This window comes from Myodes glareolus, chromosome 8, assembly GCF_982192425.1.
Source record: "Myodes glareolus chromosome 8, mMyoGla1.1, whole genome shotgun sequence".
In the NCBI taxonomy this organism is placed as follows: Eukaryota; Metazoa; Chordata; class Mammalia; order Rodentia; family Cricetidae; genus Myodes; species Myodes glareolus.
In genome coordinates this window covers 100,174,997-100,319,175 of record NC_142033.1, presented here as the reverse complement: position 1 = coordinate 100,319,175, position 144,179 = coordinate 100,174,997, and the positions used below count along the sequence as shown (strand labels likewise).

General features: G+C 43.0%; 1 protein-coding gene across 2 annotated transcripts; it reads left to right on the top strand.

The window, feature by feature from the left end:
- Window positions 1–40,260: 40,260 nt before the first annotated feature.
- On the top strand, window positions 40,261–122,665 carry Adgre1 (adhesion G protein-coupled receptor E1). Of its 2 annotated transcripts, XM_048427469.3 has the most exons (22): window positions 40,261–40,370; window positions 49,698–49,745; window positions 63,975–64,121; window positions 65,067–65,222; window positions 65,306–65,425; window positions 66,418–66,564; window positions 67,975–68,124; window positions 70,848–70,988; window positions 71,074–71,220; window positions 75,200–75,288; window positions 78,766–78,849; window positions 84,393–84,570; window positions 88,513–88,632; window positions 92,527–92,711; window positions 93,719–93,889; window positions 106,964–107,158; window positions 108,872–109,107; window positions 111,778–111,844; window positions 114,822–114,913; window positions 118,083–118,251; window positions 120,243–120,347; window positions 122,259–122,665. In XM_048427469.3, exons 1-22 carry the CDS (start codon window positions 40,340–40,342, stop codon window positions 122,262–122,264), a joined length of 2,784 nt encoding a protein of 927 aa, XP_048283426.3. In that variant the 5' UTR covers window positions 40,261–40,339; the 3' UTR covers window positions 122,265–122,665. The 2 variants fall into 2 exon arrangements, with proteins under 2 accessions (XP_048283426.3, XP_085548464.2); XM_085692338.2 differs by lacking the exon at window positions 49,698–49,745 and having other exon boundaries at window positions 40,269–40,370.
- The last annotated feature ends 21,514 nt before the right edge of the window (window positions 122,666–144,179 follow it).

Below are 144,179 nucleotides of genomic sequence, written 5' to 3'. Positions count from 1 at the left end.
AAGTGTTTTGTCCCAGCAGTGAGAAACCCAAGCAACATGTCAAATATTTGGAACAACTGCAGTCCAGCCAGCTGACATCCACGCTGTTCTAAATGAAGCCACATTCTAAGGCGGTGGACATTGGGCTGTTGCAAAGATGTATTGCTGTGATTGGTGTAATAAAAAGCCGAATGGCCAATAGGTGGGCAGGAGAGGATAGGCGGGACTTCTGGGGAGAACAAGGAAGAGGAAAAGGAATCTAGGCTGCAGGGAGTCACCAGCCATACTTGGAGGAAGCAGGACGGGTGGTACAGAGGTGAGGTAACACCACATCTCAGAACATAGATTAGTATAAATGTGTTAATTTAAGTTGTAAGAGCTAGGTGGGAACAAGCCTCAGCTAAGGCCGAGCGTTCATAATTAATAGTAAGTCTCCATGTCATTATTTGGGCGCTGGAGGTACAAAGAAAGACATCGGGCTTTCAACATGTGACTTTGTGGGGATTACGGAGGGTAGGGATACAATCTTACTGCAACATACAGACGCACAGTATGCAAAGGCCCTCATAAAATACCCATGCACACCAGGCATAGAGATGGCCATTATCAACAAAATACCCACGAACAGGTACATTCAGCAAAAATACCCCCACAGAGTATAAGGTTCTTCACTGCACCCCACACATCTGGAAGTCACGTGTATAGGAGACTACAGATCTGGACAGGACCCAAGTACTCATCCACACACAACAGCTAAATGCCGATGTGATTACTGTCGCTACAACAGGACTAACTCGTCTGGGAGACCAGGGTGACTGAGGTAGGAAGTGTGAAAAGGAGAAAATGGGCAGGCATTTATCCCACATCTGATTCCTGAACAATGTGACCAGCCGGTCACCATGCCTTCCCCACTGTGGACAGCACTCTCCGGCCTGGAGCCCAAACAAAGCCTTCCTTCTTCTTGTTGTTTTTGAAATTGTGTGTATAATTTTTTAATTTTGAGATTATAATGCATCATTTACTCCTTCCCTTTCCTCCTTCCAAAGCCTCCCATATACCTTTTCACTCTCTTTCAAGTTCATCTTCTCTTTTAAACACTTTTGTTTTACACACACACACACACACACACACACACACACACACACACACACTTATATATGTTCCTAAATACAAGCCTCTTAGTCTGTATAATGTCACTTGTATGTATGTTTTTGGAGCTGGCCATTGGGTGTTGCGTAACCAATTGGTGTGTTCTTGCCTGGGGAAGAGTATTTCTCTGCCCTCAGTATTCCTCAGTTGCAGACACACATACACACACATACCCACATGGGAGGGTGCCTGCACCACGAACGTACACCTGTGCATGTGTGCTGGGGAACACAGCCACCAAGACAGAACTCTACTCATCCTGGCTTTATTCTGTGGCTGTGATATCATAGCCCACCACTGAGGGAAGTCAAGGCAGGAGCCTGGGGCAGGGACCATGGAGGAAGGCTGCTCCCTGTCTCGCCCACTCCTGCTCATGTCCGGTGAGCCTCGTTACACATTCCAGGCCCACCTGCCTCGGGGTGGTGCTGCCCACAGTGGGCGGCACCCTTCCCTAGGTATGGGGTCCTGAACTGTGGAGGAGGGAGCGTGCAGGCCTTCGGTTCTCTGCTCTTTACTGTGAGTGTCATGTGACCAGCTATTCGCTGGTGTTTGTCTAAACTGCCTCACAACAACTGGGCTGTAATCTGGAATTGTAAAATCAAACTACCCCGCTTCTCTTCAAAATTCTTTTTTTTTTTTTTTTTTGGTCAGAATACTTTATCACAACAACAGAAACTAGACCAATCCTTAAAGTGCTCTCCCGTAGCTGCTCTAGGGATTTAAAAACAGGGATGAAGACATGGTAACCTTCAAACCCAGGCAGGACCAATTCAAAGCAGACGGCAGAAAATTAAGGGAGAGATTGCCCCCTGGTGGACGTCGCGGTAGCTACAATGTCTGCGGCTGGGTGGTCGCTTGCAAAAAGACTGCGTGTGTCTGTGGTTGTGCACGTGTGTGTGTGTGTGTGTGTGTGTGTGTGTGTGTGTGTGTGTGTGTGTTTGCTCACAGGTCCGTGTATATGAGCGCAGAGAGGCCGCCAGAAAGACTCCCTGGTACTTTTGCCGCCTCAATTTATCCTTCTGGAGGGGACAGCGGCACTACTGGGGTGGGGTGGTGTCTTCTACTTATTTGTAGAGGTTCTTATTAAATTTATTTGATTTGTGGACGCACGCATCGAGTGTCACGGGAGCACGTGGAGGTCAGAGGACAGCTCGTGGGAGTCAGTTCTCTCTTTCCACCACACAGGTCCTGGGGATTGAACTCAAGTCATTAGGTTTGGTGGCAAGCTCCCTTACTCGCTGAGCTATCTCACCGACCCCCAAATATTTTATGATTACATAATTTTCTTTAAAAAATATTTAAAACTTTTTAAAATTGTTTTTTATTGAGTTACATATTTTTCTCCGCTCTCCTCCTTTCCTCTCCCCTTACTTCAACCCCTCCCATGGTCCCCATGCTCCCAATTCACTCAGGAGATCTTATCTTTTCCCACTTCCTATGTCGATTAGATCCATGTATGTCTCTCTTAGGGTTCTCCTTGTTGTCTAAGTTCTCTGGGATTGTGAATTTTAGGCTGTTTTTTCTTTGCTTTATGTCTAAAAGCCATTTATGATGAGTACATATGGTATTTATCTTCCTGGGTCTGGATTATCTCACTCAGTATGATGTTTAAAACTTATTTTCATCTCTAGCGATTTCTAGGCAGATCTGAGCTCCAGTTGTTGAATTGTTGCCCTGGACAGTTTTACTTTTTTAAAGAGAAATGCATTTATGGAAGGAATGGTCCCTCTGATGCGGGGATTCCGTCGATGGAGTTAGGCACGGGGTCGGCTTGTTCCTAGGACTCCCGCAGGCGATGTTTTCTCCCTCTCCAGTCGAGTGCTGAGAGACCCAGGTCTTTTGAAGTTGGCGAACCCCACAGCTCTCACTTGCAGCCTGTGCTGCCATCTAGTGTCCATGAGAGGTATAGCGCCTGGGTTCAAGTTTTGTGGACCGCACAGCTCCAGATCCACTCACCCCAGCCGTTTCTCAACCGTGCCCTCTTTTCTTTCTTTCTTTTTTCTTTTTCGATCACCCGTCCAGTCTAATTTGGGGCGTTCATGTAGTCCTTAGTGTGTGGCAATCCACTGGAGCATGGTCAACCCACAAGGGTGGCTCTGGGAGAAGACCCTTAGGAAAGTTGCCTCTCCCTCCCTCCCTCCCAGCCAACTGTTCACAGCTCCTCTGTCAGGAGTGTGGTCAGGAGCTCCTCTCGCTTCGAGTCAGGGCTGTCCGGCCTGATTCGGTTCAGCAACCACAGCTGCTGTGCGTTCCTGAGTGCTGGGGTCCTGTCTTGTCCAGAAGACACCGGTTTGTTCCAGTCTTCCTGATTCTCGCGGAGCAGGGTCCACTTTATCTTTTGAGACAGGTTTATCTTTATCTTCCATGGGCCTGGCGTTCAATAGGTGGGTTGGTTGGCCAGTGGGCCTCCAGATCTGTCAGTCCCCACACCCCCCTCCCCAGGATTGACTTACGGAGTCGCATTCGCCTGCCTGGATTTTTAAATGACGTCTGCGGGCTCTCATGCTTGCTCAGCAAACACTTTGCTGACTGAGCCCAGCTCCCCAGATGCCCCCTTCCCGCTTTAGAACTTGGATCTCATTTTGTAGCCAATCAAGGCTGGCTTTGCACTCCTGATCCTGCGCCTCAGCTTCCTGAGAATCTGGGATTATAAATTGTACCACAAGGGTGGGCTAATGGGAGCATCACACGTGTGAATAAAAACTTGGGTTGGGCGCGGTGGCACACACACGGAAACCTGATTAAAAGAGCGCGTTGAGTCGGGTCATGTGGAACACGTCTTTAATCCCAGAACTCGGGAGGCAGAGACAAGTTAACATCTGTGAGTCTGAGGCTAGCCTGGGCTACAGAACGAGTTCCAGGACAACCAGGGCTACACACAGAGAGACTCTATCTCAAAAACCACACTAAAGGGGTGTAGGCGGGCAGAGAGATAGCTCAGCAGAAAAAGGTGTTGGTGCCAATTCTAATGACCCGAGTTGGACCTCCAGGACTCTCGTGGTGGAAGGTGAGAATCGACTCTTGCAAGTTGTCCTCTGACCCACATACACGCATTCAAATAAAAACTGTTGAAGGGGGGGTGGGGAAACTACCTGACTCAAGTTTCCGTCATTTCTCGCTGAATATGCATTTCAAACTGTTATGGTATACATCATACAATGGATATAAAAAGAACAGAATAGTCACAGGGCCTGTATGGTTTGGAGTGGCGTTGGCAGGGAGGGAGGGAGGTGGATATGGTGGGATCTTGGATCTTTTATAGTTGGCCCAGCCCGTCCTGTGCTTGCCCCACAAATATGAGGACCCGCGTTTCTGCCTATTGAGTTCTAGGCTGGTGAGAGACCCTGTCTTGGAGAGACCCACATGTATGTGAGCAGTGCAAGCTTGACATGAACGGTCAAGGAAGACCACCAACAGGGAGGCCATGAGTTAGCAAGGGTCGGTGGGAGAGGGGAACTCGGGGGAGGGCAGGCAGTGGTGAGGCACGTGACCAGAATACATTGTATGCATGTGGGAAGTTCTCAGGGAACATGATAACACGGCCCACAGAATCAGCTAAATAGGGGCTCGCAGAGAATGAAGCAGCAACCACAGAGCCTGTATGGGCATAAATTATGGTTGTTAGCATGGTGTCTCTGTGGGTCTCCTAACAGTGGAAATGGGGGTATCTCTGACTCTTTTGCCTGCTCTCTGGACCCTCTTCCTCCTACTGGGTCACCTCATCTAGCCTTGATATGAGGGCTTGTTCCTGGTCTTATCAGAGCTTGCTATACTGTGTTCAGTTGGTATCCCTGAGAGGCTTGCCCTTTTCTCAAGGGAAATAGAGGAACAGTGGGTCTGGGGAGGGGGAGAGGGGAGCTGGGAGGTGTGGGGAGACTGGGAGGGGTGGAGGGAGGGGAAACTCTAACTGGATGCATTTAAAACAAAAAATGAATAAGCTAAAAATTTACAATAAAATAGCCAAAGTGGATAGCACTTGAGGGAGGACATTAATGTTGACTTTTGGCCGGCACATGCCCTCGTGTATTCGAGTGCCCTGCCCCCACTGGAAAGGATGGGCTGTATTTCATTTTCCCGAGTCCTTTCTGATTCTTAGAAGCTTTGCCTCATGGGGGTCATGGCCTCCTGCCTCATGCTGGCAGTAAACAGGACTTGAAACTTCTTCTTTCTGAGTTTCTGGTAACCATGGCAACTGTGACTCCAAGTAAAGGGACAGCTCTCCCCTAGAACTCAGGGTGGCCCCTCTTTCCTTGATTGGTTCTTTTTCATTTTTCAAAAATATGATTATTTTATTTGATTCCTCAATAATTTCATTTATGTATTTTTTGTTTAGAAAAATGAAACATTTAGATTTTTTTATTTGAGTGTTTTGCTTACATGTATGTATGTGCACCACATGTATTCTTGGTGCCCATGGTGGTCAGAAGAAGGTGTCAGAGACCCTGGAACTGGAGTCATAGATAGTTGTGAGCTGCCATGTGGGTGCTGGGAATTGAACCCGGGTCCTCTGGAAGAGCAATGAGTGCTCTTAACCTCTGAGCCACCTCTCCAGTCCCTTATGCTATGTACCTTTAATCATATCACTCCTCACTCATCCCTATTACTTCTTTCAGACCCCTCCCTCAGCTACCCTTTCCCAACTCTCTCTCTCTCTCTCTCTCTCTCTCTCTCTCTCTCTCTCTCTCTTATAACCCATTGAAGGCAGCTTGAACTGTCCATATACTCTTGGGTGGTCGACCTATCACGAATCACACCCCTTAGGAAAGCTGTCTCTCTCTCTCTCCCCCAGCAGCCACCAACTGTCCACAACTCCCTCCCCCTCTGTGCTGCAGGGCTGACTGTCCTGATCTGGTGCAGCAACCACAGTTGCCGAGTGTTTGGGGGAGGTAGGGATTCTATCCTGTCCAGAAGACAGCAGTTTTGCTCTGGTTCTGCCCGACTTTGGGCTCTCAAAGTCTTCCTGTCTCCTGTTCTTGTCAGCACAGCTGGTTGTAGCCTGTGGCCTCTCTAACTCTCCTCCGGGTTTCTCTCTGCGTGTCCTGGCCTCTCTGGATGTCACCATCATCTCCTGGGGGAATGTCTCATTCTGCGTCCTGTCCAGTCATTTTCAGCTCATCCTGCGAAGTCTCTATGATCGTGCATCATTAGGTTTCTTTCCTCTCCCTCCCTTGATTCTGAGGTATTTATTTATTAGCATGTATCTACCAGCCTGTATTCATACAATACTGGGTTCATGACATGTTCGTACACACATACAATGCATCTTGATCATATTCACCCCCATTGCCCTTCCTGTCCCCCCCACCGACTACTGAAGCTCCCCCCTCTTCTCAACCAGCTTCCCCTCTGCTTGCACGTCTTTGGTTGTCAGTGACCCGATGAACTTAATTCGGGTCATCTAGGAGTGTGGCCACCTTGCCAGTGACCACACCACTGAAGAAAATGTCTCTTTCTTCTCTGGCTAACTGCCTGTGATTCCCGCCCCCAGGGGGCAGGGCCAGTGGATGTTGAAGGGGACTGTCTGGTCCAGATCTTGTGAAGGTAACACCAGCTGCTGGGAGTCTGAGTGTAGGGCTCACATCACGCCCAGGGGCAGGGTCCTGCACCTCTTCTTGTTTCTCTGCCTCTCACGTTCTTACTGCCTATTCTTCCGTAGTGTTCTCCGAGTTTTGGGAGGGTGATGTGTCCTATTTACGACTGAACAGTTGACACTCTTGGCTATCAGTACTCTGGCCGGTTATGAGTCTCTGCTGTCACCATTCCTGCCACACAGAAGCTTCTCTATAGTGACATTTTATTTATGCTTTAATAAATAAAGCTTGCCTAAAGATCAGAAGGGCAAAGCTAAACCACTAGATCTCAGGCAGTGGTGACAGACGCCTTTAATCCCAGGATTTGGGAGGCAGAGGCAGATGGACCTCTGTGAGTTCAAGGCCATCCTAGGCTATACAAACTCAATACAGAAATAAATGCAGGTGGCGGCAGCTCATACCTTTAATTCCAGCACTAGGGAGTCACATACATTTAATCCCAGTGCTAGAGGGAATATAAAATGGGAGGAGAGCGAGGCTCCGAGTCTGCTGAGTCTGCCTGGTGTAGTCTCTAGACCTCGGTAGAGGTAAGACTTCTCTAGTGGCTTGGCTGCTTTGCTTTTCTGGCTTTCGGGTTGAACCCCCGTGTCTGTCTCTGAGTTTTTATTATTCGTGCTACACTTCTGTTAACTGAACTAAGAGCAACACTAATCTAAACAGCTGCTCAGGAGGCGAGGTGATGGACATATCATGTCCTCTCAGCAAGACAGCAGCAGCAACATCTGCTCTAGGACCCAGTCCCCCCGCCCAGCATGGGCTTCTGACTGGAGCTATAGTCAGACATGAAGCCCCGTCCCCACCGCGAGCCTCAGCTCTAACAAGAAGTGGTTGGTTCTTCCCGTAACAGACGAACCACTACTATTTTTCTGGCCATTGCGTCTATGGGACAGATGAGTTCTGTGGAGTTTTGTTGTTGACACTGGAGCAGACTCATACAGTGTAACTAATTCTGTCTGCAAACCCGGCCCTGCAAACCCACAGAAAATATTGGTCTTTGTTGATTTTTATATTGGGTCTTTCTGGCCCTGTCTATCTTAGGTTGGAATTGAATTTAGCAGTCCTCTTGCCTCACCCTCCTGGGTGCTCAGATTACGGGCATGAACAATCACGGGTAGGTGTGTCCTTTATTTAAGCTGTGCCTTTAAAAAAGTTCTTTGAGAATTTCGTCATGTACACAATAGAGCATGACGATATCCCCTCCCACTTCCCGCCATGTCTCCCCAGATCTCCCCCGCTACTTCCCCTTCTCCCCTTCCTTCCCTTCTACCTCCTATTTTCTTCCATTTAGTGCTTGTATTGTACTTTTTTATATCTTAGAGATTATGATACAATTACCCAATCTCTCCCTTCCCTTTCTTCCCGTCAATCCTCCCATATACCCCTTCCTGCTCCTTCTACAGATTTATGGATTCTCTTTTCATTAATTATTATTGCACGCATGCAGGCAAATGTATGCACATGCATGCACAGACACAAACACGGACACACAGACAAACACACAGACAGATACACACATAAGTCCATGCACACTCCTAAACACAACCTGCTCAGTCTGTTTACTGTTATTTTTCATGCACGTTTTCAGGGCTGACCGTGTGGTATTAGAGAGCCATTTGGTGTACTCTTCCCTGAAGAAGACGATTTCTCCCACTCCTAGCATCTCTTAGTGGCTTGTGATTCTCTGGGAAGGGCTGAGACTGCACGGGCTAACCCCTGTCCACTTTGGCCTGTCCATTGCTGTCCTTGTTCAGTTCATGTTTAGACAGCTGTGTTGGGAGGACTTTATGACTATAGCTCCTGATGCTCCCAGCAGACACACTCTCACACCAAACTCCCGGATGCTCTGGTTCTCACAGTCCTCCCACCCCCTCTTCTGCGGTGTTCCCTGAGCCTTAGGTGCAGGAGTGTTTCCTAGATGGACCCAACAGGACTGGGATCCACAACTCTGCTTTTTGATGGGTTGTTATTTTCTGTCATGGTCTCTGACCCCCATTGCAAAGAGACGTTTCCTCGATGGGGTGAGGACCCCCCCTTGTCTGTGGATATAAGAACAGATGTCTAGAATGTAGTTAGAGATGATGGTGGTTTAGTAAAGTTGCAGACCCATGGCTTCAGTAGCTAGATTTCCAGTGCCAGGCATGCTTCCCCTCTTGCTGAGCTGGTCTTAAGCCCAATTAGAGAGACGCTGCTTACCACCAAGGTATGTATGCCACTACTGCGCTCCAGGGTGCATTGTTTTAAAGAACCCTGGAAACCCTCCATCTCAGAGATGCAAGTCCTTGAACATGTTAGCATGACTCATGCTTCTCGTCATACACTCTTGGGTACATAAGACGGCTGAGGGGCAGGAGAGACGGCTCAGCCAGAAAAGTGCTTGCCACACGCAAGCATAACAGGAATTTTGACTCTTAGCACCCGTATGAGAGCCTGGCATGGTGGTTGTGCCTTTAACCAGTGTGTGGGAGGTGGATACAAGAGGACCCACAGAATGGTCTGGTTACGCAGGCAAAGACCTTGTCTCAATAAATAAGATGAAGGAAGACATCAACCTCTGCCCCCGTATGCATGTGAACACATCTGGGTACATACATGTTCAATTACATGTGCAGTGTGAGCTTGCATACATGCATGCACACACAGACATAAATCAATAAATAAGATCACCAAGAGAATGCAGAGATGGCTCAGTGTGTGTGAGTGAATATTGCTGAAAGAGACAGGTTGATGGGTGGGGGTCATTTTGGGGTTAGGGAGAAGCCTGGTTCTAGGGAAACTCGCAGGAAACCGCAAAGATGACCCCAGCGAAGCCTCCTAGCAACAGTGGAGAAGGTGCCTGAACTGGCCTTCTACTGTAATCAGATTGCTGACTACCCTAATTGTCATCAGAGAGCCTCTATTCAGTAACTGATGGAAGCAGATGCGGGGGATCCACAGACAAGCACCGGGCAGAGCTCCTAGAGTTCCCCTGGAGAAAGGGAGGAGGGATTGTATGAGCCAGAGGCAGTTGGGGTCATGTTGGGGAAGCCTGCAGAGACAGCTGACCTGAACTTGTGGGAGCTCATGGACTCTGGACCAACAGTTAGGGGTTCTGCCTGTGAGTGACAGTGGTGTTGCTTGGTCTGTTTGTAAGGCAGTGAGATCAGTGTAGTAGGAGGCTGCTAGTTAGTTTCTGGCTCTTCATTCCCTAAATAATCACACAGAAACCATATTATTTGCAATACTGTTTAGCCAATAGCTTAATTAGTATTTATTAGTATTTCTGGCTAACTCATATCTTAAATTAACCCATCTCCTTTAATCTGTGTATTACCACAAGGCTGTGGCGTACCGGGTAAAGTTCCAGTGTCAGTCTCTGGTGGGGGTACATGGCTTCTCTCTGACTCCGCCCTTCTTTCTCCCAGCATTCAGTTTAGTTTCCCCTGCCTAGCTCTGTTCTACCCTATCAGGCCAAGGCAGATTCTTTATTAACCAATGGTATTCATAGCATACAGAAGGGAATCCCATATCACGTTTATTTTGTTTATATAAAAAGGAAGGCTTTATCTTTAACATAGTAAAATTACATATAACAAAACAGGTATCAAGCAAGAATTACAGTTACATTTATATCTATTTTATTTTTTATCATAACTAAGGAAAACTATAATTATCTATTCTTCGACTCCATCAAGACTCCAGAAGGATATAATAGTACCTAAGTAAACAGGAAGTGCATTGTAAACAACTTCTAAAACTCTAGAACTGACAGAGACTTCTTGCTGCCTGGACAGTCACTCAAAGTTCTTCTGTACCATTGGGGCATCCATCTTCAGCCTAAATGTCCATAGTATCCAGCAGACTTTTCCACAAAGCAGGAAATTTCAAAGACAGGTCTGCCTATATTGACAGTTTGTCAGTCACTTTATTCTGTGTCCTGCAGAATGTCTGGTAGACTCTTCATGAAGCAGGAACCCCGAAGGATTGTCTCACCTTCTTTAGGCAACTTCAGCAGTCATTTTCCTGTGGGTCCTGCATGTCCAGTTCACATAGTATACCATCAATCAGTCCAGGCAAGAGCAGTTTCTTGCCCAAATGGCTAACCAACTCCATAAAGAATCTCTTTGATGCCCAACTTCCTCTTGAAGTAGATTGGTGCTGCCAGGAGCAGATGTGTCTCATTATCATGAAAAGTCCTAAGTTCTTAAAACATTTTAAATGCCATATTCTGTAGTTTTTAAAAGGTTTAACAAATGCTTATTCATCTGAAATACATCTCTCTACATCTAGAAAATCTAACTAGCATGACTACAAGATTGACTATTATAGATGATTATCTATTAACCTATATTGCTTAATTATACAATACATTTTAAAATGAGCTGCACAAACACAATACTTTAATCAAGGGCATAAATATACATATAGCAAAACTGACCTAAAATTATATCAATAAACCAATATCCATACTAATGCAAATCTCTATATTATATTTCCCTTTAAATGTAAACAAACATTTATAAACAATACTTGGGAATTCAGGCGGTGTTCTCTCCAAACTGCTTCCTGCCTTTTGTTGGATGAATTAATTTTTGGGGGGTGTTCACGACGACCTTTTGGGTGTACTTGGTACATCAAACCACATTAGTCTGGAATTAATCCATAGGTTCTCATCTTCTGTGGAAATGAAAGCAGAACCTCTTTTCCAAAGTAACATATCCTTAGACTCAAACCCTGAAGTCAAGATACCTTTATGATATGTATGTTGGTTTAGCTTTGCAGCCCATACAATGAAATGTCTCTCTGTACTCAGCTCACTCACAGTCAAAAAATTCAAAGAAAACACAATAGTATGCATAATCCAGACTCTCTGTGAATTTTCCATTTTTATATGGCTTATTTTTCTTACTCTATTACTTTTTAATATTTATTTTACTATCTTTATTCCTTTAATCTATGATCGTCTGTGCTCTGTCTCTTTAAAGACTTTGTTTTATTTTTCCTAAACTATTGTCTTCTTTTTATAACTCTCTATACTCTTTTCTTTTCTCTCCCAAGCCTATGTACATTTATCCAACACTGACTTGTTTAGAGTTCCTTTTCATCTGTTTTTGTCTTTATTGTATATCTGTAATCCTTTTCTGACCAGAAGTGCTTTTTTTAAAAGATAAGTGGGTGTGGCTAGGAACAACATGGCCCTACCTGCTTGCTCTGCCCGTTCCAGCATGAGGGAGGCACGGTCAACGTCTCTGCCAGCTGGCACACGGCCTCAGTTCCAAGTCTTGCAGCAAGTCTACGTCGAGCCGTTAAGCAGTTTGTTACTTGCTGTTCACAGACCCACATTTAACTTAAATGTAGCTGGAGAAAGAGTTTGAGTCATCTGTGCTGGCGAACCAGGAAGCTGCCGCTTTTTTTTTTTTAAAGAAGCCTCGCAGTTTTTACTGCACCTCTCTTTAAGTACCCACAGCACCCTGCTCGCCATGAGTCCATCTAGAAAACAAATATGTGGCTTCCAAGAAACTGTGCTAAACTCTGTTCTTTTGTGTCTAGAATCCCTTTTCAAGCTCTCTCAGGTTTTAAGTGGATTTGCACGCCAATTTGTAGTAGGAGGCCACTAGTTAGTTCCCAGATCCTCATCCCCAAAATAATCACACAGAAACCATATTATTTGCAATACTGTTTGGCCAATAGCTTAAGTGTATTTCTGGCTAACTCATATCTTAAATTAACCCATCTCCTTTAATCTGTGTATTTGCCACGAGGCTGTGGCTTACCGGGTAAAGTTCCAGTGTCAGTCTCTGGGGGGCTACATGGCTTCTCTCTGACTCCACCCTTCTTTCTCCCAGCATTCAGTTTCGTTTTCCCTGCCTAGCTCTGTTCTACCCTATCAGACCAAGGCAGTTTCTTTATTAACCAATGGTATTCACAGCACACAGAGGGGAATCCCACATCAGATCAGGACCTGTTTCTGGTGCTTATTTGGCTTTTGGGAACCTGTTCCCCATGCTGGATTACTTCACCCAGGCTTGATGCAGGGAGAAGAGCTTGGTCCCGCCCCAACTTGATGTGCCATGCTTTGTGCAAGCCCACAGGGGGCCTTCCCCTTCCTGAATGGAGTTGGAGGAGTTGTGGATCGGGATGGGGAATAGGTGGGAGTGGGAGGAGTGAGGAAGCAGGAGGAGAGGAGGGAAGGGAAACTGAGGTTGGTGTACAAAATAAATGAAAAATATGTCAATTAAATTAAAAAAGAAAAAAAAACCAGCATGAATACTGTTGTTCCCTAACACCCAAGTTCATCTACCAGCACCCACGTCAGGTGGCTTACAACCCTCTATAATTTCAGCTCCAGGAGATACAATGCCCTCTTCTGGCCTCCGTGGGCACTGCTCTTACACACACACACACACACACACACACACACACACACACAAATTAAATGCAAAACTAAATCTAGAGCTGTGTATGACAGCACATACCTTTAATCCCAGCATTTAGGAGGCAAAGGCAGAAGGCTCTCTGTAAGTCTGAGGCAGCCTAGTTAGTCTATGTAGCAAGTTCCAGTCTAGACATGGCTACATAGTGAGACATCATCTCAAAAAAATCTTAATAAACAAAACCAAAAACAACAAAATGGAGTACTAATGGTCAGAGAGGCCAGCTCACATGTCAAGGGCTGACTGAATGGAGCTGGATCCAGAAGGGAAGAGTTGAATACAGTTACAACCTTCACTGAAAAGCTAACTCTAGATTCTTTAAGATCAACTTCCCACTCACTTGGACTCCTTCCTCCTCGGGCTCTGGGGCCCCACTTTGCGGCCGCAAAGCTGCTGCTGCTGCTGCTGGACTTTTATCTTCAGCAGCATCTGTAACTCCACATCCTCTTTTGAATCCACTGCTGTTGGTGTGAGAAGTGTGGGGAGGGCACAGTGGATCCTCCAGCTGCTGCTTCTGCATCTGGTGGGGGGAAAGATAAGGCAAAGCGTTCGGGAACTAGCTGACTGCCTTTGCAGAAGTCTGCCAAGGGAGAGCAGATCATACGCAGTAGAGCTCACTGGCTGCAGGCAGCTGAAGTGAGCTGGGTGGACACACACACACACACACACACACACACACACACACACACACACACTATCCAGGCTTAAAAGAAATGGTGAGGCTCCAAGAAGCAAAAGGCAAAGAGTTCCAAGATCCCTACTCCCCCATCTCCCCTCTCTTTCAGGTTTCTGAGACATTTTGAGCCACTTGCAACTTAAGGGTTTGCTGGATCCCAGTCTGAGGGGCCACAGTACATCCTGGTTGGAAAGGGATGGTCATAGCAGTTTGGGGCAGCTGTCACACTGTGTCCCTACTCAGGAAGCAGAGGACAATGGCATTCATGCTCAGCTCACAGTTAAGGCTTGTCCTCCCATCTCAGGAAGCCCAGCTCAGGTCATCCTGAGTCTTGTCTCCTAGGTGATTCTTGATCCTGTCAAGCTGTCAGTCAAGGCTAGGCCTCACAAAGGCTGGCGCACCCCACTATCCAGTGACTCAGCCAGGAGTGGCCCTTAGGCACGCAACCAGGGTCTGCTCTGATTGATCAGCTGTGCTGGTTAGCTCTCGTCAGTTTGACACAAAGGACAGTCACCTGGGAGGAGAGACTCTCAGTGGAGGTGTTGCCTCCTTTATCATGCTGGCCTGCAGGCAACTCTGATGTGTGTGAATAGTTGACAGTTGCTGTGAAGGGGATGGGTAAGCCCCTAGGAGCAAACCAGCAAGCAGGGTTCTTTCACTGCTGCTTCAGTTCCTGCCTCCCGACTTCCATCTTGACCTCCTGCCCAACTTCCCTCCATGATGGACCGTTACTTGAGGGTGTGAACCAAATCCACCTTTCCCTCCCACAGTTACTCTTGGTCAGTGTTTTATCACAGCAACAGGGGAACGAAGGAGGACAGCAGGTATCTGAGATTCTGGCAGTGACTTATACAGAAAAAACTCCAGGCTGGCTCCTGGGAATTCAGGTTTGGGGCCAGTCTGTGTCATTCTTAATAGTGAGAAGAATGACTCATGGTGACCACATTTCTTGTGACTACACGATCTTGCTTCTTTAATAGGCATCCCTGGTAAATGACCTTTTCTAAGGTCACAAGTTGATGGGGGGAATCAGCTGGGCTCTGTAGGACTCTGCAGAGCAGCCATTCTTGGCTATTTACCCGGCATCCTGTGGGCCTCAGTCCATGAACCCTTTGTTGATTTATAGTTTGTTGTGTGGCTTTCCTGGAGACAGACTGTTTGGACGGAAGCTTCATCCCAGTCACTAGCATCCATATATCCAAAGAGTCTGGAATATTCAGGTGGAAGTTCCAACCCAAGCCTCTTCCTCCATCTCTCTCTAAACCCTGCTGCATCTCAGAAAGCCTGCCAAACAATGACCCCTCTCCAGAGATGCTCAAGACCACTCCCACAGGGTATTTAAGCTGTCCCCCAGAAAACAGACATGTGGTTTTCAGGTCTTCCTTTCTCATTTCTTCTCTTGGGGGCTGGAAAGCCATTTGGGAGCATAGTATCCATTAAACCTAGGCTTTTTCTAATTTGGTTTGATTTTGTCTGATATGGATTATTGTGTTGGTGGAAAGGTTATTGGGGTGAAGAAACTTTTCCCAGGCATGAGTAAGTATTGTTCTTTAAAAAGATAATAGGTAGGGATGCCCCGAGCGGCCTGCGAGCCAGGCAGAGGCTACCGCCAGGGCAGTGCAGGCGGCTGGATGCGGTGGATGGCAGAGTATATGGTCATAAAGCTATACATAAAGCTAAACATTTATTACTTAGAGAAGAGGGAGACCATTATTACTTAAAGAAGAGGGAAACAGAGAGACATGGAGAAAAACAGGGAGAGACAGAGATGCGTGTATACACGTCAATAGACAGGGGACAGAAAGGGAGTGTTAAGATGGGGGCGAGGGAGGTCAGAAGTGGTTGGGAGTGGGCGTGGTTAGCTCTTAAAATGACCAGACCCAAAGGAATAACATTCCCGGATCCTTTTTATAATAAAAAGTAGAAGGTTAGACATTACAGTTTGAAGGAATTGGGGCGGTGAATTTTCAAGACTCCTTCCGGCTGATTTGTGGGCGTCGTCTTTGGGGGGGGGAGATCCGAGAGAGGCTGGGTGCTGGTCACATTTTGGCATAGTTGGTCTCTGCTCCCAACAGGTGTCTGTGGCATGGAAATGTCTGGTGTCCCTTGTATCTGGTTAGGGTATTAGCAGAACAGAGGACAAAGTTAAATCAAGAAAAAAGTTTTAGGACCAGGGAATTGAGGGGTTATGTATCTGACCTGTTTATGGTGGGTTCTTTAATTAGGCTCCCTGGAACTCACAAGAACTCCTTGGGTTTGTAAAAACAGAAATTTTAGACATATAATGAAAAGTATTTTTTATTTGGTGACGCAACCTGGCAAAACCTCTCAGCTATCAGACTGTCAGAGGTCTTTGAAAAGGATAAGATTTTACTTGAGTTACTGATTAAAAAATGACAGAAAACTTACTTGGTTGGCACCCAGAGCTACTCTTTTGGGTCCTCCCTGGTCGCTGAAGGTTGCATTTGACCTTTTGGTGTTTAGCGCAGAGCCTGTCAGGCTTTAGAAGACCCTGTGGGCTAAGAAATCTGTAGGAAGACAGACCTACCTTACCCTGGGCAGCTAGACTGTCGATTTCAGTGATTCTGTCCACATTTGGAGGTCTCCAGTTTAGGTGAAAGGCAGTTTTTGCCCAATGGTCAGCATTTGCCAGTCGAAAGCAAACTGCAGGTGGACGCTGGTCTTTGACCGTTTGTCTTCTGTCTTCTTGGAGGAAACAGAGTGCTTGCTAGGAGCCAACCTGTCTCTTTTTGTTATGAAGAGTTTTTTAGTAATTAAATATTTAAATATCGCATTCCCCAGATCTCTGAGCAGTTGAGGCTGTTTATTAGGTATAGCTGCAGTATAAAATCTGTCTGGAAGGTTGGGTCTGAGTTTGACTGTACTGACTCTTTATAGGTAAGTTCCATATTTGTAAAAAGACAGACAGAAAGAAAAAAAAACTGTTCGTAACATTAAGATTAGTGGCAGAATTGACAATGGTAGAGAATAGCTTAATATTAAATATAAGAGAGTTAAAGTACATACCAGTTTAAAATATGAGACTTATGATTTTGTAGTCTGAAACGAGATGCAATGAACAATCATTATACATAGGAAGATTGAACAGGAATTAGGCAAAGTGCATGTTTCTGATGGGCCCTACCAAAAAGCATGTCATTATGGAAAACACCTGTAATCAGAGTTCGGTGAACACCATGGAGGGGGAGGGGAAAGGAGGACATATATAAGAATGAGAGAGCTTGATCACGTGATTTGGCTCTCAGTGAATCTAGCAATAAAGTCACCTGACCTCAATGAACATGGTGGCGGCCATGTGTTGCGGGGGGAAAAGTTATAATTTAAGGATTTTAAGCTTAATAAAGAGTGACCTAGAGGCGTGATCTGTCCTGTTGTTGAGCTGCCATGCAGAACCATAAGCCGCAGAGGGGGGGCAAAAGGCTGGAACCGAAAAAGACTGCACCATGTTATGGCCGAAATGAAAAAGCCGCAGGAATTTTAAAAGCCGGGGGCTGCCATGGACGGTTGCTACCCAGAGTCTGAATCGTGAAAACCTGCACAAACAAAACGAATGCCCAGGACCACGTGAATGAGCGTCCTTGATTCTCGGGTGGGATGTTATGGGCCTAGCTGGATCTGGGCAGGTTACTCAGAAACCAGAGGCCGGGGCCACTCCGTAGTGGCGGTTACGATGAGAGGCGAGAGGAGGGAAAGAAAAGAAGTGAAAATGAAAAAAGATAAAGAAACTGAGGACCCGATCCCCAGTCGAATGTCGAATGCACAGCACGGGATGCAGTTCTAACGCAGGCGGACCAACCCCCGGGTCGTCCAAGCACGATTCCAGTAAAGGAAAGCAACCATCTGTAGCAGAACGAGGAGCAACTCACCGATTGAAGCTGTCCAGGAAGCCAGTGGTGGGAGTGGAAAAAGAACCCGGTTCAGGATATCCGAGTCGCACGGCACCAATATTGTTCTTTAAAAAGATATGATGTTGGGATGCCCCGAGCGGCCTGCAAGCCAGGCAGAAGCTGCCGCCAGAGCAGTGCAGGTTCCCCTGGCAAGCGGCAGAGTCAGGCGGCTGGATGCGGTGGACGGCAGAGTAAATGGACATAAGGCTATACATAAAGCTAAACATTTATTACTTAAAGAAGAGGAAGACATTTATTACTTAAAGAAGAGGGAAACAGAGAGACATGGAGAGAAACATAGGGAGAGACAGAGACACGTGTGTACACACCAAGAGATGGGGGACAGAGAGAGAGTGTTAAGAGGGCGTCGAGGGAGGTCAGAAGTGGCTGGGAGTGGGCGTGGTTAGCTCTTAAAGTGACCAGACCCAAAGGAATAACAGTAAGTGTCTGTTTATTCTAGGCACCAATAATGGTCCAAAGGAATGACTCCACACTGTCTAGCTTAGTGACTTTAACATAGAGGACTCAATGGTAGTTGCATCACATAAAAGTCACCAAGCATGAGTGATAATTGGCTTATGGGCAGCCTGGAGCTCTCTGTGGAACCCGTAGGCAGCTCCCAGGCAGGAGAGTGTCCCTCCTCAGCAACTGTCTTTGCTTATATAACTTGGCAAGGGGCCTTGTCAGTTTTGTAAGCTTCAGGGCCTTCCTGAGCCTTGTGAGTTGTTGACTATTGGTTTACTTCCTGAGACTCAAGAGGCATCCTTAGGATAGAACATATCAATTCCCAGGAAACTGATGCTCAGCACAGTCTAGAAAGGCTTCCTGGAGGAAGAGCTGTTTGTGCTGGGAAGGATACATGCCTGCCAGTGAGCTTGCTTCAGATATGGTGTTAAGATGTTGAGGGCAAAACTATAACTTTCATTTATGAATTTTGAAGACAAAGATTGTAACTTTTACCTATGAAATTTTAATGTGTAATGAAAGCTAAAAATATATTTCTGCATTCTGAAACATTTCTTAAATGAGAAAATGTCATATGGCTACACAATGAGTGCCCTGTTGTATCAGCAAGTGCTGACTTGAAGTGTTTAATTCACAATTTTGCGTGAGTGTGTATATACAAGCAACTTATTGACTATAGAGTGACACAATGTGAAGCAGATTATGCAGTGGCACAGAGACCATTTTAGACATTTAGGCAAGGGGTCCCCGAGGCTTTGCTCTTGGCAGAAGAGGAGTAGGGTGGAGTCTCAGCAAATGTCTTAGTGACTTTTCTCTTTACTGTGATTAAATATCTCTCAGAAACAACTTAAGTCAGGAGGTTGGAGGAGTTCAGCACACCTGGTGGGAGTGTGAGGAGCTGGTCACATTGTGTTCACAGTCAGGAGAGAGAGAGAGAGAGAGAGAGAGAGAGAGAGAGAGAGAGAGAGAGGGCAAGTGCTCAGCCCACCGCTTCCATTCCCACCATTAAGTAATTGCTTGACATTTGGCAGTTCATACACATGCACAAGGGATTTCAAAGCTTATTCCTCTCCCACTGAAGCTCCCTTCCCTACAAGGCCCCTCTGACTTTCATATCTTCTTTCTGTGTGTATGTTTCCTCCTTTTTGTTCAGCCTGGGCCCCAGTCTGTGAGATGGCACCACCTATATTCAGAGTGGGTCTTCCCCTTCAGCCCTCTCTGGAAACACCTTCTATGCCTAGATGTCCCAGCACCGTGTGTCCCAGCTGATTCTATCTGTCATGTTGACCCCAAAGACTAGCCATCACAGCTAAGGTGTGGTCTCAGCTAAAGTCAGAGAGATACAGGGATCCTGAGACGGGAAAGACGCAGGAAGTTTGTCTCCCCTCAGGGTCTGTGGATTTCCATGCTTCTGTGATCTTCAGATATGGGCTGCAATTCAGGTCTGTGGTTTTCTGCAGCTGGTCAGCAAAGGGCGAAGGGGGAAGCTGTGAGCTGGTGGCAACAGTCAGAGCAGCTGGGGCGGGGGATGGGTGCAGCAGCCAGCACATGGTGCCTGGCCAGGGAGTCCCAGAATCCACTGCAGAGGCTCTCGATTTCAGCAGGTGTAGCAATGAATCGAGATGGCAGACGTCCTGGATTTTTTTTTTTTTTTTTTTTTTTTTTGGTCATCTTGACACAGACTGGAATTATCTCGGAAGAGAAACCTTAGTTGAGAAAATGCCTCCATGGGACTGCCTGTGGGCAAATCTGTGGGAGCATTTTCTTGACTGATGATTGATGAGGGAGGGCCATGCCCACTGTGGGCTGTGTAACATCTGGCCAGGGGGCTCTTTGCTGTGTGCATGACTGACTGAGTGAGCTGGGGATCCATGTTGCTCCATGGCTTCTGCTTCAGCACCTGCCTCCAGGTTCCTGCCCTGACTTCCCTCAGTTATGGAGTGTGACCTGGGAGTTGTTAAGATGACATGAACCCTGCCCTTCCCACGTTGCTTTTGGTCATGGTGTCCACCATAGCAACAGAAACCTCAAATAAGACACTAAATATACTGCCTATGCAGGGCCTTAGGATCCTGTGACCTCCAATGTCCTCTCCAGGGCAGTGGGGAGCCATGGAAGGGTTTAAAGCACTAGAGAGGAATGATCAGTTCAAATGGGGTGTTCCTGGAGATCTCCTCTGAGGGCCCCCAGGTTCCCTTCCAGCATTCAGGGTGTCAGCAAATGGGACTCCGTTCGGCAGACTTCTCTAATGGTGACTGTCATGTGCTTTCCCCACTGCTGGGAAAGTTATAAAAGGCTTTGGCTTGTGTGAGCCACTTGGTGCTACAATCAGTCATTCCCTCTCCTGTATCCTTCCCCTTCTTCCCTCCCCACTGCAGGATCTCTGCAGTCCAGGCTGGAAAGCCCCAGGCATCCTTCAGGTAGAGTCTGCATCTTCAGTGATGCTCACATCCTAGGGCCCTGCCCGGGGTGGGCAGAGTATGGTGTGACTCCCGAGTCCCCGCGTTCCTGTCTCCTTGTCAAGGCCAGTATTTTCTCTTTCATGGGAAAGGGCCCTTGCAGATGGGGCATGGCTAAGGACTTTGAGAAGGGATATTTTATAGGTGGCCAAACGCTATCAGAGGGCCCTTATATGGTCAATAAGGACACACACAGACACACAGACACACAGACACACAGACACACACACACACACACACACACACACACAGAGAGAGAGAGAGAGAGAGAGAGAGAGAGAGAGAGAGAGAGAGAGAGAGGAGGGAGAGACAGAGAGGGGAGATATATGGGAAAGAAAGGAAAGAGAAAGGAGGGGAGAGAAAGAAGAGATCAGAGAGGGGGAGTGGAGAGAGGGAGAGATGAAAGAAAGGGAGAGATACCACCACCATCTCTGGAGTCTGTACTTTCTCCAGTGTGGGACCTGGGGCTCACACTCAGACAGCCAGACTTGGCTGCAACTGCCTTTTCGCGGAGCCTCCCCACCCCCACTATGCTCTCTCTGGAGGCTAATGAAGAACCACAAGCCAAGGAAGATGGAAGCCAGATTCTTCCCTGCAGCTTCCAAAGGGCATGGACACTACCAGCACTTCGATTTTAACCTCTGAGACCCAGGGCCCTGACTTCCAGCGCACCCCACAACAGGCCTGTCTGTGCTCTTGCCCACGGGCACCTGAGCTTGAGAGAGAAGCTCCCAATCTTGTAATCCAACCTTAGATTTCAGCTCCTTGCTTGATCTCATCTTTCTGTCTGTAGCCAGATGTACCCCAGTTGTTATCGCTTTGTGCCCCCACTTGTTCCTCCCTGCACATCTGCACTTCACCCTAGCCAGTGCACACCTTACACGGCACCAGTGAGGTCGAGTAGTGACCTGAGCCTGCGCCGTCATCGCGGAGCCCAGTGTGCGGTGTCATCTGTACTGTGCCGAAGGTCAGAGCCCTGAACTGGGCTCTGATGGAGTCGTGAGCAGCTGGACTGGGCGCTGGACCGGAGTGCGACCTCTGATGGAGCAGTCAGCGCTCTTAACCACTGGGCCACATCTGCGGCCCCAGCTTCAGTTCTTCTTGAGATGAGGGTCTCACTGTTGGACCCAGGCTGGCCTCCAGCCCTCAGTCCTCTGGCCTTCGTCCCTCCACCTTGAGTGCTGAGACCACAAAGGTTTACCATCATGCCCATCTTGAAAATCTAAACAGTATTTTTATTTATTCTTGGAAAATTTCATACGTATATTTACCCCATGACCCTCTCTAAGTTCCCCCGGCACCCTAAACACATCTCACTCTCAAATTTCATATCTTATTTTTTCAAATATATTTCTTTTTATTTCATATTTGTTTGTTTGAGAATAGAAGAAAGCAATCGATACAGTTATTAAAAATTATTAGATTGCATGATCTCATTTAATATTATACATTGCAAGTCCAACCATTTTCCTGCCAATTTTGTGAGTTCGGTTTCCTTTAGAGATGAATAACATTCACTTTTCTGCATATACCTGGTTTTCATTATCCATTCATCTCTGGCTGGGAAGCCAGTAGAGTGTGTAGGAAAGACATCTAGTCAAGGTCGTGTTTCGTGAAGGAAAGCAGAAAGCTGATTGTTTCCGTTTTAAGTCTGCCGTGGATTTGTTTCTGTAGTGGAGAAATGCTTAAGAATGTACTGCTAGCGAAAGTGTAGAGCCCAAAGCGGAGACTCCTAGCCGCTAAGGTGTGCACCCATGCTCGCCGAGACGCGCAGCCTCAGGTCCGGCTGGTCTCACTTTGGGGTACCTTTTTTGGGGGATGCTTTTATAATTGCAAGCTCTTCACAATAAAGTGATTTTTATTAAAAAAATAAAAAGAACTTAAGAGAAATCTGAGATGAATAGGTATTTGCTCACATCTTTTCAGGAGAACAGCTCAAACCAGAGGCTCGTGGGAGCCGGTTAGGTCACAGGGAGGGATGAACGCAGCACTCGTGGGACTGGGGTGGTTCTCGTGAGAGTGGCTGTGTCCCCTTCTCGACCTCTTGCCTCCCGTCTTCTTATGTGATCTCTTTTGTACTTTTTTCTACTCCTGGATGCTCTCTGCCAGAGGTCCTCAGACAGGCTGAGCGCATGCCAGAATCACGATATCGTATCTTCTGAACTGTGAGCTAGGCAAACCTTTCGTCTTTGTAATGTGCTCAGTCTTGGATATTTTGTTACAGCAATACGAAATGGGCCAAGACACATGAACTCCTCTGTAACTTTCCTCAAACACGTCAGTGCACAACTGTGCCGAGTCACAGTGAGGAGGAAGAAGCCACATGCCACCATAGCCTGGTCTCAGTGGCCGTACACTGTAAGAGTCTTTTCTAGTCTTTTCCTTCCTGACCATTAGAATAAAGTCACTGAATTCAGCCCATTCTCAAGGAAGGAGGAATTAAGGCCTTGTTTGAAGGAAGAAGTAGCAAAGAATCTGTGGGCATGTGGTCAAAGCACATGATGTATTTAAATGAAGATGTTATTAGGGGGCTGATGGCAAACATGGGAGGGGGCAAGCTCAACCCCGGGCACATAAGACAGTCATGCATGGTGATGTGTGCTTGCAATCCAAGTCTTGGGGATGCAGGTGAGTCCTAGGGACAGAAGGACCCACATAAGATTGAGCAAGAGGAACTTCTGGCATAGATGAGGGGGTGCTCTTTAGGTCTCATCCCTTACGGAGGAGTTCCTGGAAGGTGCTGTGTGCTGTGGAGGGAGAAACAACTATTTCTGAGGGCATAGACACTGTCTGGGTGCCCATACTCCTGTGGGTGGCCCCACCCACGCACCCATGGGCATCACTAACTGGACTTAGTGGGTTATAAAAAGCACAAGGAGTTGGGAAAGGGTGTGTCTGAGGGGACACGGGGATGTTGGAATAGGGGCGGATATAACTATATTTTGTTGCATTTATAAACTTACCATGGATAAAGAAAATTTACTTTTAAAAGAGAATTAGAGAAGAAAACAAAGCCCTTGGCAGGGGCCGGGAGTTGGCAACATCCCCTTGGGTGGGGGCTGTGGTTTCCACATTACTGGTGTGTGTCTGGGGAAATCCTCTTTGTGACTATTTGGGCTTCTGGGACCTTCCCCACACCCAGCTTTGCATATTCAGAAGTATTTTAAAAGTCCTGGAAAAGCTGGGTATGGTGGCCATGCCTCTAATCCCAGCTCTTGAGGGTGGAGGGACAGAGGCAGGTGAATCTCTGTGAGTTCCAGGCCAAGCTGGTCTACAAAGTCACCAGCAAATAAAGACATAAGGGAGGGGCCTTGAGAACAGGCTCTGGTGACAGTTTCAGCAAAATGGAAGGGACAAACTCGAGAGAGCTGCTGTGTTTGCAGCCCTGTAGCTAAGAAGAGACACCATCTTAAGCAAGGGGCTGAGAACCACAGTTAACCTAGGTTGAACAGCCTCCACTTCAGAGTGGGTCTTCTTAGGGGAAATGTGGAAGGGGGCTGAGAGATGGTTCAGTGGGTGGAAAATCCTTGTCTTGAAAGGCTGATGACCTACTCTGATGTGGTGGCTTGTGCCTGTGATCCCCAACTTCTGCCCCTGCCCTCCAGGGTTTCACTATGCACTCACCAAGTAGAATAGGCTGGCCCCAAACTCAGAGATCCACCTTCCTCTGCCTCCAAAATGCTGGGGGTGCAGCTTTTTTAGCATCCTTATAACAATATAGGAAATGGAGACAGGGGAATCATCTGGAAGCTCATGGGTGTAGTGAGGAGCTGCAGGCAGGCCTGCTTTTCATCCCGCATGGCTCCCGCACTGCTAACTTAGCCCCAAAAATAACAACACACAAATTGTATTCATTTAAACACTGCCTGGCCCATTATCTCTAGAGAGTTAGTTACTGGCTAACTCTCATATCTTGATGAACCCATTTCTAATAATCTGTGTAGCACCACGAGGTGGTGGCTTACCAGGAAAGATTCAGCATGTCTGACCTGGTGGCTGGCTCCATGGCATCTCCCTCACTTCCCTTCTTCCCAGCATTGTGTTCTGTTTACTCCGCCTACCTTATTTTCTGTCCTATCAAAGGGCCAAGGCAGTCTCTTTATTAACCAATGAAAATAACACATAGAAGGCCCACCTACATCATTTCCCCTTTTTCTATTTAAACAAAAAAGAAAGGTTTTTACTTTAACATAGTAAAATTATATATAACAAAACAGTAAGAATTATAGTTACAATATTTATATCTATTTTATCTTTATCATAATAATTGGAAACTATAACTATGTGAGTGCCTACAGCAATTTCTTGGGTCTGCTCTGCTTGCTAGAGGCAAGCAAGGCTCTCATCTAAGAGAGGCTACCTGACTCAGCTTTAGCTGCAAAACCCTGCAGCTCTTTTAAGAGGTCCTGCCACGAAACACTTAAATGGTGTTGATGAAAAGCTGAATGCATGCTTTTTGGGTTTTCAGTTGTAGCAGGAAAAAAGCTGTGCTGTTTTAAAATGCCGACTTTCTGGGCCGTCCTGCCAGGGCAAACTCTGACTCTTTCAGGCAGACAGTCTGACTGAGTGTGGTCTGTGAGCAGAATGCTGCCACTTGCTTGCGGGCAGAGACCTTGAAACGCCATAGAGTTGTGATAGTGAACACAGCTCTGGCTGGTATCTCAGCCATGATGCTGGAAAGCTAAGGAATGGGCTGGATCCAGCCGTCAAAGCCACAGCTTTAATCCTCTCCTTAAAGACTCATGTGGTCAGAAAAAGAGAGATATACAGTAAAGAGAGATTCAAAGAGGAAGAAAACCTCAAAATGGTTTACATTGTGTTAAAAATATATACAGGATAAAAGTTAAAGTTCTTAAAGTAAAAAGAAAGAAAGAGAATAGTTGGGTGTGGTAATACACACCTTTAATCCCAATGCCTGGGAGGCAGAGGTAGATTGACCTCTATGGCTTCAAGGGGCAGAGGTAGATTGACCCCTGTGACTTCAAGGTGTGATAGCACACACCTTTAATCCCAATGCCTGAGAGACAGAGACAGACAGATTTCTGTGAGTTCAAGGTGTGGTTGCACACGCCTTTAATCCCAGCACTGGGGAGGCTGAGACAGGGATCTCTGTGATTTCAAGGACAGCCTGGTCTACAGAGTTATTCCAGGACAAAGGTATATACAGAGAACCTGTCTCAAAAAGCCAAAAGTTAAAAGTAAAAATAAAACAAATACAGGTTAAAGACACATAAAGATGGAAAACCTACAGAGAATCTTGATACTGTATGCCATTATGCTCTCTTTAAATTGTTTGATTGCTGAGGAAGGAGCAACAGCTGCTAAAAGATATTTGCTTATAAATGCTGCAGAATCAATCCAAGAAAGGTATTTTGAAAATACCTTGGCTTCAAAATTGAAGTCAAAAGGTATGTTACTTTGGATAAGAGATTCTGCTTTTGTTTCCACAGAAACGAGAGGCTCTGGATTTATTCAGAGTTAAGAAAAATCACCTTTGACCAAGGGAGGCCACCTGAGCAATCTCCGACAGTAATAGATGGCCCAGATGTCTGAGTTCTACATCCACAACAGATTCAAAATGCTGCCTGAGATGATCAAGACTCATAGGATACTCCAATCAGGACATGAATATAGCTCTCAATTTTCTTTAGGTCCCCATAAGATTATCAGTGCCCCCAACCAGCAGGAAGTAGCCTGAAATACTATGCCCACATTCCCAACAAATGGACTATGGGTATTTTCCTTTGTTTAAAAAAGAAAAAAGAGGGAAATGGTGTGGGAGAATTGTCTGTATTCTGTCAATCATGTACTTTAATAAAACGCTGATTGGCCAGGCAGGCAGTATAGGCAGGAAAGTCAGACAGGAAGTAGGGGTGGAGCAAAGAGACTGGGAGTATTCTGGGAAGCAGGAAACTCCCTAGCCACTCCTGTGTAGATCACCGAAGAGGCAGGATGTAAACTGCCCAGCTGAGAAAGGTACTGAGTCATGTACTAACGTAGATAAGGATAATGGGGTAACATAAGTTAAAAGAGCTAATAAGCAGCCTGACCTAATGGGCCAATCAGTTTATAACCTGATGTAGTCCTGTGGTTGATTTTCTCTGGGACTTACCGGCTGTGGGGTACCGGGCAGGACAGAAACCCCAGCAAGCCGGCCGTCATGTTACACATGGGTAAGCTGTCCTGGAGTATGGAGCAGAAGAAATAAGACAGGTCTGCCTCTACCAGGTGGAAGGTGAGGACCCATAACTGAGGCTGTTTTATAATGCAGCACACACAAATACTCATGCACACACAAAGATGCACACACATTTAAACATAAACATGTGCACACAATTTGCTTGTACACACCCACACACAAGCACATGCATGCACATTTATGCATGCAGATGCTTACACATGCATACATGAGCATGTGCATAAAAACATACACATATACATGCACACACATACCATAGACATTGATACACTCACACCTCCCCAAACACTCACACACAGCCCCCATACACACATACATGTACACATGCATGCACACATGTACTCTAAACACGGAATAAATCCTGGAACTGGAGGAATGTGGACAGTCCCTCCAGAATGCAGCTCTCCTTGAAGTTCATGACATCTGTGTGAGCCTTGTTTCAACCAACACCCTCTTTCTGCTAAGTTTGATTGACAGGATCCAGAGTGACCTAGGAGACTGATTCTGTGCTCTGCTGTGAGAGATGGCCGTGACTAGGCTAGCCAGAAAGTATGCTTGGGAGGAGTTATAACAGGCTCACTGAAGTGGGGAGACCCACCCTGAATGTGGGTGCAGCATTCTCTAGGTCAGAATTCTGGAGTGGAGATTTTCTGGGTCTCCGCTTAGGCTTCTTTGGAAGGTCATTATCTCAGTCCCAGCCTGAGTTACAGTTCTGACTTCAGTATGTGTCCCCTGGCTCTGGCTGTCTATGAGGGGACAAATCATTGCTCACACCCTGGTGTCTTATGTTCATATGTGATGATCAGGGCCAGGGCCGCTCTTGGAACACATACTATGCATTAGCCCCGAGCCTGTTTGCTGGGGACTTAGTTCTTGGTCGCATTGCTGTGAGAAAATGCTTTGACAAGGGCTGGAGAGATGGCAGGGAAAAGCACTTGCCACCAAGCTTGGCAAGCCGGGTTTGATCCCGGGAGCCCACACAGGGGAAGCAGAGCGCCTTCAGCAGAAGGTTTCCTCCACTCTCCACAGTGGGCTACAGTACCCGTGCCCTCTGCTCTCATGAAAAACGCAACTTAAAATACCCCGACAAGGCAACTTCAGGGAGGGCTTATTTTGGCTCACAGTTTGAAGGTCCAGTCCATCAGGATGTGGGTGTCAAAAGGGACAGCAATGAAGCCTGTGCTGAGCTCAGTTTCCACATTTAATCAGTCCGGTCCCTCAGGCCAGGGAATGGTGCCTCTCACATTCACCATGGTTCTTGTCACCAATTAACCTAATCATCCAGAGGGTGGCCCACCTGGGTCACCCCTCACAGGTGTGCAAGGGGGCCTGTTCCCTGGGTGACTCTGGATTCTGTCAAGCTGAAAACCAATATGACCCACCTCATGTGCTTGGGGGCAGGGCTGGTCATTGCCCCCATTCTTCAAATAAAAAAAAATGACGCTCAGCCCAAAGTGGAGGAACTCAGGAGACTGAGGCAAGAGGTGATGAGTTTGAGGCCAGTCTCAGTTACAAAGTAAGTTCCAGGCCAGCCTGGGCTACATAGTGAGACCCATTTTCAAAATAGCCAAGGGTTGCAGCTGTACTCAGTGGCAGAGTTCTTGCCAAGCACCCGTGCCACCAGTCAGTAGAGGAACACCGTTTTCCGAGGGTACTGGCCATTATCATCATCATTAGAAGCAGCCAGGGTGACTCCATGAGAGACCTTGGCGATGGGGCCTCCTGACACTCCTTCACAGCATGGGGTGAATATAATCAGAGTACATGAAGACACGCACAACAATGACATCATCAAACCCATTATTGTGCATAGTGGATACATGTTAACAAAACATTTAAAATTATACACTCCTATCACAGAGGACCTTTGGCTGGGGCTCGTGCTTTCTCAACAAGGGACAGTCACTGCTGAGGCTGGGGTGAAAGCTCTCATGAGCTTGTCCCGCCTGGAAGGATGCTAAGGAGACCTGCGGAGACGTGCAGATGGGAAAGAGGGTGACCCTGACCAGGTCATCAGACCGTCTCCTCAGGGCTCAGTCCCTCCCCGCTGAGCCTTCCTGACAGCTGTGCCCCAGCCACATGTGGTCTTGAAGTTGCTAGAGCAGAGAGAGACCAATTTTGTCGCTATGGGGACGATGTCATCCGTTCAAGGGTGAGAGGTGTTGTTGGTGGGGATGCTTTGGGATCACCTACTCCCCTGAAAGTCACCTTCCCCCATTCTTCTGTAACTAAGTTCAATAAACTCATTACTTCACCAAGTTGGGCTTGGGTGGAATTGTCACCCTGGTCTGCTGTTGGTGCACTATCTGGTGTGAGCAGATGTTTGCTCATGACTCCCAGGAGAAGGTCACACAACGATATAAAAGAAAAGGGAGGCTCAGGACTAGCTTTCATCGTCCTAAAAGGCACTGTGCTGGCTGATGAGTGACAAGAGATGACAGTGATCTCACCTAGCTGTGTATCCTAACTATGAGGCTGACCTAACCAACAAGATGTCCCCACTCACACAGTAGTGGCTCTACTGTTATGAGGTAACCTGTTTCTTTCTGGTGGGTTCTCAGGTCTACTCTACAGGAGGGAACTCAAGCCTGGTACTGTGAACCCATCAGAAACTCTGTCAAGAATATCTCCTAGCTGAAAGTTATGCCTCCAATCAAAGGGTAGAGTTGGCCATCTCTTAGATTGGCAACAAAGATTCCCAGGTGGATGGGCAGAAACCAAACTTTTAGGACTGGCCCAACACCAAGTTCCTATAATTGTTGAACTAACCAGTTCAGCTACCCCATCTAGATTAAACAATACACAATGACCCAGGAAGCAAAAGGGGAAACTGAAGTCCATATCGCCTGGTTTTAATAGACAAGCATCTTGGTGCCTTGCCATAACTCTGGAATATACCTCTCCTGACTGTGGAGAGACCAGGGACCTGGTTCTCATGAGCCTGGTTCTTCTAGAGAAACAGGTGTAGACTGTCTTGGACTTAAAAGGGGGCATTCTTCAGCATCCCTTGGCAGAGGTGGGTCAACCCAACTTTGAGCTTAAGTGGACAGACCCAGAGGGAGGTTATAGGGGAAAACATAAATGCACCAGGTTGCCCAAAGGATTAAAGATATGCTCCAACCCTGATTGATGAGACATTAAATGATGACCTTCTGCCCTCCTATGAGAGGGTTTCCAGGAAAATAGATTATAAAAGGGCCACCGAGAGACTGCTGCAAGAGTTACCAACCTTGGACTATACAGCACATTAGCCAAAAAACCCCCCAACTTATACATCAGAGGCTACCTATGTTGGCTACCAGCTGAAGGGAGGCAAAAGGAGCCTGTCTCCGAGTAGGATTGTTGCCATCCTTAAGATCCCAACTCCAAAGACTAAAAGACAGGTTGCAGAATTTCTAGGTGCAGCTGGGTTGCTGCCTCTGGACACCAGAGTTTCTGGAAGTGGCAAGGCCTCTAAACACCAACACAAAGGGAGCCCTGGGCACCTAATGTGGATTGAGACTGAAAACACCTTTGCTAGCTTCTTGAGCCAGCCAGCAGGTAAGACTCCTGCAGGTAGGCTGCTTCAATCACCCCATCTATTGGACCCTGAAATCTTCAAGTCCCACTCTTTTCCCAAACCTACCCATCTGCCATGTCCTCAAGGGCTCTCTGAGGCAAGACTATGACTGCACAGAGTGGACCAAGAGGTGAGTGACAAACTCCCCAGCTAAACAGTCCAGTCACCAAGCTCTAGGCCCCAGGGCAAACCCCCAGCCACTCCTCCACCTGCCTCAGCTTCACTCGCCAGTGAGCAGGAAAGCCTCCTGCAGGCAGGCTGTTCTAAGAGCCCCTCATCGATCAGACCCTGTAATCTACAAGCTCCACTCCAAACCCAAACCCACCCATGCGCAGAGACCTCAGTGGCTCCCTGACATGCAGCAACTGCACAGAGTGGATCGAGAGACTCCCTGAGACACAGAACACTGCAAGGATTGAACCAAGAGGCAAAGGCACTGCTTGCACCAATCAGAAGAAAATATGGGTAGGTGCATGCAAAGAATACATTCAACAACCTAAAAAACAATAGGCAACACCAGAACCCAGTTGTTATATGACAGGAAGACCTGAGCATCCTAACCCAGAAGAAGCAGAGGAAAATGACCTTAAATGTAACTTTATGAAGATGATAGAGACCCTTAAAGAGGCAACGAAAAAGCTCCCTTAAGGAAATGGAGGAAAAGACAAGCAAAAAATTAGAAAAAGTTAATAAATCTCTTAAAGAAAGCAAAGAAACAGCAAGGAAAAAGAATCAAAGAGGTGAAGCAAGCAGTTCAAACAGTTCAAAACTTGAAAACCAAAATAGAGGCAACAAAGAAAACACAAACTGAGGGAATTCTGGAAATGAAAATCTGGGTGAAAAAAAATCCAGAAACTACAGATGCAAACATAACCAACAGAATACAAGAGATGGAAGAGAGAATCTCAGACACCGAAGATACAATACAGGAAACAGATTCATCTGTCAAAGAAAATGTTAAGTTCAACAAATTCTTACTACAAAGCATCCATGAAATCTGGGACACCATGGAAAGACCAAACCTAAGAATAGTAGGGATAGAAGGAGAACTCCAGTTCAAAGGCACAGAAAATATTTCAACAAAATCATAGAAGAAAACTTTCCTAACCTAAAGAAGGACTTGCCTATGAAGGTACAAGAAGCATACAGAACACCAAATAGACTGGACCTGTAGGTACACAGGTTCCCCATTTTTCCGAGGCACTATGCAGGGCTGTTCTGCTTCCTGGTTCCACTGCATCAGCTTGAGGGTGTAGCATAGAACTGCCCTCTCTTGTTATGTTAATTTCACCTATGGCCCAAGGGTATAACTTAGAGAGAACTCTCCCTCTACTGTCATGGTAATTCCACCTGCAAGCAAGGTTCTCACCCGCAGGCAAGGTTCCCGGGTCAGCTTTTCTCTGAGCCTGAGCACGCCCACCTGGCTTCCTCTTTTTTCTGTTCAGCTGCTCTCCGACCTTGGGTGCGGCCCCCTGACTTTTCTCTTTCCTTGATCCTGATGGGGGACTGGTGTCCTTTTGCCCCACAGTATATATACCCGACTTATGCTTAATAAAGCTGCCATTTGCCACTTGCTCCTTGGCAGATGAGCCCGGTCTCTTTGTGTGTGTGTCATGTGTTCAAACCCCTAGGACAATCGTCCGTTCTCGTGGGCTCGAGTCAGGAAAAGCGCGCGCCTGTTTCGAGGTTCGGGTGTCCACAGAAAAGTGCGGAAGCTTACATGGACCAAAAAATATCCTTGCTATATTAATAATATTAAGAGTTGCAAAGGAAAAAGGTCAAGCAACATATAAAGGCAGATCTATTAGAATTACACCTGACTTCTCAATGGAAACCCTGAAAGCAAGAAGGTCCTGGACAGATGTCCTGCAGACTAAGAGACCATGGATGAAAGCCCAGCCTACTACACCCAGCAAAGTATCCAATCACCATAGATGGAGAAAATGAGAAGTTTTATGACAAAATCAGATTTAAACAATACCTACCCACAGCCTAGCCTTACAGAAAGTACTACAGGGAAAACTCTAACCCAAGGAAGTTAGCTGTACCCATGGAAACCCATATAACAGATAACCTCACAGCAGCAAACCTCAAAGAAGGGAAACACACAAACACTGCCACTGAAAAACATCAGGAATAAACAACCACTGGTCATTAATATCTCTTAATATCAATGGACTCAATTCACCTATAAAAAGACATAGGCTAAGAGAATGGATATGAAAGCAAGATGGATCCTGCATAGTGTTATGGAAATTGGACAATACTCAGTTGAATTTCCCCTGGGTCAAGGAAGAAATAAAGAATCAAAGATGTACTAGAATTCAGCGAAAATGAATACACAACATATCCAAACCTATGGGACACTATGTAAGCAGTGCTAAGAGGAAAGCTCATAGCAATTAGTGCCTGCATAAAAAAGTGGAGAAATCTTACGCTAGCAACTTAATAGCATATCTGAAAGCTCTAGAACAAAAAGAAACATACTCACCTAGGAGGAGTAGATGACAGGAAATAATCAAATGAGGGCTGAAATCAACAAAATAAAAACAAAGACAACAATACAAAGAATCAAGGAAACAAAGTGCTGGTTCTTTGAGAAAATCAACAAGATAGACAAACCCTTACTAAAACTAATCAAATGACAGAGAAAGAACATTCAAATTAACAAAACCAGAAATGAAATGGGGGCATAACAACAGACACTGAGATCCAGAGAGTCATTTAGTCATACTTTGAAAACCTGTACTCCACAAAATTGGAAAGTTTGAAAGAAATGGATATTTTTCTGGATAGATACCACATGCCAAAATTAAATCAAGACCAGATGAACAATTTAATAGACGTATAACCCCTAAGGAAGTAGAAGCAGCCATCAAAAGTCTCCCAACTAAAAAAAGCCCAGGGCAAGATGACTTCAGTGCAGAATTCTACCAGAACTTAACAGAAAAGCAATACCTACACTCCTCAAATTTGTCCACACAACAGAAACGAAAGGAACATTGCCGAACATTTTTTTATTGAGGCTACAGTTACTCTGATACCAAAGCCACACAAAGACTCGACTAAGAAAGAGAATTACAAACCAATCTCCATTAAGAACATTGATGCAAAAAAAAACCCTCGATAAAATACTGGAAAACAGAATCCTAGAACACATAAAAAAAAATCATCCACCATGATCAAGTTGGTTTAATCCCAGAGATGCAGGGATGGTTCAACATGTGAAAATCTATTAATGTAATCCAACAAATAAATAAACTGAAAGAAAAAAAACATATGATCATTAGATGCTAAAAAAGCATTTGACAAAATTCAACACCCCTTTATGATAAAGGTTTTGGAGAGATCAGGGGTACAAGGATCATATCTAAACATAATAAAAGCAATATACAGCAAGCCAACATCAAATTAACATCTACAGCTAACATCAAATTAAATGGAGAGAAATTCGAAGAGATTCCACTAAAATCAGGAACAAGACAAGGCTGTCTATTCAACAAAGTTCTTGAAGTTCTAGCTAGAGCAATAAGACAAGAAAAAGAGATCAAGGGGGATACAAATTGGAAAAAAAGAAGTCAAACTTTCACTATTTGTGGATGATATGATAGTATACATAACTGACCCCAAAAAACTCTAACAGGGAACTTTCTGTCATGTGGCAGGATACAAGATCAACTCAAAATAATCAGGACCCCTCCTATATATAAATGGTAAAGAAGCTGAGAAAAAAATCAGAGAAACATCACCTTTCACAATAGCCACAAATAAAAAAATATTTTGGGGTAACACTAACCAAACAAGTGAAAGACCCGTTCGACAAGAACTTTGAGTCTTTGAAGAAAGAAATTGAAGAAGGTACAAGAAAATGGAAAGATTTCCCATGCTCTTGGGTAGGTAGTATCAACATAATAAAAATGGCAATCCTACCAAAAACAATCAATAGAGTCAATGCAATCTCCATCAAAATCCAAACACAATTCTTCACAGACCTTGAGAGAACAATACTCAACTTCATATGAAAAACAAACAAAAAGCCAGGATTGCCAAAACAATCCTGTACAGTAAAGGGACTTCTGGAGGTGTCACCGTCCCTGACAGCAAGTTCTATTATAGAGCTATAGTACTGAAAACAGCCTGGTATTGGCATAAAAACAAACAGGTTGACCAATGAAATCTAATCAATGACCGGATATTAATCCACACTTCTATGAACACCTGATTTTTGACAAAGAGGCCAAAATTATACAATGAAAAAAAGAAAGCATCTTTAGCAAATGGTGCTGGCATAACTGAATGTCAACATGTAGAAGAATGCAAATAGATCCATATCCATCCCCATGAATGAAACTTAAGCCCAAATGGATCAAAGACTTCAGTATAAATCCAACCACACTGAATCTGATAGAAGAGAAAATGGGAAGTAGTCTTGAACATATGTGCAGAGAAGACCACTTCCCAAATATAACACTAGTAGCACAAACACTGAGAACAATAATTAATAAATGGGAACTCCTGAAACTGAAAAGCTTCTGTAAGGCAAAGAACACAGTGAATAAGACAAAATGGCAGCCTACTGAATGGGAAAAGATTTTCACCAACCCCACATCAGACAAAGGACTGATCTCCATAATATAAAAAGAACTGAAGAAGCTAGATATCAAAATACTAAATAATCCAATTAAAAAATGGGACACAGTTCTAAACAGAGAACTCTCAATAGACAAATCTCAAATGGCTGAAAGAAACCTAAGGCCATAGAAACCATAGCTATCAGGAAAATGCAAATCAAAAATGATTCTGAGATACCATCTTATGCCAGTCAGAATGGCTAAGATCAAAACCACCAATGATAGCTTATGCTGGAGAGGATGCAAGGGGTAAGGGGAACAGACATCCACTGCTGGTAGGAGTGCAAACTTGTACAGTCACTTTGGAAATCGGTATAGTGATTTCCCAGAAAATTGGGAATCAACTTACCTCAGGACCCATCAATACCACTCTTGGGCATATACCCAAAAGATGCCAATTATACTACAAGAACATTTGTTCAACTATGTTCGTAGCAGCATTATTTGTAATAGCCAGAACCTGGAAGCAACCTTTATACATTATACATTTATATATTATATATTTATATATTATATATATTTATATATTATACACTTATACATTATACATTTATACATTATACATTTATACATCGGAGTATTACTCAGCAGTAAAAAACAATGACATCTTGAAATTTGCATGCAAGTGGAGGGAACTAACAAAACCATCCCGAGTGAGGTAACCCAGACTTAGAAAGATGAACATGGCGTGTCCCTACTCATAAGTGGATATTAGATGCAAAGCAAAGGATAACCAGACTCTAGTTCATGACTCCAGAAAAGCTAGATAACAAGAAAAACTTACTCTAAGGGAAACATACATGTATCCCTGTGGGAAGGGGAAGTTGTCAAGATCAAGATCTCCTGAGGAAATTGGGAGCATGAGGGTGGGGGGAGGATAGAAGAGAATGTGGAAGGGGATCAGAAGGAGAGAAGGGGAGGGGGAGGAAAATATGAGGGACCAGGATGGTTGGGATCGGGGAAAGACAGGGAGAGCAAGGAAAGGGATATCTTGATCGAGGGAGCCATTAAGGGACTGGTGAGAAACATGGCACTAGAAAAATTCCAAGGGATCTACAAGGATGACCCCAGCTAAGACCCTAAGCAATAGTGGAGAGGGTGCCTGAACTACCCTTCTCCTGTAATTAGATTGATGACTATCTTAACTGTCTTCATAGAACCTTCATCCAGCAACTGATGGAAGCAGATACAGAGATCCACAGTGAAACCCTGGACTGAACTCCCAAAGTGCAGTTGAAGAGAGGGAAGAGCGATAATATGGGCAAAGTGGTCAAGACTATGAAGGGATAGCTGCTAAAACATCTTTCCTCAGCTAATGGGAACTCACTGACTCTGGGCTGACACCTGGGGAGTCAGCATAGGACCAAACTAGTCCCTCTGAAAGTGGGTGACAGTTGTATGACTGGGGCAGTCTATGGGACCACTGGCAATGGACCAGGATTTATCCCTAGTGCTTGCACTGGCTTTTTGGAGCTCATTTTCTTTGGAGGGATACCTTGCTCAACCTAGATATAGTGGGGGAGGCCTCAGTCCTGCCTCAAAGTGAAGTGCTAAACTTTGTTGATTCCCTATGGGAAGCCTTATCCTCTCTGAGGAGTGGATGGGGTGGATAGGGGCCAGGGAAAGTGGAGAGCATAGGAGGAGAGGAGGGAATGGGAACTGGGATTGATATGTACAATGAGAAAACATTATTTAAAAAATAAATCAATTAAATAAAGAAAACATCTATGCCTTCTGCTCCAGATGTAGCAATGTACTGATGTCCCTAAACCTTACCAACTATTTGTCCATAAAGTGAAAGACAAAAAAGGTCTTTAACCCAGTCTTTGGAACTTGGAAACATCCTATCTAAATGATTGTACCCTATTTAAGGACTGTGGTATCTGCTGCTAGTCTGTTGAACAGCAAGAAAGCAAACAATCAATCAATCAAGCAAGCAAGCAAATAAATTAATGCTGGGTCATGATCTTGCAGTTACAGCACCCAATGATGCAGTTGAAGTCCACCTCCAAGGAGCACCAAAACACTGGCTCTCTAATGCTTGTGTGACCCAGAACCAGGTCCTACTCCTGGACCACTCTCAAGTTCAGTTTGAGAAACTCAGTGCCAGTAATCCTGAGACCCTCTTGCTTGGGGATGATCTGTCATGATTTGAAAGACGAAACCAGGTATGTAGGACTTGCAAGCAATTACTTTAACTGAAGTGATTTGGGCCCAGATCAGGTACCTCAGCCCAGATAGAGAACTGATGATCTGATTCAGGCTCTCAGATGGGCAAAAGGAAAGTCCTCCACTGTATATACAGACAGTTGCTATTAATTTACTGTTGGGCATGCCCACAGTATGATCTATAGAGAAAGAGGGCTTCTCACCACTGGAAAAAAGACTTTAAAAGAATCTTGGCCATTCTATTATGTATTTGGCTTTTTCTACAAATTGCTGTCCTCTACGATGGGTTTCTGACTTGGATGCCCACAAAAATCCTTACACCAGGGGGGCCTATTGATATTCCCATGACGTACCATGACCCATTGCTGCCTGGGCCTCCATGGTGAAGAAGAAATACAAAGCTCAATCCCACAGGTTGCTGGAGAACACCAGAGGGAAGGATCATTCTCTCCCAAAAGACTGGCAGGGATGTTGATAGCTGACCTTCACCAGGCTACTCATCTGGGGTCTATAAAACTTTCTCAGTTGCTTCACAAAAGGTATGTTACACCTGACTGGACAGCCTAGCAAGGGATGTCTCAGTCAGATGCTAGTTTGTGTGCAAATAAATCCAAAACAGAGAGCTCTTACCCAGAAGGGGTTCAAATAAGAGAACACAACCCTTAACTCTGGGAAAACTCCACCAAGATCTTTCCTGCCCAGGGAGGAAAACAGTACTTAATAGTTTTTATTGATACCTTTTCCATGTCAGTGTAAGTGTTCCCCACCTGAACTAAAAGAACTCAAGTAGTAGCTTAAAAAAATTCTGCAAGAATTGGCCACTGATTTAGCCTACCCCTTGGAATGCAGTCCAACAATGGCCTGGATTTCACAGCCAAAATCTAATAGCTGAAACTTTAGATATAGATTAAATGCTTCATCGTGCATGCAGAGCTCAGAGTTCTGGACAAGTAAAAGGAATAAACAGGACATTGAGAGAAACTCTAACAAAACTCTCCTTAGTAAAGTTAGTGTTCCTGAGGATCAACTATACTTCTTAAAAGCAGGATGAGTCCATGATTTGACTCATTCACTAAGACCAGTGGGGAATGTAACAGGCCCTGGCCCTCAGTAGACCCCAGACCTTAGCATAACTGACTTCATGATGGAAGTGCCATTCAGGATGTAAACCTCAGTACATAGACAGACAAAAGAGAACAAAAAGGCGAATCACTGAAGTCCATAGTTCTGGGAAAGTCCTCTAAAGGTGCTAACCTTGCTTTTTGGCTCCTGTACTTCTGTTTCTGAGTAACTGTTCTGGGAACTGAAGTGTGTCAACAGAGGCCATGGTATTATAAACTTGCACCGAGAAAGGCTCAGGACTCCACTGGGATCCCAAGTGTCCAGTGTAGTCACCAGCCAATTAATAAAGACTTCCTGTTGGCTTATAGCCGTGCCTGAGCAGTCTTCTCTGGAGAATACCCCACAACAATACAGCTCACGTTTGTGGCTGAGTCTCCACTGACACTTCCTCTGCACTTTGACCAGTTGTGAGTGTCTGTGTTAACCACCGTGACGAGGCCTGAGAGCTGCCAATCATGGTGGAGTCACCAGTGAGAACTCATTCCCTACCACACAAGCAAGGTGATATCGTTGAAACTTTCAGTGATGATCACATCAGATTAAAATATGTTTCTTAGAAGATACAAATTGTGCTTAATAATGGGTCTCATTATGATTTAGTTTGAGCATATTCACACTTTGTTGCTAACACATTTCTCCTGCTCATTCCAGCCAGTCCCATCCTCTCCCCACCAGATCCTCCTCCTCTTCCCGCTGAGTCCTCCTCTTCCTTCTAAGTCCTCCTCCTCCTCTTCCCGCTGAGTCCTCCTCTTCCTTCTAAGTCCTCCTCCTCCTCTTCCCGTTGAGTCCTCCTCTTCCTTCTAAGTCCTCCTCCTCCTCTTCCCGCTGAGTCCTCCTCTTCCTTCTAAGTCCTCCTCCTCCTCTTCCCACTGAGTCCCCCTTCTCTTTTTATTCCTTCTTTGGTGACTAAGTGAATTTCATTGAGATTGATGGCATTCCAGTAGGTATGGGGTTATTTTCAGAACTGGACACCTTACTGGTGGCCACTTCAGTTAAGAAAACCTTCTCTCTCTCTCCCACCAGCCATTAACTGCCAGTATATCCTCAGAAAGGGTAAGCTCCGCCTTCCACAGGCTAGTTTGAGAGCACCCATTCTTGGCTCTTTACCTTCCTCCTCTCACTGCTCCCCAGCTGGTTTATTGTGGGGTCATTTTTTCTGACAAGCTATTTTGAACAAGACATTTGTCAGGACTTGCAGCTACAGGACCCCAGCTAACAGTTGACTTGGCTTCTGCATTTCTGAGTGGTGTTTACACATGTGTCGGGGGCTAAGGATGGACTGCAGTGGTTGCTATGGGGGGTAATCAGGGTGTGATGTGGGGTGGTGTGTGTGGTCTGTATGTATGTGTGGTATGGTGTGTATGTGTGTGTGATGTGGTGTGTGTGTGTGTAGTAAGTGTGGTCTGTATGATTGTGTGGTGTGGTGTCTGTGTGGTGTGGTGTGTGTATTGTGGTGTGGCATGTGGTCTGTGTGTGTGTGGTGTGGTGTGTATACGTGTGTGTGTGTGTGTGGGTGCGGTATGGTGTGGTATGTGGTGTGGTGTGTGTATTCTGTGAGGCTGACATAATGACAGAATAGAATTTTCTTGGCATACGATGCAGCATGACTGCGAGGGTGGCTTTGAGATCCTGAAGGCTGGGATTGGCCTCACTGTGAGCAGCTGATGTGATCTGACTTGCTTGGTGCAATGGAGGAAGGGGATGAGATGTGGGAGATAAACGGTGGTGGAGAAAAAAGAAAGAAGGAAAGGGAGGGAAAGAGGAGGAGGGGGGAGGAGGGGGAAGAAGAGAGCAAGTAGGAGGGCAGAGGGAGGAAGAGAGGGAGAAAAGTGTGCACTAGCCAGATTTAAGGGAGAAAATAGGGGATTGCCAGGCTGTCTACCTCTGATGGTGGCAACTCAGCAGAAAGCTGCTGGGGCTCTGTCTGACTGCATTGAGCAACCCTGGCTCCACCCCTTCCCTTCTTCACAAAACAAGCTTTTAAAGGGAAGGCTCTCTACACCGAATGACCGCCACAGTACGATGTGGGGCTTCTGGCTGCTCCTCTTCTGGGGTGAGTGTGAATTTGAATGGGGCAAGGGAGGGATGGCTGAGGTGTGGGCTGGAAATGAATTATCAGGAGAAGGCACAGCCTTGGAGGTGTCCAACCCATAGGCTACTGTCCCAGGTCTGTTGCACACAGCAAAGTCCTACCTTGGGAGACTTTTGACAAAATTCCTTGACTCAGAGAAGCTCAGGGTAGGTCTTCCTGGATCTGGTATGTATGTGTTTGGTATGTATGTGTCTGTGAGTTGTCTGTTCTAGCCAGAATGCAGTCCTGAGTAAATATATGAGGCACCCAGGTCCCTCAGGATAGTGCAAGGGCAACAGATACCCACATAGCTATGATAATCATTTCTTTACTATTGCATAGTCCTTCATCTTCACGAAGCCCTTATCAGCCTCATCTTGTTGAGCAGAACTGGAGAGGTAAAGGAGGTAACTTGCTGGGCTTGGGCAACAGCTCAGTGTGTAGAGTGCCTGCCGTGCAAGTTGAAGACCTGAATTTGATCCCAGAATCTATGTTAAAAAGCCAAGCATGATGTTGTACACTTTTTTTCCTGGCTCGTGTTGCTTTTGTTTCAGGCACCAGGGTGTCTCACTGAATGATCTCCCACTTCTCTGGTTTTCTTGCATGTTTGCAAGAGTTTTTTTTTTTTGTTGTTGTTGTTGATTTAAATAGAAAGATGGGAGACACAGACTTCCCATTTTAGAGATGAGTTGGGGGACTAAGTCATGGAAAGTTGGAATAACTTTTTTCAGTGCTCCAAGTGTTACTGGTGAAGAAATAATTAAAAACCCCAAATATTAAAAAAATATGTGTGTGCATGCATGTGTGCACACACATGACTCTACAGGTCAGAAGACAATTTCGGATGTTAGTCCATACCTCTTACCCTGCCAAAAAAGAGTCTTTTTGTACACCAGGCTAGGTGGCTCTTGGGCTTCTGGGGATTGTGTGGTCTCTGCCTTAATCTTGCTATAGGTATACTGGGATTATAAACATGCACCATAGATAAGTTTGCATGCTTTCTGGAGATCTGAAATCAGCTACATGTGCTTGTGTGGTCAGTATTCTACCTACTGTCTGGATGGGTGTCTGTCTAGTCTAATGTCTCTCTAGCAATTTTTAAAAAACACTTTTTATTCAATACTTTTTAAATAAAAAATACAAATCCAAATTTCCACTGCCTCCCCTCCTCCCAGTCCCCTCCCACTCCCTCCACCCAGACTCCCACCCCACCCCCTTCCAATCCTAAGAGACGGCAATGCACCCTGCCCTGTGGAAAGTCCAAGGCCCTTCCTACTACATCTAGGTTGGGCGAGGTTTACATCCAAAGAGAATAGGATCCCAAGAAGCCAGTACATGCTGTAGAGACAAATCCCAGTGTCACTATCACGGGACCCTTTGTCTGCTCCAACTATCAACCACATTCAGAGGGACTAGTTTGCTTCCATGTTCGTTCACTCCCAGTCCAGTTGGAGTTGGTGAGCTCCCATTAGCTCAGGCCAACTGTCTCAGTGAATGAACCCCTCATGGTTTTGACTTCCTTGCTCATATTCTCATTCCTTCCACTCTTCAATTGGATCTTGGGAGCTCAGTTCAGTGATCCGATGTGGGTCTCTGCCTCTGTTTCCATCTGCTGTTGAAGGTTCTATGGTGATATTTAAGATAATCATCAGTCTGACTACAGAGCAAGGCCAGTTCAGGCACCCTCTCCTCTATCGCTTAGGGTCTTAGCTGTGGTCATCATTGTGGATTTCTCGGCATTTTTCTAGAGCCAGGTTTCTTGCTAACCCCATAATGGCTCCCTCAATCAGGATATCTCTTTCCTTGCTCTCATATCTGTCCTTCCTCCATCTCGACTATCCCATTCCCTCAAGTTCTCCACAATCCTCCCCTTCTCCCCTTCTTTCTACCCCCTGCCTCCATGCTCCCAAATTTTGTTTGATGATCTTGTCTGTTTCCAATTTCCAATTGAGTTTGTATATATTTTTCTTTGAGTTCACCTTATTACTTAGCTTCTCCAGGACCATGAACTATAAGCTCAATGTCCTTTGTTTATGGCTAGTATCCACTTATGAGTGAGTACATACCATATTCGGTTTTTTTTTTTTGGGGTCTGGGTTACCTCACTCAGGATAGTCTTTTCTACTTCCATCCATTTGCATGCAAAATTCAAGATGTCATTGTTTTTTACTGCTGAGTGGTACTCTAGTGTGTAGATGTGCCACACTTTCTTTATCCATTCTTCAGTTGTGGGGTGTCTAGGTTGTTTCTAGGTTCTGACTATTACAAATAACACTGCTAAGAACATAGTTGAAAAATGCTTTTGTAGTATGATTGAGCATCATTTGGGTATAGTCCCAAGAGTTGTATTGCTGGATCCTGAGGTAGGTTGATTCCCAGTTTTCTGAGAAACCACCACACTGATTTCCAAAGTGGTTGCACAAGTTTACATTCCCACCAGCAATGGATGAGAGTTCCCCTTACTCAACATCCTCTCCAGCATAAGCTATCATTAAAGATTTGATCTTAGCCATTCTGACAGGTGGAAGATGACATCTCAGAGTTGTTTTGATTTGCATTTCCTTGATAGCTAAGGAAGTTGAACATGTCCTTAAGTATCTTTTGGCCATTGAAATTTTTCTGTTGAGAATTCTCTGTTTGGTTCAGTACATAATTTTTTAATTGTGTTATTTAGAATTTTAATGTCTAATTTCTTGAGTTCTTTATATATTTTGTAGGTCAGTCCTTTTTCTGATGTGGGGTTGGTGAAGATCTTTCCCCATTCAGTAGACTGCCTTTTTTGTCTTATTGACTGGGTTCTTTGCTTTACAGAAGCTTCTCAGTTTCAGGAAGTTCCATTGTTTATTGTTGCACTTATTGTCTATATTAGTGGGGTTACATTTAGGAAGTGGCCCCCTGTGCCAATATGATTTTCTCTTCTATCAGGCTCAGTGTGATTGGATTTATATTGAGGTCTTCAATCAGTTTGGACTTGAGTTTTGTGCATGGTGATAGATATGGATCTATTTTCATTTTTCTACATGTTGACATCCAATTATGCCAGCACCATTGAAGATGCTTTTTTTTCCATTGTACAATTTTAGCTTCTTTGTCAAAAATCAGGTGTTCATAGGTGTTCATAGAGAAATGGAGAGAGTGAACAGCCTTGTCTTAATCCTGATTTTAGTGGAATTGCTTTGAGTTTCTCTCTATTTAATTTGATGCCTGCTGTTGGCTTGTTGTATATGCTTTTTTTTTGTATTTAGATATGATTCTTGTATCCCTAATCTCTCTAAGACCTTTATCATGAAGGGATGTTGAGTATTGTCAAATGCTTTTTGAGCATCTAATGGAATGATCATATGGTTTTTTACTTTTAGTTTATTTATATGGTGGATTACATTGATAGATTTTTGTATGTTGAACCAGCCCTGCATCTCTGGGATAAAGCCTACTTGATCATGATGGATGATTTTTTTTGATGTGTTCTTGGATTATGTTTGCCAGTATTTTATTGAGAATTTTTGCATCGATGTTCATGAGTGAGATTGGTCTGTAATTCTCTTTCTTGGTCGAGTCTTCGTGCAGTTTTGGTATCAGGGTAACTGTAGCCTCATAAAAAAGTTTGGCAAATTTCCTTCTGTTTCTATTATGTAAAACATTTTGAGGAGTATAGGTATTAACTCTCTATTTAAACTATTTACCTGGTCTTGATTTAATTTTGGCATGTGGTATCTATCTAAAAAAATTGTCCATTTCTTTTACATTTTTCAATTAGTGGAGTACAGGTTTTTGTAGTAGGACCTGACGATTCTCTGAATTTCTTTAGTGTCCATTGTTATATCCCCCTTTTCATTTCTGATTTTGCTAATTCAGATGTTCTCTCTCTGCCTTTGATTAGTTTGGATAAGAGCTTATCAATCTTGTTGATTTTCTCAAAGAACCAGCTGTTTCATTATTCTTTGTATTGTTTTCTGTGTTTCTATTTTGTTGATATGAGCCCTCAATTTGATTACTTCCTGTCTTCTACTCCTCCTGAGTGAGTCTTCTTTTTTTCTAGAGCTTTCAGGTGTGCTGTTAGGTCGCTAATATGAGCATTCTCCATTTTCTTTATGTGGGCACTTAGTGCTATATACTTTCCTCTTAGCACTGCTTTCATAGTGTTCCATAGATCTGGATATATTCATTCTTATTGCATTCAAGGAAGATTTTAATTTCTTTCTTTATTTCTTCCTTGATCCAGAAGTAGTTCAGTAGTTGACTGTTCAGTTTCCCATGAGTTTGTAAGCTTTATGGGAGTAGTATTGCTGCTGAATTCTAACTTTGCTCCATGGTGATCTGATAAGACACAGGGGGTTACTCCAATTTTTTTTTTGTATCTGTGGATGTTTGCTTTGTTATCGAGTATGTGATCATTTTTAGAGAAGGTTCCATGAGGTACTGAGAGGAAAGTATATTCTTTTTTGTTTGGGTGGAATGTTCTATAGATGTCTGTTCAGTCAATTTGTTTCATTACATCTGTTAGTTATCTTATTTCTCTGTTAAGTTTCTGTCTGGTTGGCCTGTCCATTGGTGAGAGAGGAGTGTTGAGATCTACTATTAGTGTGTGGAGTTTGATGTGTGATTTAAGTTTTAGTAATTTTTTTTACATATGTGGGTGCTCTTGTATGGAGCATAGATATTCAGGATTCAGACTTCATCTTGATGAATTGCTCCTGTTATGTGTTTAAAGTGTCCTTCTCCATCTCTTCTGATTGATTTCAGTTTGAAATCAATTTTGTTAGATATTAGGATAGCCACACCCGCTTGTTTCTTAGGTCCATTTGATTGGGAAACCTTTTCCTAACCCTTTACTCTGAGGTAGTGTCTGTCTTTGAGGTTGAGGTGTTTTTCTTGTAAACAGCAGAATGATAGATCCTGTTTTCGTATCCATTCTTTTAACCTGTGTCTTTTTATAGGTGAGTTGAGTCCATTGATATTAAGCAATATTAATGACCAGTGGTTGTTAACTCTGGTTATTTTTTTGGTAGTAATGTTTGTGTGTTTCTCTTCTTTGGTAGGGGGTTATCAGATATCTGTTTTGTTGTAGGTGTGGTTAGCTTCCTTGGGTTGAGGTTTTCCTTCTAGTACTTTCTGTAAGGCTGGTTTTGTGGACACATATTACTTAAATCTGTTTTTGTCATTGAATATCGTGTTTTCTCCATCAGTGGTGAATGAAAGCTTTGCTGGGTATAGTAGTCTTGGCTTGCATCTATGGTCTCTTAGTGTCTGCAGCACATCTATTCAGGAACTTCTGGATTTCATGGTTTCCATTGAGAAGTCAGGTGTAAGTCTGATAGGTTTATCTTTATACGTTACTTGGCCTTTTTCCTTTGCAGCTCTCAACATTCTTTCTTTATTCTGTATGCTTTGTGCTTTGATTATTATATGTCAAGGGGATGTGTATTTTTGATCCAGTCTATTTGGTGTTCTGCACATTTTATGGATATCCTTCTTTAGGTTGGGAAAGTTTTCTTCTATGATTTTGTTGAATATATTTTATGTACCTTTGAGCTGGAGTTCTTTTCCTTCTTCTACTCCTGTTATTCTTAGGTTTGGTCTTTTCATGGTGACTCAAATTTCCTGAAAGTTTTGTGTTACGAATTTGTTGGATTTAATGTTTTCTTTGACCAATGTTTCTATTTCCTCTGCATCACCTGAGATTATTTCTTCTATCTCTTGCATTCTCTTGGTTATACTAGTTTCTGTAGTTCCTGTTCATTTACCCAGATTTTCCAATTCCAGAATTCCCTTGGTTTGTGTTTTCTTTATTACCTCTATTTCAGTCTTCAAGTCTTGAACTGTTTCCTTCACCTATTTGATTGCTTTTTCTTGGTTTTCTTGTGTGTGTGTGTGTGTGTGTGTGTGTGTGTGTGTGTGTGTGTGTGTTTGAGGGATTTACTAGTTTTTTATTTTAGTTTTTTTTCTAGCCTTTTGCTTGTCTTCCCTTCTATTTCTTTAGGGGAGTTTTTCACTTCCTCTTTAAAGTTCTTCATCATTTTTATAAAATTACGGTAAAGTCATTTTCTTCTACTTCTTCTGGGTTAGGATGATCAAGTATTCTGGTTGTGTGTCTGCGGGGTTCTGGTGTTATCATGTTGCTTTTAGGATGTTGGAGGAATTCTTGCATTGGTGCCTACCCATCTCTTCTTTGAAATGAAGCCGGCAGTGTCTTGGTGTCTTGGTCCAATCATTGCTGTGGCTGTGTCTTAGGTTCCCTCAGTGTTGGAGCAAACTGTGTAGCAGGGTTCCACAGAGCTTGCAGGGAACAAGTGGGATTGATGGCGGGGTGGGTTGAGAGATAGCAGGAAAACTCATTGCTGGTGGCTAGAAATGTCGAGGGAGCTGGGGAGGGGTCCCTGGCTTTTCTCCATGTGGAGGAGGTCCTAAGGAGTGGGGTGTCAGGTTGTCCAGCCACAGGGCTGCTGCTGACTCACCTCTTAGGTCCACTCAGTGTTAGAGCAGGCTGCATAGCAGGATTTCATGGAGCTTGCAGGGAACAGGCAGGATTGGGGGCAGGGTGGGTTGAGAGATAGCAGGAAAACCTCTAGAAGCTCTTATATTTATTATATGGCTATGTATATATGCATGTATGAGTGTATGTATATGTGTGTATCTATATCTGTATCTATCATATATATATATCTTCATCATCATCTATCTACTCATCATCTATTTAATTTATCATCTATCAATTATCTATCTCTCCTCTATATATCTGGCTGTCACTCTTTTATATAACATATATATGTATCTTTCTGTCTGTCATTTCTCTATATTGAATATATCTTTCTATTTATATATGTATCATTTTTCTATATCTATCATATATCTATGAACCAGTTGATATACATCAGTTGGCAGGGTGCTATCAATGCACTCATAATGCTGTGAATTTCTTCTCCAGCACTGCATGACCCAGGTGTGTTGGTATAAACTTACAATCTCAGCATTAGGGAGACTGAGGGAGGAGGATGAGAATTTGAGGTAATCGTCAGCCAAATAGTGAGTTTGAGCTTAGACTGGGCCACTTGAGACCTGATCTAAGAAAAAAGATGTATCTATGATGATGATCATTCTCATGGTATTGGCAATGGTAGTGATGAAACCTGAAGATGATCAAAGAAATTACACAGTTGGTGATGACAGTGGTAACTACACAGGTAAAGATGATGACTACAAAGGTTGTGATGACGCTGGTGACTATGAAGTTATGATGATGGTGAATGTACAGGTGATAATGATGGTGACTACACAGGTGGTGATGGTGGCGGTGGTGGTAACTACACAGATGGTGATGGTGGTGGTAATGACTACACAGGTGGTGATGGTGGTGGTAATGACTACATAGGTGGTGATGGTGGTGGTGACTACACAGGTGGTGATGGTGGTGGTAATGACTACACAGGTGGTGATGGTGGTGGTAATGACTACACAGGTGGTGATGGTGGTGGTGACTACACAGGTGGTGATGGTGGTGGTAATGACTACACAGGTGGTGATGGTGGTGGTGACTACACAGATGGTGATGGTGGTGGTGACTACACAGGTGGTGATGGTGGTGGTAATGACTACACAGGTGGTGATGGTGGTGGTAATGACTACACAGGTGGTGATGGTGGTGGTGACTACACAGGTGGTGATGGTGGTGGTAATGACTACACAGGTGGTGATGGTGGTGGTGACTACACAGATGGTGATGGTGGTGGTGACTACACAGGTGGTGATGGTGGTGGTAATGGCTACACAGGTGGTGATGGTGGTGCTGACTACACAGGTGGTGATGACTTCACAGGTGATGGTGGTGGTGGTGGTGACTTCACAGGTGATGGTGGTGGTGGTGGTGACTACACAGATGGTGATGATGGTGGTGGTTACTACATAGGCTATGATCCTGGTGATAGTGACTACAGAGATATTGATAATGGTGATGATTATGGTGACCATACAAACTGTGAGGCAAATTTTCTCTCATAGTTTGTGATGGTGTGGTCTGCCATGTTGGGGAAATCTTGGCTGAGTTCATGGTTGGATTGCGGGGCTGCACTGCTTTCTTCTTGGTAGACTGTGAAGCAGAGAGTTGAGAAGCAGAGCTGGAATTCAAACCTTCACGCCCCCTTTCAAGGCCTCATCTCTTAGCCTCCCCAGACAGCACTGCCATCTGGTCACTGAGGGGTTAAACCCTGATTTTGTAGGTTAAATTCCACATCCAAGCCACAGCGAGCACCTAGCCTGCTGTTTGTATATACGACATATATATATAAATATATATTTTATGTTTATATATATTATGTGTACATACGTGTCTTATACACAAAAGAGCAATTGAGGCTCCCTTCTCTCAGGAGACTTTAGCTTCAGTCAAGTTGACATAAGACTAGCCAGGACACACACACACACACACACACATTTAAATTACATGTGTTTCTATGTGTATGTTCACATCAGTGCAGGTGCCCATGGTGGCTAGAGGTGTCAGATTCCCCTAGACCCAGAGTTACAGTCACAGTCCTCCACTTCTCCTTCTCCTCTTCTCCCCTTCCTCCTCACCCCTCCTCATCCTCCTTCTTGTCCTTCCCTTCTGCTTCTGCTCTATTCAGTTGAGAAAATACCTCTGCAAGATTGAGTTGCAGGACAGCCTATAGGATACTGTCCTAATTAGAGATTGGTGGGGGAGCATCCAGCCCATTGCGGGTGGTGCTATCTCTGGTCCTGGGTTCTATAAGAAAGCAGCCATGGGGAGAAGTCAGTGAGCAACACCCCTCTGTGGCTTCTGCATCAGCTCTCGCCTCTAGGTTCCTGCCCTGTGTGACTTCCTGTTCTGATTTGCTCCAATGGTGAACAGTGATATGGAAGTGTAAATCAAATCTTCTCCCCCAACTTGCCTTTTGATCAAGGCATTTCATCTCAGAAATAGTAACCCTAATTAAGAAAATGTATAATCGGGCTGGAGAAATGGCTCAGTGCTTAAGAGCATTGCCTACTCTTCCAAAGGTCCTGAGTTCAATTCCCAGCACCCACACGGTGGCTCACAAGCTCCTGTAACTCCAGTTCCTGGGGGTCCTTCTAGTCTCTGTGGATTCTGCACCACTTAGGAAGAGAAAAACCACGAGAAAACAAAGCGCACAGAAATCGGGAGCGCTCTGTGAGGAGGGTGCACTATGATGCGGCTCCGTCAGCGGGTTCCGTCTAGCTTTGTCAAACCGGTTTACACAGGGTCAAGCTACGGTTAGTGTTGCTGGTTGAGCACAAGCGACTTAAAAGTTTATGGCTCTCTCTCTCTCTTCACAGGCTGCGGTGGTGTACCTGGATGGGGTACGCTGGAACAAAGTCTCAAGGGTAAGTTAGCTAAAGAGAACAAATGACTGGTCTGAACAGGACGCTTTTTTGGAGAGCTCTCATGTCCCAGCAGCTGAGCCTCCCACTTTGTGGGACTGAGATGCAGGAAGAGCAATGGTATGTACATCCCCTTGTTCCTGCTCCAGGACACTTCCTTTGAGCTCTGAAATTGCTGTGCAACCTCAGGCAAGATGCAGAACCTCTCTGAATGGTTTTAGGGACTGAAGTGCATAAGTCACAGAGGTGCTGTGAAGCCTCTCTTCTGATGTAAGCCCCCTCCCTCCCATATGCTGTAGGCTTCATACAAATTCTCCTTTCTCGTCTTCTAATCCTCATTTTTGAGATAGTAATAGGGACATTAGGATGTCTTTTCCTGCTTTGCAATTCTGGAGAGCCAGAATCAAACCTAGTCATTGGATGTGAGCTTGTTTTGGGTCTGTAAAATTCACCTTTGACTATAATGGTTATCAATGTCAATCAATTTATAAAGAGAAGAGGCTTGTTTTGGCTCCTATTGACAGGGATCTCCAACCTTGGTTGTTTAGTTCCAAAGAGAGGGGAACATCATTACTTTTCTACTTCCGGACGGCGGATGCCTAGAGACCGCTTGGTCTTCTCACCCTGTTTACCTCCCTGAAGGGGCATCTGTGAGGTGTCTGTCACTCAATAAGGGGGCATCTGTGAAGTGTCTGTCACTCCATCAGGGGGGCGTCTGTCACTCCATCAGGGGGCGTCTGTGAGGCGTCTTTCATTCCATCAAGGGGGCGTCTGTGAGGTGTCTGTCACTCCATCAGGGGGCGTCTGTGAGGCGTCTGTCAGTCCATCAAGAAAGTAACTAGCAAAAGCAGGGATCTGAAACTTGCCTAGAATATGGCATGTGTGTTAATTCTCTGAGAATTTCATCCAAGGACACTGTGTGCTTTGATCCATTTGTCTCCCAGTTCCCCCTCTGTCTACTCCCAGAACCACTCTCATTCCCCCTCCAAGCTCTGTCTTCTTTTAAAAGTTAATTTTTTTTTAAAAAAAAACAAATGTTAAACTTTAAATATTTTCTGTAATATTCACATTTGGATTCCCTTTCCTCCAGCTCCTCCTTTGTCTTCACCACCACTTTCTTCCTAACTCCATGTTCTCTCTCTTTACTTTTCCTTTTATTTATTATTTATGTAAAATAATGGAAAATTAAGACATAATTGCATCATTTTGCCCTTCTCTTCCTCCCTTCCATGTCCCTTTCCCACCACTCTTTACATTTCTGGCCCCTCATTTAATTGTTCTTGTGTTACACACACACACACACATATCCTCCCCTCCACATACCAACACACTCATAAACATACACACATACACATGCATGCACATTCACGTACATACACACAAATACGTCCCAAATACCAAAACAACGTACATATATAAACATAGACATAGACACCACCCCACATCCACACATACCCCCGCTGCATACATGTACACATACATATACACACATACCCTTTAATACCCCACACATACACGCATGCATGCAACCTGCTCAATTAATTTAGTTCTACTCTTGTGAATATGATTTCAGAGATGACCACTTGGCAAGGGATAACCAATTGGGGGTTATTCCCTGGAAAGAATGGTTACCCCTTTCTCCACATTCTTTGGTTTCCCGTCCATCTTTATCCAGGGGTGGGGACCTGTGAGGCCTTCCACTTTAGCATGCCTGCCAGTGTCATTTTTGTTCAGCCATGCTCAGGTGTATTGCTGAGGTGTCGTGGGTGAGGTGTCTCTGTCACTTCTTGCAGACAGGATCCCTCAGCAGACTTCCTGGTCCGATGGCTCTTCTAATCTTACCGCCCTGTCTTCTTTGGTATTCCCCACGCCTTCGGTGCAGGAGTTGTGATGCAGACGTATTCTCAGGAGCCAGGCTCCCCTCTCTGATCAGTTAGTTCTCTCTGCATTTGGACCTGCTGCACGGTGACTTTATGTAATGGCCTTCCTTTGCTTCAGAGAGACACTTCTTGATGAGGGCTGAGAGCTCCACTGATCTGTGGGTAGAAGGATGCATTTTCAGAACGCAGTTAGAAATGACCGTGGTTTAGGAAAGTGGCGGTAACAGGCTCGCCTTTAAGATCCACCACTTCGCTAGCCCTGGGTAGTTGGCTAGGTTTCCAGGCATGACTTTCCTCCTGTTGAGTGGGTCTTCAATTCAATTAGACAGCTGATGGTCACCTCTGAGCTATGAGTGCTACTTATGCACCTTTAGGGACATCTTGTCATTGGGAAGCATTGCCAGCTCAGATGGGACAACTTTATTATATGTATATATGTATCTATGCATATATGTATATATACACATATGCATATACATACATAAGTATATATACATGCATATACACCTACTTATATGTATTTTATATATAATTCTAGGTAAAAATATAAAATAATGGCTCTTCATGATTTTCCAGAAATCCTTAGTGTTACTTATCCTTCCTCCCAATGAAAGCCTCCATCTCTATTTTTCCATCCCCCGTTCATATCACCCATAATCTCTATGTTTCCCTCTATAGAGTCCCCACACCTCGTGGCCCATTTTTATTTTCCTGATTTCTGCAGTTACTCCAGGATCTGTACTCAAAAATTGCTCTCTCTCTCTCTCTCTCTCTCTCTCTCTCTCTCTCTCTCTCTCTTTCTCTGTCTTTCTCTGTGACTGTACAGTCCAGACTGGCCTTGAATTTGGGAACTCTTGTCTCAGGTTCCAAGTGGCTTGAATTGTCAGCACATGCTTTCATAACCAGTGTTAGTTTACCTTGAGTATAGTGTGCTCTATTGGCTGTGGGTGCTGACAGAAGGAATAGGGACAGGAAAACAGCAAAGGCTTAGGAGGAGCCAGAAAACTACACAGTCTTTCCCATCCCCTGATTTGTACAGTATCTGTCTCCCAAGGTATGAATTTGATCAAGTAGCTATTGCTTTTACTGTGGTAAACTTTAGACTTATCAAATATTAAACATTTATTAGATTTTTATTTACTTGTGTGTGTATATGCATCTGCACATGTGTGGCAATGTGTGATGGTCAGAGGGCAGCCCAGGAGAGTGGAAGATTCTCTGCCTCCACCACATGGGTCCTGGAACTGAATTTGAGTAATAAGGTTTGAGGGAAGGATATTTATCTATTGAGACTATCTATCTATCTCTCTATCTCTCATCTCTCTATCTCTATCTATCTATCTATCTATCTATCTATCTATCTATCTATCTATCTATCTATCTATCTATCTATCTACGTATTATCTATCCATCCATCCATCTATCTATCTATCTATCTATCTATCTATCTATCTATCTATCTATCTATTTCTTACTTAATTAAAAAAATTCTTTGACAAATTTCTCATGTCCAAACAATGAAACATGATCATTTTACCCCTACTCTCCTTAACATACCCTCCCAACTTCATGTGCTCTCTATTTGTTTTTTTTGTTTTTTTAAAATTTATATATTTATTAAAAATTTCCACCTCCTCCCCGCCTCCCTTTTCCCTCCCCCTCCCCACCTTCCCTCCCTCTCTAGTCCTAAGAGCAGTCAGGGTTCCCTGTCCCGTGGGAAGTCCAAGGTCCTCCCCCCTCCATCCAGGTATATAAAGGTGAGCATCCAAACAAACCACGCTCCCACAAAGTCAGGCCATGCAGTAGAATCAAAACCCAGTGCCATTGTCCTTGGCTTCTCAATCAGCCCTCATTGACAGCCACATTCAGAGGGTCCAGTTTGATCACATGCTCCTTCACTCCCAGTCCAGCTGGCCTTGGTGAGCTCCCATTAGATCAGTCCCACCGTCTCAGTGGGTGGATGCACCCCTCGTGGTCCTGACTTCCTTGCTCATGTTCTCCCTCCTTCTGCTCCTCATTTGGACCTTGGAGGCTCAGTCCAGTGCTCCAATGTGGGTCTCTGTCTCTATCTCCATCTATCGCCGATGAAGGTTCTGTGGTGATATGCAAGATATTCATCAGTGTGGCTATGGGACAAGGCCAGTTCAGGCACCCTCTCCTCTGCTGCCCAAGGAACAATCTGGGAACCTCTCCTTGGACCTGGGAATCCCTCTAGAGTCAAGTCTCTTGCCAACCCTAAAATGGCTCCCTTAATTAAGATATTTACTTCCCTGCTCCAATATCCACCCTTCCTCCATCCCACCCATCTCATTTCCTCAAGCTCTCCCAAATCCTCCCCTTCTCCCTTCTCTCTAATTATCTCCCCTTACATCCACCCCCCACCCTCATGTACCCAACTTTTGCCTGGCAATCTTGTCTACTTGCAATATCCAGGAGGATAACTATATAATTTTCTTTGGGTTCACCTTCTTATTTAGCTTCTCTAGGATCACGAATTATAGGCTCAATGTCCTTTAATTATGGCTAGAATCCACTTATAAGTGAGTACATACCATATTCCTCTTTTTGGGTATGGGTTACCTCACTCAGTAAAGCGTTTTCTATTTCCATCCATTTGCATGCAAAATTCAAGATGTCATTGTTTTTTACCGCTGAATAAAACTTTAATGTGTATATGTTCCACACCTTTTTTAACTATTCTTCTATTGAGGGGCACCTAGGTTGTTTCCAGGTCTGGCTATTACAAATATTGCTGCTATGAACACAGCTGAACAAATGCTTTTGCAGTATGATAGGGTATCTCTTGGGTATATTCTCAAGAGTGGAATTGCTGGGTCCTGAGGTAGGTTGACTCCCAGTTTCCTGAGAAACCACCACACTGATTTCCAAAGTGGCTGCACAAGTTTGCATTCCCACCAATAATGAATGAGTGTTCCCCTTACTCCACATCCTCTTCAGCATAGGCTATCATTGGTGTTTTTGAGTTTAGCTATTCTGATAGGTGTAAGATGGTATCTCAAAGTTGTTTTGATTTACATTTCCCTGATTGCTAAGGAGGTTGAGCATGACCTTAAGTGTCTTTCGACCATTCGAAGTTCTTCTGTTGAGAATTCTCTGTTCAGTTCAGTACCCCATTTTAAAATTGGGTTAATTAGAGTTTTAGTGTCTAGTTTCTTGAGTTCTTTGTATATTTTGGAGATCAGACTTTTGTCTGATGCGGGGTTGGTGAAGATCTTCTCCCAATTAGTAGGTTGCCTTTTTGTCTTAATGACAGTGTCCTTTGCTTTACAGAAGCTTCTCAGTTTTAGGAGGTCCCATTTATTCATTGATTCTCTTATTGTCTGTGCTACTGGGGTTCTACCTAGGAAGTGTTCTCCTGTGCCTATGTCTTGTAGACTACTTCCCACTTTCTCTTCTATCTGGTTCAAAGTGGTCAGATTAATGTTGAGGTCTTTAATCCATTTGGACTTGAGTTTTGTGCATGGTGATAGATATGGATCTATTTTCATTCCTCTACAGGTTGACATCCAGTTATGCCAGCACCATTTGTTAAAGATGCTTTCTTTCTTCCATTGTATAATTTTAGCTCCCTTGTCAACAATCAGGTGTTCATAGGTTTGTGGATTAATATCTGGGTCTTCGATTCGATTCAATTGGTCAACATCTCTGTTTTTGTGCCAATACCGAGTAGTTTTCATTACTGTAGCTCTGTAATAGAGTTTGAAGTCAGGGATGGTAATGCCTCCGGAAGTACTTTTATTGTATAGGATTGTTTTGGCTATCCTGGGTTTTTTTGTTTTGCCATATAAACTTTATTGTTGTTCTCTCAAGGTCTATGAAAAATTTTGTTGGGATTTTGATGGGGATTGCATTGAATCTATAGATTGCTTTTGGTAGAATTGCCATTTTTACTATGTTGATCCTCCCAATCCAAGAGCATGGGAGATTCTTCCATTTTCTGGTATCCTCTTCAATTTCTTTCTTCAAAACCTTAAAGTTTTTGTCAAATAAATCTTTCACTTCCTTGGTTAGAGTTAACCCAAGATACTCTATGCTATTTGTGACTATCGTGAAAGGTGATGTTTCTATGATTTCCCTCTCTTTGTTCTTTGTATATAGGAGGACAACTGTTTTTTTTTTTTCGAGTTGATCTTGTATCCTGTCACAGTACTAAAGGTGTTGATTATCTGTAGGAGTTCTCTGGTAGAGTTTTTGGTCTCGCTTATGTACATTATCATATCATCTGCAAATAATGAAAGTTTGACCTCTTCCTTTCCAGTTCGAATTATCTTGATCTCTTTATGCTGTCTTATTGCTATTGCTAGAACTTCAAGCACTATATTGAAGAGGTATGGAGAGAGTGGAAAGCCTTGTCTTGTTCTTGATTTTAGTGGGATGGCTTTGAGTTTCCATTTAATAAAATGTTAGCTGTCGGCTTGCTGTATATTGCTTTTATTATACTATGAAATGAACCTTGTATCCCTAATCTCTCCAAGACCTTTATCATAAAGGGATGTTGAATTTTGTCAAGTGCTTTTTCAGCATCTAATGGAATGATCATATGTTTTTTTTTCCTTCAGTTTATTTATTTATATAATGGATTATGTTGATAGATTTTTGTATGTTGAACCAGCCCTGCCTCTCTGGGATGAAGCCTACTTGATCATAAAGTATAATTTTTTGGATGTGTTCTTGGATTCTGTTTGCCAGTATTTTATTGAGAATTTTTGCATCAATGTTCATGAGTGAGATTGGTCTGCAATTCTCTTTCTTGGTTAAGTCTTTGTGTGGTTTTGGTATCAGGGTGACTGTAGCTTCATAAAAGGAGTTAGGCAATGACTCTTCTGTTTCTGTTTTGTGAAACACATTAAGGAGTATAGGTATTAACTCTTCTTGGAAGCTCTGATAGAATTCTGCATTGAAACCATCTGGTCCAGGGCTTTTTTTGGTAGGCAGGTCTCTCATGACAGCTTCTATTTCCTCGCGACTTACAGGTCTATTTAAACTGCTCACCTGGTATTGACTTAATTTTGGTATATGGTATTTATCTAAAAAAGTGTCCATTTTTTCACATTTTTCAATTTTGTGGCATACAGGCTTTTGTAGTAAGATCTAATGATTCTCTGAATTTCCTCTGTGTCTGTGGTTATGTCCCCCTTTTCATTTCTGATCTTGTTAATTTGCGTGTTCTCTCTCTGCCGTTTGATTAGTTTGGCTAGGGGTTTGTCAATCTTGTTGATTTTCTCCAGGAACCAGCTTTTTGTTTCATTGATTCTTTGGATTGTTTTCTGTGTTTCAATTTTGTTGATTTCAGCCCTCAGTTTGATTATTTCCAATCTTCTATTCCTCCTGGGTGAGTCTGCTTCTTTTTTTCTAGAGCTTTCAAGTGTGCTGTTAAGTCTCTAATGTGAGCTTTTTCCATTTTCTTTATGTGGGCCCTTAGTGCTATGAACTTTCCTCTTTGCACTGCTTTCATAGTGTCCCATAGGTTTGGGTATGTTGTGTCTTTATTTTCGTTGAATTCAAGGAAGACTTTATTTTCTCTCTTTATTTCTTTCTTGACCCAGGGATGGTTCAGTAGTTGACTGCTCAGTTTCTGTGAGTTTGTAGGCTTTCTGGGGTTAGAATTGTTGTTGAATTCTAACTTTATTCCATGGTGATCCAATAGTGCACAGGTGATTACTACAATTTCTTTATATCTATGGATGTTTGCTTTGTTACCAATTATGTGATCAATTTTTGAGAAGGTTCCATGAGATGCTGAGAAGAAGGTATATTCTTTTCTGTTTGGGTGGAATGTTCTATAGATGTCTGTTAGGTCCATTTGTTTCATTACATCTGTTAGTTCTCTTATTTCTCTGTTAAGTTTCTGTCTGGTTGACCTGTCCATTGGTGAGAGAGGAGTGTTGAAATCACCCACTATTAGAGTGTAGGGTTTGATGTATGTTCTGAGTTCTAGTAATGTTTCTTTTACATATGTGTTTGCTTTTATATCAGGGGCGTAGATATTCAGGATTGAGACTTCCTCCTGATGAATTGTTCCTGGTAAGAGTATAAAGCATCCATCTCCATCTCTTCTGATTGATTTTAGTATGAAATCAATTTTGTTAGATATTGATATAGCCACACCCGCTTGTTTCTTTGGTCCATTTGATTGGAAAACCTTTTCCCAACCCTTTACTCTGGGGGTAGTGTCTGTCTTTGTGTTTGAGGTGTGTTTTTTGTAGGCAGCAGAATGTTGGATCCTGACTTTGTATCCATTCTCTTAACCTGTGCCTTTTTATAGGTGAGTTGAGTCCATTGATATTAAGCAATATTAATGACCGGTGGTTGTTAACTCCTGCTATTTTTCCTGGTGGTGGTGTTTGTGTGTTTCCCTTCTTTGAGTTGTGCTGGTGGAGGGTTGTCAGATGCTTGTGTTATTATGGGTGTTGTTGGCTTCCTTGGTTTGTGATTTTCCTTCTAATATTTTCTGTAAGACTGGGTTTGTGGCTACGTATTGTTTAAATTTGTTTTTGTCCTGGAATATCTTGTTTTCCCCATAGACGGTGAATGCAAGCTTTGCTGGGTGTAGTAGTCTGGGCTTGCATCCATGGTCTCTTAGTTTCTGCAGCACATCTATCCAAGGCCTTCTGGCTTTCATGGTTTCCATTGAGAAGTCAGGTGTAATTCTGAGAGGTTTCCCTTTATATGTTACTTGACCTTTTGCCCTTGCAGCTCTTAATATTTGTTATTTATTCTGTATGTTTTGCGTTTTGATTATTATATGGCGAGGGGATGCTTTTTTTTTTGATCCAGTCTATTTGGTGTTCTTTATGCTTCTTGTACCTTCATAGGAATATATTTCTTTAGGTTGAGAAAGTTTTCTTCTATAATTTTGTTGAATATATTTTCTGGGCCTTTGAGCTGTAACTCTTCTCCTTCTTCTACCCCTATTATTCTTAGGTTTGGTCTTTTCATGGTGTTTTGTGTTAAGAATTTGTTGGATTTGTTTTGTTCTTAATCAGTGAGTTTATTTCCTCTGTAGTATCTTCAGTGTCTGAGATTCTTTCTTCTATCTCTTGTATTCTGTTGGTAATACTTGTCTCTGTAGTTCCCGTTTGTTTACCCAGATTTTCCATATCCAGATTTTCCATATCCTCGCTTTGTGTTTTCTTCATTACCTCCATTTCATTTTTCAAGTCTTGAACTGTTTCCCTTACCTGTTTGATTGCTTTTTCTTGTTTTTCTTGGGTATCTTTGAGAGATTTATCCATTTCCTCTACATTTTTGTTTGTCATCTCTATTTCTTTATGGCAGTTTTTCACCTCCTGTTTAAGTCCTCTAATATTTTCATAATGTTCCGTTTAAAGTCAATTTCTTCTGGAGTAGGGTGTTCAATTCTTCTTGTTTCGTGATCCTTAGTTTCTGGTGATGTAATGTTGCCTTTCAGGTTGTTGAAGGAATTTTTGCATTGGCGCCTGCCCATCTCTTCCTTCAAATGCCCCCAAGGGAGTCTTGGTGTCTTGGTCCAACCTTTGCAGTGACTGACTCTGGGTGGATCTCCTCAGTGCAGGCACAGGAACTGTTCCACGGTTGGCTGGTCTGAAAGGTTGTCCTCAGGACAGGGACAGGACTCTTGGAGGTCAAAGGACCCCGTGGACAAAAGGGTGAACTCAGGGAGGGGGAGAATTGTGCAGAGCCAAGAAGCCCCTGTGGTGGGTAGCCTCAGTGAAGGTGCAGGACCTGTTTCTGGGCCAAGGACCTCACAGACAATAGGGCAGGTTTGGAGGGGGGGTGAGGAGTGGGCAGGGAAGTGTGGAACAGAGAAGCCCCTGCAGCAAGAGCTAAAGGATCCCAGTGCTCCTTTCCCAGATGTTCTGCCCTGTCCCGGGATGGCACCCACTCATCGGTCTGAAAGGTTGTCCTCAGGACAGGGACAGGACTCTGGGAGGTCACAGGACCCCCTGCAGACAAAAGGGCAAACTCGAGCAGGAGGAGAGAGTTGTGCAGAGCCAAGAAGTCCCTGCATCAGGAGCTGGAGGTGCCCTGCACTTCCCTCTGGCCGGGCAGGTGCGCACTCACCCCTCTGGTGGGTAGCCTCAGTCCATGTGCTCTCTATTTAAAAAATAATTTAAAAAGGTGAAACATTGGGGACAGGAGGCCAGCCTAGTATCAGGACAGCATGTCCAAAGGTACTGGGGATGCAGAGATGGCTTTGAGGTCAGGGAAAGCTGGGAGGTCAGGTCAGTAGGTGCCCAGTCACCCAGGACAGGGTTCTTATTCTGGTTTTGGAAGGACTTAAAGTTTGAGAGGTTTACATGGAGTGTCCCCAAAGAAAAAACCAGAGACAGAGGGTGCTGGCAGTGGGCAATATGGCCACTGCAGAGACAAAGGAAGCTGGAGAGAGAGCTGGGGCCCAAGTGTGGGTGGGAAACATTGGGTAGACTGCAGGTAGACTGAAGCTGGCTCTCAGACAGTGTGGCAAGAATGCAATGAGAAATGTAAGAACAGTAATCGTCTGTCTTCAAGGTTTAGGGCACTTCACAGGGGTCTCACCCTCCCATTTGATGTCTGCATTATCATTGCTTTTTAATGTTTTTATTAGCACATAGGATCATACATAATAATAGGTTTTGCTATGCCATTTTCTTACATGTGTATCCACCCCACTGCCTGGCCTTGTGTCCCATCCTTTACTTCCACTGACCTCTCTCTTCCTAACTGAAAATGTCAGTGGTACTCCTATATGAATGACATAGATGCTGAGAATAAATCAGGGGACAAAATTCACTCACAATAGCTCCAAATCAAACCAAATCAAACAGAACATGCACATGTGCACAGACACATACACATATGCACACACATATACGTGCACACACATACACACACAGAGACACACAAGACAGGAACACAAACATACACACAGACACACATAGGTACACAAACACACACACATACAGGCTCATACACACATGCACACATGCATAGACAGACAGATATGCGTGCGCGCACACATGAGCACACACGCAGGCACACACATACACTCACACAAAACCACCTCATCTGGGGATAAATGAAAAAGGGAACAGCGTCCACCTGTTATAAAACACTGGATGAGGGAACTGCAGCTGTCACTGTGGATAGAATGGCCTCTTGTGTTCCTCTTGTGGGAAGAGAGAACACAGAGCAACCATCCTGCTGAACACAGTCCACACAGTCAGCTCAATCCCCGTCAAAACACCAACACTGTTCTTCACATAAATAGAACAAATATCTTCAGATTCATGCAGAAGCACGACAGGCCCTCAAGAGCCAAAGTCAGTTCTGACTGGAGGACAGCGCTGGCTGTGTCCCTGCCCTGATTTCACATTCTCCCACAAGAGTTGGTTCAAACCAGTATTTGTACCCATTCTATCTACCACCCATGTCAGTATTACTTTCTAAGCCTACCCAGAATTCCACACTCTTCCCATTCCTGCCTGGATTATACTGAACATGCCTCTCACAGGTATGGGACAATCTTCCATCCCTGGCCATCTGGCTTCTACATTTCTGAAGCTCACAGTTCCAGCAATTAAAATTGTCGCTGTGCTTCCTCTATCCAAATCCTCACCTTGGCTCCCATTAGCTCATTAGCTGCTTCTCACATTGCTGTAGCCTCATACCCAGCAAGGAGACACCTAGGGAGGAAGAGTTGATTGGCTCCTGGCTTGGAGAGAGAATGTGTTAATGCTGGGAAAGTGTGATGGCAACTGGTCGTGTCACAGACAAGGTGAGGGTGCAGAATGACATGGGTGATGTACTCATCACCCTGTCCCTTTGCTCTGTCTAGATCCCCAGCTGGTGGGGTGCCGGCTCACTTCAGGAAGAGTTTCTTCCTGAAAGTATATCACAGACACTGCAGAGGTGTGTCTCCCAGGAGACTCTAAATTCAGTCAAACTGACAATACAGATGAATCACCACACTCATTTATACATAAAAAAATCAGAATTATGCAATGACTTAGAAGGTCTATCTGACTGTGGGTCTGCTCTGCTCTCCCCACTTCCCCTCAACTCATTCTGGCCTCAAATTTGTACTGACCTCCTTGCTACCTGTAGGATCAGGAGGAGTTCTGACCCAGGGTCTTTGCATTTATTATTTTTACTTATATGTCTCCACAACTCATCTTTAAAAGAAATATCACTCTATTATCTATCTGTCTATCATCTACCTGTCTGTCTGTCTTCTATCTATCTATCTATCTATCTATCTATCTATCTATCTATCTATCTATCTATCTATCATCCATCTCTATCTATGTATATCTTTCTGTCTGTCTGTCTGTACACACATGCAGCTCAGAGGACAATGTGAAGGGACTCTGTTCTCTTCTTCTACCATGTGGGGCTCGGAGATTGAGCTAAAGTCATCAGGATTGGCCCAAGCACCTTGTCCCACTGAGCCCTCTTGCAGGTCCAAGCTCCACACTATTGTTTATTTTTTCTAGGATTTTGTGAAATGTCTAAAGGAAATCTGTATGGGATTCCTTCTAAAGAAATTATTCCTCCTTCCACCTTCCAATTCTTTCCTCCCCAGGTCTTTTCATTTTTAACTTGATCTTTACTCACCATCTGGCGTGCTATGAAGTTTAATTATTTAATTCTTTGTACCTTTTGCAAAGCCTCTCTTTCTTCATTTTCTAGTGAGAACCTACTGTTGTATGTACAAGGCCCAGTGGGGGGGGGTAGGTGGGAAGTGACTGGTATTGTTCTGATAAGTGGTCACATTGACCACTTACATTTATGTTTAGAGATTTGTGCTCTCAGCCTTTGTCAGAGGCTTGTGGGTCATGCAGACACTCATCACTGGCCAAAGTCCCCAAAATAAGTGACGCAAGTGTCTACCACACACTCAGGAAGTCAAAGCATCTTCCACATCAGATTCACATGATTATATGAGCAATAATCAACTGAGCTTCTTGAGTGTGGTTTGGGATAATTTCCTTGGCCTGTGGCAGTGCCCTGCCTGGGGTGAGAATAGAGGTTCATTTGTGTCTCCCTAGGAAGTCACACAACATAAACTTATCTTGACATTATACTCCTGGTCTCTTAAAGTTGGATTGTCATCTTTGGGCAGCAGGGACATTCCTCGATGGGATTTGAAGGCAGAGTTCTCTAATCTTGTCCTCTATCCTGACATTACTTTCTTCTTGGTGGTATCTGTTGATGGTTTCCACTGTGGTTTAAAAATCTGAAACATGGCCTGGTATTGGCATAAGAACAGATAGGAGGACCAATGTAACCTAATCAAAGACCCAGCTATTAATCCACACACCTTCGAACACCTGATTTTTGACAACCAAGCTAAAAATATAAAATGGAAAAAAGAAAGCAAATTTAACAAATGGTGCTGGCATAGCTGGATATCAACATGTAGAAGAATGAAAATAGACCCATATCTATGACCACGCACAAAAGTCAAGTCCAAATGGATCAAAGACCTCAACATAAAGCAAGCCACACTGAACCTTATAGAAGAGAAAGTGGGAAGTACTCTTGAACACACTGGCACAGGAACAACACTGAGGACCCTAAGAGAGACATACATAGATCTAATGTACATGGGAAGTAGAAAAAGACAAGTTCTTCTGAGTAACTGGGGACATGGGGACCTTGGTTGAAGGTTGAGGGGAAGGGGAGAGGCAGGGAGGGGAGCAGAGAAAAATGCAGAGCTCAATAAGAATCAATAAAAACAATATCTGAGCCTGGCTTTCAGCTGCTCTGCTCTCAGCAGGTCTGGTGTTTACAGCCCACACCCACGGAGCCTCAGCTTTGCTCACTGGACTGTGTTTCAGACTCCCATCTCCTACGCTGGCTTGCTTTCTGTGCTGTGCCTCTCCTCTCCCATCCAGGGTGGATTTCCTCATTTCGTTCCCCCGCTTGCTGACACAGCCTTTGGGTCACGGATCATTCTGGAAAAGCAGTTTCAAGCTCTTCACTCAGGCTTTTACTCCCACCAGCATGGATGACTTGAGTGGTCCAGGACCCAGAGTCTTTGGAGAAATCATGTTACCTGGCTTCTTCCCGTTCCTGGGTTTCTGCTGTCATTCATTCTTGTGATGGTTTGGATGTCTTTTCTCTTTTATTTGAGGCAGCTACACCTGAGGAGTCAACCCAGGCACAAACGTGCTCGTCTCTAGGCTGTTCTTATAAAGACCAGCTTCTCCATCTATTTAACTTCCTCTCTCACAACTACAAGGCCACTTTCTGGAGAGGATCACCCTGGCGGGCAGCAGGATGTGCCTCCTCCATTCCTTTACACGACTCCTTGGATTCCCCATTACGATATTTCAGACATCCACACTCTTCTTTCTGTGCAACCTAGGTGTGAATGAGTGTGAAGACACTACCACGTGTCCAGCTTATGCCACCTGCACCGACACCGCAGACAGCTATTACTGCACCTGTAAACGAGGCTTCCAGTCCAGCAATGGGCAAACCAACTTTAAGGGCCCAGGAGTGGAGTGTAAAGGTGAGTTTTTGTCGTGTGACTTTCTTGGGATGTGTAAACCCCATGTACGGCAGTGGCCACAGGCCAGAGAAATGATCCCCACACCGTGCTCAGGCAGCTCAGTTGTTTATTGCTCATTTAACTATGAGGAGGGCCTTGTGAATCTGTTATGGAAGGTATCTTGACTTCCTGAGTCTTGGGAGTCCCCTCCTCCCTGGGGAGGGTGTGCTTCAGTTCAGAAGAAATCAATGCACAAGTGTTCACATTCCATCAAAGCCTCCCAGTGTTTGCTAGGTCAGACTCATGCTGGCTGGGCACTGGGTGTGGTTACTTCCTGCCATTCCTACCACACGCCCCAAATTACTCTCTTCCTTTATATCTACCCATTGGTACAAATACATATCTAAATAGGCACAAAGCTTTCCATTTCCTCCCTCATGCCCGCCTTCTTTTCCCTGTTCATCTACACACCTATCCATGTATTTGCCTATCCGTCTGCCCTTCCATCTGTCTGTCTGCCTGTCAATTCATTATGTCCATCAATCCATCTGTCTGCCCACACAGAGGAAAACCATCTACACTCCTCCTTCCTTGCTTCACTCTGTCTCTTTCTTCTCCCTTCTCTTTCTTCTCACCCATCCATACATCTGTCCACACACAGGGATACCAGTCTCCACATACCTCTCTTCTTCCCTTCATTCACTTTTTCTCCTGACTCCTCTTCCTTGCAAAAACTCACAGATGGCTGTGCCTCAAGACTGAGTGTCTCAAGAGGGCAAGGTGTGGTGTTTGACTTAGCAACCCACTGTTATCACCTGGGAACTCAAGTTTAAGACTGCTCAGGTTTACATAGAGAGACCGTGGACCCCATCAAAGTCACCAGATGATGAGGACATATAAAGTACATAAAAGGAGGTTCAATTGGTAGGGCGAGAGCAGTTTGTCACTCCTTTTCTCTTTGCTCAGATGTCGACGAATGTCTTCAAAGCGACTCACCTTGTGGTCCTAACTCAGTCTGCAAAAATTTGCCTGGGCGATCCCAGTGCAGCTGTATTAGTGGCTTCTCTTCTCCCACTGGGAAGAGCTGGATTCTGGGAAGTTCAGATCATTTTCTCTGCAAAGGTAATGTCTTCAGACTCTCTGCTATGGGTCTTTTGTGGTTGGAGTTTGATTCTCTTCCCTCATTCTTTTTCTTTGCCCTGCAGACATTGACGAATGTCTGACGAGTGGGATCTGTCCTGCAAACTCCAACTGTTCGAACTCTGTGGGAAGCTACAAGTGCACCTGCCAACCTGGTTTCTTCTGGAATGGACTTGTTTGTGAAGGTTTGTGGCACTTGGTTTTTGTCATTTCCCATATGGTTTTGTCTGTGTCAAGGACAGAACCCAAGGGTTAGCACCTGCCAGGCTGGGTCCCTCAGATATACCCCTGCTCTTTTAAAATTTAACCATTCACAAATTGTGCCAAACTCCCTATCTCCCTTTTAACCAACATATTTACTATCTCATTTCATGCCTTTGCTGTGGCCCTGTTGCACGTGATTGTGTTTGATGTGACCAAGAAAAACTTCACAATGTCTGCACTACTGAAGGAAAACTCCCTCCCTCCCATTTCCAGTAACCATAGCTACTCAGGGAGGAGTGGGGCCTCAGGAGCAGCCACAACTTTTGTGAGTTTATGTGCACAACAGTTATGTCCTGTCCAGAAAATGTGGTACCTAACAGCACTCCTCCCCATCCTCTGGCCCTTACATTCCTTCTGCCCATTTTCTATGACATTCTTGACACTAGCCTGGGCCTCATTCATGTGCAAGTGCCAATTAGTCCCAGAGAAAGAGCAGAGGCAATCAGGCTTCTGGAGACCCAAGTTTGGAACTGACACCCACCACTGTGTATTCTATTGGCTAACACAAGCACGAGGACAAGATGGATTCAAGGAGGTGGGGGAATCAAACGTCATTTCCTCATTGGAGCAGTGGAGAAACCACGTGGCATTGAATCCATACCCCAAAGTGTGGTTGCAGGAGGAATGAAGGATAATGGCCATTTTTTTGTGAATGTTGATAATTATGTTTTTATACTCTTTGCAACATTTCTACTTATGCTATTTTGGGCAGAATTTATTCTTATGGCTATGCATAGCTGCAAGGGAGGTTTGGAAGCATGCCTCTGAGGAGCCAGGAGGAAAGAGAGCACCTGTGTTGAAGGTCTTCACCATGCCAGCTACCAGTTAGCACAGAGAGTGCATCTCTCATGTGTAGTCTTCTCTTCTCGATCCCCCACTTAAATCCTCCTACATTTCCCCCCCAACTCATCAGATAAGGATGAATGTGCCGAACACGACAGTTGCCCAGAGAATGCTTCTTGCCACAACACTTTTGGAAGTTATCATTGTACATGTGACTCAGGACTCGAATCTAGTGGTGGAGGGCCAACATTCCAGGGCCTGGGAGAATCCTGTGAAGGTAGGTGAAGGTGTTGACCAGGAACTTAGATAAAACCCAGTTGCAAAGGCAGTTATAAAAGGTTTGGGCTTATGATGAATTCAAGATTTTCATCTGAAAAGCTGAAGCCAAGAGTTCTTCCTTCTGTTCCCCACACTTCCTCTTCCCTCTCTCTCTCCCTCCCTTCCATCCTTCTTTTGTTCCTTCCGTGCTTTTGGGTATTGTGTACATCACGGTGCATATGTGGAGGTCAGAGAACAATTTTTGGGAGCCAGTTCTGCTACTTACACCTTATGGATACAGATCTCTCTTGTTTCTGCTTCTGTACTGCATACCTACCAAGATTTCCTAACTCCTTCCCCTGTGCTGCGCATAATAAACATACTGAGGTTCTGGATCACTGTCAGAGGGATCGCAGTCCACCTGACTTTGGCTTCTGTGTGTATGCGTTTATGAGCTAGTACCACTCCCTCAGAGGGAGCACAGCCCACCCGACCTCGGCCTTTCTGTACTGTGTTTATGAGTTAGTACCACTCTGTCAGAGGGAGCCTACCTGACCTTGGCCTTTCTATACAGTCTATGTGCCTATTCTTTCTTCATTCCCTTACTGCCTCAACCAGGTTTTCAGGACCTCACAGTGTTGGATGCAACACATGTCCACATGTTTGAGTATGAATGTGTGCATGCCATGGCATGTGTGTGGAGGTCAGAGGATTATTTCTGGTATCAGGCATTGCCTCCCACATTGTTGGAGACAGGGTCTCTTTGCAGTTCACTGCAGAATACCTGGCCTGAGGACTCCTGCGGAGTCTCTTGTCTCTGACCATGCTGCAGGAGTGCTGCTGGAATTAGACATGTATTGCCACATCCAGATGGTCACGGCTTCAGGTCCGCACAACCCCACAGTCTATTAATTATTTTTCTGTTGCTGTGAAAAAAATACAGCCTTAACAAAGGTACCTTAAAGAAAGAGAGAGTTAATTTGGGCTTATGTCTCCAGAGGGATGAGGTCATCATGGTGGGAAGGCATGGGAAGAGGGTGGGAGGCGTGTCCAGGGGTGGGGGGTGTGGCAATAGGCGCATGAAGCTGAGAGATAGCAGTTCACCCACAAACATCAAGCAGAGAGAGTGAATTGGAAATAAGGTGAAGTTATGTACTCTCAAAGCCTCCCCCTCAGTGGCATACTTCCTCCAGCAAGGCTTCAGTTCCTGAACCTCTCCAAACAGCACCATCAGCTGGGGACCAAGTGTCCAGATGCCTGAGCCTCTGGGGATCATTTATTCCCAAGCCACCACATTCCATCCCCTGGCCTCCACAGGCTCGTGGCCATATCATAATGTATAATGCATTTAGTCCCAGCCAGAGTTTTACATGCTAATAATTTCCTGGCTCAGATGTCACCGTTTCTCATTACTTGCCTTTCTGTTTAGATGTGGATGAATGCTCCAGGAACTCAACTCTTTGTGGCCCCACCTTGATCTGCATCAATACCCTGGGCTCCTACACTTGCTCCTGCCCAACTGGATTCTCTTGGTCAGTTTCCCAGGTCCCTGTTCGTCCAGCAGATATTACCTGTACAGGTAATCTCCTTAGCCATGTGGAGGAATCATCAATGGGTATTAAATGAACCCCAAATATAGTGACTTATAAAAATGGGCATTTGTTCTTGCTAACAGTGAACTAGTTTTTCTGTTTCATTTAGTGCCCCGAGGGCCTGTGTCTATAGTAGCTGATAGGTCTCAATAATTAGTCTCTGGCTGGGCACTCTACTGAGACACCAGTTTCCACAGTGACACTCGAGCTTCCTCCTGTTTTGAAAAAAAGTGTGATTCCAAGAGGAAGAATGCAGAACATGCCAGGTATTTGAGAGTCTGAACTTGTAGATCTCAGAATACCACTAATATCTTACCCTGTCGTTACAGTCAGGAACCAAACTAGAATCCAAAGGGGAAAAACTCTATATGCCATTTGGTTAATTTTGGTTGTCATCTGGACACAATCTAGAATTGTCTTGGAAGAGTCTTGATGAGGAGGAGTCTAGGTCAGGTTGATCTGTGGGTATGCATTCTAGTTTCATTCTGCTGCCATGACAACACCATGCTCAAAGCAGCTCAGGGAGGTAAGGGTTTATTTGATTTATACTTCTAGGTCACAGTTTATCACTGAGGAAAATCAGGGCAGGAACTCATGTCAGGAATCTGGAACAGGAACCGTGGAAGAATGCTGTTTGCTAGGTCACTTTCAGCTTTACCCACAGGTTCATGCTTAGATAGCTTTCTACAGTTGGGGACCACTTGCCCGGGGATAGCGCCACTCACAGTGGACTTGCTTCCATCAATTAAGACAGCAAAGCCAGTTCCTCACAGATATGTCTACAGACCAACGTGATGAAGACAATGAATGAGAATTTCCTTTTAGGTATTTCTCAACTGGTCAAGTTGGTGGTTAATGCTAACTAGAGCAGCACATCTGTGGAGGATTGTCATGACTACGTTAACTGATGTGAGGTGATGCTCCCATCGTGGATGGTGCCATTCACTGTAGGTCCTGACTACATGGGAGTGAGCTGAGCAGTGAGCATTAATGCCCTCAGCTCCGTTCGCTCTTCACTGTGGATGTGAGACTGACTAGTTCAAGTCCCTGCTTTGATTTTCCTGCAGTCATGAAATGATAAACTTGATAGTACTTTCTCCCATAAGTTGATTTTTTCAGGGTACTTTATTAAAGTAACTTGAAAAAACACTAGGACATGGAGCCACGTGTGTTGAGGAAGTAGAGGGGTGGAAGGCAGCCGTCTTTGGTGTACCGACCATACATTTGAGCTCAGTGTACATCTGCCAGTCTTTGTGAGGGAAATGCTTGTTTTTATTAACTTACAATATTATATTTCTCATGACTTGTTGGCCTTTTCTAGATGATGATATTATTAATACGATAGAAGTAGAAAGAGGTGAAGAGACCATAGAGTTAAATTAACTTGGCCTTATTGATTCCCACGAAGCCATTCAGGATCCCTAGCAAGACCAAAGAGAACTGTGAACAGATAAGACCACTTCTGTCCATGTGACAAATGAGAAAAACAGTTTTGGGAAGGATTTATTTTAGCTAATGCTAAATAAACAGCTAGGCCATTGGCCAACTCAGCTTCATTCTCTTTTTCTTGTTCCTCTTTTTTTTTTTTTTTTGGTGTGTGCGTCTCTATGTGTGTGTTCATGTGTATGCTTGTACACATGTGTGTTCATGTAGTACATGAATATATGCACAAGTAGGCCAGAGTTGAACCTCAGGTGCCATTCTTCATGGTCCATGCACCTTGCTTGTTTGAGAGTCTTCCGCTGAGTCCGGGCTCTCTGTTGTCAGGTGCTAGATGATGAGCTTTGTTAACTTGCCACAAGCTAGAACCATCTGGGAAAAGAGTCCCAACGAAGGATTGTCTAAATCATGTGGATCTATGGGCATGTCTACGGGCGATTGTTTTGACTGCATATTAATTGACGTGGCAAGACCCAGCCCCAGCACTCTTCCCTAGGCTGGGGGCTCTGAATTGCATGTGGTAAAATACAGCATCACACATTCTATCTCTCTGCTTTTGGCTATGGATGTGACAGGCCTGTTGGGGGCCAGCCTCGACAAAATACCTTTCTTCCAGAGTGGAGGCGTGGGAAATTAGAAATATAGTAAAGAATACAAAAATGTGAACAAAAATAATAAAACACAGAAACACATAACATAGTATCGGGAGGGAATTTCAGTGAGTACTGAAAATTTGTTCGTGTTTAATTCCCAACTGATTAACACACCCCTATAGGAGTAGAACAAAAGGACTACATTAACATACAAATTGAAAGTTGTGGGGGTACATTCATGACTCCTGTCCTAGACCTAACACTCTGTAGGCACAAGGCCTGGCAACTCGCTACACCTGTTTACAGTAGCCTTCGGAGAGGAGAGCTCTGATTTACAACTGGTTGGGACCTTTGTTTGAGTTAGAGGCACAATAATCTCGAATGAACTAAAAATAAGTCCCAAACTCTCTGACCTTTGCCCTCTTAGGGCCTCCACACAGGCCACTTCAAGTTCTTTCCTTGACTTCCCCACAACAATGGCTGCAAGCTGGAGTCATGAGCTAAAATACACCCTTTCTTCCCGAAACTGCTTTTTGCCAGGGTATTTTCTAATGGGAAATAGAAGTGAAATCAGGGACACCGGCTGCTGGGGTCAAACTGAGCTCCTTATGCTTGCTCTGCAAATTCTTTATCCACCGAGGCATTGCTCTCCCCTCTACTCATTCCCCACTGTACAGATATCGATGAGTGTGACACCATGTGCCCTCCCAACTCATCATGCACGAATACTCCTGGGAGCTACTTCTGCACTTGCCATCCTGGCTTTGCATCAAGCAGTGGACAAGCGACTTTCACAGACCCCAAAGTGGCATGTGAAGGTGAGCAGAGGATTGCCCAGATGGCCTAGGATGTGCCCTTCTCCTCATTTTATGAATTTCTTTATATATTTGCTTTTTATTGCAGATATTGATGAATGTATCCAAGATCCATCCCCATGTGGACAAAATTCTGCCTGCACCAATGTCCCAGGCTCCTACATCTGCAGCTGCCTTCCCAACTTCCGGCCAGATCCAGAAGGATCCCAGGCATACAGCAACTTCAGTTGCAAAAGTAATGTTTTAGTGCATCAGCAAGTGTAGCTGTGTCTTTGCTTTACTTGTAAAACTTTTTTCTTTTCTATTAACTGGGTTCTCTGCCTACTTTTGTCTCACCTGTGTAGTATATTCCTCCTATTTACTCCTTAATGGATTCATTGGTACAATCAGGAGTAAGTTAGTGAGTGGATTTTGGATCAAGTACACTTTCTTTTTTGAGACAGTGTTTCATGTAGTTCAGGTTAGCCTCAAACTCACTGCTTGCCTTGAACCCCATTCAAGGCTGGCCTCCATCTACCTATTGCTGGAATCGCAGGTGTTCACGATCACATGTAGTTTAAAATATAAAGCTGAAAGACTGAAGATCATATTGTCCCAGGTTACAGTATGCACAAAGATCCTGGGGTTCACAGAAGCTTTAGATGTAAACAGAAACCATGGGAAGAGTTCAGGCTCCCTGGGACATTGGTGTCTTATGTAAGCATTTCATTTTTTACTCTCAAGAACAATAAAAGGTTATTTTTTTTTCCATGACTGTGTTTCTCTGTAGCTTTGGAGCCTGTCCTGGAACTAGTTCTTGTAGACCAGGCTGGCTTCAAACTTACAGAGATCTGCCTGCCTCTGCCTTCCAAGTGCTGGAATTAAAGGCATGTGCCACAACCGCCCGGCTTAAAAGCTTCAAAAATTTTAAGTAATGGATAGTAAAAGGTTTTTGGCCAGATCACAATACTGAGCATGAACACAGGTTGGGGAGGAGCTCATGAGCCTACTGTCGTGGGGGGCAATTGCTAACTGCCCAGGGAGGGCCGATTTTCTCCAAGGATGTGCCCCTGTGTATTAGTTACTTTTCTGTTGCCATGATGAAGTACCATGGCCAAGGCAACTTTAGAAGCTTAGGGTTCCAGAGTGTTGGAGTCCATGATGGTGGAGAGTGATTGATGAAGACACCCAGTGCTACCTTCTGACTTCCAGATGCACAGGCATACATGATATACATGCATGCAAATCTTCATACACATGTACACCACCACACACACACTAAAATCTGAAATAGAATGTATGTTGCCTGAATTAAGGCTGCAATGAAGCACAATGACAACACAGATTTATTTAAGGTCCTTCCCACCATAGGGCTGAGCACATCATCAGTGCCCCATTCTGTCTTCTGTATGCGCCTTCCCTATTTCATTTTTTCTGTCTCCTCCTCACAAAGAACCATCTAGAAGGAGTTATTCTTATACCTCTTCTTTCCCACTATTCATTTTTTATTTATGGTGCCTAACACAATGTAAATACTATGTTTGTTCTGAGACAACAGTGAGAAGAGCATCATTCAGATGCAGATTTTCCTCCATTCTTTGTTCTCCTTCCTCTTCTTCCTCACTTCCTCCCTTTCCCCTCTCTCCTTCCCTTTTCCTTTTCCCCTCCCCTTCTTCTCTCTCATCTACTATTTTCTTTTCCTCTCCTTCTTCTTCTCCCTTTCCCCTCCTCTTCTTCTCCCCACTTTCCTCCTGCTCCTCTTCATCTTCCCCTCTCCTCTCACATCTCATACTTTTTGTTACTCTTTACAGTCTATTCATTAAAGCCCCTTCCGACTTCCACTTTCTCCACACGCTTACATCCACTTAAATATATTTACCCTGTAGAAATCAGGATCTGTATATGAGTGACAATATGTAGTATTGGTTTTTTATAAATCTCTGTTACCACAATATAATATTTTCCAGTTCCATTCATTTTCTTAGAAATTTCATATGGATGAACAATATTCTGCTATAATATCTATATCTATGTCTGTCTGTCTATCTATCTATCTATCTATCTATTCATCTATCTATCTATCTATCTATCTATTCATCTATCTATCTATCTATCTATCTATCTATCTATCTATCTATCTATCTATCATCTATCTATCCATCCATCCTTCTCTCTATCTCTCTATCTCTCTCTCCATCACATTTATCCACTCATCTGTTGATAGACAGCTAGGCTGATATCTCTTCTTGATTCTATTCCTCATCTTGAAAAAAAATCATTCTGCCTTCAGGCATGCACCAGCTTGTTTACCTTTGTTTGTCTTGTGTAGGGCCATATTATACAGGCCCATATTTTTATATTGCATGGTGGCTAGACTTTTAGGCCACAGTCTGCACTTGCCACACAGAAGGTGATCACCTAGCCATTTTAGACAGATTAACGCCATTCTAAACAAAGGGTCAGGATATGTTAATGTCACTCTGCTCCTTCTTTGTAATTATGAGAGATCGCCTGGGGAAAGAGGTGTTATGTAACATGAGAGCCTGCTTGTTAGGGTTTCTGTCCTGCCCAGTTCCCGCAGCTGTTTAGCCCCCCCAAATCACACAGAGATTCTATATTAATGATAAACTGATTGCCCATTAGCTCAGGCTTCTTATTAGCTCTTGTAGCTTACATTAACCCATTATTCTTGTATATGTTAGCCACATGGCTCAGTACCTTTTTCAGTGGGGCAGGTCACATCCTGCTTCTTCAGTGGTCTGGACAGGACTGGGGAAAGAGCTTTCTTCTTCCCAGAATACTCCTGTTCTCATTGCCCTACCTCTACTTCCTGTCTGGTTTTCCTGCCTATACTTCCTGCCTGGCTGTCAACCAACCAGCGTTTATTTAAAATATAATTGACAGAATACAGACAATTCTCCCACACCAATGTTAATTTAGTCTAAGTGACAGAACCGTCATAGTTGCAGATGTGACCTAAGTCCCACTACTTAGGAAACAAAATGCTAATAAATTTTACCCTCAATTTATGTTTTGGTATAAAACCTGTTTGGAGAATAAATGCGGTGATATTTTGGTGTGGGAGAATTGTCTGTATTCTGTCAATCATATTTTAATAAAATGCTGATTGGCCAGGCAGGAATTATAGGCGGGTCAACCAGACAGGAAGTAGAGGTGGGGCAATGAGAATAGGATAAGGCTAGGGAGGAGAAAGCTCCCTCAGCCATTCCTGCCCAAAGCACCGAAGAGGCAACATGTAACCTGCCCAGCTGAAAAAGGTACCAAGCCATATGGCTAACATAGATCAGAATAATGGGTTAAGATAAGGGCCAATCAGTTTATAACCTAATGTAGACTCTGTGTTATTTTCTTTGGGAATTGCCGGCTGTGGGGTACCGGGTGGGACAGAAACCCCAACAAGCCGGCCCTCATGTTACAATATTTCAGGATGTGCAGGATGTGAACTCAGGCTTTCATGAGGGATCCCTAAAAACTCCCTCCCGATAAAGGCATGTGAGTTGTACCTCAATTATTCCTATGCCTCCCCTCTGGTCCAAGAAATAATTTATGGTCTATGGTCCTGACTGGCCCCAGATCACAACAGCCTTGGAATTTTACATCAATGGTATCTTAGTTTCTTGTCACTGTGAAACTTGTGCTAACGTTGTGTGAAACGTTAGCTAAGTTATTGCTAACTTGACAATAGCAGCTCAAGGGAGAAAGAATTTATTCTGGTGTTGGTTCCATGTGTAATCCATTATGGTGGGGAAGTTGAGGCAGCTGGTCACATCACATCCACAGTCAGGAACAGAGAGCTATGTGTGCTGTTGCTGCTTGATTTTCCCGTTCTGTGCAGTCCAGGCTCTCTTGTCCAAGGAGTGGTCCTGCCCACAGTTAGGATGAGTCTTCCAGCACCAGTTAATCTAATTCAGATGGCCTGCCACAGGTGTGCCCAGAGGCTGACCTCCCGAGTTCTCCTGGGCTCTGTTGAGATGATAGTTGACACGAATGGTCACTATGGCGTTGGGCATCATACTCTGCATCATGTCCTGTCTTGCTCCCTTTAAGCCTGTGCCACGTCCTTGGAGCTTCTTAACTTGCTGTTTAACTGCAGTTTGGTTCTAGTCCCTGCGATGTGTTATGGTAAGGTTGGATGTTATGCGTATAAGTCACAGAATCAGTTTTGACTTGTAGTCATACCTTACTGTTTGCTGTGGGTTTTTTCTTTCTTTCAGGGATTCCTTTCAAGTGTAAGGAAGACTTGATACCTAACAGTGAGCAGATACAGCAGTGCCAAGCAGGGAAAGCCAGGGATCTTGACTATGTAAGTTTTATAACATTTTTCTGTATTCTTGAGAATTTCATGCATGTATACAATCTAATATGATAATAATCATCCCAACTTTTCCCTAATGTCCAATCTCTCTCAACCCGGATCTCTTCTAACTTCATGTCCTGTTTTTCTTTGATTACCCACTATATTCAGCCACTGGTGCCCATAGATGCATGGGTGTGGGGCATCCACAGGAGCATGGGACACCACCAGATGCCACACCTCCAAGAAAGAATGATTCTCCTTTTCCTAGTAGCTATCATGGCCAAGAGATCTTCATGGGAGGCTGGAGAGCACCTCCACAGTCTGTGCCCAGAGTTTTGACTGGCTTGGTCTTGTGGAGCACTACAGTCACACTAGAGTACACAGAGTTTCCACGCCTCCTGTGTGGAGCACTACAGTCACACTAGAGTACACAGAGTTTCCACACCTCCCATGTGAAGCACTACAATCATGCTCCAGTACACAGACTTTCCACATCTCCCATGGGGAGCATTACAGTTGTTTCCTAAGCCCAAGTAATTGTTTTGGGATAAATTTCATGATTTATTATCAGCAAAGGTTTACTTTATGTACATGTGCATACATACATACATACATACATACATACATCCTGGAGTCGTGCAAACACTTCTCAGGCAAAAGTGGGTTGTGAGTGGAGAACCTGACTTATTAAAACTTACTGTGATCAGTAAAAGATTTCATATCTACCTTCAGAAATTGTCAACATTAATGTGAGTGTACACATTATCTCTGGAATCTGCACATGCCTTGACACACTGTTTTTGTGGTTTGCTGTGGTAGAATACATACAATAAGTAACCTGCTTATCTTGGATACTTGTTTTATTGCCGTGATAAGATACTGTGACAAAAGCAACCTGTCTTGGCTCACAGTGTGAGGATATAGTTAATTGTGGTGAGAAGGGTCTTTCTTGGCTCACACTGTGAGGATACAGTCAATCGTGGTGAGGAGAGTCTGTCTTGGCTCACACTGTGAGAATACAGCCTATTGTGGTGAGGAGGGCCTGTCTTATCTCACAGTGTGAAGATACAGTCCATCATGGTGAGGAGGGCTTGGTAGCAAGATTTTGAGGCAGCTGGTCACATTGCATGTGAAGCCAGGAAGCAGAGAGCAATTAATGTTAGTGCTCAGCTCACTCTCTCCTTCATACATCAGTGTAGAATTCTAGCCAAGAGAATGGTACCACGTGCAGCAGGCAGGTTTTCTCACCCCAAATAACCTAATTAAGATATCATTTCACAGGAGGTTTGAGAGATTGCTTAGAAATTATTAAAGCTGCCTGCTCTTCCAAAGGACCCAGGTTTAAATCCAAGCACCCACAGGGTGGCTTACAACCATTTAAAACTCCAGTTCTCGGGCAATTTACACTCTCTATATCCTCCGCAGAAACCTGACAGCCACACAGGTAATCAAAACATCCATTCACATAAAATAGTAAATTTACACTCTCTCTGTCCTCCGCACATACCAGGCAGCCTCACAGGTGATCAAAACATACACAAAAACAGTAAATTTAAAGAGAGAGAGAGAGAGAGAGAGAGAGAGAGAGAGAGAGAGAGAGAGAGAAGGAATCCCCTACAGGCATACCCAAAGTGTGTCTTCCATCACATTGAGATTGGCCATTACACCACCATCTAAAAGTGTGCAGTTCAGTGGTTTGCAGTAGATTTACATTGTCATGAAAATATCATTAGTAGCTTGTTCTGGATCTTCATCATTCCCAGTGGAATTTCCACACCCATTCACAGGAGCTGCCATACCTTCTGGAGGCCCCAGGAACACTAATTACCTTTCTCTGCACAAATCTTTATATTCTAGACATTTCCTGTAGCCAAGACGATTCCTTGAGGTGCATCCTTAGGCCATGTCCCATGATGAGTTTTTATCCTCTGAGAGCCTGCACACTGAGTTCCACTACAACACCCTCTTCTATCCACATTCCCACCAGCAGTACACAGAGGATATCCCCCACAACCCCCACTAGCATTGGGTGTCATTTTGCTGTACCATCTTACCGACTGAGAATTTCACACACATGCATTGATCAAATCTGCTCACTTCTTCTCTTCTAATCCCACCACATTCCCTCCCAGATTCATGTGCTCTTTGTAAACCCACCGAGTCCACTTAATGCTGCCATTGTCTTTTTTGAGGGTATCCTTCTGATTCAGATGAGATGGAATCTTAATTTTGTTTTTATATGTATTTTCATTTATGGCCAAGAATAGAACTTTTTCCCATGTAGCTCTTGGGCATTTGCATTTTTTGGGGAACAGGCTGCCCGGTCATACATTTTTTTTTTTATTTACATGGGTGATGACTAGGTACTTTTGGTTTTGTTTGTTTTTGAGAGAAGACCTCACTATGTGGCTCTGGATTGCCTGGAATTTGATATGAAGACTAGGCTGACCTTAAACTCACAGAGATCTGCCTGCTTTGACCTCTCAAGTGCTAGGACTAGGGGTATGCACCACCCCCTCAACCTTAATGATTAATTTTAATGGCTAATTTGACTCAACCTGGGAAGAGAGTCTCAGTGAGGGACTGTCTATATTGTGTTGTCCTGTGGGTATGTCTATGGGGGATTGTCTTAATCAAGTTCATTGATATGGGAAGGCCGAGTCCACAGTGGGCAGCGCCATTTCCTAGGCAGGGGTCCTGTGTAAGAGTGGGAAATAGAGCTGAGCAGAGGCAAGCGAGTGAGCAGGCGTGTACACATCACTCCATGTTACTGTCTGTGGCAGTGATGAGCCAGTTCAGGTTCCTACCTTGAGTTGCCACAAAGACGGACAGTACCCTAGTACTGTAAACTGAAGCACACCCTTTCTTTCCCAAATTGATTTTGTCAAGGGATTTTATCTGAGCATCAGAAATGAAATAACTCTCATTGGTTATGAAATACCAATGAGTGTATTGGGGCTGTTTCAACATGGGTATAGCGTGTGCACCAATCAAATTGAGCGTTTCAACATGGGTATACCGTGTGCACCAATCAAATTGGGCGTTTCAACATGGGTATACAGTGTGCACCAATCAAATCGGGCGTTTCAACATGGGTATACAGTGTGCACCAATCAAATCGGGCGTTTCAACATGGGTATACAGTGTGCGCCAATCAAATCAGGGCAATTTAGCACTTCTTTCTTCTTGCGCTTTGTTTATAGCTGAAGCCTTAACCTCTTGTGATTACTAGGCCCTTGTAAATTGTGATCTCCCTGCGGGGCAGAGTGTGCCAAAATTCTCCTGAGCAAATGGGTCTGTTATCCACCAACCTTCTCAACTTCTCTAAAATGAGAACTTGATGGGATGATGTTTATTTCTCCCAGGACTGAGACTCAGGAATTTGGAGGACTCATATATTGGACTTTATCGCTCAATTTGTAGACTTTGTGATTCACAACGAACAGGCTGGTACTCATATGTGCTCTTTCTCCTGGGACACAGGCCTCCTTCTGTACACTTGTGAATGCCACCTTCAGCATCCTGGATAACACATGCGAAAACAAAAGCGCCCCAGTGTCCCTACAGGTAATGGCAGCACCTTCTTCATCTGTCTGTCTGTCTCTTCCCACCACTCTGAGTGAGTGCATGCATGTCTGCATGAATGTATGTGTGTGTGTGTGGTGTGTGTTTGTGTGTGTGCGCACATGTGTGTGAAGGCCAGGTATTAACCTCAGATATTGTCTTCAGCATCTCAGCATATCTTCACTTTTTAGGTTCTTATCTTCAGCATAGAATATAATGGGTCTTGTCCTGACATTTTCAGGACTGTGTGTCATTTTTTTTTTATCCCCACCCCTTCCTGTCTTGGACCCATCTCTTCACTCTCTGATTTCAAAACATGTCACTTTCTTTATTCTTTATTTTGACATTATATTATTTTTCAAAATAGAATATATTTTGTTTATTCTTCAGCAATTTCATACATGTAAGCCACAATTTCACATGTATAAACTGTTCCACCTAGCCCATTATATGCCATGAGGAAGGAGAGGGATAGCATCTATGGGTTCCAAAGACATTAATAAATCACACATAATTGGGTCACTGATGAATCAGGGCTTCAGGACAAGGACTCAGGGGGTCTTGTTTCTCCTGACAGCCCCAAGAAAGGGTCAAAGTGGGGTTTATAAACATAAAATTTACATTTATTACCAAGTTACAGTTATAATTTTTACCAACTAGGGTTTAGCGGCTTCCTTGAATTAGGGGCTTCCTTGAATTAGGGGCTTCCTTGAATTAGGGGCTTCCTTGAATGTCCCATCACTGTCATTCAATATAATGGAGGCTTTCACTCCAACCAATCAGACTGTGTAGAAGGAGCAACAGGTTGCTTCCTGCCACCTGGCTCCCTGCTAGCTTTACTCATGTGTGACTGTAGTGCTCCACATGGGAGGAGTGGAAACTCTGTGTCCTCTAGTGTGGCTGTAGTGCTCCACACCTCCCACGTGGAGACTCTGTGTACTTTAGTGTGGCTGTAGTGCTCCACGTGGGAGCTGTGGAAACTGTGTACTCCAGTGTAACTGTAGTGTTCCACACAGGAGATGTGGAAAGTCTGTGTACTCCAGTGTGACTGTAGTGTTCCCCATAGGAGATGTGGAAAGTTTGTGTACTCCAGTGTGACTGTAGTGCTCCACACAGGAGGCGTGGAAACTCTGTGTACTCTAGTGTGACTGTAGTGCTTCACATGGAAGGCTTGGAAATTCTGTGTACTCTAGTGTGGCTGTAGTGCTCCATGTGTGAGGCATGGAAACTTTGTGTACTGGAGCATGATTGTAGGGCTTCAGATGGGAAGCTGAGTCAGGAGGACAGTGAGTGTGGGCCCCATATCAAAATCAAAGAGTTTATTTCAACTTACAGTTTGTAGTATGTCAGGTGGGAACTCAAGTCAGGAACATGGAGGTGGGGGTTGATACACAGGCCATGGAGTATGCTGTTTACTGACTTGCTCCTCATGACTTGTTCGGCCTACTTTCTTTTTTTTTCAAGACACAAATCATTTTATTAAGAGTCCCTAGAAATGGAATATAAGATTTCTATAAAAATTATCAGTTGTTCCAACAATCTGTCTGTTTTTTAGAAAAATTTTAATAAAAAACTTCTTAATGTGAGAGACTATGCATGCTAGATAATTCAAATTAAATGTTCATGAAAAATAGATAGAGGATGCTTTCTTAAAGAACCCAGGATCACCAGTCCAGAGATAGCACAGTAGTCTGGACCCTTCCTGCATTAATCATCAATCAAGAACACGCTCTACTGACTTGCCTGCGGACAGTTTGATGAAGACATTTTCTCAGTTGAAGTTCCTCTTCCCAGATGGCTCTATCTTGTGATAAGTTAACAAAAAAGTAGTACAGCAACTGTTTTATCTTCTCAGTGTACACACATGTGAGAATGCACATGTGCACGTATGCATGTGCACACACTCATGCGTGCATACACGCACACAGACACACATGGTCGAATTGTCTGTCGAGCACTAACCAAGAAGTTTAGTATACTGAACAAAAATTCAGTGTTTGGTTCTGGATCTCTAAAGTAAAATGCAGGATTTAAAAGCTGATTTTATTCATGTATTTCTTTTCTTCTGTGGTCAGGTCTTCCGCAGGTGTCCACTGTTACTGTCGTTGCCATGGTGATGTTGTATCTGGCAGCAACATTTCATGAAGCTCTCCCCCATATTCCAGCTCTTCTGTTCTTTCTGTCTCCTCATCTGAATGCTCCCTGGGTGTTGGGATAGAGATATGACATACATGTCCTGTCTAGGGCTGAGTGGTCATCATTCAATTGTTTTCAGCGCTCCAGCCAGATAGGAGTCTCTGAAGTACATTTTAAATTTGCTGTTGTTCCTATGACTCCCTAGATAGGACATGAATGTTAGTTCATATGTCTCTCCTTAGTGCATGCAGGTGCCATATTGCTGGTTCACACCCGTGGCTTCACACAACATTCTTCCCTAGCGGTTCTGTCAGGAATTATGTGACTGAATTCCATGTTCAAACTGTTAAGCAACTTCTTGAGAACTTAATATTTCAGAAAACAATTTAAATGATTATCACCGAGGGAGGTTTTTGCAAAATTTTCAAGTGTGTCTGGAGAGATTAATCCATAGAAGAAGTTTCTAGGTCAAACAGCATATGGAGTATAAGCTGGCTCAGGCACCAGCTTGCTGTGTCTGCAAAGGCTTAAATATTGCTAATGGGGCCCCTGAAATCTACAAATAGAACTGAGCAGATGTCACTTTTGGCTCTTTTTGTTTATGAGACAGGGTCTCTCTGTCACTCAAAATAGCCTTTAATGGCTATGTAACCCAGTATCCACTAATATTATAAGAGGCTGCTTGTTTGTTCCTGGCTTCTTAGCCCCAAAATAACCACACAGAAACTGTGTTAATTAAATCACTGTTTGGCCTATTACCTCTAGCTTCTTACTGTCTAGCTCTTACATCTAAATTTAACCCATTTCTATTAATCTGTGTATCGCCACATGGCTGTGGCTTACCAGCAAGGTTCCATTCAGTGTCTGTCTCTGGTGGGGCTACATGGCTTCTGACTGACTTTGCCTTCTTCCTCCCAGCATTCAGTTCAGGTTTCCCTACCCACCTCTATTCTGCCCTATCACAGGCCCAAGACATTCTTTATTAACCAATGGTATTTACAGCTTACAGAGGGGAATCCCAAATCACCTCCCATTTTCTGTCTAAATAAAAAGGAAAGTTTTAACTTCCACATAGTAAAATTACATATAACAAAGCAGGTATCAAGCAAGAATTACAGTTACAATATTTATATCTACTTTATCTTTTATCTTAACTGACGAAAACTATAACTATCTATTCTTCAACTCCACCAAGACTCCAGAAAGACATAATTTTACCTAAGTAAATATGAAGTGCATTGTAAGCAACTTCCAAAACTCTAGAATTGACAGAGACATCTTGCTGCCTGGACAGTCACCCAAAGTTCTTCTGTAATGTTGGAACATTCCACTTCAGCCTACAGGCCCATAGTATCCAGCAGACTTTTCCATGAAGCAGGAAATTTCAAATACAGTTCAACCTATAGTCACAGTTTGTCAGTCACTTTCTTCTGTGTCCTGCAGAATGTCTAGCAGCCTCTTTCATGAAGCAGGAACCCCAAAGGACTATTTCACCTTTAGGCAAGTTCAGCACTCATTTTTCTGTGGGTCCTGCAAGTCCAGTTTATACAGCATAACATCGAGCAATCCAGTCAGAGCCGTTTCTTGCCCAAACTCCTTGAGGAGCCTCTTTGATGCCCATTTTCCTCTTGAAGTAATTGGTGCTGCCAGGAGCAGATGTATCTCACTGTCATGAAAAGTCCTAAGTTCTTAAAACAATTTCCATAGGTCTTTGGAAGGTTTGAAGATTATCTATCTAACTGAAACATATCTCTATATATCTAGAAAACCTACCTAACATGACTACAAAGCTTGACTATTATAGATGATTGTCTATTAACATAGTTCTTTTTTTAAAATTTACTTATTTATTTATTTATAAAAATTTCCACTTCCTCCCCTCTTCCCAATACCCTCCCACTTCCCCCCACTCCCTCTTCTCCTCCCTCTCCAGTCCTAAGAGCAGTCAGGGTTTCCTGCCCTGTGGGAAGTTCAAGTTCCTCCCTGCTCCCTCCAGGTCTAGGAAGGTTAGCATCCAAACAGACTAGGATCCCAAAAAGCCAGTACATGCAGACAAAACAAGACCCAGTGCCATTGTCAATGGCTTCTCAGTCAGCCCCCATGTCAGCCACATTCAGAGAATCCGGTTTGATCACATGCTCGTTCAGTCCCAGTCCAGCTGGTCTTGGTGAGCTCTCATTAGATCAGTCCCCATGTATCAGTGGGTGAACGCACCCCTCGCGGTCCTGACTTCCTTGTTCATGTTCTCCCTCCTTCTGCTCCTCATTTGGACCTTGGGGGCTCAGTCCAGTGCTCCAATGTGGGTCTCTGTCTCTATCTCCATCCATCGTCGGATGGAGGTTCCCTCTGATCCCGCCTTCCTTGCTCACGTTCTTTAACATAGTTCTTAATTATATATTACATTTTTGTTTTTATTTTCAAGACAGGGTTTCTCTATAGCTTTGGATCCTGTCCTGGAATTAGCTCTGGTAGACCAGGCTGGCCTCGAACTCACAGAGATCAGCCTGCCTCTGTCTCCCAAGTGCTGGGATTAAAGGCATGTGCCACCACTGCCTGGCTTACATTACATTTTTTTAAAAAAAGATTTCTTTTTATTTATTTATTTATTCATTCATTTATTTATTATGTATATAATATTCTGTCTGTGTGAATGCCTGAAGGCCAGAAGAGGGCACCAGACCTCATTGCAGATGGTTGTGAGCCACCATGTGGTTGCTGGAAATTGAACTTGAACTCAGGACCTTTGGAAGAGCAGGCAATGCTCTTAACCGCTGAGCCATCTCTCCAGCCCCCCTTACATCACATTTTTAAATGAGCTGCACAAACACAATACCTCAATCAAGAGCAGAAATATACATATAATAAAATTGACCTAAAAATTGTATTAATAGACCAAGATCCACACCAATGCAAATCTCTATAGTACAGTAGCCCCAGTCTTCTGAATCCTGTGATTTCAGAACTAGAATACCATACTCAGTAGCTTTTCCTTCTGCCCTATACTCAACCTTCTCTCCTAGTGCTAAAGATGGCATAGTTTATTTTTCTAACTACAGAAGGTGGGGGGAGGAGGAGGAGGAACAGGAGAAGGAGAAGGAGAAGATGGAGGAGAAGTGAGGAAGGGAGCGGAGTAGAAGAAGGATGGGACTGAGCAGGGAAGGAACAGGGAGAGAAAGAGGAGGAGGAGGATCAGGAAGGGGAGGAGTTGGGAAGAAGGAAGGGAGGGAGGAGGAGAAGAAAAAGAGGTATGGGAGGAGCAAGAAGAGGAGGAACCCGGGGAGGAGGAGGAGCAGGAGAAGGAGGGGAAGGTGCAGGGAGAAGAGCAGGAGGAAGAGGGACAGAAGGAGGAGGGGGGAGGACGAAAAGGAGGACTGGGAGGGGTGAAAACATTAGCAAATGTTTCTTTGCAGAGTGCAGCTATGAGCATTTCCCTTGTGCTGAAGCAAGTACCCATGTGGACTGAGATCAGCAGGGAGGAGACATCAGCCCTGGGCACCGTCGTGCTGGAGACTGTGGAAAGTGCCATGTTGGCCACACTCCTGACACCCTCCGGAAACGTCAGCCAGACCATTCGCACAGAAAACCTAGGTACTGCATAGACTCGGGGGCCAGGCTGATGTTCAGGGACAACATAGTTGGATTCTCATGACTTTCACAAACATGCCAAACCTCTAACGCACAGCAAAGCAGGTCCATATGTTAGTGACATTGACAATTTATCAATCACTTGGTCAGGATTAGAGAGGACACCAAGCGTTGTGTCCTTAATTCATTCAACGCACATTTGTGGGATGTCTATTATATGATTTAAAATGTGACAATCACTTTCTTGTTTAGCTATTTCCAGTTTTCCCTGCCAAGATGATGGTGGATTGTACTTCTCGATGTGGCATTAGGAAGGAATTTGTGACTATGTCAAGTCACCCTTTTAGAATATTCTTTTCCTTTCCTCAGTGACTGAGCCTCTTTGCACCACAGCCGTTCCACCTTCTCCTGTCTTAGAGTTAAGGCAATGAAGGACAGGGTGCAAATCAATTTATGAAGGACCCAAAGAATTATCAAGAAATATGTGTTACTTTTAATCCTGGAAGACTTGGGGGCTCTTTGTTACCGCACCATGGCTCATCCTTCCCTGACTGATACATGCTTGGTTGCTGACCACGTGGGGATATTGGGTGCCACTGGTCTTTGTATGCACTTCTCACTCCAGTTAGCTGTTCTTGTGTTGATCAGTCCCATGGATATCGGAAATTCTTTTTTAATTACTGCTCTGATCCAGGCATAAGAATGTAGGTAGCATTTTTAGGAATTTAGACATCTGATATATGTGATATAGCTAAAATGTTATCAAGAAAAAAATCCCATAGACTGAGGAAATTAAGGAGAACTAAGATACTTTTTATGTAGTGCAATCAGGGACTATGAGCAGGGCAGTGTGCTGGCAAATGGTGACTGGTAAAGCATTTTCTTGATGTATCTTCTAGGGCACTTCGAGGTGTCTTGGTTTGTGGGAAGGCAGTGGATGGGGAAGGCCCCCTTGGAGCGAGGGTGGGGCCGTATAGCAGCTGATGGTGCCCATTGGGTCAAGCAGGAGAAGGAAGGGCCGTTTGCAGGCATGGGCTTTCTCTATCTTTCCCCTTGACTCCTGATTGCCACAATGGCTCAAACCCTCTGAAGCCAGTGTTTTTTTTTAAACTTTATTTAACTTTATTTCATGCACATTGGTATAACGATGTCAGATTCTCTTGAACTGGAGCTACAGACAGTTGTGAGCTGCCATGTGGGTGCTGGGAATTGAACCCGGGTCCTCTGGGGGAGCAGTCAGTGCTCTTAACCACTGAGCCATCTCACCCAGTGTTTCTTGCTTTAAACTCGTTATCTCAGAAATCTGTCACATTATTAACACAGGATGGATTTCAGGGACAGGAGGAAGGTGGGGTGTGGAGGAGCTGGGGGTGCTAGTGATTCTTTTGAACTCAGGTGGCTAGGTTTGGTTTCAATTCCTAGAGGTGGCTAAAAATTCCTGGGCAGGTGGCTAAAAAGCCTCAGGCAAACAGCTTTTTTCAGAAATCTGTGCCCCACATTGAGCACCAAATAAGGCATGATTAATAAAAACTCAGAGGGAGAAATTGGGGTTCAATCTGAAGATAGAAAAAGCAAAGTAGCCAGCCACTGGCCCTTACTTCTGTCTCACTCTGAAACGGCGATCCTGCCTTCAGGAATCTCAGAATAAGACTGAGACTGAGAGCTGTTTCTTCTCATTTTGCAATCCTGTCTAGGGCTGGGATTAAAGGTGTGCACCACTGGAATTAAAGGCATGTACCACCAGTTTCTACAACAACTAATGTGGCTACTGGGATTAAAGGTGTGTGTTTCCACTGCCTGGTCTGTAAGGCTGACCAGTGGGGCTCTTTCACTCTCTGATCCTCAGGCAAGATTTATTCATTAAAATATAAATGAAATGTCACTCACTACACAACAATGAACAATTGTACATTCAGGATGTCCAATTTATTCAACTCACTCTGTACCCTTGACTGGCCTCCAATTCATCGAGAGCTGCATGCTTCAGCCTCCTGCATGCTGAGATTAAAGACCCACACCACCATACTTTCAAAATGACTGATTTCCAAAATAGCTTCAATAGCTGAAGCTTTAAGGAGCAGTAAAGAGGCCAGTGTGACTGAAGTAGAGTGGGCAGTGGTGGCTTTGTAGGAGAAAGACTCATAGAAAAAGAGGGAGAAAGTACTGAAAATTTTGTTGACGTGAGATGTTGGGGCAGCACTGCAGGATTTGTGGGTAGGGATGGTGTTGAACTCACTCTGGCATTGGTACTGACTTTTGATGCTATTGGTGTGCCAGTCAGCTTTCTGTTACTGCAACAAATTCCTGAGACACATCAACTTTTAAAACGGGAAGGTTTGATTATGGCACATGTTTTCAGAAGTTTCAACCATGGTTGGTCTGGGTCTGTGGAAGAGTGTGGATTGAAGAGGCGTCTCACTTCATGGTTATGGGAAAGAGTGGGAGAGGCAGAGTGAGCACAGTAGCAATAGTTCTTTAAAGGGATGCCAGTAATGACCTAACTTTGTCCCAGGCTCACAGCCTATGGTTTCTACCACTTACCACTGGTGTCACAAATGGGGAATTCATTCAATGTCAGTATTCTTAGGGGGAAATTCTACAATCAAATTATTGAAGCTGACTTCAACTCTATTGCTCTCTGATGCATCCCCTTATGATGTGAGTGCTCCCCTCTCTTTGTCTTCGTGTGTGTGCAGGTGTGAATGTGTATATGTGCATGCAAGTGGAGGCCAGAAGACATGCTAGGCGCTGTTCATATGTTTCTTTGAAGCAGGGTCTCTCCCTGCCCTAAAACTCACTGTATGGCTTAAGATGGCCAATAAGCCCTAGTGCTTTTTTGCAAGTGTGTACCACCATCCCTGAATGTCTCTTATTTGGGAATGGAACTCAAGTTTCCATGCTTGTGAGGTGAGCACTTGGCCTACTGAGCTATGGTCCCAGATGGGAAAAGCCCCTTCTGACATTACAGCGAGGCTTCTCACTACTTTGTTTTAAGGCCTGCATAATACACATGAATGAATTGTTCTGTGCTGTTTAAGCTTACTGAGCCAGCTGTAGAGGTGGCATGAGATCCCTTTCAGACTCAAACATGTTTGGGTGCCCTCCAGCACGCTTTGTCCAGGATGGTCCCCCAATTCTGTGAGAAGGGAAACTGAGAATTAAAAAAAAGAAAAAAAATTAGCCCAAGTAGAAACACTATGCCTTTAGAACAGAAAGAGTTACTGCTATAGTGTCTTGAATATGGCTGGGGTGGGATGTAGCATTCTCAGGCACCTTCCAAGGCAGAAGAATCAATCACTGTTCAGTCAGTGATAGAAAGATGTCTGTGGTGGGGATGGCCAGGGGACACTCTCACCCAGGAGAAGATGTCCCCCATGGCACCCTTTGCTATTCAGGACTGCGACTGGCTGTTTAGTTCTGAGACCTGCTGGTGTGGAAGTATCCGATCTGGTCTCTACTGCTTCTTCTGCTCGTTGTTTTATCATTTCTGTCTGCTTGCGGTGTGCTTCATAAGCGAACCGACTCAAAGCCCAAATCACAGCTGCGGTGAATTGTCCTCCAAACGTAACACTTTCCGTCATCCTTCAGGACTCAAGAGTTTCCCTTCAATGAGCTGGTTTTTCATTGTTTCTTTTGCTTTCAACTCTATATTTGCATATTTTTAAAAAAGATCTACTTTTTGTTATTTTAAATTATGTGTCTTGGCCATGTCTATTTGTGGGTATGTACGTGTGAGCGCAGGTCCCTGTGGAGGCCAGAAGAAGGCACTGGATTCCCTGGAGGTGCAGGTGGTTTGGGGACTGAGCCTGGGTCCCCTGAAAGAGCAGCAAGCGATCCTCATCCCTGAAGCCACCAGTGCCTGTGCATCTTCGCTGGACAGAAATCAAATTCAAGATAGATATACTTTCTTCCTGTCTTAAGAAAAACACCCCATTTTCCTTTTAGACATCGAAAGCAAAGTTATCAATGAAGAATGCAATGATGAGAATGCCTCCTTTAACTTGAAAGCCAGAGGTGACGAGATGAAGGTTGACTGTTCCATCATCGAGGAATCCGAATCCACAGGTACAGTCGTCCTGAGCACCAAGGTAGTGGAGCAGTCAGTCCACCTGCCCTACAAATCATCTATAGTCTTGCAAGGCAGATATGGGTGGTGGAGAAGGGATGAGAGGAGAGGCGTGGATAGCACTATGCACTCAGAGTGTTCTACATGGCAGGCATGTCGAACATCAAGGGCATGACATGGAACATGGTGCTGTCACCACCCAGTAGAGTATGGCCGCCAGCCATGTGGGACTCTTGATCTCTTGATCTGTGGTGAGCCCTCTATCTGGATCATTCTACTGTGAGGCTTTCCACTGCGTTCTAAAATTTGATTCATTGGGCTCCTCTTTCCTATCACATCGTTGTGATGCTGCCAGTGTTTCTTCCTATTGACTGTGTCTTTTGTGATCAGTCTGCCTTTCTTACTGTATCCAGCTGTTTACTTGTATCCTGTTTGGATTCATTGAGTTTATCTGTGTCCTCTTTGATTTTTGTTAAATACTGTTTTAAATTTAATTTTTTAAAATTTTAATTGATTTTTACTGAGCTCTGCATTTTTCTCTGCTCCCCTTCCTGCCTCTCTTCTCCCTTCCAATTATCTTTTTTTTGTTGAGAATTTTGTGTATACATACAATGTATTTTGATAAAATCCAGCCATCATTTTCTCCTTTCCAATCCCTTCCCTGCCTCCCACAATTTCCCTTTCTTAACTGTACGTTTTTTTAAACCCAACAAGTTTACTTCATGCTTCCTGTAAGTCCAAGGGTGTAGGTTCATCTGTGAAGATTTGTAGCTTCTCAGGGTATGCATTCATGAAGACAATGACCCTCCAGTAGCCATCAACCACAAACAGTTCCTCAGCTAGGGGTGGGACTCCATGACTCTCTCCACATCCATGATGGATTTCAGTCTGGCTTGGATTATGTATGCAGCCATAGCTCCTGGGAGAGTTTATGTGCATCATCTCTGTCATGTCTGGAAAACGCTGGCTTCTGTGGATGTTCGTTCTCTCTGACTCCTATAATCTCCTTGCCCGCTCTGCCAGGCAGAGTCCTGAACTTGGAGGAAAGGGAGGTAATACCGATATCCTGCTTACAGTTGAGCATTGATGCTCTCATTTTTTTGCATTGTTTGTTTGAGATTTCACCCACTTCACCCTCACTGTCCTCTGTTGTGGAATTGGTAATTTTTGGATTAGCCTTGAGTTTTTCCATCTTTTATGTATTACTAGATTGGTATTTGTACATTCAGGAACAGGGCAAAGGAATGAATAAATAGAAGATAGGCAGAGACAGACAGACAGACAGACAGATAGATAGATGAATGGACAGACAGCAAACATCAGATTGGTTCTCTAAAGACTCAGCAGAAATTAACTGGGGACACACCACTTAGGCAACCAACTGCGTTTCTCAATCAAGAATATTCCAGGCAGAGCAGGGTCCTTTCAAATCATAGAACAAATAACAACACCTAGAAATGACATCACCAAAGTGAACACTCACATCAGGCAGGGACTCACTAGGGAAGTTGAGGCATGAAACTGGACTTTCCAACACAGCTCTGTTCTCTTGGGTGAGCCTCCCAACTTTTGGCTTCTCTTTCCTACTGCAGACACTTTCACACCATGGGATAAACACAGCAACTTCTGTTGAAAAATGCACACATCTGAATAAAAGAATAAAAATTAGAGAAGAGATTAAAGAGATAGAAAAAAATCTACAAATCCAGAATTAGGGAGCTATTGGATGGGGGCACATGTCACCAAGCCTGACCACCTGAGTTCAGTCCCCAGGACCTACAGAAGAGAGAGCTGACTTCCACATGCTAGTCTCCGACCTTCACATATACCTCATGGCCTACTCCCACCGTGAGCAGTGGACTCACACTGTAACAAAAGCATTCAAAGATAAGGGGATGAAATAAAATGCAAACAGAAGTACAAATACTAACAGGAAGAGTGGTTAATGGGACAGCCTTGTCTTGGGGATGTCCTTTCCCATGTGAAATGTAGCTTCAGGTTCTTCACCCATGAGCATCTTGGTTTCTTTCCCAAGTGTGTGGTTGATGTCAGTCTGGGAGCCTATATGAATCTCCTTTCCCCTGTCCAGATCTAGGCTGTTTCTGCAGAACTAGAGGGTGTAGTTTGTGAACCTGTCAATAGCAGATTTTGTGGGTTTTTTTTTATGGAAGTAGGGACAGTGTAGCTGTCCTAGAACTACCTATATAGACCAGGTTGATCTCAAACTCAAGGAGATCCTCCTGCCTCTGCCTCCTAAGTGCTGAGATCAAAGGCATGTGCCACTATGCCTGGCTTTACATATTTAAGAACTTATTGTTTCATGTCAAAAATTTCAATATGGGTAGAGACCTCCAGGTGAGGAACTATTAGCAGCTGGGGAAGGAACATTAGTTTGCTTCAGGATGGGGCCCTGGGTAAAGTGCCCAGGACCTAGCAGATGGCCGTATGCTTGGGCAGTACAAGCTGGATTCTATGGGTTGGAATATCTCTCTCTCCCCTGTCTTTCTTTCCTCTCCTTTTCTCATCCCTTCCTCCAAGTCTTGCTTCTTTGACTTAAAACCCGTGCTTTCTAGTTTTAACTACTCACTTCTCACAGCCTAGTATCATCTGGGAAGAGTTAATGAGGGACTGACTATGTCGGGATGGCCTGTGCCCATGTCTGTGGGGGGTCGGTCTTACATTAGTTGGTTGGGAAGACCCAGTAGTGGGTGGCACCAATCCATGTACTGTGGAAGAACAGAGAAGCAAGCTGAGCAATTCAGAGAGCAAGCAGGCTAAGATGTGCACTCTCTCTTTGCTCTTGACTATGAATTCAATGTGACTAACTACTTGAATACCTGCTCTGACAAATTTCTAGAGAATAGTGAATTTATTAACACAACAGTAAGTAGATTAAATTAGACAGAGAGAGGCAGAGGGAGAGAGAGAGAACCTTTTAGACATATTTTCCTTCCACCCATCCACCCATCCACCCATCCATCCATCCATGCATGCATCCATCCATCCATGCATCCATCCATGCATCCATTCATGCATCCACCCATCCACCCACCCACCCACCCACCCACCCATCCATCCATCCATGCATGCATCCATCCATCCATGCATCCATCCATCCATACATCCACCCGTTCACCTGTCCATCCGTCTGTCCATCCACCCACCCACCTGTGACAGTACATATGTATATGAACATACCAAGGCACAAAAACGGCAGTTGGAGACAACTTTTGGGAGTCAGTTCAGTTCTCTTCTTCACCGTGTGGGGGAATTTATGGAACTTAGGTCTTCAGGCTTGGTGACAAACACTGTCCTCTGATGAGACATCTTTCCAGTCCCAGGTGTCTTTACAATGACTGTCTATGTTATCTTGTGGCTTCTAAGCTACATTGATCAATGACATAATTTTCAAATAATTTATTTTTGTATGGCACTAGGTAGTGAGCAGGAGACTTCACACACTTGAACAACTCTCAATTGCTGAGTTCCCAGTCCTGTCACAAGACTTACAGATGAGGCAAAGCTAAACTTAAGCACCCTTTAAAATTTAAGAAAAATCATGAGGTCTGCTCCCTTCCCTTCTTGGAAACTACTCTCCTTTGTACATGAAGTCTCTTGGTTTCACAAGCTTCCCTGTTTATATCGGGGATGAATGAGGAGTGTGGATGGGGTTCATTTCCTTTCTCATGCCTCAGTTGATATGGAAGTTCTCTGGTATTTCAGCCTTAGAGTAAATCGGGGAGAGTCTGTCTATGTGCATGACATATGTGTTGCCTGTGTGTGCACATGTTGCCTGTGCTCACATGTTGACCATGTGCCTGTTGTGCACATGTGCCATCTATATTATCAACGGAACAAGCAATTCTATTTTGTTTTATTTTGGGGACATGCAGGGACCCCAGGAGTGGCTTTTGTCTCCTTTGCAAACATGGAATCAGTTTTAGATGAACGCTTCTTCGAAGATGGTCAGGCCTCCTGGAAGCTGAAGATGAATTCCCGTGTTGTTGGTGGCACTGTGACCGGGGAGAAGAAGGAGGACTTCTCCAAGACTGTTGTCTACACCCTCCAGCACATCCAGGTTTGTGTAGCATCTCCTGAGACCCCTGTCTGTCTACCAAGGAATCCTGCCACCCCAGTTGTGATGGCACCTATTTAAGAAACAATTGATTGTTTTGTTTTGAAACAATAACATATTTTGGTGAAGGAAATGGATTCCCATTTCTTCTTTACTAAGAGAGATCCTGTGTACCCTTTCCCAAGTTTTTTTTTTTTTAGTGGTGACACAGTGCAACTACTGATGAAAAAAGTGTTCATGCTTATGTATATGTATTTGTACAGGTGTGTGTGTGTGTGTGTGTGTGTGTGTGTGCCCACATGCTCACATGCACGTAGTCTTTAGCACATGTGGCAGCTAAAGATGATTGCTAGGTGTCTTTATTTCTCTCATTTTACTCTTAAAGATTTACATTTATTATTTACAATTGTGTGTGTGTGTGGGGGGGGTATGTGCATACAAGTGCAGAAACCCATGGAGTCCAGAGGCTTCAGGTTCCACAGAGCTGGAGTTACAAATGGTTGTGAACCACCTAATATAGCTACTAGGAACCCAACTCAGCTCCTCTGAAAGAGTAGGAAGTGTTATTAACCACTGAGCAATCTCTACAGCCTCCTCTCAACCTTACTTTTTGAGGCCAGATCAGTCAGTAAACTCAGAGTTTGTTGATTCAGCCAGGCTGTCAGATCAGCAGACCTCATGGAAACTCTTATCTCTGCTTCCCAGGGCTAGGATTATAGGCCTATGATTCCACTCTCAGCTTTTATTATGTCCGTGCTGGGGATTTGAACTCACTTCCTCATGCATGCACAGCAAGTACTTTTATCTGCTGAGCCATTTCCCCAGCTCTGAAAGGAATTTCCTTGTAACAATAGCAGTGTGTTCTAACATCAGATAAAGCAACACTACAAACTGAAATACGTCAGTTTTTCCATTCCCTGGAAGTTCTGGTTCTAGATGGTGCTTGAGTTTGGTCACATTGAATCCATCCCAGTGAAGTTCTCAGGTGATTGGGACCTCTGGTCTTTCAGCCAAAGCAGAAGTCTGAGAGGCCCATCTGTGTCTCTTGGAACCCTAATATGGAGGATGGGAGATGGACACGCTCAGGCTGTGAGATCACCAAAGCATCTGAGACCTACACAGAGTGCAGCTGTAACCGGATGGCAAACTTGGCCATTATCATGGCTTCTCAGGAGCTCACAGTGAGTACTGGCAACTGTTCATGTTTTCCTGGGTATCTTGACTGAAACTTAATAGGGATGTGTTGATAAAACATCATTGGTTTTCCCCCATAGTCTTGAGTATTGCAGATAGTAACCACAGGGGGAGAAAGATGTGTGTTGTAGCCCCATGATAGAGGAATTCATGATGTGGTTAGAAGTCATGTAACTAAAGTACAAAGTCAGATGTAATAGCCCTGCATTGGTCAGATTTTCTAAGAGGAACAGGACAGAATAATGATCATGTGTTAGAGGAGCTGTATTATATATTGGTTTGCATGGTATGACCTATGCATTCTACGTATGGCTGCCTTCACACTAGAGAGGCCAAGAACCCAGTAAACACTCAGGCAAAGGAGTTGGATATCAGCCTAGCACTAACAGTCTGAAGGATATTTGGAGAACTCTGGGTTTCTGTCCACATTGGAAACCTGAATGGGGTTTGGTATCATCCAAGGAACACAGCAGCAGCAACAATATCAGAATAGATAAAGTTGCCAGCAAGATGTGAAGAAAATGAAGCAAAAAGCAAAGCTCTTCCCCTTAGACCTCCTTTTGTTTGGGCTGCCAAGCAGATCTAGGATGGGTCTTTCACATAGCCTGAACAATAACATTTGTCATGGGTGTGCCCAACAGATGACCATTTGTTGGATTTCAGATTTAATTACCTTGACTATCAAGATGAGCCGTCACAGACTCTAATCAGACATATCCAATATATTTCACAGATCTTGTTCTATGAGTCACTTTATGCTGTGACTTTTTGTTCAAAGCTAATTGTTTATTGGTCAAGTTCATGGGATAGAAGATTGATGCTTAGTGGCCTGCATTATCATGGAATTAGTAAGTGCTGGAGGTAGTACCTGAAACTTGAGAAAGCTTTGTGCCAAAATTCCCTTTGTTCTAAACTGTAGACATCAACCACAAATTGAGTTGTAGGAATTTCTGAATGCCAGCGATGGCTGATAAAATTCTGACATCCCCTCCCCAAAGAATGCTCTGTACTCCATTCACTAGAAAGATCATCTACAAACTACAGTTCCTAGAATCCCTTGCCATTGAGGTCCTGTGTATAGTGTAGAGTCTCCATTGAGATATATCCACAGAAGGGACCGAAAAGTGAGTACAGCTGAGTTTATTGACTTAATAGAGAGGGAAGGTGTCTCAACTGTTATGGAAAATGCCCTTGATTGATAAAGTATGATTGAGGGTGATGCATTTATCTAATTATGCTTTATCAATAAAAACTGGCAGTCAGATCTCAGGGTAAGTACCTAAATGATCAAGGAAGTGGTGGAGAAGGCACCAGTGACTTCCTATCTCTTCAATTCCTCTATCCAAAAGAACTGAGACCCCTCTAAGCCCTGCCTTACTACTACCTATCCCTCTAGCTGTTCTCAGTCCTCCAAAATGTCTATGGCTAATTTTGGTCAGCTAGTGGCTAGCTCTGCCCTCTGATTCAAAGCAAGCCTTATTGTCAGAATGCAGTCAAAATATCACACATTCCCCCTTTTTGTCTAAATATAAAGGAAAGGCTATAACTCTAACATAATAAAACTGTATACAATAAGAACAATTACCAGGTCAGAATTGCATTTACAGTGCCCAGTCCATTTGCATTTGGCAAATTCAGAGAAAATACTCCAATATTCTATCTTGATGAATCCAAAATTTTGTACCTAATTTACTTTCTATCTTAACTTGTGTTACCAACCCAAAACTATCTTTTTATGTCTCCCAAACTTACACTCTTTACACCTCTTTTGTGAGTTTCTTTTCTGTATTTGGTAATGAGAAAAACTATAACTATCTAGTCTTCAATTATATCAGAGACACGGAAAAGATATAAATATTACCCAGGTAAAGTAGTACAGAGCAAACAATTTCCAAAACTAAGAAATTATAGAAACAATTGGCTTCCTGGATGGTAACCCAAGGCTGTTCTGTAGTGTTGGTGCATCTGTCTTCAGTCTACAAGCCTGGAATATCTGACAGTCTTTTCTGTGAAGTAGGAATTTTGAAGGACTGTCCTACTATAACGAAGTTTGGCAGACACTTTCTTTTGTGACTTGCTTGTCCAATTTGGACAGCATACTGTCAGCAGTTGAGGCAAGGTCAGTTTCTTGCCCAGTGGCTAACTTTTGCCCCCCAAAAAGCAAACTGTAGATGAAGTTTCTTCAATGCCAATCATCTTCTCTGAAGTAGATTGGTACTGCCAGAAACAGATATGTCTTGTTGTCATAAAAAGCTTTATATTATTAAAAAAACGTAATGCCATATTCTGTGGATCTTTAAAGCATTTGAAGATCACCTGTCCCTCTACAATATATCTCTGTTTGACTTTGAAAACATATCTAACATGAATACAGGTTTGATTGTAATAGGTGACTAACCTGCATTTTGTTATTATCCTAAATATTTTGTAATAATAACTTTCAAGGACTAGAAACTCACATCACATTGCTAAATGAGCTGCATCAGGACAATACTTTAAATAAGAGCAGAAACATATACACAGTATGTTCTAACAAAATAACTTTAAGTTGGCATCAATATATAAAAATATCTTCAACAAGATTAGAAACATAGATAGTATAACAAAAATAACCTCAAATTTACCTCAATGCAAAATTCCATACCAATGTAAAATATTTGGGAGTAGTAATTGATTTTTAGTTTAAAAGTAGATTCAATAATCTACCCTTTTATCCCATGATTCTATATTCTCCCTTTTCATTTCAGAATGTGATCCCTGAATCTAATATCCTTTGTTCAGCTTTTTTCTTGACCATTACCAACAGCAACTTATAACAAGCCCCTAAATGATGACAAATATCCATAAGTCATGGGATGATCAAAAGCCATTCATCCCACCTATGGGCAATGTTGGCTTCATGTTCTCTAGATTGCTTCCTGCTGTCTGGGGGGGGGGTGATGGCATCTCTAGGGGATCATGATAAAACTGAAATAATGGTCAAGTCCTGGGAGAGTTAGCTATAGCTTTTGTTACCATTCTCTTTGTTGTGAGAAAACATAGGGCTTTTCTGAAGTGCTGGCTGGAGCAGTGCATGAGGCCTGACCATCTCAGCCAGCTAGCTCCTTGTAATTGTTCTGAGCAGTTTGTAGTACAAAGATGATCTTTGGGTGGTGTTTGTCAGCTTAGTGGCATTACTGCAATCCAGGTGGAATCATTGTTTTGGGGCCCTATCATCCTTCCAGAAATGTCAAAGGTTTCTGTTAGGAATGGCCATGGTACACTGCAGAAAACAACCATTTTAAATGTCATATGCAGATCTCAGAGAGGTTAAAAGACCACAATTTGTGAAGTACATCCAGGGTACAAAAACATAATTCCTAGTTACTTGACAGAGACTCAAACCTGAAATCACATACAGGAAGCTAGATGGAGCCTCTTTCTAAAATTAGTACATTATATAATCATTAACATAAAGTTTAAAAAATCTATATGTATATATGTAAATCTTATAAAGTTTGAGATAATATTTATACCTTAAAAATTTTAAGTCTAAATAAAATCAACTGAATATGAAATTAGTGATTATAGAATAGTCCCTTAATTTTGGGTTTTCTTCTGTTCCATATCAGGTGGCTCTTTTGACATGAGACAGAGATTTTGGATTTTACTTTAACAAACATGCTTGAGTAGAGAAGGAGAGAGCCACGCTCTAACTCCAAAGTCAGTTCAATTTTTTATTGAACTGGAACTACAAAAACACCATTTGCCCCATATGTCTATAGAGAACAGCAGAAACAAACAGTTCAATTTTTTATTGAACTGGAACTACAAAAAGACCATTTGCCCTATGTGTCTATAGAGAACAGCAGAAACAAGCATTTGGGAAAATATATGAAATTTTATCTTGTTGGAAACGTGTTATACCACTAGGACAATTTACTCTTTTGGGGAGGACATTTTCTCTGGATGATTTGTTCTTTTTCTTCAGATGTTTCATCTGTCCAGTGGTCTTCGTTTTTCTTAGTTGAATGCCTTCATTCTTCTGGAAAGTCAAAAACAAAACCCTGTCCCAACCCTAACTTTTGGGAATTTCCTTTTTGGCAAATTATATCTGATCAAATGAAAGACATTTGTTAGTCTTATATTTTAGTTTTGATTGAATGCTCATGCTGTTTGATAAACTATCACCTCTTCTAATCAAGAAGTCTCTCATGTTCAAATCTGATCTTTATCAATTTTGATGGTATCCATAGCTTTCCTTCTCCTGTAGAAACAAAATCAAAACCTCTTCCCTAACAGAACACACATCCTGGTTTCCACTCTGAGGTCAACACATCTTTAAAGTATATGAGCCGATTTAATTCAGCAGTTTTTTTTCCTATATCCAATGTCTTTCTGCAGTTGTCATTTTTTCTCATTAGCATTAGAAAACTTAAAGTTAATAATGCATTGTTCAGTCTATTTCTAGGGGTTTTTATTACCCTTTTCTGTTTATTAATCATATCTTTTAGAGTGCAATTAGGTCTTTATAGAAATGCTTGTCCTGTAGGAATTTGTGGTATACTGGTAATATTCTTTATGTTTTAATATCTAAAAATCTATTTCATTTTACTAGAGACATATGCTGGAGCATTGTCAGTCTTAATTTTTACAGGTATCCCCATGATGGTCATAACTTATAATAAATGTGTAATTACAGAATCAGTCTTTTTGGACCTAAAAGAAGATGCCCATTGAAATCCTCAATATGTATGTATGGTGTGGTATTTCAGTTTTCCAAATTCTACAAAATGAAACAAATCCACTGCCAAATTTTATTTTTTGAGTTCCCTTTGGGTTATTTTCTGGAGATAGTGGAGTTTGATCATACGGAAAGCAAGTAGGCTATTTCCTTATAATTTCCTCAACCTGTTGACAAGTGATGGAAACATTTTTATTCAAACCATTGCTATTAACATGGTTTTTCTCATGAAATTATGAGGCATCTAATACATTTCATACCAATATCATTCCATAATTACCTTGCTCTAGGGGGCCTGGAAGACCTGTATGGTTTCTGACCTGTGTTATATACAAGGAATGATTTCTATTTCTGATTATTTCTTGTAGTTTAATAAATATCAAAGTTAATTCTGAATCATCTGCAATAAATTCATTAGTTTCAATATGTAAAACAACTCCTTCTGCACATTGAAAGTCAGTAACTATTTTAAGTGGTTCTGGAAAATCTAATAATACCATGAGAATAGCATATAAGTTTAAGTTTTAAACAGAATCACAGGGGATTTGAGCCACTTTAATTTCCTGATTTAAAAATCTGTCTTTCCTGATTGGTTGGCATCAGTATAGAGTGTAGGGACTCTGGAAATTCGTGTTCCCTCTACTATTTGAGGAACGAGCTAATTCATTCTCTTCATAAACTGAAGTCTCTTGCTTTTGGGATGTTTGTTGCTAATCTCTTCCAAAAAATTACTGCAATATCTTTGCCAATGTTCATTTTCTGTCCGTAATGAGGAGATTTCAGCCTTAGTAAAAGGTACCACAATTTCCACTGGGTCTATTTCTGCTAATTGATAAAGTCTTAATTTTCCTTTCAGAAGCAATTTGGAAACTTTTTCTACATAGGTTTTAAGTTTTTACTCTGTTTTTCTGGTAAAAATATTCATTATAAGATATTTATCTCCTCTGCATTAAAATTCCAGTAGGAGAATTCATAGAAGGTAAAATAACCAGAATAAAATCAAGGTCTGGATCCAAACAATTCACATGTGCATCCTCTAATTTTTTAAAACTAAAACTAGTTATTTATCAGTCTCAGCAGATACTTGTTTTGAACTATTTAAGTTTTTATTACCTTGTAAGGTTTGAAATAAATTACTTAGCTCTTGAGTTGTCATTCCAATTGTGGGCCATAGCCAGTTAATACCTCCCAGCAATATTTGAAAATCATTATTATTTCATAACTGATCTTTCCTGATTTTTACTTTCTGTGGTCGATTTTTTTTGTAAACCTCGTATTTATCCTAGGTAAGTAATAGACTCTCCTTTTAAAATTTTTTTCAGGAGCAGTTTGTAATCCCCAACAAGGCAAATTTTCTGTAATTCCTCAAATATTTTCTCTAACGTATTTGCATCTGAATCAGGTAGTAAGATATCATCCATATAATGGTAAATTATAGATTGAGAAACCTGATTATTTCCAATGGCTGTTGTACAAAATATTGACACAAGGTAGGACTGCTTAACATTCTTTGTGGAAGGATTTTCCACAGCTATCTTTTAATAGGCTGGGAATTATTATAAGTCGGCTCTATTAAAGGCAGATTTTTTCCTAACCTGTTCTTTTTAATTTTTTTTCATTTATTTGACATACTGACCATTTCCCCCTCCCTCCTCTCCTTCTACTTTCCTTCTACCCTCCCACCTACTCTTCCCCCATCTCCATTCAGAAAGGGGCAGATCTCCAATGGGAGTCAATACAGCATGGACATCAAGTTGAGGCAGGACTAATCTCTTTCTCCTGCATCAAGGTTGGGTGAGGCAACCTATGGGGAATGGGTTCCCAAAAGTCAGCTCAAGTCAGGGACAGATCCTGATCCCATTATTAGGAGCTCCACAAACAGACCAAGCTTCACAACTGTCACACCCATGCAGAAGGCCTAGATCAGTTCCATGTAGGCTCCCTCGCTGTCAGTTCAGAATCAATGAGCTCCCTGGAACTCACTCTGTGAGTTCTCCTGTTCCGACCTTAGACACTAATAGGGGGAGACTTCAACACTCCGCTCTCACCGCTGGACAGGTCAGTGAGACAAAAATGAACAGAGAAATAAGGGAACTAACAGATGTTATGGGTCAAATGGACTTAACAGACATCTATAGAATATTCCATCCAAACAGAAAAGAATATACCTTCCTCTCAGCACCTCATGGAACCTTCTCAAAAACTGACCACATACTCGATAACAACAACAACAACAACAACAACAACAACAACAAAACCCTTAATAGATACAAAAAATTGTCATAACCTGATGTATCTTATCAGATTACCATGGCTATAAACTAGAATTTAACAGCAACACTAATTCCAGAAAACCCACAAACACATGGAAATTAAACAATGCTCACCTGAATCATTAATGGCTCAAGGAAGAAATTAAGGGAGAAATTAAAGACTTCCTAAAATTCAATGAAAATGGCCACACAGCATACCTAAATTTATGGGACACATTGAAAGCAGTGTTAAGAGGAAAGGTCAGGGCACTAAATGCCCACATAAAGAACCTGGAAAAATCCCAAACTAGTGAATTAACAGAACATTTGAAAACTTTAGAACAAAAAGAAACAAACTCCGCAGGAGAACTAGATGGCAGGAAATAATCAGATTGAGAGCTGAAATCAACAAAATAGAAACAAAGAAAACAATACAAAAAAAACAATGCAACAAAGAGTTGGTTCTTCCAAAAAATCAACAAAATAGACAAACTTTTATCCAGACTAACCAAAAGGCAGAGCGAGAACATCCAAATTAACAATATCAGAAATGAAAAGGGGGACATAACAATAGACATGGAGGAAATCCAGAGAGTCATTAGGTCATATTTTGAAAACCTATACACCACAAAATAGGAAAACTTAAAAGAAATCAACAACTTTCTGGATAAATATTAAGGATCTAACTTCTCAAAATTAAATCAAGACAGGTAAGCAAATATAATAAACTTATATCTGCTTAAGAAATAGAAACAGTCATCAAAAGTCTGCCAAGCAAAAAAATCCCAGGACCAGATGATTTCAATTCAGAATTCTACAGATTTTTTTTTAAAAAAAAACCTAATACCAATACGCTTCAAAATTGTTACACACACTAGAAATAGAAGGAGCATTGCCAAACTCTTTTTTTATGAAGCTACAATTACCCTGATATCCAAACCACACAAAGATGTTACTATAAAAGAGAATTACAGATCAATCTTACTCATGAACATTGATGCCAAAATACTCAATAAAATACTGTCATAAAGAACACATAAGAAATATCATCCACCATGATGAATTTTACTTCATCCCAATGATGCAGGGATGGTTCAACATCTGAAAATCTGTCAACATAATCCACCATATAAACAAACTGAAAAATAATAACCACATGATCATCTCATCAAATGCCCAAATAGCTTTTGACAAAATACAACATCCCTTCATGATAATGGTTTTGGAGAGAGCAGGGATACAAGAAACATACCTAAATATAATAAAGGCAATATAGAGTAAGCCAACAGCCAACATCAACCCAAATGGAGAGAAACTCATAGCGATCCCACTGAAATCAGGAACAATACAAGGTTGTCCATTTTCTCCATATCTATTCAATATAGTTTGTGAGATCCTAACTTCTATAAGTCATAAACATTTTCAGTAATGTAGCAGGATACCAGATTAATTAAAAAAAATCAGTAGCCGTCCTTTACACAGATGATGAAAGGGCCAAAATTTCTCTTAGCCTGTGTCTTTTTATAGGTCAATTGAGTCCATTGATATTAAGAGATATTAATGACCAGTGGTTGTTAATTCCTGTTATTTTTTTGGTAGTAGTGTTTGTGTGTTTCCCTTCTTTGGTTTCTGCTGGTGGGGGGTTATCTGTTCCCTGTGTTTTTGTGTGTGCAGTTTGCTTCCTTGGGTTGGCGTTTTCTGTCTAGTTCTTTCTGTAGGGTTCGGTTTGTGAATGCATATTGTTTAAATCTGTTTTTTGTCGTAGAATATCTTGTTTTCTCCATCGATGGTGATTGAAAGCTTTGCTTGGTATCATAGTCTTGGCTTGCATCCGTGGTCTCTTAGTGTCTGTAGCACATCAGCCCAGGACCTTCTGACTTTCAATGGAAATTGAATAGTTGGGTGTAATTTTGATAGGTCTAACTTTATATGTTACTTGACCTTTTTCTTTTGCAGCTCTTAATATTCTTTCTTTATTCTGCATGTTTTGCATTTTGATTACTATATGGCAAGGGGATTTTTTTGATCCAGTCTACTTGGTGTTATGTAAGCGTCTTGAATCTTCATAGGGATATCCTTGTTTATGTTGGGAAATTTTTCTTCTTTGATTTTGTTGAATATATTTTCTGTACCTTTGAGCTGGAGTTCTTCTTCTAACCCTATTATTCTTAGGTTTGGTCTTTTCATGGTGTCCAAGATTTCCTAGAAGTATTTGTTGGATTTAATGTTTTCTTTGATCAATGAGTCTATTTCCTGTACAGTATCCTCAACACCTGAGATTCTTTCTTACATCTCTTCTGTTCTGCTGGTTATACTTGTTTCTGTAGTTCCTCTTCGTTTACTCAGATTTTCCATATCCAGAATTCCCTCGGTTTGTGTTTTCTTTATTGCCTCTATTTCAGTGTTGTAGTCTTGAACTGTTTGCTTCACCTGTTTGTTTGGGTGGTTGGTTTTCTTGGGTTTGTTTGTGGGATTTATTAATTTCTTCCAACTTTTTGTTTGTCTTTTCCTCCATTTCTTTAAGGGAGTTTTTCATTTCCTCTTTAAAGGTCTCCATAATTTTCATAAGTTACATTAAAGTCACTTTTTTTGCTTCTTCTAGGTTAGGATAATCAATTCTTCCTGTTGTGTGACCACTGGGTTCTTGTGTTACCATGTTGATTTTTAGATTGTCTAATGAATTTTTGCATTGTCACCTACCCGTTTCTTCCTTCAAATGAGTCCAAGAGTGTCTTTGCATTTTGGTCCAATTCTTGCAGTGGCTGTTGGAGTGTTTGGGAAGTTTTCTTGGTCTGCTATACTGCCAACGTCTGTGTCGCAAGAAACTTCTCAGTTCTCTCTAAGCCTGGTCTCTTGGTCTTTTCTTCTGGTTTGCTCTCTTGGTTCTCTCTTCTTGGTCCCCTCAGTGTTGGAGCAAGCTGTGTTTCAGAGTTCCACCAAGGTTTCAGGAGGATAGGTGAGTTTGGGGCAGGATGGGGCTAGTAGTTTGTAGGGTCTGGTGGATGGGGCTGGATAATGCGGGAGCCTATCTGCAGGAACCTCTCCTGCTGGCTGGCTAGAAAAGCTCAGGGGGTTGGAGGAGGAGCCCAGAGTTTTGTCCCACTTTGGAGGTCCTAGAGAGTGGGGTGTCCCACTGCATGGTTGTCACTCACTTCTTAAGTCCTCAGTATTGGAGCAAGCTATGTTTCTGATTTGTATTTCCTTTATTGCCCCATTTCAGTTTTCAAGTCCTGAACTGTTTGCTTCATCTGTTTGATTGTTTTTCCATGGTGTTTCTTTACTTTCTTTAAGAAATTTATTGGTTTCTTCTAATTTTTTGTTTGCCTTTTCCTCCATTTTTAAAAGGGAGTTTTTCACTTTCTCTTTAAGGGTCTCTATCATCTTCATAAAGTTGTATTTAAGGCCATTTTCTTCTGCTTTTTCTGGGTTAGGATGTTCAGGTCTTCCTGTTTTTTGACCACTGGGTTCTGGTGTTGCCATGTTGCTTTTTCGGGTGCCGAATGTATTCCTGCAATGGCACCTACCTATCTCTTCCTCTACCTTGTGTTGGAAGTGTCCCTTGGTCCAATCTTTGCAGGTGATGTTTGTGTCTCGGGGTTCCTCTCCTGGACTGATCGTTGCAATTGCTCTCTGTGTCTTAGCTAGTTGCTCCTGGTCTGTTCTGTGCAGTTGCTCTCTGTGTCTCAGGGAGCTGCTGAGGTCTCCATGGATGGGTGGGTGGGATTTAGGGCAAAGTAGGACTTGTAGATTACAGGATCTGATTGATGGGTGTGTGTTGGAGCAGCCAGTGTGCAGATGACTTGCCTACTGGCTAGCTGGTGAAACTGAGGTGGGTGGGGGAGCAGCCCAGGGTTTTGACCTAGTGCCTAGGGCATAGAGACTGGATTGACCACCTAGGGAGCTGGACACTCACCTCTTGGTCCGCTCTGTGCAGACACAGTCTGTGCTTTAGAGAGCTGCCAAGATCACTGTGGATGGGGGGCAGAATGGGACTTGTAGCTTACAGGGTTTGATCGATGTGGAAGTGGAGCAGCCTACTTACAGGAGGCTTGCCTGATGCCTGGGTAGTGGTGCTGAGGCAGGTGGAGGGAGTGGCCTTGGGTTTTGCCTCATGGCCTAGAGACTGGAATGTCCAGCTTGGGAGCTCACATCTTGGTCTGCTTTGGGCATTTGCAGTCTGTGCATCAGAGGTCCTCTGAGGTCACTGGGCATGGGTGGGTTTGTGGGTGGAGTAGGACCTGTAGCTCGCAGGGTCTGCTCGATGTGGGGTTCCTGCTTACCTGCAGGAAGCTTGACTCCTGGAAGACTGGTGAAGCTGAGGCAGGTTGGGGAGGGGGCCTGGGTTTTGCCCCAGGACCTAGGGCCTCTAGACTGGGCTGTCTAGTTGGAGAGTTGTTCTCTCACCTCTTGGTCCACTCTGTGCCTATCTAATTTCTTTATCAATAAAAAAAATCAGGAGTCAGAGATGTGAACCTGAATGATCAGAGCAGTGGTGAAGAAGCCACCAGTGACCTCCTATCTCTTCAATTCCTGCATCCGAAAAGACTGAGATCCTCTCTAAATCCTGTCTTACCACTTCCTGTCTCTCTATCTGTTCTTAGTCCTCTAAGCCTCTATGGTTATTTTTGTCAGGTAGTGACTAGCTCCGCCCTCTGATTCAAAGCAAGCTTTATTGTCAGAATGTGATCAAAATACCACACAACAGAAGGGGCACTTCCTTACAACAGAGGTACCAAGATTCTTGAAGGGGACTGTGGGGCTTAGGACTTACAGTGGGATGATAATAATGTTCCCTTTCAGATTCTGTGGGAGTCATGTTTTTGTTTTTGGATCAGCCACTTAGCCCATCTGAGTGGAACCCAGCTCTCATGTAAAGTAGCAAGAAAAAAAAAACTAACACACAGTTAACATCACAAATACATTTATAAGTACTAATATGATTTATTGTGATTCTATAGAAGTGGCCATAAAAAGCAGCCATGGGCTGAAGAGATGGCTGAGTCTGATGAGTGCTTGCCTTGAGATATGAAGATCTGAGTTCATTCTCTAGCACCCTTGTAAAAAGTCAGGGATGGTGACACAGGCTTGGAATCCCTTCAGTGGTGGGAGACAGAGACAAATGGACCCCCAGGACTCACTGGTAATCTAGTCTCATCCAGTTGGTGAGCTCCAGGCTGTTGAAAGTCCCGTGGATGATATTCCTTATTGTGACACCACAGGCTGTCCCTTGGTCTCCATGTGCCTGTGGGAACATGTGCACATGCACCTGGACATACAATGTATACACATGTATATACATGCACACAAAACAAAACAGTTCTTAGTACGCTCCTCCTTTTAGTGGAGCAAGCTGAGGTATTTATGTGTCATCAAAAATTTTTATACCTGGGAGCTGGCAAAATTGTGGACAATTATCTTAACAGTGTAACTGGCAATATCTTTAACACACAGAAGGCACCATGAATTTTACAACTACCCATTAATGAATAGTATTACTGTTAGTTTCATTCTAAACTGAAATGTTTCAGATATCAGCATCGTGATTAGTGCTCAACCCCAGAGGAAGAAACTTCTTCAGACATTTTGAGTGATGAAGGAGATATCGGAGCTTCATGATTCCCTCTCCTCACAGCTCAATTCAAAGGGCCCAGAAATTGCTAGGGTCATGTATGCTCCGTCTCTAGGCAATGGTGGGGCTAAAGAGTTAGGGTGTGGAGTCTGGCCACAGCTTATCCATACCTACAGATGGGTGGTAGTTTCCTCTTTTTCTACGTTCTCAAATGTCTGTATTCCTTGAAGAATAAATACTACATCCAGGATTTCTACAGCAAGCAATTATGCGAATTGTAGCTTGTGGATGTTCTCTCCAGTATGGAAGGTCAACAAACATTGGGGGTGGGGAATGAGTACTCAGATTTTTCAGAGTTTCCTGGATGACATTCAGATTATTTTGACTCTAGGGGACAGAAACCTTGGTACTCTCCTCCCAGTTCAGGTCTGAATAAGGTGCTCTCTTCTTTATTTCTGGGTTTGAGGATGAATTTCAGTTCTACTGTGAGGCCAACAATGATTTTCCTTCCTGCTAGATGGAATTCTCCCTGTACGTCATCAGCCACGTGGGTACAGTCATCTCCCTGGTGTGCCTCGCCTTGGCCATAGCCACCTTCCTGCTGTGCCGTGCTGTTCGGAACCAGAACACCTACATGCACCTGCACCTTTGTGTGTGTCTCTTCCTGGCCAAGTTTCTCTTCCTCATGGGTGTGGACAAGACGGACAACCAGGTCAGTGACCCTTGGACTGTGATCCAGTGCAGCTGCACCTCTTCCCATGTTCCTCTCCCCTTCCCTATCTAGTGCCCTCCCCAGGGCCACTGCCAGTGTCCTGGTTTTCTTTCTGTTGATGTGATAAAAACCATAATCAAAAACAACTTGAGCAGGACAGGGTTTATTCCAGCCTATACTTTGATGTCACAGTTTAGGGAATCCAAGAGAGGAAGTAGAGGCCACGGAGGAAAGCTGCTCCCTGGCTTGTTTCTCCTGGCTTACCCAGTCTACTTTCTCACACAACCCAGGGCCACCATCCCAGAGACAGTATTGCACACAATGATTTCCCATCTCAGTGCCTCTCAGTGTTGCCTACAGGTCAGTCTTATCAGTCTAAGTTCCATCTCTCTAGCTGAGTTTCATTTGTGTCAAGTTGACAGGAAGCTAACCATCATAGTCAGTTTCTCACTGGGTTGATCTCTTGTGACCCTTGTCAATTTAAAATCAGCTCCTTGATCATGCTATGAATTATTTTGATTCTTCCTATTGTTCTATTTTTCTTTCTTGTTGTATGTGTCATATGCATGTGTGCACGCATGCTTGCGTCTGTGCGAACTTGGTGTAATGACTCAACCTCAATCACTCTTCCACATTTCTTATTGAGGTGAAGTCTCTCAACCAATCCAGAGCTGGACAATGTGAATCGTCTCACTAGCAGGCTTCTTTCCAGAGCTGGAATTGCAGGTGTGCCAGTTTGTCCACTTAGCGCTTATACAGACTCTGGAGGTCTGAACTCTGACCCAGTCCTCACACTCCTGTAGCAAGTACTTTAGAAACAGAGGTATTTCACTACCCTTGCTTCAAAATATTATGTATTTTATTTGTCTGGGTGTGTATTTGAATGTGTGCACACATGCACATGTCATGGAATACATAGGACATCTTGTAGAAGTTGGTTCTCTTCTTCCATGTGATCAATATTGGGAGCAAGTGCATTGATCAGCTGAGCCATCTTTTCGGCCTGACCTTGCTTTTTTGAGACAGGGTCTCTCATTGGTCTGGAACTCAGCAAGTAGGCTCAGCTGACTAGTTGTGATCCCCAGGCAGCCCCTGTCTTTGCTCCCTACTAGGCGGCCACAGGTGTGCATTTCCATGCCTGGCTTGTATTAGGGTGCTAGGAATGGATTTCCTCACCCGTGATGCATGGATTGGGGAAAATACTTTACTGGCTGATGACAAACTGAAAAATGGTTCCACATGGGTTCAGTTGGTGAACAGAGCACAGACGAAGGGTTACTTACAGGAGTCTGGGGGACCCCCAAACAGCTGCATCACTGCACATGTCCCACAACATCATGGGTGACGTCTTCATGGAAGCTGCATCATAGAGCCCCTCCCTCCCGAACCCTCCCTTTGCTTATGTACACTAACTTATAGGGTGACTTTCAGCTGAGGGAAACCTGGAGTAAGTAGCACCTGGAGTCCCAGGTGGCTTTCCTCTCTTCCCCTTTTATTAGCTCCATCACCATAGACCTTTCTCTTTTTGTTGCCATGGCTACCTGGCTTGGGTATTCACTATTCCGTCATGGTGAGGGAGTGACTACATTATGCTCAGAAAAAAGAGGCTGGATTGTTTGAGGAACCCCAGTTGAGGCCGTCCTGCACCTGTCCTTGTTTCCCAACCTTCTGCCTGTGCTGGAGGATCCTGATATGCAGACTTCTCCCCTGCAGACGGCCTGTGCCATCATTGCGGGATTCCTGCACTATCTTTTCCTTGCCTGCTTCTTCTGGATGCTGGTGGAAGCAGTGATGCTCTTCCTGATGGTGAGAAACCTGAAGGTGGTGAATTATTTCAGCTCTCGAAACATCAAGATGCTGCACCTCTGTGCCTTTGGCTATGGGCTTCCAGGCCTGGTTGTCGTGATCTCTGCCAGCGTACAGCCACAGGGCTACGGGATGCATGATATGTGAGTGTCATTTTCTTCTTTTTGAAGATCTTGCTCCAGGCTTTGTGATGATGGCTGTACTAACTACCTTAATGGTTTCCATGGCAAAGGTACCTAAAATAATAAGGAAATTAAGCTATGAAGGTTTTATTTAAGAACATTTGAAGGGGAACAATCTATTGTGGCAGAGAAATCAGGGCAGGCAGTCAAGGCAGGAACCTGGAGTCAGGGACTATGGAGACATGACGCTCTCTGGCATGCTTACAGCCAGGCTCATTGAGCTGCATTTTACAGCCAGGGCCACCTGCCTAGGGTAGTGCTGCTCAGAGTGGGCTAGGACCTCCTGTGTTGATTAGCATTGGAAAATAACCCACAAGTATAGCCACAGACCAATCTAATGGTGGCAATCCCTCAGTTGGGATTCCCTTTTCCCAGGTGACTCTAGTTTGTACTGTTAACAAATGTTAATTGGCATAACATTCAATGACTCTAGTTTGTACTGAGTTTACAAACATTAACTGGCACAACATTCAAACCACAAAACACTTATGCGGCCACTAAGAGCAGTCACTCTAGCAGTGATGTTACCGACTGACCAGATGGAAACCCTTCACTCTACTCTGAAGGATAATGTGTATAGACAAGGAGAAACATTCCAGGGTGGAAGGTGTGGGCCCGTGGGTGTTCAAGGCTGATCAGATACCTATAGCTCTCAGCCTCAGGAGCTAGGCATCTACAGGTCCAGGGTATAAAAGTCAGAGTTTTGCGGTTCAAAGTACTCAGGTCGGAGGCATTATAGTTTCATTTCTGTTGTTCTTATCATTTCTGTTGTTCTGATAAACTACTTTGACAAAAGGCAATATAAGAGATAAAAGGATTTATTTTAGCTTGTAGTTCCAGGTGATAGTACATCATTATGGGGAAGCTAAAAAGCAACATCAAGCAGCTGGCCACATGACATCCACAGTGAAGGACAGAGAAATAAGTGCACACGTGTTCACTTGCTTGTTCTCAGTTACATTTCTCCAGTTACACAGTTTAGGATCCCCGAATATTGAATGGTTCTGCTCACAGTGAGATGGGTCTTTCCATATCAATTAAATTACTTCCAAATGACCCTGCTGATCTCCATCTTCCCAATGAGGACACTTCTACTTCCATGTCAATTTTGGGTGACCTAATGAGTTTATAGAGTATGGGTGAGGGATTATTTACAGGAGTGTAGATAACTTACCAGAAACTGTACCACTGAAGAAAGTGTCTCTGTCTCTCTCTCCCAGCAACTAATAGCTGCCTACAGATCCTCAGAGAGAGGTAGAGCCTTGTGGTGTACTCAGTTAGCTGTGTTCGCATGAGGGCATATGCTTGGATGGTTGTCCTTTTCTCAAGGAAGCTGGGGTTCCCAGGAAGTGTGTAATAGATGTCAATCATATAGTCAACTCAACATGGACAACAATATTTAAACTTATTAAAAATAATAAAATGAACCCTTTAATTGGGGCTTGTCATGAATACTAAATGCTGGCTTAATAGCATTTTACATTACTCTAACAATGCTCAACTCTTGTTGAGCCATAGGAACGGGTAGGTCTTCTAGTTTTGTTGGTATCATTGCCACCAAATTGTTCACTACATAGAAGACTCACAACTGTCTGAGTTTAATTTCCCAGGAAGAGACTATCTAGTTGGGCTATTTTTACTATTTTCCTAAATGCATAAATAAAACCTGCTCAGACTTCACAGTGCTTCTTGTATGTTTGCTTTCAGGACTAACCATTTAATATTGGATAACCATTGGTGTGCTATTCCCTTGAGACTACGGCTTCCACTTTTAGCCTTCCTTAGTTGACAACAGTTCTTTGTGTAGGGGTGAGATCTTGTGGAATTTCCCCCATAGGAAGCCTGTGAACTACAACAATGATGCCTGGCAGGATAACCCTACATGTGCCAACAGTGGTCTCCATACCTTGGTAGTAACCAACAGCTCTCCAAAACTTGTTCTGGACTTAGGACCTTCCCAACAAGAGAGAAATCATGCCTGGTACTAGAACCTTTGTCAGTTTCCTAAAGGCTAGTGAAGTCTCAGATATTGAAGGATAACCAGTACTTTACTAAATCAGCATAATTTCTAACCATATTCTAAATATTTGTTCTTTTATACACAGATAAATGTAGTCCTTACCCCTCATCAAGGAAACCTAACAACTTACAATAGACAGAACCATTATAGAAAACCACAACCAATCAAAATGTAGAGTTGTGGGGCCGAGTCCCAACTGAAACATCTACAAAACACTCCTGCACCTAAGGCTCAGGGAACATTGAAGAAGAGGGGGTGGAAAGCTGATAAGACCCTAGTATATTTCTTAGTCAAGAATGGTGAACAATTAGTTCTCACTGGAGAAAATGTTGGAGCTGGGGTTTGAATGACAAAGGGTACTAGTGGAGTGCTGTATGGAGGAAGAAAGTTCTGTGAAAGTTATGAACCAGTCATCAGCCTGAACTCCATTCTAGGCAAAGGTCTCAGGAGTATTTGCCCATGGTGTATCTTGGCCCATTTGACACTGGTATGCCCCACCCCACCAACAGTGCTTCCAAATGCATCTCACCCTGCAGTGTTCTGCAGAATGCACAATTGCCAGGGCAATGTGATGAGAAAAATGCTCACGCCTCCTGTGTTTTCCTCTACAGCTGTTGGCTGAATAGAGAGACTGGGTTCATCTGGAGTTTCCTAGGTCCAGTCTGCATGATCATCACGGTAAGGAAAACCTGTGTTTGAGTACAATTTGGTGACCAAGGAAAGCCAAAGTTAGGAAGTGTCATCACACTGCAAAGTCTACTACTGTCAAAACTCATATGATTCTTGTTTCTTGAGATTTCACCTTGGGGGTGTGATTTCTCTGTCTGTCACTTTTCAATCATGCCCAAGTACAGAAACACCTAGAAGGGACAACAACCCTTCTTATTCATGCTTTGTGTTTTAGGGGAGAAATAGATCCATCAGTCTCTTCTAGGTCTAGATGCTGAATGGAAGACAAGGTAAAAAAGAATTTAACTACATTTATGATATACAAGCAGAAAGATATTTGTCAGTCTGATGTCAGCCTGGTCTACATAATAAATTAAGTTTTAGACCAGCTAGGGCTACATTGCAAAATAGAAAGACACTGCACCCAAAAGAAAAATAGGAAGAAAAGGAACGAAGTGAAGAACAATGGTCATGATTAGAAAAAGTGAGATGAGAAATCAGCAGAAGCCTGGTGATATTTGCAGATGTTGAGCACTGTTCTGGCTCCATTACTGTTGCTGCAGTAAAATGTGGGAAAAAGCTTATCAGGGAGAAAAGGGTTTATTTCAGTTTTCAGGTCTGTCCTGGCTGGGTTTATGACAATTTGACACATGCTAGAGTCACCCAAAAGGAGGGAGCCTCCGTCGAGAAAATGCCTCCATACGATCCAGCTGTAGGATATTTTCTTAATTAGTGACTGAGAGAGAAGGCCCACCCCACTGTGGGTATGGTCTTTCCTGGGCTGATGGTCCTGAGTTCTATAAAAAAAGCAGGCTGAGCAAGACGGGGGAGCAAGCCAGTAAGCAGCACCCCCACGGCCTCTGCGTCAGCTCCTGTTTCCAGGTTGCTGTGCTGTGTGAGTTCCTGCCCTGATTTCCTTCAGTGATGAACAGTGATGTGGAAGTATAAGTCAAACAAACCCTTTCCTCTCATACGTGCTTCCTGGTCATGGTGTTTCCTTGCAGCAAAAGGAACTTTAAGACAAGGCCATAGTCCATCATTGAAGGAAGTCAGGGTGGGAATGCAAGGAGGTATTTGCAATAGAAACCTGAGAAGTTTTGCCGTTTGCTAGTCCAGTCATGGACTCCTGCTTCGCTTGCTTTCTCAAACATGCCAGGACCATCTGCTGTCAGAATGGTACCTCCCACCCTGGGATGGGCCCTCCAACCGAAGATAGCAATCAAGACAGTACCCCGCAGACGTATCCACAGGCCAGTCTGACCCAGACAGCTCCTCAGTTGACACTCTCTCCTGTGGTGACTGCAGACTGTGTCACACTGGCTGTCAAAATCAAATGTGGCAAACATTATCTCTTGCTACTTGCCTTCCATCAAGCCTCTACTTCTTATGAAGTTGTGTTTCTGCTGTCACCCCAGGTTCTTTTATCCTTGTGTCATTGATAGCTTATTCTAGATCACAGAAAGACTATCCATGATTCTGGATTGGCAGAATTAATGTAGTAAAATGGCTGGGTTTTATTATCAAAAGTAATCTACATATTCAGTGAAATTTTCATAAAAACACTTCACAGACCTATAAAAACCACCCAAGAATTTACATAGAACTATAAAAGATCAGAAATAACCAAATAAGTCATCAGGAGATGATGACTGGAGTTGTCACCTGACCTCAAATTATAGTGCAGTTGAGGCTGGAGAGATGGCTCAAAGGTTAAGCACACTGGCTGCTCTTCCAGAGGTCCCAGGTTCAATTCCCAGAACCCACATGGCAGCTCACATCTCTCTGTAACTCCAGTTTCTGGGCTCTGACACCCTCACAATGACATTCATGCAGGTAAAATAATAATGAACATAAAACAAAACTAAATCAAATTATATTGCAGAGCCACAGTGACAAAGGCAGTCGGATACTACCAAACAACATATCACACACACACACACACACACATAAACATGTATGTTTGCATATATGTATATTACAACAACTAACAAAAAAGGCCATGACTTTGAAAGCGAACAAGGAGGGACTGAAGGGAGGAAAGGGAAGGAGAAAATGATTATAATTATAGTCGAATCTTCCACCCCCCCCCCCAGTATACCATTAACAAAGAAACTTAAAGGAGAAAGGACTTATTTGGCTCACAGTTCCAAGTTACAGTCAATCATTGTGAAAAATCAAGATCACAGGAAGTCAAACAACTAATCACATCACACCCACAGTCGAGAGCAATGAGCAATGAATTCATGCGTGCTGTGCCCAGTTCAGTTTCTCCACTCTCATACATGCACAGCCTCTGCTCAGGGAATGGTGCCACCCACAGTGGCTGAGGCTTCCCTCTAGTCAAGATACTTCCCACATGTATACTTAGAGACAACCCTTAAACAGTCTCTTACAGGTGTTCCTGGAGGCTTGACTCCTAGGTGTTGACAATTAATACCAACCATCAAACCACTTTGAGGAGGCTTGGAAAACACGTTTGAAGAGAATCAATCAACTCTCGGGTGTCATAATCTATAATCTTTGCTTCAATTCTAATTTAATAGATGGTGGAAATAAAAAACAACAACACCAACATGGGAACAACAAATATAATTTGTTGTAAGGTTGTTTTATTGTAATACAGGAGGTGTATATCACTGTTACAGTGTGGACTCAGAAGCAGGCTTGGAGGGGCAATTTCACTGCATAAGAAGTGTGTTTTGGATGCTGTAGCATGGGGAAGCAGCAGGTCAACTAAGTACAAGTGGGGGGTCTCATGTGGTCAGTCAGGAGTGATGATGGCTTTCTGCTGCTCATCCTAAATTGGAAGCAGAGGCATCAGTTTGGAAGTCATCAGTAACCAATTCAGTCCTGGTTATTTGGATCTGACAAATCGAGGATCGAAGCCTGGCATCCTGGATGGGTTACTGGAGGCCAGATTTCTATGTCAGATTGGTTATGGTCAGTCTGTGTGTTTGGTCTACCTACCCTCTGCTTGACCTTGCAGATCAACTCTGTTCTCCTCACCTGGACACTGTGGGTGCTGAGGCAGAAGCTCTGCAGCGTCAGCTCAGAAGTCTCAAAACTCAAGGACACCAGGTGCAGCCTCTTTCTGACTTTTGCCCCTTTGTCTTCCTTCTTCTGACAGAGCCTCACCAATCACTTTTCTGTATATATCATGTGCCTATGCAGGTACATGCATGCTATGACACACATGTAGGCATCAAAGGACACCTTGGTATTTTTTCCATCTTGTTTGAGATAGAGTTGTTTGTAGTTCATCACTGTGTATGCTGGGACATCTGGCTCAATCCTCCTGTCTGTTCCTCCCTTCTCAACACAGGGGCATGGGGATGACAAATTACACATTTTTCACTTGACTTCATGTGGGTCCTCAGGATTTGAACTGAGGTCCTCACAGCTGTGCACCGAGCAGCAATTTACCCATTGAGACACCTGCTGGACTGTGACCACCTGTTGTATATTCATGGTATTCAAGTGATGGGGCTTGTACAGAATAGCAGAGTCCAGGTGTCAATCTGCCTATTCAATCAATGCCATTTATGATTTGTGGGACATTTCATTGGTTACACGACCTTCACAAAGCTCAGTTTCTTCATCTGTAGGAAAACAATAGTGATACGTTTTTCTTTAAGTAGGTAATAGGCATTGCCACAATTGCTGGGAACACCAAGCCTTCTATAGATTGTCAATACATTCAGTGTGAACACATGCACATAAAAACATGGGCATACATGCACAATACATTCACATAAAACACACACACACACACATACATATATATATATGCATAATGCACACACGCATTCATGGTCATACAGATACACATGAAAATATGGACATTGTCTTAGGGTTTTAATTGCTGTGTAGAGAAACCATGACCACAGTAACTCTTATAAAGGAAAATATTTAATTGAGGTGGCATGTTGAGAGGTTTCTGTCCCACCTGGTCCTTTCAGCTGTTTAGTTCCAAAGAAACACACATAGGTCTACATTAATAATAAACTGGTTGGCCTATTAGCTCAAGCTTCTTACAAACTAACTCTTACATCTTAAATTAACCCATAATTCTTGTCTGTGTTAGTCATGTGGTTTGGTACCTTTATATCAGTGTGGCATTCTCATCTTGCTTCCTCTGCATTTAGGTGATGACTGCAGACTGAGCCTTTCCTCTTCCCAGAATTCTCCTGCCAATACTTCCTGCCTGGCGACTGGCCAATAAGCATTTTACTAAACCAGTACAAGTGACAAAACTTTACAGAATACAGGACGATTGTCTCACAGTAGTGGTGGCTTACAGTTTCAGAGGTTCAGTTCATTATTATCATGGTGGGGAGCATGACGGTGTGTAGGTAGAAATGGCATTGGAGAAGGAGTTACTACATATTAATCCCACAGGCAACAGGAAGTCGACTGTGACACTGGAAGTAGCTTGAGCACAGGAGAACTGAAAGCCCACCCCCATATTGACACACTTCCTCCAACAAGGCTATAACTACTCCAACAAATTCACACCTCTCAATACTGCCACAACCATTGTGGGCTATTTTCTTTCAAACCAACACAGATAAGCACACGCATGTACACTAACATGGATGTATGCATACATACATGCACTCACATTCTTACACACATGAACTCATAGATGCATACATACAAATGCACACATAAACACAGACAAAAATGGACACATGCACAAATTTAAATGTGGATACATGCACAAATACATGCAAATAATACAAACATGCACACACAGACTCCCACACCCAAGTATACATAAACATACAAGCACAATATGCACACACTGTCATCAGCACACATGTAAAAACCCATACACTCAAATGTAAATACACAATGTGCATTCACACATGCATTTTCAGCCACACACAAGCACATATATGCGTACAAAATGCACATCCATCCACATACATGCACACATGAACATACACATGCATACATCCATTCCCATGCACATGTACACATACCACACACATATGCATACACAGAGATGCACACACACACCACACAGAAATGTGAGAAAACACTAATATTTTAAAATGTCTGTCTATTTTGAGACAGATTCTCCCATAGGACAAGCAGGTCTGTAATCCATGATTCTTGCGTGCTAGGGTTACAGAGAGTCATATGGTCTGGTCTGGAGTCTCTTTCTCTGGCTAGGGAGCCAGTGTGAGCCCCTGAGTCATGTGGGAAGTGTGAGGTACAGAGAAGGTGAGTGTCTCACAAAGGTTTGAGAATTAGTCAATGAAGCAATCATTCCCTGATTGGCCCTGAGCCTAGTCCTGTGCCAAGCACAGCATGTGGTCACTCACTCTCCTTCCCCTCTTCTCCTTCACACTGTTGTCATCATCGTATTATCTCACAAAACAGCTTTGGCGTCACATGTTCTCTGTCTCTCTCTCCCTCCATCCGTCTCTCCTAATCTAGCCTTGGTATCTAAATAAATTCACATGATAAATGGCACGTGCCTAGATTTTTATTTGTTACGAAGTTCATAGGATTTGCCCACATTCGTCAGCTCTCAGTGCCTCATGCCTTTTTATGGTGGCACTGAATGGCCATGCCACATTTTCTTTATTCTACATTTATCTGTTTTATTCTACAGTATGACCATTAACCATGTATGTCATATCTGATATACTTTATATTTGCCTATAACTATTATATTCATTTATATATCGAGGAATATTTGGCTATTGTCTTCCTCAGGATGGGGAAAAGAGAGTGAGTACTTTGCATGTATCGTGCTTCTTTTATTATATGTGTACATTTAATTTTTAAGATAATAAAAGGATTTGGAACTACATAGTAGTGATGACTGCATGATGTGTGAGTATACTCAAGTCACAGAATCACAGTTTATGTTCTCAAAATGGTGAGTTTTGCCTGAATGAAAGAAGGAATTCTTAGTATTTTATAACAATGGTTTACCTTTCATATAATGATGTCTAAGGGTCTGGAAAATGGGCTCTTATAGCCATTCACTGCTTAACTTAAATGCATTCAATACACACACCCACAATTTTTGAATCCAGGTGTATCTTTGGACAACAGCATTTTAGTTGCCCATAGGACTTGATTTATTTATCCTGAGTCATCAGATTTCACTCTGTCTGCATCCCCAGCATGGTGCTGAGCCAGCTGATGTCATCCTCAGACAGTGCAAGGTGTTTCCATGGAGACCATACCAGCTCTCAGGACAATTCATTCTGTATACATTACCTTCCAGGTTGCTTACCTTCAAGGCCATTGCCCAGATCTTCATCTTGGGCTGTTCCTGGGTGCTGGGCATTTTCCAGATTGACTCCATGGCAAGCACCATGGCGTACCTGTTCACCATTATCAACAGCCTGCAGGGAGCCTTCATCTTCCTCATTCATTGTCTGCTCAACCGCCAGGTATGGGGCTGCCTACTTCCACCTTCGTCTCTGCATAGAACCGTCCACTTCATATGTCTGAAGCAGACCGACTTTGTTATCTAGAATTCTGTGTTGTGTATGCATGTGTGCTGTATGTATTTGTGTGTATGTGTATGTAATTGTGTGTTGTACATGTGTATTTGTACATGTGTCCATGTGCTCTAGTTTTCCTGGAGACTAGAAACTGACATTTGGTGTCTTTCTCCATCAAGACCCCCTCACCTCTACTACTTTATTTAAATTGATATGCACATGTGGGTGACCTCCTCTTGGAGAAGTTTGACAAAATGAAAGCCAAACTGTGAATTCTCCGCCTCCCTGCCTGTGTTTCCTGTCTGTCTTCAGTCTGTGGTCTGTGGTCTGTGGTCTGTCTGACCTACATGTGCTATATGTTGGATCTGTCTGTATTGCCTGTATGTGTTGTCTATATGTTGTGCCTCTGTCTAACAAAGGGATCACTCTGTGTTTATTGGACAGCACAAAAAACATAGCATGGAAAAGGCCAAGGAATTACTTATAGAAGTCTTTCACGGAGTTTTACAAGGGGAGTAATTACTTTACTGACCACAGTTGACCTAGGAGAGCACTCAGAACTACAGATCATATCAACCTGTATTTATGTGGTTTTTTTCCACATTTAGGGGATATTTGTTTTTCTTTAGATTATTGTTCAACCTGTTTGTTGTTCTCAGCAAATGATCACCACAAAACACAAACACACAACACAACACAATACACACACACACACACACACTATTCTACACTAGGGAAAGGGGAGGACACATAATTTAAGATTAAAGCTATGTCTTTGGCTTAGATTTTAAAAACTATTAACATGGGCAATCTAAGGCTCAGTAAGGTTCGTTACATTGTCCTCTTAAAGGCAGGATAGAATTAGGCAGGCTTGGCAATGGTAGGAGACAAGGTTGAACACATAGTCTTAGATGATTTCAAGGTGTATTATTAACCTAGTTGTAAGGTTTGGGGAAAGTTCAGTGTCTCCTAAGGCAGAGAATATTTACAGAAGAATGTGTCATCGTACCTATGCACATGAATGTAGTGCCTGTAGCAGCCAGAGGAGGGCACTGGAACACTTAGAGATGGAATTGTGGGTGTTTGCGAGCCTCCTGTCGTAGGTGTTTACAACCAAACTCGGGCCATCTGCAAGAACAAGACACACCCATAACCACTGAGTCTTCTCTCTAGCTCTTCTAGCTTATCCTTTGAGACAGTCTCCTACTGAACCTGGAGCATCAGTTGAGCTAGAAATTGTCAGTCAAGGCCCAGCAAGCATGCTTCTGTCTCTGTCTCCTGATTGCTGATGTGTGAAACCATGTTGATTGCCCTCTGACTTTTCTTTATTTTTGACAGTTTCATACAAGCACACAATAAACTAGGTTCCTATCCACTCCAATTCTTCCCCCAGATTCCTACATATTCTTCTGAACATGTTACCCAACCAGCTTCATGTTTCATGACTTGAAAAACCTTACTAGGTCTAGATAGTGTTTTCCATATATGCATGGGTGTGGGGACATCCATTGGAGCATATCCCCAGAGAAGGAAAATTTTCTCTGTCTCAGAAACGATCAACTGGCAATCATTTCTCAGTAAGGGGAGGGTCCTTGAGGTCTTTTACCAAATCCATACTATGATGTGGCTGGCTTGATATTGTGCAGACACTGGCAGCTGTTGTGAGTCCATGAGTGTGATAACCTTGTCATTTCTGGAAGACAGCATCCACAGCACCCCTCCTCCCGCTCTTACATTCTTTTTAGCTTATTTTCTATGTTGTCCCTGTTCTTGGTGTGTTGGGTGATGCAGTGTCCTGTTTAGGGATGAGCGCCATACTCAGCTTTTTTTCTGTTGGTGCTGCAGATCCAAACTCAAGATCTCATTTTGTGCAGCAAACTTACTGACTGGCCTAATGCCAGCCTTATTTACCTTGCTTTGTTGTGTCTCCGTCTCAGGTACGGGATGAATATAGGAAAGTCATCACCAGGAAGACTGAATCCAGCTCCCATTCCCAGACTTCAGGGATCTTACTGACATCTATGCAGCCCATTTCCAAGACGGTAAGAGAATGACAATGCGTTTCCCACTGATGTTGACTAGAAGGGGCACATTTGCTCAGCAAAGCTCCACAGTGTCAGTACTTCTGGCTGCTAAGTGTGCTCGTGTGCTCATGTAGAACTGTTGGGTGGGGATTTTGGAGCAGGATGCCTAGGTTTATACCCACCTCTAGAACTTCTTAACTGTGCAGACTAAACAAGGTGAGATCTATAGGTGCAAAGACAACACACATGTTAAGGATTTTATCCTAGCCAATGGTCTATGAGGCTATCAAGGAGATGTTCTTACTGGTTTAAAAGGATGTAATAATTTACATTCTCAAGTTCTGTGGCCAGCCTTGCTGCCAGGTTACAGACAGGTGGATTAGTCAAAGAAGGTATCTCGATGACATTTTTCTTGTTGCTGGAACAAAATACGTGACAGAAGCAGCTCAAGGAAGGGAATGTTTATTTTGTCACAGTTCAAGGGCACAGTGCATTATGGCAAAGAAATCACAGTAGCAGGAGCATGTGGCAGCTGGTCACATGGTATCCAAGTTAGGAAGTAGAGAAATGAACTCCGGTGTTTGGCTCACTTTCTCATGTTTCTCCTCCAGCCCATGGAATGGTTCCACCACTTGTAGAGTGGGCCTTCCAATCTCAGTTAATGCAATCGGGATGATCCATCTCAGGCACAGCTAGAGATTTGTCTTCCTAAGTGATTCTAGAATCTGTCAAGTTCACAGTCAATGTTAACCATCGCAGACGGTATGCACACAGTGGGGTTTTATTCTGCCACCCAGAGGAAATGGGGTAATTTTCCTGAAACATGGTTAGATTGGATATCATTCTGTTAAATGAAATACTCCAGAAACAGAAGTACAAATAATTACATGCTGTCTGTCATACATGGAATCAGGTGAATAAGTGACACAAAATTAAAACTATAACCATTTGGGAAGAAATGATAATCAGTGGGTACAGAATCTGGTGAAGAACAGGGAACAAGCACACTGTGACCAAAGTACATGATGTGTGTGAACGAAACCATGACAGAGAAACACACTGTTTTGTTCACTACACTAATAAGGACAGAGTGAATACACACTTACCTATATATGTACATACACACACTATTTGCTAATATAATAAAATTGACTTAATATAAGTCAATTTTGTGTCACTTTTCACCTGAACAGAACTTCACGCTGTGACTTCACTGTTCACTTAGTGCATATTGAATGCTATGCCATGTGGGTCTGTCATAGTTTCACTTTCTGGGGCTGTGACAGAATACCTTGAGGAAAGAAACTCAGTGGAGAAAGAGTTCGTTCTATCTCACTTCTAGATAATAGCTCATCTTTAGGGATGCCATGGCAGTAGGCTATTGAAATAGGTCACACTCTATCCAGAGTCAGGAGCAGAGAGCCATGAACCAGCTACATCTGCTAGTGCTCAGCATGCTCTGTCCACCTTACAGATTAGAAACGCCTTTCTGTGATTCGGCACCACTGAGAGTAGGTGTCTATTTCCACATCAGTTAATATAATCAAGGCATATCCATAGGCCAACCTGATCTGAAAACACCACACTGAACCTCTCTTTTCAGGTGACTCCAGATTGTGTCAAGTTGATAGATAAAATTAGCCATCACATCTTTCCTATTCCTTGGTAGTGTACCACTGATAAATTGCCCATGCTCTAGTAAATCACCAACCCACCATCCTAAAGATACTCACACAAATAACTACTTAAACTCAAGGAATCACGAAGAAGGAAAATTTGAACAAAATTTCACTGTTTATGCTTGTGGTCTGCTTCTATTGATCTCTGTGTACACGTGAGACTGGTGCCCCTGCAGACAAGACAGTAAGGATAATTTTTGGGTCAATATGTTTGACTGATGAAGAGGTAATTCTCTTTTGTGTTTTTCAGGGTTAACATCATTTCTTGCTTTGAAATATACAATGGAGCAGCATTCTGAGGAGCTTTTGGGAGCCTATTTTTAAATCCCTCTCTGGCTTATGGAAATTCAAGATCTCACAAGTGGAGGAACTTTCTTGTTAACTGAAAGCACGGTTGGATGGGACCAAATTACAAGGGTTTCATGCAGCAAGGAGAAACATGAGTTACTGCCCCAAATTAGTTTGCCTTCTGTGCTCTACAACTGTGGAGCTCCACATGTTTCGAAAAGAGCACATCCCACTTCAGTGGCACAAGTGCTACCATTTTCCTGTCTCCTGTGTCCTTTGCTGTGGGGCTTCAGGCGTTTTCATCTAACATCTATCATATATAGGACATAGAGTAGCTCTCAATAAATGATTTGTTGTCTTTCTGAGAAACTTGCCTATCTGTTATTTTCTCTTTGTCAGTTTCATAGATACATGCATTGCTCATATCCACCCTAACCCTCCAACTTCTCTGGGCAAACCACTGTGTTTCCTCTTACCTGCACATCCTATTTCTTGTAACACAATGAGTCCAACTAGTTCTTCTGCCTGCTGGGATGTGGATGGTCATGTTGATATTGCGGCTGCGCATGTGCAGTAAGCACAGCTGCTGTGAATTCTTAAGGACGTTGGTCATGCCCTGCCCAGAAGACACTGTTTCACATCTCTTCTTCCGATCCTCCATCACAAACATTCTTTCTATTTCCTTTTCCATGATGTTCCCTGAGTTATGGGTTTCATATAATTCTCTTACTTATGGTGAAGCATTCAATAGTCATTTCTCTCAGAACTTGGACAAGTTAAGATTCTCTATGCCTTCCTGATTTAAAAGAAATGATCAATAAAACCATAATGGAACTATCATCTTTGGTTAAGCGGTTTTTAGAAAAGGTTGCACGTGACAGCTTGACAGTATCATCCTAAATGGGCAACAATCAAAGCATCCTCTTTAAGTTCAGGGACACTAAGGGTGTACATTCTTTCCACTCTTCAATATTATGCTTAAAGTCTTAGTCAGAGCTCTAAGACAAGAGGAGATAAAGGAGGTTGGGAAAAGATGTCAAGTGCTCATACGTATACACATGACAGGAGTCTCTACACAGAGACCCTTAAATCCACCAAAAATCTCTTAAAACTGATATTCAGCAAAGTAGAAGCACATAAAATCAACACATACAAACTAGCAGCATTCCCATATCCCAATTACAAACACACTAGACAAAATTTCAGAGGAATATTGAAAAGCAAAACATTTATTTGAGAAAAGATTTTTAGAAGCACTATTGATGGTGTAGAGTGACAGGCAGCAGCATATTGGGGGCTCTAAGGAGAATTCGGGGGATTCTGGACAGGACTCAGGTGAAGGCAGAGGTTCTGCAGTGTGTGACTGAAGACTGACGCGCTGTACCCACAGAATGTGCTTGCAGCTAGGCCTCCTCTGGGTCAGCTATGAAGGTTAGAAGACAAGAATATAGAAAATCAACCTAATGTTAATTCTAGGAACCAAATCGTGTTGTTTTGGGAATTGTCATTGTTCAATAAAAATGAATGATCCTTACAAAATGGTGAGACTCTGACCATTTATAATTCCAGAAACTTTTTCATGACTTGAGCAGAATTCTTCAATAATGTCTGTCAAGTGTGAAAGAGGTAAAAATTCAAATGAGGTTATCGATTTTAAATTAAAACATATAGAAACCCAATAAGCACATGAAGGAAGAGGCCTACTCCTATCCATGCTGTGTTACAGCTCTGAGCAGGAGGGTATCCTGGTAGCCAGTAGCCAAAGAATGCCTATTGCTGAGAGGGAACTGTATCCTAGCAGCCAGAAGTCAAGGAAAACCTGTATTATGTCTCTAAAGGGAAATGTAGCTCTCCCGAATTCTCCCCTTCTCCCTTCTCTCTAACCATCTCCCCTTACATCCACCCTCCCACACTCCCGTGCACCCAAGTTTTACCTGGAAATCTTGTCTACTTCCAATATCCAGGAGGATAACTATATGATTTTCTTTAGGTTCACTTTCTTATTTAGCTTCTCTAGGATCATGAATTACAGGCTCAATATCCTTTAACTATGGCTAAAATCCACTTATGAGTGAGTACATACCATATTCCTCTTTTTGGGTCTGGGTTACCTCACTCAGTAAAACGTTTTCTATTTCCATCCATTTGCATGCAAAAGTCAAGATGTCATTGTTTTTTACTGCTGAGTAAAACTCCAATGTGTATATGTTTCACACCTTCTTTAACCATTCTTCTATTGAGGGGCACCTAGGCTGTTTCCAGGTTCTGGCTATTACAAATAGTGCTGCTATGAACATAGTTGAACAAATGCTTTTGTGGTATGATGGGCATCTCTTGGGTATATTCCCAAGAGTGGAATAGTTGGGTCCTGAGGTAGGTTGACTCCCAGTTTCCTGAGAAACCGCCACACTGATTTCCAAAGTGGCTGCACAAGTTTGTATTCCCACCAACAATGGATGAGTGTTCCCCTTACTCCACATCCTCTTCAGCATAGGCTATCATTGCTGGCAATGAAGGCTGGCTGAGAAGTCAAGGGCAATGGCACTGGGTTTTGATTCTACTGCATGGACTGACTTTGTGGGAGCCTGGTTTGTTTGGATGCTCACCCTTATAGACCTGGATGGAGGGGGGAGGACCTTGGACTTCCCATGGGGCAGGGAACCCTGACTGCTCTTAGGATTAGAAAGGGAGGGGGAAGTGGGGAGGGGGAGGGAAAAGGGAGGCAGGGAGGAGGTGGAAATTTTAAATAAATAAATAAATAAATAAAAAATAAAATAAAAAAGAGAAATGTATCCTGGCAGTTGGAAGCCAAGGGATACCTACAGCTCTGAAAGGAAAGGTATCCCAAAAGAAGTCTTACAGCTCTGTTCCAGTGTCGGGGGGCTGTCTCCCCAGAGAAGTGTTAAAGTCCTTGTTCCGGGAAAGGTTTCCCTAATGCACGTTTAACAACTTGGTTCCTGCAGGAGTGGTTTGTCCAGTGGGGTTGTCACAGTTCTGTTCTTCTTTGCTCTGGAGAGATGTTTGCTCTGGCTGGCGGGGGGGTTTCCCAGCCTGATTATCACAGCTCTGCTCCTTTCTGCTCAGCTTCCTCGGAGTGTAAGAATTCTGCTACATCAAGGGGAAAGTTTGCTCATCCAAAGTGTTACAGTTCTCCTCTGCTCTGCTCCACTGTGCTCTGTCAAGAGCCATGACAGCTCTGTTGGGCTTTGGCAAAAGTTGTTACATCTCTGCTCTACTCTGTTTTGGTGAAAGAAAATTGTTACACCAAACCTCACTCAGGAGACTTTTGGGGATGGAGAAATACAGGAGAGTGGTTTCCTCTGCCAGGATAGAAAAAGGCAGCCCCAAACAAACAGGTAAAAGGTTTATATAGTTTCTTAGGGGATGAACTTTCCAAAGTGAAGATTTTCAGGTTGGGGTTTGGTAGGACCTGATTTTTTGAGCTTGGAATGAGCTCTGAGATTGGTTGGATTTTGTGCTTTGGGTTTGGTTTTCATGCTTAGGGATTGGTTGGATTTCAATTTCTGAACTGGTTAAGGGCAGGGTGTGTTTCCTTGGCTTTGGTCGCAGGCCTAGGGTATTCTTTTTTATTTTTTCTTTTTCTTTTTTTTATTAAAAATTTCCACCTCCTCCCCTCCTCCCACTTCACTCCCCTTCCCTCCCCCCACTCTCCCTCCCCCTCCTTCACTAAGCCAAAGAGCAGTCAGGGTTCCCTACCCTATGGGAAGTCCAAGGTCCTCTCTGCTCCCCCCAGGTCCAGGAATGTAAACATCCAAACAGACAAGGCTCCCACAAAGCCCGTAGTAGAATCAAAGCCCAGTGCCATTGTCCTTGGCTATTCAGTCAGCCTCCAATGTCAGCCACATTCAGAGAGTCTGGTTTGATCACATGCTCCATCAGCCCCATTCCATCTGGCCTTGGTGAGCTCCCATTAGATCAGTCACACCGTCTCAGTGGGTGAACACACCCCTCGCTGTCATGACTTCCTTGCTCATGTTCTCCCTCCTTCTGCTCCTCATTAGGACCTTGAGAACTCAGTCCAGTGCTCCAATGTGGGTCTCTGTCTCTATCTCCATCCATCACCAGATGAAGGTTCTATGGTGATATGCAAGCTATTCATCAGTGTGGCTATGGGACAAGGCCAGTTCAGGCACCCTCTCCTCTGCTGCTCAAGGAACAAGCTTGGGACATCTCAGACACCTGGGAACCCCTCTAGAGTCAAATCTCTTGCCAACCCTAAAATGGCTCCCTTAATTAAGATATATACTTCTCTACTCACAATCCACCCCTTCTTCATCTCAACTGTACCATTCCCTCAAGCTCTCCCCCTCCTCCCCTTCTCCCTTCTCTCTAACCATCTCCTCTAATCCCCACCTCATCCCCACCCCCATGCTCCCAAATCCTGCCCGGCAATTTTGTCAAATTCCAATATCCAGGAAGATAAATACATGTTTTTCTTTGGGTTCACCTTCTTATTTAGCTTCTCTAGGATCATGATTTATAGGCTCAATGTCCTTTATTTATGGCTAGAATCCACTTATGAGTGAGTACATACCATATTCCTCTTTTTGGGTCTGGGTTACCTCACTCAGTAAAGCGTTTTCTGTTTCCATCTATTTGCATGCAAAAGTCAAGATGTCATTGTTTTTTACCACTGAGAAGAACACTAAAGTGTATGTGTGCCACACCTTCTTTAACCATTCTTCTATTGAGGGGCACCTAGGCTGTTTCCAGGTTCTGGCTATTACAAATAGTGCTGCTATGAACATAGTTGAACAAATGCTTTTGTAGTATGATAGGGCATCTCTTGGGTATATTCCCAAGAGTGGAATTGTTGGGTCCTGAGGTAGGTTGACTCCCAGTTTCCTGAGAAACCGCCACACTGATTTCCAAAGTGGCTGCACAAGTTTTCATTCTCACCAATAATGAATGAGTGTTCCCCTTACTTCACATCCTCTCCAGCATAGGCTATCATTGGTGTTTTTGAGTTTAGCTATTCTGATAGGTATAAGATGGTATCTCAAAGTGGTTTTGATTTGCATTTCCCTGATCGCTAAGGAGGTTGAGCATGACCTTAAGTGTCTTTTGGCCATTTGAATTTCTTCTGTTGAGAATTCTCTGTCCAGTTCAGTACCCCATTTTTAAAAATTGGGTTAATTAGAGTTTTAGTGTCTAGTTTCTTGAGTTCTTCATGTATTTTGGAGATCAGACCTTTGTCTGATGCGGGGTTGGTAAAGATCTTCTCCCAGTCAGTAGGTTGCCTTTTTGTCTTACTGACAGTGTTCTTTGCTTTACAGAAGCTTCTCAGTTTCAGGAGGTCCCATTTATTCATTGTTGCTCTTATTGTCTGTGCTACTGGGGTTCTATGTAGGAAGTGGTCTCCTGTGCCCATGTCTTGTAGACTACTTCCCACTTTCTCTTCTATCTGGTTCAAAGTGGTCAGATTAATGTTGATGTCTTTAATCCATTTGGACTTGAGTTTTGTGCATGGTGATAGATATGGATCTATTTTCATTCCTCTACAGGTTGACATCCAGTTATGCCAGCACCATTTGTTAAAGATACTTTCTTTCTTCCATTGTATAATTTTAGCTCCTTTGTCGAAAATGAGGTATTCATAGGTTTGTGGATTAATATCTGGGTCTTCAATTCGATTCCATTGGTCAACAACTCTGTTTTTGTGCCAATACCAAGCTGTTTTCATTACTGTAGCTCTGTACCAGAGTTTGAAGTCAGGGATGGTAATGCCTCCGGAAGTACTTTTATTGTATAGGATTGTTTTGGCTACCCTGGGTTTTTTGTTTTTCCATATAAAGTTGACTATTGTTCTCTCAAGGTCTGTGAAGAGTTTTTATGGGATTTTGATTGGGATTGCATTGAATCTATAGATTGCTTTTGGTAGAATTGCCATTTTTACTATGTTGATCCTCCCAATCCAAGAGCATGGGAGATTCTTCCATTTTCTGGTATCCTCTTCAATTTCTTTCTTCAAAACTGTAAAGTTCTTGTTAAATAGATCTTTCACTTCCTTGGTTATAATTACCCCAAGATACCTTCTGCTATTTGTGGGTACCATGAAAGGCGATGTTTCTCTGATCCCTCTCTGCTTCTTTTATTGTTGGGTCCCTAGGGACAGGCCTTTGCACCCCCACTTGATCTGTTTTGTACTCTTTCAGTTGGTTGAAAACAGGAACAAAAACAGGAACAATCTGTTGTATTCAGCAACGTTTCTAAGGATGTTTACCCCTAAGCCATTGAGTTACGGTGATGAGCATCATGCTTTTGCTTTCTTGGCCTCCCCGGCTGAGGGCTATATATACTGTGTGAGAAAGTGGAATAAAGGTTTGTCTGCAGAACCTGAAGTTGTGTTGCATGTTAATCCCGACGTCCCTCACTCAGAAGAGCGACAGTGTCCATGCTGGCTCGTCAAAGTGGAGGTTCCACCGAGATCTGAGAAAGAAGGGGTAGTGGACAGGGTCATCTTAGGCCGGTAAGGATGGATTGGGGTAAAACGGGATCCACAAGCAGTAAAAGAGACCTGATATATCAGATAGTTAAATTGTTAGAGAAACTAGGAACCACAGTCAAAGAGAGAACTATAGAGGATTTTCTTAAAAATATAGCCGCAGCAAGCCCATGGTTTGAGGTTTGAACATCTCCGACTGGAAACAGGTAAAAACAGATTTGCAGAAACAGCTGCAAAAGGAGGGTGCCGATAGCCTCTCTATATCTGCCTTTTCACTATGGTGCCTCATTCACGATGTCCTACTTACTGATAAAATGAAAGTGAGACTGGAGGTCGTAGCTGCTAAAGAGATACTTGAAGAAATACAGGAGGAGGAGACTCGCCGGTCCATAGGATCGGCAGAGTCACATAGGGACCAAAAGGAAATGTCAGAGGTACCAGGGGGAACTTTGGGATCTGGTGCAGGACTAAGGCTAGTGCCAAAGTCTACCTGCTTTCGGGTGCAAAATTAGATAGCAACAACCTCTGAGTCAGAAAATGGGAAAGACAGCCTCAGCTCCAGTGCAGAGAATAGTTTATCTGATGAGGAAGCACAGCTAATGCAGGAAATTAAGGTACTTCAGAAAAGGCTGAAGCGCTGTAAGGCGAAGGATTCCTTATGTGTGCCATCAGCCCCACCTGCTTTTAATGCCGATTGGGGAAGGAGGGAGTCCCATTGGGGACTGACAGATGACAGGGAGGCCAAAGAGGGCTCTGGAAGAAGAGGAGGTGTCGGTTTTCAGCCCCAGCACACAGTTGCCCCAGTTATAGAGGTACCTGATGCTGAGACATGTGGCCTTGAGCTTTAAGGAGATGAAGCAATTTAAAGAGGCCGTGACAGTATACGGCTCTCAGGCCCCATTTACTCTTGTCATGGTAGAGTCTTTTGTGGCATAGAATCTTACACCTAGTGATTGGCAGCAGCTATGCCATGCAGTACTATCGGAAGGAGATTACTTATTGTGGAGGGGAGAATATCAAGAAAATTGTTTACAAATAGCTAGGTTAAATGCGCAAGCAGGACAGGAACAGTGCAATCTAGACATGCTAACTGGAGCAGGACCTTATGCTGACTTGGCCAATCAAATTTTGCTCAATCCTACCATATGTCAAACTTATGTTGCTGCTGCTTTGGAGCCTGTCCGCTGTCAGTTTCCACAGTTATATATTGTTCATTATATGGACGATTTATTAATAGCAGGGCCTGATCAAGATCAACTGCTCAAGGCTTATACTCAAATGCAACAGAATTTAGAGAAGGTGGAGCTGATCATAGCTCCTGAGAAGGTCCAATTGCAAGCCCCGTATTCCTACCTTGGGTACCAATTGGCCATGGATGGAATTAAACCAAAAAAAAATAACTATTGACCTCTCATCTTAAAACCTTACATGATTGGCAGCAGTTACTGGGAGACGTACAGTGGATACGCCCCTCCCTAGCAATCAAAACAGGTGACTTAAGACCATTGTATGATATGTTCTTGGGAGATCCTGACCCAACCTCTCCCCGAATAGTGACACCTGCAGCCAGGCAGGCCTTAAGGCTTCTTCTGGACAACATTAAAAGGGTCCATCTCCAGCAGATTAATTATGATCAATCATTAAATTTTGTAGTTCTTGCTTCCAATTTTGCCCCTATGGCGCCCAGATGGCGCCCAGATGTGGATAACTGAATCCACAGAAAGCCTGAGAAAGTTTGGGAAAGAATAGAGTAAAGTAATGTTTTCTTGATAGCAGCAATTTCTCGGGTCTGCTCTGCTTACTAGAGGCAAGCAAGCACTCTCATCTAAGAGAGGCTTCCTGACTCAGCTTTAGCTGCAAAACCCTGCAGCTCTTTTAAGAGGTCCTGCCACAAAACACTTAAATGGTGTTGATGAAAGCTGAATGCATGCTTTTCAGTTTTCAGCCGTAGCAGGAAAAAAGCTGCGCTGTTTTAAAATGCAGGCTTTCTGGGCCGTCCTGCCAGGGCAAACTCTGACTCAGGCAGGTGGTCCGACTGACTGTAGTCTGTGATGAGAATGCTGTAGCTTGCTTGTTGGCAAGGACCTTGAAATGCCATAGAGTTGTGGCAATAAAAATGGCTACAGCCAGTACCTCAGCCACGAGGCTGGAAAGCTAAGGAATGGGCAAGATCAGCTGTCAAAACCATGGTTTTAGACTCATGTGATCAGAAAAAGAGAGAGAGATACAGTAAAGAGAGATTAAAAAAAACTCTAAATATTTTACAGTGTGTTAAAAATATATGCAGGCTAAAAGTTAAAGTTCTTAAAGTTAAAAAGAAAGAAAGAGAGTAGTTGGCTGTGTTGGTACACACCTTTAATCCCAATGCCTGGGAGGCAGAAGCATATTGACCTCTGTGACTTCAAGGGGTTGAGGTAGATTGACCTCTGTGACTTCAAGGTGTGGTAGCGTGCACCTTTAATCCCAATGCCTGGGAGGCAGAGACAGACAGATCTCTGTGAGTTCAAGGTGTGGTAGCACACACCTTTAATCCCAGCACTTGGGAGGCAGAGACAAGTGACTCTGTGATTTCAAGGACAGCCTGGTCTACAGAGTTATTCCAGGACAAAGATATACAGAGAACCTGTCTCAAAAAGTAAAAGTAAAAATAAAAGAAATAGAGGTTAAAATAAAGCCACATAAAGATGGAAAATACACAGAGAATCTTGATACTGTATGTTATTATGCTCTCTTTAAATTGTTTGAATGCTGAGGAAGGAGCAACAGCTGCTAAAAGAATTTTGTTTATAAATGCTGCTGAACTAATCCAAAATAGATATTTTGAAAATACCTTGACTTCAAAATTTGGATCTAAGGTTATGATGCTTTGGAAAAGTTCTTCTTTTGTTTTCACAGAAGATGAGACCCTGTGGATTGCTTCTATCCCAATATGGTATGATAGACCATGCTCTCCTGAAAGGTTGCTATGAACATCCTCAAGAAATTACTTTGCTCAACTGCTGACTGAGATGAATCTAGCACACAGTATAAAGACCTATTAACAGCGCCCCTATACAGCAGGAAGAAGTTTGGAGAGAAATAACTACATCCGTATTCCCAAATAGTGCTTATAAATGTTCTTTTACATTTAAAGGGGGATATGATATAGATATAAATAATCTGCATTGGTATGGATTTTAAGGTCAATTTTGTTATATGTATATGTATTTCTGATCTTGATTAAGGTATTGTGATTGTGTAATTCATTTAAAAACGTAATGTATAATTAGGAAGTATAGGTTGTTAATGGATAATCATCGGTAATAGTCAAGCTTGTAGTCATGTTAGTTAGATTTTCTAGATATATAGAGATATATTTCAGGTAGATAGGCATTCTTCATATCTTTCAAAGACTACAGAACATGGCATTTAATATTTTACTAACTTAGGGCTTTTCATGACAATGATACACATCTGCTCCTGACAGCACCAATCTACTTCAAGAGGAAGATGGGCATCGAAGAGGCTCCTTATGGAGTTTCATAGCCATTTGGGCAAGAAACTGCTCTTGCCTGGACTGATGCATAAACTGGACACAGAGAACCCACAGAGAGAGGACTGCTGAACTTGCCTAAAGGTGAGATGATCTTTCGGGGTTCCTGATTCATGAAAGAGTCTATGAGACATTCTGCAGGACACAGCAGGTAGTGACTGAACTGCCTTTGAAATTTCCTGCTTCATGGAAATGTCTGCTGGATATTATGGGCCTGAAGGCCGAAGATGGATGCCCCAACGATACAGAGAAACTTTGGGTGACTGTCCAGGCAGCGAGATGTCTCTGTCATTTCTAGAGTTTGGAAGTTGCTTATTTCTTGTTTGCTTAGGTAATAAATATTATATCCTTCTGGAATCTTTGATGGAGTTGAAGAATGGATAGATAGTTATAGTTTTCCTTAGATATGATAAAAGATAAAATACATATAAATATTGTAATTGTAATTCTTGCTTCATAACTGTTTTGTTATATGTAATTTTACTATGTTAAAGTGAAAGCCTTTTTCTTTCTTTAAATAGAAAAAGGGGAAATGATGTAGGTGGGCCTTCTGTTATGTGTTATTTTCATTGGTTAATAAAGAGACTGCCTTGACCCTTTGATAGGACAGAAAATTAGGCAGGTGGAGTAAACAGAACAGAATGCTGAGAAGAGGGCAATGAGGCAGACGCCATGGAGCCAGCCACCAGGTCAGACATGCTGAATCTTTCCCGGTAAGCCACACCTCGTGGTGCTACATAGATTATTAGAAATGGGTTAATCAAGATGTGAGAGTTAGTCAGTAACTAAGTCTCTAGAGATAATGGGCCAGGCAGTGTTTAAATGAGTACAATTTGTGTGTTGTTATTTCTGGGGCTAAGTTAGCCATGCGGGAGCCATGTGGGACAAAAAGCAGGCCTGCCTGCAACTCCTCACTACAGTTTCTGAAGTCTCTGTTCGTTTACCTAGATTTTCCATAGCCAGCTGGCCCTCGGTTTGTGTTTTCTTCATTGCCTCCATTTCAGTTTTCAATTCTTGAACTGTTTCCATTACCTGTTTGATTGTTTTTTCTTGGTTTCCCAGGGTTTCATTTACGGATTTACTTTTTTCTTCAAACTTTTTGTTATACTTCTCTTCCATTTCTTTATGGCAGATTTTCACCTCCTGTTTAAGTTCCTCTATTATTTTCATATAGTTCCCCTTAGAGTAGATTTCTTCTATTTCTTCTGGAGTAGGGTGTTCAATTCTTCTAGTTTCGTGATCCCTGGATTCTGGTGATGTCATGTTGCCTTTCAGGTTGTTGGAGGAATTCTTGCATTGGCACCTGCCCATCTCTTCCTCTCTGGGTGGAACTCCTCAGCACTGAAGTAGGGATAGTTGGTATTCCAAGGACACAGGAGACAGAAGGGCGACCTTGGTGGCAGGGTAGGGTCGAGTGGAACACAGAAGACCCTGCAGCGTAAGCTGAGGGGGGGCTGTGCTCTCTTCTGGGACAGTCCGCCCTGGATAGCCCAGACTCAGCTCTCTGGTTGGAACTCCTCAGCACTGAAATAGGGACAGCTGGTATTCCAAGGATACAGGAGACAAAGGGCAACAGTGGGGGCAGGGAAGAGTCCAGTGGAACACTGAAGACCCTGCCACAGAAGTTGAGGGGGGCTGTGCTCTCTTCTGGGACAGTACGCCCCGGCTAGCACACACTCACCTCTCTGGATAGAACTCCTCAGCACTGAAATAGGGATAGTTGGTATTCCAAGGACACAGGAGACAAAAGGTGGTGGCAGGATAGAGTTGAGTGGCCTGCATCTATATTCTTAAGAAAATCCTCTTTAGTTCTCTGTTCTACTGTGGTTCCTTGTTGCTCTAACAATTTAAATATCTGATATATCAGTTCTCTCTTACTGTTTGTGGATCCCATTTTACCCAAATCCATCCTTACTGGCCTAGGATGACCCTGTCCACTACCCCTTCTTTCTTAGATGTTGGTGGGACCTCCACTTTGCCATGCCAGCATGGCAACTGTAGCTCTGAGCAATGGACATTGGGATTAACACACAACACAACTTCAGGTTCTACACACAAGCCTTCTTTCTACTTTCTCACACAGTATATATAGCCCTCAGCAGGGGAGGCTGAGCCAGCAGAAGCAAGAAGCTCATCACCATAGGGGTAAACATCTTTAGAAACATTGCTGAAAACAACAGATTGTTCTTGTTTTTGTTCTTGTTTTCCACAAGAGTGCAAAACAGATCAAATGGGGGTGTGAAGGCCTGTCCTCAAGGGACCCAACGTTCTGCATACAGTGAATGTTGAGACATTTGACTAAAATGCTGAATCTTAGGTAGGAAAATCACTTTCCAAAGGAATGAGGAGACATCAAACTGCCAAATGTTTTAATTGTGGTAGAATAGGACATCTGAGAAGGGATCGTAGACAAAGAATTCTTAGGAATAATATCTTCTCTGGGAATGGCAAAAATAGGTGACCTCGGCCTTCAGGTATATGTAGAATGTGTGCTGACATTGGACCAATGAATGCAGATCAACAATAGATAGACAAGGCATCCTGATACCCTTCGGAAACTTTTTGAGGGGCCCCTTGCAGGCCCCTAAGCCAAAAATGCCCCAGTAATTCCCAGTAACTGTGGAGGACATGTCACACCAGGAAAATTTAAAAATCCAGAACCTTCTGTACAAGACCATACTGTTCTAAATGATGGCATAAACATACAGGATTCATCAAAAATCCCTGTAGGAAATAAGAAACGTATAATCTGGCAGACTTCTATAAATGATCAGAGACCAAAGCTGAGAGTACATATAAATGGAAGTGTAATTATTGGCTTGATAGACACAGGAACAGATGTGAATATCATTACTCCTGAATCATGGCATCGAAATTGGTCTCTTAAAGAGGCAGATGTTCAATTACTAGGAATTGAAACCATATCTTGAGTTAAGCAAAGCACAAGATGGGTTGACTATATTGGGCCAGAAGGTCAAAGAGGAAAGCTGAGGCCATATGTAGCTGATATTGCATTAACTTTATGGGGCCATGAACTGCTACAGCAATGGAATACCCTGATTAACATTCCTGCAGTCCCAGGAACTCATAATTCTGGGAAGGATGTAATAAGGTACTATAAACAAAGGTCATCAGCCATTCAGGTTGTACAAGAACATAAAGCAACTAACAAACCTTTAGAAATACCAACAGTACTACCTTTAAAATGGCTAACTGAGAAGCCAATATGTCTGCTCAGCTAGAGCAGTGGCCTCTAGCTGAAGACAAGTTGCAGGTTTTAGAACAACTGATACAAGAGCAACTAGATGCTCACCATATTGAAGAATCAACCAGCCCTTGGAATTCTCCTGTATTTGTTGTAAAAAATAAATCTGGTAAATGGAGAATGGTGACAAATTTAAGAGCTGTCAATAAGGTTATCCCATCTATGGACCCTCTACAATCTGGAATTCCTTTGTCTCCCCTATTACCAAAAGGATAACCTTTTATAGTTATTGATTTGAGAGATTGTTTCTTCACTATACCTTGACAAGAAAAGGATAGAGAAAAAATTACCTCCACAGTGCCTACTTATAATAATTCTCAGCCTCCTAGTTGATATTAATATCCTGTCCCCCCACAGGGAATGCTCAATAGCCCCACATTGTGCCAATACTTTGTAAGTCAGCATTGGAACTAATATGTAAGAAATTTTCTAAGTCTATAATTTACTATTACATGGCTGACATTTTGCTATCTGATTCAAACATGAATACTTTAGAAAGAATGTTTAAAGAAGGAAAGAAAGTTTTGCAAAAATGGGGTTTACAAATTACTCCTGGAAAAATACAGAGAGGAGATTATGGCAATTACCTAGGTTATAAAATAGGTGTGCAAAAAATCAGGACACAAAAGGCACAAATTAGGAGATACCAGTTATGGACTCTTAATGATTTTCAAAGATTGTTAGGAGACATTTCCAGTCTACGCCAGTCGTTAGGATAACACCTGATCTCATAATTCATGTAAACAAAACCTTATATGGTAATAAAGACTTGAATAGTCTCAGAGAATTAAAAGCTGAAGCTGAAAAGGAATTGATAATTGTTGAGAAAAAATTACAGAAGGCACATGTTGATAGGGTGAATCCAAATCTTAGTTATATTCTAGCCATTTTGCCTTCCAGAATTTCTCCTACAGGAATTTTAATGCAGAGGGATGATATTACTTTAGAATGAATCTTTTAACCCATAAACCAAGTAAAAAATTAAAACCTTGTGTGGAAAAAGTCTCTGAATTAATTATAAAAGGTAAAATTAAGACTTCATCAACTAGCAGGTATAGATCCAGCAAGATTATTGTGCCTTTCACTACTAATGAAATAAAAAAGTTATGGGAAGACAACGAACCCTTACAAAGAGCTTGTAATAATTGTTTGGGAGAAATTAATAGCAACTATCCCCAAAGCGATAGACTTAACCTTATAAGGAGAACTTCTTGGATTCTTCCTCTAATTGTACATGATGCGCCAATAACTGAAACCCTTACATTTTATACTGATGCAAATAAATCAGGGAAGGCAGGTTACAAATCAGAAAAATTAAGTAAGGTGGAACAAAGCCCTTATAATTCTGTCCAGAAGGCAGATTTATATGCTATTCTCCTGGTGCTAAGGGATTTTAAAGAATCTCTTAAAGTAGTTTCTGATTCACAATATGCAGAAATAGTTATCTTACATATTGAAACTGCTGTATTTATATCAAATGACACAGATTTGACTTCATTATTAATCCAGGTGCATGACATAATCAGGAATAGGCTTTGTTTTATGTACATAACACAGATCCGATGGTACATTTTTTTTTTTTACAACATTCTGGCCAGACCTCCACCAAATACTCTGAGACTATTTGCAATTATACCAGAAGTGAATCTTGGAACTTAACCATCATTTTACTTTCACAGGATCCCATAGAAAGAACATCGCCAACATGACAGCTGGAAGTAATTCTAGAAGATGACGTCCCCTTTCCCAACAATAGGATGGGGGTTGGGAGGGAAATTTTATAGGCTCAGGGATCTCTTTGGGAAAAAAAGGAAATTGGATGGGATAATAAATTGGTATGAGCTTACTCACACTAATAATAATAGTGAGTAATAGAGTGAATACTTATGAGTTATTATTTATAGTCAATTACATTGATATAAATTCTTGTATATTGATACAAAGTTAAATTATATTAAATAATGTATGCATGCATGCTTCTACTTTTGCTTAAACATTTTTTATATATTGGCATATATTTAACATATTGCAATATACATTTCTACCTCTGATCAAGACACTTATACATTGTTTATGTTTGAAAGTCATTCTCTTCATTTATTGCAGTTTATTGTCTTAGTCTTTATGTTATATAGCTATTAATAATTATAGATTAAGTCATCTATGTTTATCATAATTATAGTTAGACTAATCAGGTTCTTTAGATACATAGAGATTATATTCTGCCTAGGTAGATAATCTTCCACCACTTCAAAGAGCTGTAGAAAATGGCATTTAAATAACTTAGAGTTCTGTTGAAGTGAGACACAATTGCTCCTGGCAGCACCGATCTATTCCCAAGAGAATGTTTAGCATGGAGGATATTCCACTTGGAGCTTGTTTTTTTCTTGGCAAACTGGTCTTTGGGGAAAAATGCCCATGCTTCAACCACTGACAAAATACATAGTATCGGGAAATGGATAGCAGGACTGTCAAATCTTGCCAAGACAGAGTAAGACAGTTTTGGAAAATTTCCTGCCTTTGAAAATGGTCTGTTGGTTATTCTAGACCTTAGCCAAAGTTGGTTACTTCAATGTTGCAAATGAGTCTTTGGTGATTGCCCAGGTAGCCAGTTGTCTCTATCATTTGTTGCACATTTGGAAGTTGCTTGATTGCACTTCCTGCTTACTTAAGTAATATTATTTCCCTCCTCAAAGCTTCAATGGGATTGGAGCCTAGATAATTGTAATTACTTTCTTCTCATGACTTGGCCAAGTTATTTATTATACAAGACCTAAACTAGTTAGGATAGGACATTTGTTCTTATTGTATATATTTGTGTATTAAGCTTAAAACTCTCTCATTTAAACAAAAGGGGGGTGCTGTAGGAAGTCTTACAGCTTGTGGTTACCCACCTACTGGGGCGTGGCCTCTTAGACCATAGATGCTGATGCAGAGCCTGCGTTCACCCCTTCTTTTTCCCCGGCTGCACTTTTGGATTGCTGGATTGCTGGATTGCTGGATTGCTGGATTCGATCTCTGTTCTCTGTTCAAGCAGAGAATTCTGATATGTTAATTTACCACTAAATTAAAAAAACATCTATTTCTCAATTCTGAGCTAGGGTAGGATTTCTTTTAAGTTTCTGTTCTTCACGTATGCTTTATTTTCTTATTTAAATTTATTTTAGAATGTTGCAAGTGAATGTTCTAATTTTTTTGTTTTTGTTTTTATGGAGCTATATTTTTTCTCCAGTCCCCCTCTTTTTCTATCCCTTCCCCTTCTACCCTCTCCCATGGCTTCCATGCTCCCAGTTTACTCAGGAGATCTTATCTTTTTTACTTCCCATGTAGACTAGATCCATGTATGTCTCTTATAGGGTCCTCATTGTTGTCTAGGTTCTTTGGGATTTTGAATTGTAGGTTGGTTTTTCTTTGCTTTATGCCATAAAGTCACTTATGAGTGAGTACATATAATATTTGTCTTTCTGGGTCTGGGTTACCTAACTCAATATGATGTTTTCTAGATCCATCCATTACGTTTCTTTCTTTTTCAAGTTAATGGAAACAAGTCTTTATTAAGTAACTTTTAATATCAGAACAATAAAACCCTTATAATTCTTTTACAGCATGTATATAATATCAGTGCATGGGCCATCTTAAGTTAAAAGCCCTTTATCATAAAATATATGGTTTGAAACGTAACTCAAATTGAATTTATAATCCCTATAACTTCCCTACATATACATAAAAAAGAGCAAGGTAAAATTAGAAAATACTGAACTATATTGATAATTTATCTTTCTTAGTTTATGGTTTGTAGAAACAGTACATGCACTTAATATATGCTGATTCCTTGGTTTATTAGTTGCAGTGTATGATGAATCAAAATGCAAAACACATGCTTGGTGACATTCGTCCATATCTATAAGACAACAGCTAGAGATTAGGTTTTGATACTGACAATTAACTCTCCTACAATCAATTACCATTACATCATAATTTTTATACTTATACTGAAAAATCAAAATCAAAACCACTATTTATAAACTTTATACAAAATGTATCTCTTCAAATGGAAATAAAAAATAAGATTTAATAAAATTTGTTGATTTGCTATTGAATACAGAGAAGATGTTCATCTTTGTTATACTGTTTTCGCCCTCAGTGCTTTAATTCTACAACCCTGGCATCCAACAATCTAGGCGACATGCTCAGAAATGGGCACAGGATGCACTCAGTGGTGTTGACTCTCTTCCTCCTCAGCAGGGCTGCTTGCTCCCCTTTCAGAGTGGCTGCACTGGCTTTGCCACCGCCCAGACAGTAGGCATGGGACAGCACTGCTGTCATTCTGCCCTAGGCATCATTCCCTCCATACAGCACCCATGACGTTGCTGCCGGTGCCTCCGGGGCATCGATCACCAAGGCTGGCAACATCACCGACCCCAGGGGCCCCGGGAGGATCCGCTGGGTCTGGGAGGCCACGGCCACTGGCGGAGACAGCAGCAGCAGGGAGGTCCTCTTCCTCAGCCTCCTCCTGTTCTTCCTCCTCCAGCTCCACCATCTGGATGGTCGCTGGTGGGCTGTTTGCAGCAGTCTCCTCCAGAGCCAACAAGGTTCCTGGGCTGCCGGTCCCTGTGCAACCTGCAGCCCTGAGCCCTTGCGCTCTCAGCCCTGAGTGCTGGACTCCCCTGACTGGGGTCATCGGATCTGAGCTCTGCTAGGAGTTCCCTCAGCAGCAGCCTGTCCCCCTCTAGCTCTGGGCCTCCCAGGTAATGATTGCAGCCAGAGCCCCCGGCCATAGCCAAGGCCAGGGCCTCTAAGCAGCTGCTTGGCATCGCGGCGGTGCACTATCAATGGCAGTGGCGGCATCAAGAGTGACAGGCAGCGGTCTCATGGTCAAGGGGGCCATGGGCTCTTCCCAGAGCACAAACAGCTTTCCTGGGGGAGGTGGTGGTGTTAGCGCCCAGGACTGAGGATCACCAAGGCCACCAGAGCCCTATTAAATTACTTAAGGTACTTTGTGTTAGTTAAGCCTCCACATAATCACTCTTGTACCTTGCTCTCTCATTCACAACCCAAGCCAGTCCTTCCTGCTTCATTATTCCCTATTCCTTCTTCACACAGCCAGCACTCCATCTCACCTCACTTGAATTCTCTGCCTCACTGATCCCCTGCCAGGTTCATGACCTCCATGACTATTCCAAATTAAGTACACACCGAATACCAACTTCAGTGCTAACATTTTCATATTAGAGAGGTCATGTGACATTTGTCTTTCTAGGTTTGGATTACCTCGCTCAGAGTAGATAGTTCCAGCTCTACGGAAATTTACCACTAATTTCATTTTTCCTTACAGATGAGAACTTTTATATTTAAACATTGTTTAAACATAACACATTTATCAGATCTATTCATGAATTGATGGGTACACAAACTGTTTCAATGTCTGAGCTATTGTGAATAGAGCAGCTTTTACCATGGATGTGCAAGCATCTCTGCAGTAGAGGGTCCTTTGGACACGTGTACAAGTGTGGAACAGCTGGATCAAATGATAGTTTTATCTCTAGCTTTTTAAGGAACACCTATACTGAATTCCATATGGCTTTACCAGAAAATAACCACTCTGTAATACGCAATCTACAGATTCCATATAATTTCCATCATTACAGATTTGAATCAGTGTCTTTAAATTCACAAGTACACTTTTTAAATGAAACTAGATATCCCAGAATTTGGTGCATATATGTCTAGGATATAATGGCTTCTTGTTTAACTGTTCCCTGATTAGAATGGAAAGTCTCTCATCATGCCTATTGATTAGTTATAGTTTGTAATCTGTATTGTTAGATACTAGTATAAAATTGCTATTTTCCTTCCTGGACCCAAATGAGTGGTCTAATTTTGTACATCTTTTTGTTCTAATTAAGTTTCTATCTTCAAAGCTAAGATAGGTTTCCTGTAGATAAGAAGTAGATCGATTTTATTTCTTGATTCATACTGTCATCCTGTATCTTAGAATTAGTGAATTGAGGTAATTGGTATTTAAAGTAATTATTGAATTGTGTTTATTAATTGCAGCCATCCTGTTGTTGGTTGTTGTGTGTATTCTCAGTGGTACACCATGTTTTAACCATTATGGCTTTATTTTTTATTTCTTCCCACAGCCTTTTGGCTGTGCTCAATTGTTCTTCAACTTGAATATTGCTTTCTGTAGGTTGGTTTGCTGGATCTTTGTAGTGTTAAAAGTTTTTCTTTCTCTTAGTCATAACAGAAATTTTTTTTCTGGGTATTCTATTCTAGGTCGACTATCATAGTAGCCTTTAAAGACTTCAAATGTATTTTTCGGTTTTGTTCTGACTTTGAAAGCTTTCATTGGGAAAGCAGCATTAATTCTGAAGGATTTGCTGTATTTGTAGCTTCAGTTTTTTCTCCTGTAGTTTTCGGTACACTTTATTTGTTCTGTGTATTTGGTGCTCTAACTATCATATACTCTGGGGATTTTCTTTTTGGCCTTATTGATTATGTGTTCTTTATGATTCTTGTATCCATAATGTGTGTTTGCTTTATTTGGAAAAGTTCTTTTCTATGCTTTTGCTGAAGATCTGGTCTATGCTTTAAACTTGGGATTAGTCTCTCTTCTTTATGCACATAATCTCAAGGTTAAGTCATTTTACTCATGGTGTTTTATATTTTCTGTCTATTCTTTTACTTTTTAAAAATTTCCTCATTATTTGTTCACTTGATCCAGATCCTTTACTTCACATTAAGTCCTGATAATCTCTCTTTTTCTATATTCATTCTTTCTGAAAGGCTTGCCTTATAGTTTTCTTTTTGAGCTATTGAGTTTTTCAATTTCATCTTTATAGTATAAAAATATGATATCATTTTCAGTTTGATCTTTATATAGCCTGAGTCATGTTCAATATTTCTATCTCCTCTTTGAATTCTATTCTCAAGACCAAGATTGTTTTTGTCATTTTCATCAAACTTACTTTGGATTTTTCTTTGATATCACCCAGGCATTTATTCTTCTTATGTTTTTTCCCTTAATTTCCTTGTTCTATGAATTTCTGTATCTTTGTCCCAAATAAGTGGCTTTTGGATAAAGAAGAATGAGTCATCAAAAGCTGGGTAATTAAAAATCCTAGAAGAGAGTTCTCAGTGCAAACTTGGCCATAGTTTTAAAACCAATAGATTATGTTTTGGAAGTACATGTCAGGCATGTGATTATGAATTTGAGACATAACTTGGAATGGCAATTTTAAGCATTACTATCTAAACGTGAAAGTATTTACTATATTATGATTTGTTGTTTTTAAATGTGCATATTCTCTAGAGAATTGTCCTAAAAAGAAAAAGAATAAATGATGACATTAAAGAAAAAAATCATTTTTTTATGTTTGTGCTTTCGTATATTATTTGAAGTCTCTGATGTCATTTATGATTGTTCTTTGAAGTTCTGGGTTATGAAGTTCATCTAGATAATTTTCACTGGCAACCATTTCTAAAGGATTGGTTGGTTTTAGAGAGAAGATACTGGTCTAGTTTTAGATATTGTTGGTATTTTATGACATGTCTAAGTATATAGCTTCCTTTAATAGTTCTAAGTCTAATCTAGACTGAACAGGTTCAGGTAGAAGAGAGTTTGTGTGGGCAGGCTAGGCCTACAGGTTGGACGTGACTAGGGGTAAAAAAAATCAGGTAGACATATGGCGCCTAACTGATGTACAGAATGTCCTTCCCATGGTGCAAAGATATGTGCACCTGTGTGAATAGACTGGATGTTGGGGGAAATATAGGGGATGTTTAGGCAGAAGCTTTGAAACTATCTTGAAACAGAGAGTAGAGGCCAGATTTGATTGGGACACTATATGTCTATACTATATCTTAGAGGTGGGGAGAAGACCCGAATGGGATATTTGAACAACTTAACAGGAATTTTTTTTGTTAATGTATGATTCAGGCAGATCTAGCCACCGTGGGAAGGGCTACCACTGAGCTAATGGTCCTGGGCTGTATAAAGGAACAAGTTGAGGAAACCATGGGCAACAAGCCACTAAGCAGCATTTCTTGAGGGTCACTGCTTTAGGTCCTGCCTCCAGATTCCTGTCTATACTTGGTGTCTTGGATTCTCTTGATGATGATTACAAACTGTAAGATGAAATAAATGTCTTTTCTCTCTAGATTGGTTTTATAGTGTTTTATCACAGCAACAGAAAGCAAGTGAACATATCAATTATGATTTCATCAGGAAAGAGGATGAAGTACCAAACACATCTACCTGCATTATTTATTTAACTTTAATATTAATTTTTTGTTAGTTTTCAGAATTGCATACAATTAAACATGAACATATCCATTCCCATTAATCCTAACAAGATGATCTCTTATCTGTTTTGTATGTATTCCTCCTAACTTCAATATTTTTGTTTTTTATAATACAAATATGTATGTCCATATGTGAATGGGTATGGGGCCATTTCATGGAGCATGGAAAACATGCCAAAAGCCACATGCTCAAAATGAATGATTCTCCATCCTCCAACAACTACCAGTATCTCCTCAGTAGTGAGCAGTATCTAGAAATCATCTGCCCCTTCTAAACTAGTATCTGGGCTTACTTGATCTTGTGTAGGTCTGT

Coding starts and splice junctions, on each gene's coding strand:
- Adgre1 (XM_048427469.3), top strand. CDS start 40,340: ATGTGGGGCTTCTGGCTGCTCCTCTTCTGGG. Junction 75,289..78,765: donor AAGCCAGGGATCTTGACTAT/GTAAGTTTTATA, acceptor CCTGGGACACAG/GCCTCCTTCTGTACACTTGT. Junction 118,252..120,242: donor ATTGTCTGCTCAACCGCCAG/GTATGGGGCTGC, acceptor TCTCCGTCTCAG/GTACGGGATGAATATAGGAA.